Source organism: Microtus pennsylvanicus, chromosome 13 (assembly GCF_037038515.1).
Source record: "Microtus pennsylvanicus isolate mMicPen1 chromosome 13, mMicPen1.hap1, whole genome shotgun sequence".
Classification (NCBI taxonomy): domain Eukaryota; kingdom Metazoa; phylum Chordata; class Mammalia; order Rodentia; family Cricetidae; genus Microtus; species Microtus pennsylvanicus.
The window spans coordinates 24,585,031-24,728,007 of NC_134591.1; the positions used below are offsets into that span (position 1 = coordinate 24,585,031).

At 41.0% G+C, this 142,977-nt stretch overlaps 2 protein-coding genes across 5 annotated transcripts; one reads left to right on the top strand and one right to left on the bottom strand.

Moving 5' to 3' along the window:
- Positions 1-11,169: 11,169 nt before the first annotated feature.
- Dennd4c (DENN domain containing 4C) lies at positions 11,170-109,823 on the top strand. 4 transcript variants are annotated; one of them, XM_075945740.1, is made up of 33 exons: positions 11,170-11,577; positions 29,364-29,684; positions 41,005-41,257; positions 43,015-43,084; positions 44,758-44,927; positions 49,314-49,552; positions 51,831-51,897; positions 52,909-52,967; positions 54,510-54,654; positions 58,170-58,345; positions 61,074-61,174; positions 62,126-62,344; positions 67,090-67,235; positions 69,290-69,325; positions 69,416-69,546; positions 71,140-71,272; positions 75,199-75,405; positions 76,671-76,799; positions 78,105-78,249; positions 78,493-78,639; positions 83,850-83,969; positions 84,881-85,027; positions 87,860-89,019; positions 91,318-91,495; positions 92,852-92,961; positions 93,237-93,412; positions 98,529-98,711; positions 99,518-99,713; positions 102,879-103,124; positions 104,109-104,226; positions 105,681-105,822; positions 107,356-107,420; positions 108,041-109,823. In XM_075945740.1, the coding sequence occupies exons 2-33, from the start codon at positions 29,380-29,382 to the stop codon at positions 108,175-108,177; spliced, it is 5,856 nt and encodes a 1,951-aa protein (XP_075801855.1). In that variant the 5' UTR covers positions 11,170-11,577; positions 29,364-29,379; the 3' UTR covers positions 108,178-109,823. The 4 variants fall into 4 exon arrangements, with proteins under 4 accessions (XP_075801855.1, XP_075801854.1, XP_075801856.1 ...); XM_075945739.1 differs by having other exon boundaries at positions 11,170-11,524; XM_075945741.1 differs by lacking the exon at positions 78,493-78,639 and having other exon boundaries at positions 11,170-11,524.
- Positions 109,824-112,486: 2,663 nt separating this feature from the next.
- On the bottom strand, positions 112,487-115,481 carry Rps6 (ribosomal protein S6). The gene is made up of 6 exons (XM_075945745.1): positions 115,370-115,481; positions 114,722-114,853; positions 114,169-114,379; positions 113,880-114,026; positions 112,708-112,865; positions 112,487-112,618 (listed from the first exon to the last, which is right to left on the bottom strand). The coding sequence occupies exons 1-6, from the start codon at positions 115,373-115,375 to the stop codon at positions 112,523-112,525; spliced, it is 750 nt and encodes a 249-aa protein (XP_075801860.1). The 5' UTR covers positions 115,376-115,481; the 3' UTR covers positions 112,487-112,522.
- Positions 115,482-142,977: the final 27,496 nt, after the last annotated feature.

Below are 142,977 nucleotides of genomic sequence, written 5' to 3' on the forward strand. Positions count from 1 at the left end.
CAGAGAAACCCTGTCTCGAAAAACCAAAAAAAAAAAAAAAAAAAAAACAACAACAACAACAAAAAAAACCAGTCTTTGTCTTTTAGGGAGACACTGAGATGCTTATGCAGGGAACGATAGGTTATTTGCTTCAAAATACTCAGGAAAGGATGGGAAGTGGGTAGAGACGAACAGAATAATAAGATTAATGTTAGTTAACTGATAAAGCTGGACGGTGGATGCAGAAACACAGGAGGCTGAATAGAGAATGTACTGAGTACATAGAAAATGTGTTGATTTCATTGGTTAATTAATAAAGAAACTACTTGGCCTGATAGGTCAGAACATAGGTGGGTGGAGTAGACAGAACAGAATGCTGGGAAGAAGGCAATGAGGCAGTTGCCTTGCCTCTCCTCTCTGAGACGGACGCGGGTTAAGATCTTACCCAGTAAGCCACCACCTCATGGTACTACACAGATTATTAGAAATGGGTTAATCAAGATGTGAGAATTAGCCAATAAGAGGCTGAAATTAATGGGCCAAGCAGTGTTTAAATGAATACAGTTTCCGTGTAATTATTTTGGGTAAAGCTAGCCGGTGGCTGGGAGCTGGGCGGCCGGAAGCAGCCCATAGCTCCTTCTACAAGAGAGAGGATTGAGAAAATGAGAAGGAGAGGAGGATGCTGGGAGCCAGCCACTCAGCCAGACAAGGAATAAGAAAGAAAGAAAGAAAGAAAGAAAGAAAGAAAGAAAGAAAGAAAGAAAGAAAGAAAGAGAGAGAGAAAGGAAGAAAGAAAAGCTATACAGAAATAGAAAAAGGTAAAAGTCCAGAGGCAAAAGGTAGATGGGATAATTTAAGTTAAGAAAAGCTGGCTAGAAAGAAGCCAAGCTAAGGCTGGGCATTCATAAGAAAGAATAAGTTTCTGTGTGATTATCTGGGAGCTGGGTGGTGGGTCCCCTAAAGAATAAAGAGTAAAAGCAACAATAACAACAACTGTAAGGTATCATAAGAGTAAAGCAGATTGCTGGAGGTAGAGCTTAGTGGAGCATGTGCCTAGTGTATGCATGACCTAGGTTCCTCCCCCCTGTAACACACACACACACACACACACACACACACACACACACACACACACAATATCTGGTTTGGTGGGGTGTCTGTTATCCCAGTACTTGGGAGGAGGAGACAGGAAGAGTTCAAAGCCATTCTTGGCTCCATAGCAGATCAATGGCCAGCTATACTATCTGAGATGTTGTTTTAAACAGACAAATAGAAAAAAGAGAGAGAGAGACAGATAGACAGAGAGAGACTCTGGCTATAAAAAACCTAATTACTTCATTTTCCAAATAAATTTGTTAGAATATGTATTCTCTAAACATTCCCTTAAGCATTAAACTTAAGGCTCCATGAAATAAGGAAAACATGTTTTTTTTTTTTCAATTATGGAAGACTTTTTTTAAGTACTAAAAAAGAATTCTCAAGTACCAACAAAACCGCTTCAACAGCTTTTTCTTATTTGTTTGTTTTTGGAGACAAAAATCTTTCTAAATTGCCCTGGCTGTCCTCTGTTGACCGGGTGGCCTTGAACTCCAGAGATTCACCTGTCTCTGCCTTCAGTACTTTTTTTTTAATGTGTATGTGTGTGTATATATGTGCAGGTACCTGCAGAAGCCAGAATAATACTCTATGTAACAAGTGCTGCCATCAATGTGCTCTTGCTACCTTCCATGCACTACTGAATTAGATTAGTCAGCTATTGCTGTGTAACAAACTACTTCCAAATTTTGGCCTAGAAAGAAGAAACATTATCTCTGTGAGTAAAACATTCTGGAATGACACAGTTGGGGTTCTTGCTCAGGAGCTATGGTGAGGATTCAGGGGGATGAATTCACATAGTAGCTGTTTTTCTTCTCAAGAGCAAGCAACAATTCCAGAAGTTGAGTGTGTCAGTAGAGTTTTCTTCTTTTTATTTTGGGTTTTTGAGATAGGATCTTGCTATGTTGCCCTGGATGACTTGCTACTCACTATGTAGCCAGGCTGCCCTCAAACCTTCTGGCAGTCTTCTTCCTCAGTTTCTTGAGTGCTTGGGGTTATAGGCATGTGTCATCACACCAGGCTGAAATTAATTAATTAGTTTGTTAATTAATGGGACTGGCGATTGAACCCCTTATATGCTAGGCAAGTGTTCCAGCACCGAGTTACACCTTAGCCCTCAGTCAGCTTTTCAGAATATCCCCAAGTACTGTGCCTATCTGAGTACTAAGCCTTCAGCATTGATTTCTCATATTTAAGCTGTAACACTGAGAAACACAGCCTAAGAGCAAATGCTTTTCCCTAACTTCAGTCTTTACTCTTCTCTTTTTCCTCCTCCCTCTTGAAACAGGGTCTCATGAAGCATGCTCCAAACTCACTATGCAGACCAGGCTGCCCTCACACTTGCTGTGATCCTCCTGCCTCTGGAGTCCTGCATTTTCATGTATGCACCACCTCACCTGGTACATCTCTTTGATTTTTAACATAGTGTCTGTCAAAGCCAGATGGGCTACCATGTGCTTTGTGGTCCTGGGGCTCAGGAGGCTTGCTGCAAGCTTGGACTCAAACTGATCTATATAATGAGTTCCAGGCCAGGCCAGCCAGGACTATACAACAAGACTGTCCAAAAAATAAAAAAAGTTGGCTCAGCCTCAGCTCTTGGGAAACAGAGGCAGAAAAGTTAGTTCAAGACTATCCTTAGCTACAGAGAAAGTTGGAGAATAGCCTGGGCTACACAAACCCTGTTTTGAAACAAGTCTTTTTCTGTCCCATCAGCCAGCTCCCAAATAATGACACAGAGACTTATTGTTAATTATGAAAGCTTGGCCTTATCTTAGGCTTGTCCCACTAGCTCTTATAACTTAAATCAACCCATTTATATTCATCTATGTTTTGCTTCATGGCTTTTTACCTTTCTTTGCTTCTGTGTGTCAGACTCTCTCTGTGTTTCATTGACGTCTCCGCCTTTCTTTTTCCCAGAGTCCTTCTGTGCCTGGGAGTCCCATCTAACCTCTTCCTGCCTAGCTATTTGCCATTTGGCTCTTTATTAAACCGACCACAGTGCCACATCTTCACACAGTGTACAAATATCCCACAACACTGTCTCAAAAAACATAAGAAGGACGGCTTAGTGGGTAACAGTATTCACCATCAAACTTGTGTTTAATCTCTAGCACTACATGGTGAAGAGACACAAACAACTGTGGAAAGTTATTCTCTGATCTCTAACCCCCACTCCCACAAAGTAAGTAAATAAACAAATGTTAAAAAACACCCAAACCCCAAACAAAACAAACAACAAACAAACAAACACCCACAAACAAAAGTATGGCTGCAACCCTGGAAGCTCCAGTGATCACTAGTATTGATTCAGTGATCACTAGTATTGATTCAGCTGATCTGGCAGGTGAGGTGGGCAAGTTCTTTTGTTTCATCTGTGTCCCTCCAGAAGCCATGCCCTTAACCTTGCTGGATTGATGAACTCTGTCCTTCTATCAAAGGTACGCAGAGTGACTTTGCTCTCCCGCTAAAATTTGCCAACAGCCTCTCAAGTTCCACTTGGAGGAGGGAGGATGTAGGGTTGTCAAGCTAGTCGGGCTTCCAAGAGTCCAAACATAGCCGCAGAAGACACTGCTCCAGTCCATGGCCACAGTCCTGCTCTGCTTCCTCTCCTCCCCGTCCCTGTTACCTTCCTTCCCCTTGCTTTCTCTTCCCTCCGCTCTTTTCTTTTCCATTCTCTTTCCTGAGACAGGGTCTCATGAATCCAAGGCTGGCCTAGAACTAGATATGTAGCAAAGGTCGTCTTTGAGTTCCTGATCCTTCTGCCTTTACCTCTGAGCATTGGAGGTGTATGCACCACCATCCTGACAGTGTGTGCATTCTTTTAAAAGAAGCCAACCAGTAATTCTACCTTACACACAAAGGCAAGGAACTACCTGGAAGGCAGGGCCTGTTGGAGAGAAGAGAACCTGCTTGTATACATCTGCATATAGTTTACCCAGCTGGTCCTCGGCCTCTGCATCAGCTCCAGCCTCCAGGCTCCTGTCCTGTTTGAGTTCCTGTTTCGGCTTCCTTCAGGGAACAGCCATGTGGAAGAGTAAGTCAAACCAACCCTTTCCTCGCCAGCTATTTAGTTATGGTGTTTCATCACAGCAACAGAAACCTTAACTAAGACAATATTACAAATGAATACATTATTTTAGTTCATTAGGGAAATCATTCTACTCATTTAATGGGTGAGGAGAAGTTAAGCAAATAGCCCACAGAGGGAGAGAACGTGAGGAAAGCGTAGGCTTGCTTGTGTAATCAATGATTTTCTTTTTCCTTCTCGACCTCCACCTATCCTTCTTTTTACACTCCCCGACTCCTTCTTCTTTTCTGTTTTTGCTGTGTTTGTGGCCCTGGGGAGTGAACCCCAGGCTAAGGCATTCCTCTTTACCTCGGAACTACATCCTCACCCCTCATCCGCATTCGCTAGTTTTTAAGACTGCTATCCCTGGGCTACTATGATAAGCTCTGTGCACCTGGGAAAGAAAAAGGTCAGAGGAACACCATGTGACCTTGTCCCCACAGGGCAGAGGCTCAGAAGATTTTGAAGAGAATAAGTAGAATGAGGAAAATGACACCTTTGAGATGTAGCAGTAAAGAGGGCCACCGAAACCTCCTGCCCACTTGAAGAGAAGAAGTAACATTTCCTTTGCATTGCAAATCCACAGGAATGCGGAATGGCCATGATCATGTGGAGTGAGAAGGAGCTTTCTGCTGGAAAGTCATTTCCCTTTGCAAATGGTTGGCCTGATTGTTCCTATGCATTCCCGCCCCTCCTGTTTTAGGAAAGTTGGGTACGATCACACCTGGCTTCTCACACGGGCGAGGCTAGAGGCAGCTGATATGCACCCTTACCCATGATGCATGCATTTATTGAAAGACAGAGTCGAACTATGTAGTCCTGGCTGGCCTGGAACTCACGGTGATCCACCTGCCTCTGCCTCCAGAGTGCTTAAATGCATATGCCTCCACACACGCCCTGTATGTATTCTTGTATCTATAAGCTCAGATGAAACTGGGGTGCTATGAGATCACAGCAGTTAAGTGGTTGCTGGGCTCTCCAGGTCTCTTTCAGCTTTTTATATGGATTATTGATTTTGGAAAGATTTATTGAATTTTATGTGTATGTTTGCATGTATTTGAGCATTTGTATATATACCATGTTTGTGCAGGTGATGACAGATGCCAGAAGAGTGTATTGGGTCCTTCAGAACTGGAGTTGCAGGTGGTTGTGAGACACCTGATGTGGGTACTGGGAACTGGATTCAGGCTCTCTGTAAGAAAGTATTTAATAAGTACTCTTAATCTTGGACCCATTTGTTCAGCCCTCTTTATTTGTTTGCTTGTTTGTTTGTTTATTTTGGTTTTTCAAGACAGGGTTTCTGCTGTGTGTAACTTTGGAGACTGTCCAGGCACTCACTCTGTAGACCCTTGAACTCCCAGAGATCCACCTGCCTTTGCCTACCAAATGCTGGAATTAAAGGTGTACACCATCACTGCCTGGCTATTTTTTTTTAATAGAGGTTAAATTTTGTCTTTATTATTGAGAGTGTTATACATGTACACAATGAAATATGATCCTATCTACCCCTCATCCCTTCTCACTCTGGCCATATCCCCTCCCCAACTTCATGATCATTATTATTTATTTATTTATATGCATATATTTAATAACCCTCTAAATCCAGTTAGTGCTTCCCATATGGTCATGGGTGAGGGACCATCCACTACAGCATGGGACTCCTACAAGAGGCCAGATCGTCAAAACAGAGTTCTCGTTCCCTGAGCAACTATTAGCTGCAAATAGTTCCTCGGTCAAGGTAGACAGACGTTTCCATATTAATCAAAGTGAATTTATTTATTCTGGATGTGCAAGAGTGATCAAGAACACACAAAGTAAAGAATGGCTGGCTCAGATGAAAAGTTAGACTTGCGAGTTCATTCTGGGAGACACTGGGCAGGAAACGGAGATGAAAATATTATGGCACAACTTTGGTATGAAGAAAATATTAATAAAAATTACAGATCTTCTCAAGTCTTGTAATCCATTGCATGGGAAAATGTAGGGGCATTTCATTTGTATTTAATAAATAAAACTTGCCTGAAAGTCAGAGGGTGAAACATCCCTATTGTCAGCCTTACAGACCAGGCAGTGGTAACACCTTTAATCCCAGTAGTCACACTAGTTGCCATAGAAATTGAGTGATGTGTGCCTTTAATCTTAGCCCTAGAGAGAATTATAAAACGGGAGGAGACAGCTCTCAGACACAGTCTCATTCTGAGATTCCTGGAGGCAGGATCGCCATTTCTCAGACTGAGGTCGAAGTAAGAGCCAGTGGCTGACTGCCTTGCTTTTTGGATCTTCAGGTTGAACCTCAGTTTCTCTGTCTGAGTTTTTATTAATCATGTATCATTCGACACCTGACTTCTGGGGCACAAATTTACAAAAAAGTCATTTGCTTGAGGTTTTCTAGTCCCTAGCTCAGGCCACAGCCAAACCTAAACCTAGTCACCTGGGTTCAGTAGAAACCCAGTTCCCATTTGTCCCAGTATAGCATGTAAAGATGGAAAACACACAGAGAATTGGATAGTGCATGTTATTGTGTTGTCTTTGAAGTGTTTGACTGCTGAGGAAGGAGCAACAGCTGCTGAAAGACTTTTGATTATAAATGCATCTGGATTCATCCAACCTATAAATTGCCTCGACTTCAAAATTAAAGTCAAAAGATGTGTTACTTTGGAGAAGAGGTTTTGCTTTTTGTTTCCACAGGAAATGAGAGTCTGTGGATTCATTCTTGGGTAAGAAAAATATGGTTTGATTGATAAAGACCCCCTGAAAAAAAATCTCTGATAGGAGCAGATGACCCAGATGATCCAATGTTGCAATTTCCTCTGAGCTCTATATTCAGAACAGCTTCAAGACTGCTGACTGAGATGATTCAGTCTCACAGAATACTCTAGTCAGGACTTGACAATAATCATAATTTTTCTTTGGGTCCCAATAAGATTATCAACACCCAAATCAGCAGGAAGTAACCTAGAAAATTATGCTCACATTCCCAAAAAATGAATTATGAATGTTTGCCTTTGTTTAATGTGTTGGTTACAAGTTGTTATGGATAATGATAAAGAAAAAAGCTAAACAAAAGGAATTAGATTCAAGATTATTGTTTTGGAAAAAAGGGGGAATATAGATATGACAGGATAAAAACAGATTATCCAATTTACTTTTAAAAATCAACTACTAGTTTTGAATGTTTTACATAGGATCGGACTTTTGCATATTAGATACAAATTTTGTATATTGATATAAATTTAAGATTAATTTTGTTAGAATATACTGTACATATATTTCTATTCTTGTTCATGGTATTGTATCTATATAGCTCATTTAACAATGTGATGCAAGCCGGGCGATGGTGGCGCACGCCTTTAATCCCAGCACTCGGGAGGCAGAGGCAGGCGGATCTCTGTGAGTTCGAGACCAGCCTGGTCTACAGAGCTAGTTCCGCATTCATTTGTATTTGATAAATGTTGTCTGAAGCTGAAGATCAGAGAGTAGAACAGCAGCACTGGCCAGCCAGCCTTAAAGACCAGCAGTGGTGGCACACACCTTTAATCCCAGCCCTAGAGAGGAGTATAAAACGGGAGGAGACAGCTCTTAGGCTCAGTCTCATTCTGAGATGCCTGGAGGCAGGATCACCATTTTCAGACTGAGTTGGAAGTAAGAGCCAGTGGCTGGCTGCTTTGCTTTTTTGGGTCTTCAGGTTGAACCTCAAGTTTTCTCTCTGGGTTTTTATTAATATGCCTCAGAAAAATTTGGCTTTTCCAATTTTCATATTTTTTAAAAGTAGGAAATGCTTTTGGCATTTCTTACTATTTTAGTTAAGGTCACTATTGCTGTGATGAAACACTATGACCAAAAGCAAACCAGGGAGGTAAGGGTTTATTTGGCTTATACTTCTACATCACTGGTCATCATTGGAGGAAGTCAAGACAGGAACTCAAGCAGGGAAGGAACCTGAGGCAGGAACTGATGCAGAGGCAAAGGAGGAATGGCTTGCTCCTCATGGCTTGCTCAACCTGTGTGCTGGCTAGTTTCATGTCACCTTGACACAAGCTAGAGTCATCGGAGAGGAGAGAGCCTCAGTTGAGAAAGAGCCTCTATAAGACGGAGCTGTAGGCAAGTCTGTAGGGCATTTTCTTAATCAATGATTGATGTGGGAGGGCTCAGCCCATTGTGGATAGTGCCATCCCTGGGCTGGTGATCCTGGGTTCTATAAGAAGCCAAACAAGCCATGTTAGCAAGCTAGTGAGCAGCACCCCTCCATGGCTTCTGCATCAGCTCTGCCTTCAGGTTCTTGCCCTGTTTGAGTTCCTGTCCTGACTTCTTCAATGATGAGCAGTGATGTGGAAGTGTAAGTCAAATAAATCCTTTTCTTTTCAAGATGGTGTCTCATCACAGCAATAACTCTAAGGCAGCCTGCTTTCTAGAACCCAGGACCATCAGCCTTGGGGTGGCCCTACCTCCATTGGCTGGGCCCTCCTCCATCAATCCCTATTTAAGAAATTTTTCCACAGGCATTTTGCATACAGCTGGATCTTTTGGAGGCATTTTCTCAATTGAAACTCTCTCTATGCGTGTTCTTGCTTGTGTCAAGTGGACATAACACTAGCTAGCACACTGACTTTATTGCTTTTTTGATGGTTTCTTAGTTTGTAACTTTTATTTTTATGTATGCTTGTGTGTTTCTGTGTGAGTATAAACATGTATATATGGGTAACATTGGGGGCCAGAAGAGGGTGTTGGATCTGTAAGACTTTAAGACAATCCTGAAGCCATTTTTGACATTTCTGAATCCTCTCAGCCTCTGTGCCATAGTGCTTCCCCTTCTCCTCTGGGAACCAAGGACCTAACAGCTACACTCGCATGTACTCAGTTCCTGAACAATTACCCATATACGTATGTTTTGGTTCGGTCCCCTGGGAAATGGGGTCAAAATGACCTCTTACCTCATCTGATCTGGCAACAGCTCTCCAGTCAATTATTGGTAATAGCCCTTTCGAATAAGCCAATCAGAATAGTCAAAGAACAATCCCCCCTTGCTTCTGTGGCCCCTTTAAAAGTAGACTGTACCAGCTATTCGAGGTCTCTCAGCTTCCCGAATGCTGGGGGACCCTGTCATGACAGAATTAATAAAATCCTCATGCTTTTGCATCGGCTGTGGTGTATGAGGTGGTCTCTGGGGGCGACTCCTTCTTGGTGTTTGGACACTAGAGTCCAACAGATCCCCTGAAACTGGAGTTGTAGGTGGTTGTGAGCCTCTGGACAGGGTGCTGGGAATTAAATTCTGGTCCTCTAGAAGAGCAGGAAGTACTCTTAAATACAGAGACATCTCTCCAGCACCCTTTTTTTTCCCTCCCATTTTTGTGGGTAGCAAAGAACAGGATTGGGAAAAAAGGGAGGCCCTTGCTGTGCCTGAGGGCTAATGATGTGTACCCAGAAACATTTTTTTTCAGAGCTAGAGATCCAACCTAGGGCCTCATGTGGGCTAAATAAGTTCTCTCCTATTAAGTTAAACCCATAACTCCATTGAAATATTTTGAAAATATAAATTTTCACATTTGTAAGGAAGGACAAGAAGTCCACAAGCTAGGTTTTTAAATACGAACGTGTCCTTAGAATAAATTTCTGCTGTCTGGATTGTTAGTGTTAGGGTGTTTCCAGGGCCCCAGACTAACGCCTAACTATTGTTAGTGGAGCCGTATTTATATTGCTAAGTGTTTCTTCTTGAATCAATTCCGACTACTAATGTGGTTAGGAAAACAGTGTCTGCTACAGAAGTCAAAACCAAGAAAATTTCAAACCTGCAGTAAACCTCAGAGATAAATTGACATCCAGGCCAATCAGACTTAATATTCCACTTGTTAGCAAGAATAGTGAACAAGGAGTAATTCGCGGCAAAATGATCATTATGTGCCCGAGTACTCATCAAATGTGTACAAATCTTTAAAATAATTTAGTGAATTTTTAACTGCATACAGAGAAACCGGTTTCCTTTAGGCGTGTTCACACACGCCATTTATTATGCGCTGTCTTCCTTTCCCTCCAAAATCTTATCAGTTGTAATTTCAATCAACTGCGGGGGTCACTGGCCAATCCTGTTTTGCCAGGAGGAAATAAGCTGTAACTTATTTTAAGCCATTTGTTCCTTGAAAAGTTTATACCTTAAATTGTTGTCACCGAGTGGTGGCGCACGTCTTCAATTCCAGCGAAGGTGGCTCTCTGAGTGTTAAAAGGCCAGCCTGGTCTACAAATAGACTTGCAGGATAGCCCGGGGCTAGACAGTGGAATCTTGCCCCCGCGCTCCCCCCACCTCGCGCGCTTCAACAAAACAAGTTAGAAACATTTTGCCAAAATTGTGCAACAAGAAAGACTCAGAGGGCGTACCTGCAAATCTAGGCTACCTTTGGGAGGCAGTAGGGTACTGATTGTTTTTTATAAAGAGTTCTACGCGAAATTCCGCGCAGCTAAAGTCTCTCTAGATGTCTGTGGCCCGCTTGGAAAGGAACAGCCCTCCAGTGTCACTCGGACTTTGAAGTCATCCAGTTATAAATGCCACTTCCAGCCTCTACTAACTGCGCCTCTCGCTCTCTTTTCATTGACCTTGAACTATTCAGAGTCGCTATTCCAGTCTTGGAAAGCCCCAGCTGGGAGAGGGAGCGGTCACCTGCTCCAGGCCACCACAACAAACACAGAGCCTATAGGAAGGCTGCAAGCAGCGCCCGGAACGCTAGTCATCTCTCGCTTCGGGGTCTCCGAGGCCAGCGTCAGGACTCTTAGAGCGCGCCCAGAGGTCGGCCAGGATGGGTCCCTCTGCCAGGAGGAGGGACAGGGCACGGAAACCAGGCCGGCGCAGCCAGGGAGCTCTTCTCCAGGCTCTGCACAGGCTGCAGGGGCGTGGCCTGAGCGCAAGGCTTGGTTCAAGTCTGTGGGCGTGGGTCAGACACTGGGCGGAGCCTAACCATGGGGGCGTGGATCTAGCGGGGCGGGACCGCCCTCGGACCCCGCCCTCCCCGCGCCCTTTCCACCGCCCCCGCAGAAGGAAAGGGAGAGGGAAGAAGGGAGGGAAAGTGGTGTTCTGTGGAAAGGGGCGGAAGGAGGGGAAGGCAAAAAAGAAAAGGGAACAGAAACATGGCGGTCTGCGGTCGAGACGGGCTCGTCGCGGGCAGCGCCTAGACATCGGTCCTCCCGCAGCGTCCGCGGCCCGCGAGCCCCTCCGCCGGCAGTTGCCCTCGCTGCAGGCGGTGCCCCTCGAGACCCGGCCGCGCGGAGGCGCAGGCGCAGAGGGGCCGCCGGAGTCCCGGCCCTGCCTGCTGAGGGTGCCCAGGCCGCGTCGCCGGCGCCTTCTCGCCCCAGGAAGCCGCTTGTAGTGTCGGGCCGTCGCTGACGGGGCTGGCGCAGGTGAGTCCGCACCGCCGCCCTGCCTACGTCTCCCGCGCCGCCGGGCCGCGCAGGTAGCGTGCGGGACCGGAGTCGGAGGTGGGGAGCGGCGGGTTGGCCGGCCTAGGCGCTGAGCGGGCGGGAGGTCCCCGGAGCCTGCTGGCTGCGGCCGGAGGGCCTCGTGAGGATCGCGTCGGTGCTGGGCCAGAGCCTGGCCTCTGCCGCCGGGGTGGGGCGGGAGCCGGACTCCGGGGCCCTTGGCCGGGCCGGCGGGTCGCTGCTGGTGGCGGTGCCTCCAGGGAGCCGGGGTCGTGTGACGCCGCTGAGGTGGAGGCAGCCCGGGCGCAGGCAGGTGCCGCAGGTGAATTCAGGGCATTTCCTCCTCTGCCGGACGGTGGCCGATGCCTAGGGGTGCTTTGTTGGGGATAACTTATAGGAAGACTCCATTCAGTCCGGAGTGACTAAACGCAAATAAAGCCAACTAATGAGCCCCTAGTGCCGACTCTTGGAAGAACTGTAACTTTAAAGCGTTGGAGATGCTGTCACGTCTTTCCCCCCTCCCCTTTCTGTGCTTCGAAGGCCGTTTCCCTCCCGAAGAATGTGCTGGAAGAGAACAAATAAGGAATGACCCAGTTTTTAAAATGTCCCTCTCCCTTTCTTCCCCCACATTTTGTTGGTTTCACACGGGAAAATTTAGGGCAGTTACCGTAGTTACTTGAGCAAATGCGAGGGAAGGTGTCATCCCCCGTACTGAAAGCTCAACTTGGGCGATTGTGCTTAACTGAGGTTGTCATGCACCGTAGCCTGAGCAGTTGACCGACTGAGTCTGCTTAATTGTGTGCAACTGGAGTTAAGATGTTCTCACACTCCAGCTAATCCTAGGAGTAGGTCTTCCATTCCTGTCTCAGTTTTCAAGGAGAAGTAAGATAGAAGAGATCCTTAGGTGTAATGTGCTGTTACCAAGTTTTCATTTGATTTGAGGAAACCATGTATATTACCTCAAATCTGGAACGCTTTCTGTGACTTTTTGTAAGAAAAAAAATTGCGAAAGGAAAATCTTTTTTTTCTATCTCACTCATTATAACCATAAAAACCTGCTATATGTTCTTCTCTGTTCTCCATATTAATGTTAAAAAGTTGGCAAACTGCCTTCTTCACGTACGACTGGGAACTCAAAATCTCAGAAATAAACTTAGATTTGTGTTCATGAACATGACCTGCCTCTTCCTGGGTTGCGTTCAATCGTTTTTTAGTTACTGCTATTCAGTCCACTTCCTACCACATGGTGGGTGACTCCTTTGACTATTTATAAAGTAATTGATTGAGATTAAGGGTCTAATCGTCTCTATTACCTGTTTTAGTGAAGTAATCCCGTGTCATTTGATTTTTGGCTCATGATACTTTGCCTGAGGTATAATTGTTTGGCTGTTTGAATAATAGAAAAGATGTGTTAGAAATGTTGATGTTTTTGTATTTTAATACTTTACCCCTGTGTAATTTGTAAATGTGTTCTGGGAATAAATACAGATTTTCATAGTATAAACTTTGGCTTGTAGTTGAAGAAATTGGTGGAAAAGTTGTAGGCGGAGACTGTTCTTAAAAGCAAATGTTTTAAGTTACGAGGAACTGCCGTGTTGTGCAGGCTATAACAATTCACGGTGCCAGGTTCGGATGGTTATTTGGGCAGGTGAGCTTTCTAAGGGAGCACATGTTAGGCATCTGTGATGAAATGCAGTGTGTAACTTATGCATGGAGGATTTTGCACCCTTGCTTTTGTCTATCTGGCTGCCAAGACTGAAGCATCTCCTGTTTTCATTGGTGCTTCCTGCCAAGACAAATACCATAATGGCTTTGCTGCTCACTTTAAAGTGGTGTTTTTGTCTTGTTCTTGCACCTCAAGTGCAGGTTGTAAGGTGAAAAAGAAAGCAGCTGAGTCAGTGGCAGGTTGTCTCGGCTGGCTGTTGTGATTTGAAAACGGAATGTCTGTTACAATTACGACACAAGTTTTCATAGTACACGAATTTGAATGCCGCCTTTTTGGGGGATGGTGCCTCACAAATGGTACCTTCTTTCAGGCTGTCAGTCTTATAGACAGGAGCAATGGGACATCTTAGTGGAATGGGAAGTTGTGCGGTTTGGGAAGCCAGGGGTAGTGATGCACAGCTCTAATGCTCTCCACTTGGAAGGTGGAGGCAGGAGGATTGTGTGAGGCCAGCTCCACGACTCAGCAAACAAGTTTCATGCCAGCTTTGGTTGACTGGTGAGACCATGTTTAGGAAAAACAAAACAGAGCACCAAAAAAAAAAATAGTTGAAAATTGAGAAAAGAATGTTGTATTATAGCATAGTAAAAGAAGTTTTTTAGCATCATCGTGTAAGGAATTCCAAATTTAGATACTTTATTATTTGAAATTGATGATAGTATTTGTGGGAGTTTTTTATAATCGTCTTGCTTTTGCCTCAGTCTGGGGACTAAAGACATCATGCCCAGTTTGAAAACTACATTTTTTTTTTATTACAAGTCCTGTTGTATGTATAGTCTAGGCATGCCTGGAACTTGCTGTGCCTTCCTGCCTGGGCCTCTTAAATCCTGGGAAAGGTAAACGTACACAGATGAGGACACCCTTAAACGCTCCTGCCTCCTCAGGTGCAGGGATTGCAGGTCTTCATCACTGTGGTCTGCTCAGACTCATACTTGACTTCCAGTTGCTCTTGGATGTCTTTTTTCTTTATTTCCCCGTCACATTCATAGTGTTTGCTAAGAAAGCTGGTAATACTTCCTTCTTTCAAATTGGTATGGCTTTTTCCTACTGCTGGTTAGATCATTGCTATGGAGGAAATACAGTATAATTCTCATGCATGACTTCTTTGTGCTACTGTGGTTTTTAGGTGGAACCAGAAACTTAGGCATACTGAACACTTCCTCTACCACCAAATCACACCTCCAGCTCACATACGTAGTTTAGACATTTTCGTGGCCCTACAGTAAAGCATGTAACAATAAATGGGGTGATGGCACATGCTTGTAATCCCAGTGGTGGGGAGATGGAAGCAGGAGGATCAAGACTAGCCTCAGTTTCAGAATGAGGTTGCAGACAGCCTGGCTATTCAAGATCCTGTCTCACCACGCAATCAGGGCCAGTGAGATGGCCGAGAAAGTAAGGCACTTGTCACCTGACCCAGGTTTGTTCCCTAGGTCCCACTTGATAGAAGAGCAAAGTGACTCCTGCAAGTTGTTCTCCTATCTTTATGCATGTGCTCAACTACGCACATCTACCCACATACACAAAGAAGTCAATAAAAATTAGACAAATGGAAAAAAAAAGTCAAAACCTCAGTAATGGCAAAAAAGCTGGGCATGCCAGTAATCCTAGTATTTGGGAGGCTGAAGTGGGAGGATTATGAGTTCAAAGCCAGCCTGGGCTATGAGACCCTGTATCAAAAAAGCAGTAAGGAAAAGAAAAAAATAACAATTGGGGGAGGGGAAAGGCAAAGCATAGAACAATTTTAAGGCACTACAATTAAATGTGAAGCTATAGTAGTAGATGTATACACTATTCATTTGTTCAAAGCCGTAGACTGTCTACCACCCAAAGGGGGTTCTAATATAAACCAGAGACTCTGGGTGATGACTGTGTGTGAGTGCAGCAGATTGGTCAGTTATGAATTAATACAGATAGTGCTCTGAAGGGGCTGTTGACAGTGGAGGTGGCCATGCACGCCATGCACTGGTGAGATTAGGTGGGGCTATAGTGTGTATGGCTGTGCTCATTATTATCAGTCTAGTCTGGGATTTGAGGTCTTTCTGCCTCTGACTCCAGAGTTGTAGGATTACAGGTGTGTGCCACCATATTGGCTCTTGATTATTTTATTGATCTAGATTGTTCTCTGTTGCAAGTGCTTATATATTTAGTGGTGCGTGGGAGGTTGAAAGATGAGACCTCCTTAAGCTGTAATCACCAGTGGTTGTAACTGAAGGATGTGATGCTGGAAACTGAACTTGGGTCCTTTGGAAAGTGGCACGTTTTAACTGCTGGGCCACCTCTCCAGCCTCTTTATGTCACTTCCCTTCCTGCTTCCTCATGGTTAAACTTGCTTTTCTTTTTTTTTAAAGATTTATTGTGCCGGGCTGTGGTGGCGCACACCTTTAATCCCAGCACTCGGGAGGCAGAGGCAGGCGGATCAAAAAAAACAAAAAAGATTTATTATTATTTGGTTTTTTCGAGACAGGGTTTTTCTGTGTAACCGCTCTGACTGTCCTGGAACTTGCTTTGTAGACCAGGCTGACCTCAAATTTGTGGAGATCCACCTGCCTCTGCTTTCCAAGTGCTGGGATTAAAGGTGTGCGCCACCACAGCCTGGATGTTTTTATTATTTTTGATCATGTATATGTGTGCCTGTGTGTAGGTATGTGCATGTGAGTGCAGGTACCTGCAGAGGCCAGAGGGGTGTCCCCCTCCCTAATCAGTCCTCACACTCATGTACTAGCTGTCCTGCTTGGGATTCCCTGTGTGCATTCAGTGTGTTCATCGCTCTCATTCCTAACATCGTGAACAAAGTTTGCCAGTAAGCTTCTTTATCTGCTGCACCGCCTCCTCATGCCCCTGTGCTGTGCTTTAAAGTAGTTCTGAGGCTTGGGAAGTGGCTCAGCAGATAAGAACACTTGTTCTTGTAAAGGACCTGAGTTCAACTCCCGCACCCACATGGTGGTTCACAGACATCTGTAACTCTAGTCCAGCTCTTCTGACTTCTCCGACCTCCACAGGCACTGAATGCCTCTGGTACATGTACATATTAAATTGTATTACAATCCGTTGCTACCATTCTGTCTCTTTGTATGCTCAGCATGCATTTTACTCTGGAGCCATATTCCCAGTTCCTGCTACTTGTTATGACTGTGACTTAGAGATCACCCACAGTTTGACCTATGGGAGACTCTTTAAGCTAGTCCCTGTGACTGTTAATCTTAGATGTGCCTTTTGTCCTTTGAACATGGCATTCTAGGTGTAGCATATATTTTTCTTGATTCACTTCAGCCTCATCGTTTCTCCAGGGGACCCTGCTCTGGTGTGTTACTGAAGGGGTGGATTAGGTATTTTTTTTTTTTTTTTTTTTTTTGGTTTTTCAAGACAGGGTTTCTCTGTGGCTTTGGAGCCTGTCCTGGAACTAGCTCTGTAGACCAGGCTGGTCTCGAACTCACAGAGATCCGCCTGCCTCTGCCTCCCGAGTGCTGGGACTAAAGGCGTGCGCCACCATCGCCCGGCTGGATTAGGTATTGTTTGTTGTTTTGGTGACACTACTTCTGGATGTGTTTTTAAGCAATCAGAACTAGGAGGGAAACCCATATCATTTTTTTTATTTCTTTTTTCTTATGTGTACCTGCATTTGGTTATGTGGGTGAATTCAGGTACCCACAGAGGCCATGAGAGGATGTTGGATCCCTTGGAGCTGGAGTTACAAATGGTTGTGAATCTCCCCATGAGGGCTCTGGAAATTGGGTTCAGTTCTCTGGAAGAGTTGCTAGCACTTTGAACTGCTGAGCCATTTCTAGCACAGTGTTCCTAATGCTGCAATGCTTTAATACAGTTCCTCATGTTGTGCTGACCCCAACCATAAAATTATTTTTGCTACTTCATAGCTAATTTTGAATACAGTTATGAATCATAATGTAAATACCTGGGTTTTCTGATGTTCTCAAGAGACCCCCGTGAAAGAGCCAGTTGACCCCAGGGGTCCCGACCTACATGTTATAACCCCTGCTCTAGCACCTGTTATTTGGAGACAGGATCTCTTTTTGCCCAGGCTGGCCTCTACATCTCCAACCATCCTCTCTTTTTCTCTCTTCTCTGTGCTCCCAGGCCTGGCATGGAAGCATTTTGAACAGGAACCTCCTGTCCTTCTGCAGTTTTCTTGAATCCTTGCCTGCCTGAGTCTGCTATTTATCCTCTCTTGTTTCTCTAGATTTGCTGTTCTGAGCATTTTAATGAAGTGGAACCGATCTGCATATGGTGTCTGTGACTAGCTTCTTCCACTTAGTGAAGTGTTTTCAAGGTTCATCTTTGTGGTACCAATGTGTTGGTACTTCATTTCTTTTTTATTGTTGAGTGACACTCCATTGTATAAATAATTATGTGTAGGTACCACTTTTTGATCATCAATTGATGGACAAGTGTGTTGTTTCCTTGATTTGCTTGTTTATATTACTGCTGTCAGTTTTGTTGACTTGCATATGTAATAAATTAATAAAATTTACATATGCTTAAATTATTGGGACAGGGAAAACCTTAAAGTTGTTAAAGTTTACAGTTGTTAAAGTATTTGCTGTACAAATAAGAGGACGTGAGTACCCAGTACCCGCATTAATTAGCCAGGTGTGGCATTGTGCTCCCATAACCCCAAACTGAGAAAGAAGGCAAATCAGGAGGATCCCTGTGGGGTCTTGCTGCCAGTCTACTTGGTTGGTGAGCTCTAGGTTCAGTGACCGATCTTTTCTCAAGAATAAGGCAAAAAACACTTGAGGAAGAAACCCAAGATCCACCTCTGGTCCTCACAAACGTGTTTACATTCTCATGGACACTCTTTTTCCTGCATTAAAGAATAAAAGCAAGCTCTAGTGATGCTGTAGATTGAACTCAGGACTTCTCTCATGCTAGGCAAGTGATCTATCATTGAGATATATCTCCACCCTTAAAATGTTAATTTCTGAATAATTTTAGATTTATCAAAGTTGAAAAGATAGTGTTTCTCTCCTTCCTGTTACCATTTTATTTATTTATTTAAAATTTACTTGTTATGTATATAGTGTTCTGGGCACCAGATCTCATTATAGATGGGTGTGAGCCTTCCTGTGGTTGCTGGGAATTGAACTCAGGACCTCCGGAACAGCAGTCAGTTCTTTTAACCTCTGAGCCATCTCTCCAGGCCCTGTTACCATTTTATGTTTCGAGTTGGGCATAGTAGCTCCCAGCACTCATGAGGCTGAGGCAGGAGGATTGCCGTGCTTTCCATACCAGATTGGGCAACATAGTAAATTACAAAATGAGACCCTGTCTCAAAAAAGTCACATAATTCCAAAATAAAACATTTTATATTACTATGGCATATGTAATATAATGGCATTATATTACAATGTCCTACTAATGACATTGGCATTTACCAAAGCCCGGACTTTGGTTTTACATGAATACGCATTTATTTATTTGGTTTTAATGTTTTTACTGGCATATATTATTTATACATGATAATGTTTCATTATGACATCCTCATATCTGTATATAGTGTATTTTAATCCTATTCAACCCCATTACTTTCTCGTTCTCCTACTATTCCCATGATCATCTTCTTCCTCCTAGCCCTGCATCTGCTCCTGTCTGTTTAGTGACCTAATGAGTTTACTTAGGGTTGTTTACAGGAACATGGGTGCTACAGGTAATATAGGAACAACACTGAAGAAAATGTCTTTCCCCAGCAACTGTCTATAGCTCCCATGGAGTGTGTTGGCCCTTCATACAGGATGAAGGTCATCCCTTCGTACAGGTTGTTGGTAGGTCTGCTATTCTGGGAATCCAATCTTCTGAGGCTTCAGGCATAACTGGGTGACAGCCTTCACAACATCCCACCCCAATGCTGCCTCACAATGTCTTTCTCCCCCCTCTTTCCTGGTTCCTAGCCGGGGAGTGGTTGGTGTAGATAGCCTGTTTCTAAATGCCCGAGCACTCTGCAGTTGCTTCATTTTTGTCTTGCTTGGATTTCTTGAGCCAAAACCTGGCTGCTTAACTCAGGCTGGCCTGGAGTTGGAAATCCCCCTGCCTCAGCTTCCTGAGTGCTGGGATTACAGGCTAGACTAGTGCCACCACATCTAGTTTAATATGCTTTTCCTGTTCTAGGAGTCATTGAAGGGCACAGAATTGGCTTAGCAATGTGCTAAGGTTATGTATTCACACCGATGCTTCTAATTCCATTCTAGTACATTGGCTCTTTTCTTCACATTCTCCAGATTCGTATCCATTTTCTTACAGCAGGAATTCTGACTTCCAGCAGTTGTTCACTTACAGAGTAGGTACAGATAAATGCAAAATTGTTACACCAAGACCACCATGAAAAATCCTTCTAAAAACAAAACAAAAAAAGAAAGGGTCAAAATTTCTTTTTTAGTTCTTTTTTTCAAAATACTATGTTCAAATGCTAGTGGAATTCAGTCATTTTTTAAAAGAATAAGCTTTTTATGTATTAAAAAAACTTTCAAATAAAAAAAATCATACACCAAAATTAAGCAGACCCAAAGGTGTCCCTTTTAAAATTCCCAGACATGTTATATTATCAATTTGATACATAGGTCCATTGCCTTATAAATCTTGGTGGTAAAGCTAATCGCCTCCCTCTCTTTTACCCCTTTTCCCTTGCCTTGCTGGGGTCTCCTGAAGCCCTGGTTGGCCTCTGAATCCCTCTGTGAGATTGGCCATGAACTCCTCATCTTTCTGCTGCTACCTCCTAAATTCTGGATTTACAGGTAGTGCTACCAAGCCCAGGCTCCCTGCCCCCTTCTTTCGTTGAGACAAGATCTCACTAAGCAGTCCTGGCTGATTTAGAACTCACTGTGTAGACCAGGCCAACCTCAGACTCCTGGTGCTCCTTCTGCCCTTGCCACCACACCTGGCCATCTTAACTTTGCATAACATTCAAAAAGGGAAGTTCTAGTTTTTCCAAGGGGATTTGGTGGATAACAACTGGATTTATTTAATTAGTAGTGGCTGCTGCATTCTCTACTTTCCAGGGCTCTTTTATCCTGTCTGACTTTCTTTCTTTTCCTCCCTCCCTCCCTCCCTCTCTCCCTCCCTCCCTCCCTCCCTCCCTCCCTCCCTCCCTCCCTCCCTGTTTCTCTCCCCCTCCCTCTAGCTCTTTTGAGATAGGACCTCATCTTTTAGCCTTGACTGACCTGGATGAAACTCACAATCTAGCCCAAGCCCTCTCTTTATATTACTTTTGTATAAAACTCGGAGCCACAAATACAACAGTGGAGAATATCATGGTTTTGTCAGCTGATTTTATTTGAAAGGACTTCAGTTTTATAGTTCTCTGATATAGGAGGCTTAACTGGTCTTGATAGAGCTGTCTGAAGAAAACCACTAAATCCCTGTTTTACGTTGCTTAAATGTAGCCAATAACTGATAAAATGGTACTTTCCTTGTTTTCTTTGATTTAGAAAACTTATCATTCATTTTGCATGGTGTGGGAACATACAGATAAATTTTGAAACTCCGGAAGAAACCTTTTTATTTCAGTGAGAAAAATTGTGTGGATGATATTTAGTTGTGTAGGTTGAAGCTAATGGTGTTTTGTTTACATTAATGAATGTTTTGGGCACGTGTGCGGTGGTACCTGCCTTTAATTCCAGCACTAGGAAGGCTAAAGCAGGAGGGTCTCTGATTTCAAGGTCAACCTGGTCTACAAAGGGAGTTTCAGGACAGCCAGGGCAACACAGAAACCTGTCGGGGGGGGGGTGCTAGTCAGTAAGAAGTATGAAATTAAGTTATAAAAGATTATCTTTGTTGTATTGGAGAATGAATATTAAGCCTTATAAATTGATTTTTGCACTTTTTAAAAAAAGCTTTGTTAAACTGAGTGGTGGTGGCTCACGCCTTTAATCCCAGCACTCTGGGAGGCAGAGACACACGGATCTCTGTGATTTGGAGGTTATCCTGGACTACAGAGAAACCCTCCCCCAAAATAAAGCTTTGTTGAAGCTAAGTGGCATGGGAAGCTGAAGCAGGAGGATGAATTTGAGGCTTGCCTGGGCCACAGTGAGTTCTAGATAACCTGGGTTTCAGAGTGAGACCCTGTCTCTTAAAACCAAACAGAAAAGCTTTGCTACGCAGAGCCGTAGCAGGGTTAAAGCAAAGGAAATAAACACTATCTACAAACGTGGGAGATTACTAAAAAATTATATTAAAAATAGAATCACTGTATGGACTGGCAATCAAGCTTGTAGTTATTTAGCCAGAATTGCTCTCTTGAGGTCATACCTGCACCCACTCCACACCCCAGGCTCATTTTAGCATTATGATAGCAGCAGGATGTGGAGACAACTCGGTGTCCTTAAGTAGATGAAGGAATAAAAATGTGAGGTGCACATACAGAGAAATAATGTTCAACTGGAAAGTAGGAGTAGTCTGAAGTGGCCGTGGTAGAGAGAGTTAAATGTCTAGTATTTGGGCTTTTCAGAGGACCAGGCAAAGGATAAAAGGACTCCTCAACACAAAACAAAACCAAAAATATATAAAAATAAAGTATAGGCCTGGAGAGGTGGCTCAGCAGTTAAGAGCACTAATGGTACTTCAGAAGACCTGAGTTCAATTCCCAGCACCCACACCAGGCATCTCAAAACAGCCCGTAACTCCAGCTTTAGGGGAATCCAAATACCTGGGTATTTGGCTTTTCATGTGCACATACCCATACACACACACACACACACACACACACACACACACACACACACACACAATGTAATTTTTAAATTTTTACTTATTTTCATATGTATGGATAATATGCCTGCTTGTATATTTGTGCTCTACATATATGCAGTGCCTTTGGAGGCCAGAAGAAGATGTCAGATTTTTTAATTTTTGAACTCTACGTTTTTCTCTGCTCCCCTCGCTGCCTCTCCTCTCCCCTCCCCTTCAACCCTCTCCCATGGTCCCCATGCTTCCAATTTACTCAGGAGTTCTTGTCCTTTTCTATTTCCCATGTAGATTAGATCCATGTATTAAGGTCCTCATTGTTGTCAAGGTTCTCTGGGATTGTGATTTGTAGGCTGGTTTTCTTTGCTTTATGTTTAATAACCACTTATGACTGAGTTACATATGATAATTGTCTTTCTGGGTCTGGGTTACCTCACTCAATATGATGTTTTCTAGATCCATCCATTTTCTTGGAAATTTCAAGATTATTTTTTTCTACTTGGAAGTACTCCATTGTGTAAATGAACCATATATTCCTTATCCATTCTTCGGTCGAGGGGCATTTAGGTTGTTTCCAGGTTCTGGCCATGCTGCTTTGAGCATAGTTGAGCACATGTCCTTGTGGCACGATTGAACATCCTTTGGATATATACCCAAAAGTGGTATTACTGGGTCTTGAGGAAGGTTGTTTCCTATTTTCTGAGAAATCATCACACTGATATCCAAAGGGGCTGTACCAGTTTGCACTCCCACCAGCAATGCAGGAGTGTTCCCTTCACCCCACAACCTCTCCAGCATAAGTTGTCATCAGTGTTTTTGATCTTAGCCATTCTTACAGGTGTAAGATGGAATCTCAGAGTTGTTTTGATTTGCTTTTCTCTGATGACTAAGGATGTTGAACATTTCCTTAAGTGTCTTTCAGCCATTTTAGGTTCCTCTGTTGAGAGTTCTCTATTTAGGTCTGTACTTTATTTTTTTATTGGATTATGTGATCTTTTGGAGTCGAATTTCTTGAGTTCTTTGTATATTTTGGAGATGAGACCTCTGTCTGATGTGGGGTTAGTGAAGATCTTTTCCCATTCTGTAGACTGCCGTTTTGTCTTGTTGACTGTGTCCTTTGCTTTACAGAAGCTTTTCAGTTTCAGGAGGTCCCATTTATTGTTTCTCTCAGTATCTGTGATACTGGGGTTATATTTAGGAAGTGGTCTCCTGTGCCAATGCTTTCAAGTGTACTTCCCACTTTTCTTCTGTGAGGCTCATTGTGGTTGGTTTTATGTTGAGGTCTTTGATCCATTTGGATTTGAGTTTTGTGCAGGTGATAGATATGGATCTATTTTCATTCTTCCCCATGTTGATATCCAGTTATGCCAGCACCATTTGTTAAATATGCTTTCTTTTTTCCATTTGATATTTTCTTGCTTCTTTATCAAAGATCAGGTGTTCAAAGATGTGTGGATTGATATCTGGGTCTTCTATTTGGTTCCATTGGTCTTCCTGTCTGTTCTTATGCCAATACCAGGCTGTTTTCAGTACTGTAGCTCTGTAGTAGAGTTTGAAGTCAGGAATTGTGATGCCTCCAGAAGTTCTTTTATTGTACAGGATTGTTTTGGCTATCCTGGGTTTTTTGCTTTTCCATATGAAGTTGAGTACCATTCTTTTGAGGTCTTTGAAGATTTTTACTGGGATTTTGATGGGCATTGTGTTGATTCTGTAGATTGCTTTTGGTAAGATTGCCATTTTTACTATGTTAATTCTGCCTACCCAGGAGCATGGGAGATCTCCCCACTTTCTGGTGTCTTCTTCAATTTCTTCCTTCAAACATTAAAAGTTCTTGTCATACAAGTCTTCCACTTGTTTGATTAGAGTTACTCTGAGATATTTTATGCTATTTGTGGCTATTGTGAAGGGTGTTGATTCTCTGATTTCTTCCCCAGCCCTTTTATCATGTGTGTACAGGAGGGCTACTGATTTTTCTGAGTTAATCTTGTATCTTGCTACATTACTGAAGGGGTTTATGAGTTGTAGAAGTTCCTTGGTAGAATTTTTGGGCTCGCTTATGTAAACTATCATATCATCAGTGATCAGTGAGAGTTAGACTTTTTCGATTTGTATCCCCTTGATCTCCTTTTGTTGTCTTATTACTCTAGCTAGAACCTAAAGAACTATATTGAAAAGATATGGAAAGAGTGGACAGCCTTGTCTTGTTCCTGATTTCAGTGGGATCGCTGGAAGTTTCCATTTAGTTTGATGTTGGCTGTTGGCTTGCTCTTTATTGCTTTTATTATGTTTAGATATGTTCCTTGTATACCTGCTCTCTCCAAGATCTTTATCACGAAGGGATGTTGTATTTTGTCGAAAACTTTTTTGGCATCTAATGAGATGATCATGTGGTTTTTATTTTTCAGTTTGTTTATTTATGGTGGATTACGTTGACAGATTTTTGTATGTTGAACCATCCTTGCATCTCTGGGATGAAGCTGACTTGCTCATAGTGGATGATGGTTCTGATGTGTTCTTGGATTCGATTTGCCAGTATTTTATTTACTATTTTTGCATCAATGTTCATGAGTGTGATCTGTAATTCTCTTTTTTAGTAATGTCTTTATGTGGTTTGGGTATCAGGGTAATTGTAGCCTCATAAAAAGAATTTGTTCCTTCTGTTTCTATTGTATGGAACTATTTGAGGAGTATTATTATTAGTTCTAAGCTGAAACCATCTGGTCTTGGGCTGTTTTTGGTTGGGATACTTTTGGTGACTTTTTCTATTTCTTTAGCAATTATAGCTCTGTTTAATTTGTTATCTGGTCTTGATTTAATTTTGGTAAGTGATATTTATCCAGAAAGTTGTCCATTTCTTTTAAGTTTTCTAATTTTGTGGAGCACAGGTTTTTCAAATATGACCTAATGATCCTCTCGATTTTCTCTGTATCTCTTGTTATGTTCTCCTTTTCATTTCTGATTTTGTTAATGTGGATATTCTCTCTCTGCCTTTTGGTTAGTTTGGATAGAGGTTTGTCTTGTTGATTTTTCTCAGAAGAACCAACTCTTTGTCTCATTGATTTTTCTTTTTTGGTATTGTTTTCTTTGTTTCTATTTTGTTGACTTCAGCTCTCACTTTATTTCCTGCCATCTAGTTCTCTTAGGTGAGTTTGCTTCTTTTTGTTCTAAGTTTTCAAATGTTCTGTTAATTCACCAGTGTGGAATTTTTTCAGCTTCTTTATGTAGGCATTTAATGCTATGAACTTTCCTAGGAGGAAAGTTTTTTCATTGTGCCCTGTAAATTTGGGTATGTTGTGTGGTCATTTTCATTGAAGTTTAGGAATTCTTTAATTTCTCCCTTGCCCCATTGATGATTCAGGTGAGTATGTCCGATTTTTTTTTTTTTTTTGGATTTTCGAGACAGAGTTTCTCCTTAACTTTTGGTTCCTGTCCTGGAACTAGCTCTTGTAGACCAGGCTGGCCTCGAACTCACAGAGAGCCATCCACCTGCCTCTACCTCCCGAGTGCTGGGATTAAAGGCGTGCCCCACCACCGCCCGGCCATATGTCAGATTTTTTTGAAGCTGGAACTACAGACAGTTCTAAGTTGCCCTGCGTATGCTAGGAATGAACCCAGGTCCTCTGCAAGAGCAGTCAGTGCTCTTCACCTCTGAGCTATCACACCAGCCCCCCAATAAATCTTTAAAAAATAAAAGAGGCAGAGGCAAGTCAATCTCCAGCAAGTCAGCTTGGTCTGCTATAAAGTTCTGTGCAGCTAGGGTTACATAATACCACTCTGTTTCAAACAACAACAACAACAACACAACTTCTTTAACCTTTCATTTTCCTCTCCTGTCTCCCTCCCACTCCTACTGATCCTTTTTGTTTACTGCTCTAGTTGGCAGGTGAACCTGGGAGAGAGGGCCTAAAATGGGGCTGACTCAAGTCTCTTGCAATAGCCAGCTTTATTCAGAGCATCAGACAATTTATGCTCAGAGAGTTAAGAAGAATCACCCGAATAAAGCATATAATCAGAAGGACAAGCTGTACATGTTTTTCAGGAGAGGCATATGAATAGTAACAGGTGAAGTAAACTCACTCCTATCTCTCATACTTGGGAGGAACACGAAAACACATTCCAAGAACAATTCTGTGTTTTAAAGAAATTGAGATCACAAGACTCTTGTCTTGTTTTTTTTTTTTTTTGGACTTTTCTCACAAGTGCTCAGAATTCTCACATGACTCTATTCTTGGACTGTGTTCTGACACCCTTCTTCCAAATTAGCAACTCTTTTATTTTGTCTTTTTGTTTGTTTTTGTTTTTTAAGACAGAGTTTCCCTTTGTAGCTTTGGAGCCTGTTCTGGAACTAGCTCTTGTAGACCAGACTGGCCTCGAATTCACAGAGATCCACCTGAGTGCTGGGATTAAAGACAGGTGCTATCACCTCCAGTCTTATTTTGTCTTTTTTAAAGGCCTATTTATTTTGTGTATTTGAGTGCTTGTATTAATATGCACCATGTGTGTGCCTGGTCCCTGCAGAGGTCAGACGGTATCAGGTCTCCTGGAACTGGGAACCAAATTTGGGTACTTCGTAAGAACAGTAAGTGCTCTTAACCACTGAGCTATTGCTCCAACCGCCCCTACTCCTTATGCTGCTGTCATGCTAAAACGATCCCTTGGGATTTAGGGCAATAATCACAAGATAGCAGTTTTACTCTGGCTAGTTGACTAGTGTTGAAGGAGCAGCGGGGCTGCGTCCCACACCTGGCCGCCCGCATGGCTTATGTCCCGAAATAATTACATGGATACTGTATTCTTTTAAACACCGCTTGGCCCATTAGCTCTAGCCTCTTATTGGCTAGCTCTTACATACTGATCTAACCCATTTCTAATAATCTGTGTAGCTCACAAGGTGGCTTACCAGGGAAGATCTTAAACTGCGACTGTCTGGAGTGGGAGAATCATGGCGACTGCCTGACTCAGCTTCTTTCTCCCAGCATTCTGTTCTGTCTACTCCACCTACCTAATTTTCTGTCCTATCAGAGGCCAAGCAGTTTCTTTATTACTTAACCAATAAAACAACAGATAGAAAGATGACCCTCTTCCATCAGATTAGAAGTAGAACTTGTTATTTTTAATATGTTATTATATGTTTGGTATTGAATGAAAAATATATGTAATTTGAAGAAATTCAATAATTTGAAGAAATTCCATTATGCAAGAATATTTGTCTTAAAATAAATTGGACGTAAAAGTGAGATGGCATATATAAAAGACGTACATGATTAGAAATAAGGAATTTTTAAACAAAGTGGGGTTCATTGAGAGGATCAAAAAGTAATTTAGAAGACATTTGGGATAGTCCAAAAATGAAGATAAAACATGATAGACTCTAAATGCACATAAAACAGCAGAGAAATGGAGTATCTGTCATTAAATTACTCCATTAAAAAGTTCTGTACCCTTATGCCCAGCAAGGAGTTTTGAATATAATCAAAATATGCTATACACATGTATGAAAATGTCATAATGAAACCTATTTTGTGAATAATTGATACATGTTAATAAAAACTTAGAAAAGACAATAATATAGATAAAATGTACAGCTCCTACTTGAAATGTATAAATCTTGCCGGGCAGTGGTGGCGCATGCCTTTAATCCCAGCACTCGGGAGGCAGAGGCAGGTGGATCTCTGTGAGTTCGAGGCCAGCCTGGTCTACAAGAGCTAGTTCCAGGACAGGCTCCAAAGCCACAGAGAAACCCTGTTTCGATAAACCAAAAAAAAAAAAGTATAAATCTTGGAGGGGGACAGGGGCCAAGAGTCCTTACCCTTAACTGAGGAGCTATTGACAACTGATGAACACTGGCGGACAGAGAGTTAATTTTCTTCTAAGGGTTGTAGCTCCTGGCAGGTTAACACACTGCAGTGGATGGCCTCACATCCCTGAGTATGTGGGCAGTGCAAATTGGAAAAGACACCAAGTCAGGTGGTGGGAAGGAAATTCAGGGTAGATCTGGGAGGAGTCAAATCAACAGCTGGGATTAAATATGATCTCAAACTATATTGTATGATATTCTGAAATAATGAAATCAAATATCCTCAAAGACACAAATATATACACTTGGGAAATCATTGCAAAATCAAGGTAGTGAAGATATCCATCCATATCCCAAGTTTCCTCCTTCTTCACTATTTTCTCCTGATATTGTCTTTTATCATATAACCTCTAAAATTAATAAATAAATTAGTTAATTGAGAAAACCCTTTACAGGGTTTCTCTGTATAGCCCTGGCTGTCCTGGAACTCCTTCTGTATGCCAGTCTGTCCTTGAACTCAGAGATCCACTTGCTGTTCTTCCCAAATGGTTGGATTAAAGATTTATGCTACCATGCCAGGCATGCATATATATATATATGTATATATATATATATACATATATACATATATGTGAGATTTTTTAAAAATGTGTGTGTTTTTCTTACAAGTATGTCTTTGCTTTACATTCATGCAGTACCCTTAAAGGCCAGAAGAGGGCGTCAGATCCCCCTGAGATGTGAGTTATAGATGATTTTGAGCCACCATGTGGGGTGCTGGGAACTGAATCCAGGACCTCTGGAAGAGTAGCTAGTGTTTTTAACCACTGAGACATCTTTCCAACAAGTTTATAAAATTTATATGGGTATGTTGGTGCACACTTTTAATCCCACCACTGGGGAGGTAGATGCGAATGGATCTCTATGACTTCGAGGCTAGCCTGGCATACATGAATTCTATGCCAGCCAGCCCCCCCCCCCCTTCTCTTTCTTTCTCTGTGTTCTGGTTGCTGTCACATCATTTTACTCATCCATATTATTACCTGGATCAACAGCTCTTAAATCTTTAATGAATAGTCATGTGTATGCGTGCATGTTTGTGGGTAGGTGTGTGTATGAGTGCATGCCATATTGTGAGTGTGGAGATCAGAGGACAGCTTGCAGGGGAGTTGACTTTCTCCCGCTGTGGATTTCAGGTATCCAGCTGAGGTCGTTAGGATTTTGAGGCAGATGTTTTACCTCTTGAGCCATCTCAATGGCCCCCTTTTCCGGGTTTTGGAACAGGGTCTTATTGTGTAGTGCTAGCCTTAAAATCCTCCTGCTTTAGCCTTCCAAGTGCTAGTATTACAGATTGAGCCACCACACCCAGCTGTTGTAGTAAATAAGAGCTATAGGTACATGAAATGACTGTAGTTGTGTTGGAAATGTACCAGACCTACTTTTTTTTTTAAATTTAGGTAAAAGCTGATAAGATGATAAAACCTTACAGATTGAAGTTTGATTGTAAATCTGAGAAGTATGGTAGTTGGTTATTCCTAATTTAAGGATGCCTTAATTTTGATCAGTATAAAGTATTTCCAGCCATTGATTTCATTTCTTTTCTGTTTTAGGAAACAGATAGCAGTCATGATAGAAGACAAAGGACCAAGAGTGACAGACTACTTTGTTGTGGCAGGTCTCACGGATACATCAACTCTTCTAGATCAAGAAGTAAACCGTATAGATACTAAATCAACTGGCCCTAAAGCTCCAATCACAGACATTGCAGTTATTATCAAGTCAGCTGGGGAAGCTGTACCCGAAGGGTACACCTGTGTTGAAGCCACTCCGTCAGCACTCCAAGCAAACTTGAACTATGGAAGTCTGAAAAGCCCAGAGCTTTTCCTGTGTTATAAGAGAGGGAGAGATAAACCTCCCCTTACAGATATTGGGTATGATCACTTTCTTTTGCAATGGTAAAGGGAATTAAATTTGTTTAAAAATAAGAAGGTATATAGTAGTAGAAATTTGAACTTTCTGGTAGTTGTTATTTTTTATTTCAAGATTAAGTTCAAGGATATATTGCATGTCTATACATACTCTTGATTAGTTATATAAATGTGAAGTGCTATGATAAAAGACACTGTATATATATTTGGAAGCCAAGTGTGGTGACCTGTACATGTACTCCAAAGCACTTAGAAGGTAGAGACAAGATTAGAAATCGGAGTCCATCCTTGTCTGTATACTAGGTTCAAGGCCAGTCTGGGCTACAAGAGATCCTGTCTCAAATATTGCTCTTAGGGGAACTCATTTCTCCTCTCTTCCTTTCTAAATTGGGAACTGGAGATGGGCCTGGTTTGCCCAATGCATATGAGTTTGTAGGTTCAATTCTCAGGACTGCTTTAAAAGAAAGAAAGAAAAAAGTGAAAAAATGGTTCCCCCCAAAGATATTAGGGGGCTGGAGAGATAGCTCTACTCTTCCAGAGGTCCTGGCTTATACCCAGCACTCACATGGCCACTCACACCTGTCAGTAACAGGGGATTCTCATACCCTCATACTGATATAAGTAAAAATAAATACATCACAGTTGTGAAGTATTTTGTCAATGAAGTCAGTGAAGATTTCTTTGTTACTGTTACTGCTAAAAAGACTTTATTTCAGAAATTTGTGTTGATACTTTCCTATGAAAATTATGCTGCTTTATAATCCCCTAGTGATTTATCATGTGTGGATATTTTTGTTTGTTTGTTTCTAGTCAATCATTTTATTATAGCATCCATCCTCTGGTCCCATCTGAGATGTAGCTATAGCTTTGTTCTCTAGTGGAGTTTTATTTTTTGGAGGGGAAAGATCATTTCATTCTAGGTCCTCCTAAAAATCTTTTTTTAAATTTATTTATTAAAGATTTCTGCCTCCTCCCCGCCACCGCCTCCCATTTCCCTCCCCCTCCCCCAACCAAGTCCCCCTCCCTCGTCAGCCCAAAGAGCAATCAGGGTTCCCTGCCCTGTGGGGAGTCCAAGGACCACCCACCTCCATCCAGGTCTAGTAAGGTGAGCATCCAAACTGCCTAGGCTCCCACAAAGCCAGTACATGCAGTAGGATCAAAAACCCATTGCCGTTGTTCTTGAGTTGTCAGTAGTCCTCTCATGTGTGGATATTATATTGAAGTGTTGTGTTTATTATAAAACTACCCCTAGTAAAAACTGATGGTAGAGCCAGGTGGCCTTAGAGGTACTCGCATGTGATTCTGGTAGGACTCAGGGCTGTTTTGGCTACATATCTGGTTTGATGGATTACATGAAGGCCTGTCTCAGAACCACCCCCACCCCCAGCACCATACATAAAAGGATTGTAGATATTTAGCTATTTGAGAGCACCCTGACGAGTATTTTTAGGTTCAGTTTGTCTCTTATACAAAACATGCAATTTTCACGGAGATTACATTAAACAGTTTTGGGGCGCATATGTAAGTAGTGTACTCCCCTGCTTCTGTGGGTTCATTAGCCTTCTGCTTGCTTGGGCTTTGTTATGCTTTATTGGAAAATACAAGATGATGTCGCCTGGAAATGTACATAGTTTCACCTTCCTGTACAGTTTGGATAGTTTTATTTCATAGTAGCCATTTGGTCTCAATCCTGATTCTTTTTTTTTTTTTTGACTGTTCATAAAACATTTTTATTATTTTCCAGTATGTGTAAAACATTAAAGGATATTTTGTATCAGAGATTGGTGGTAAAAAATAAATAATCTGTAATTAATTTTTAAGTAAACATTTCAAGTTAACACATGTACCATGGAATTCTATGCACTCGGGCTTCTTCAATGCTAGTTGTCACAGTGGCACACAGAGAAAAAATTCTTAATGCTTTGGTGGGATTAAATTCAATCCTGATTCTAAGGGAAAAGTTTTAAGGTTTTATTATTGAAAATATTAATTCTAAGTTTTTTATAAATGCCATTTTGGTCTTTTTGTTTGCATTTATGACATTTCTATGCTTGTATATAGTGTACTTGGCTCATTTGCCTCTGTCCCCCTCCCCAGTGATCCTGCTGTTATTCACAAATAGTCTGTCTTCTTTCATGTCATTGTTCTGTTCTGTGCTAGTGTATCCAAGGTGTGTGTGTGTGCGCACGCATGCATGCATGCATGTGTTTTATGTGTGTGTTAACACACATGGTATGCATGTGGGGTCATGATGGGGTCATGGAGCAACTTCTTCCACCATTGTAGGTTTCAGGGATCCAACTCAAGTTGTTGGACTTGCTAGCAGGTATACATATCACTGGCTCTCATGATTCTCTGCCCCTCCCCCCAAGTCAGGATTTCAGTATGACTGGCCTGGAATATGGTGTATAGACCAGGCTGACCTCAAACTCATAAAGATTTGCTGCCTCTGCCTCCTGAGCTCTGTGATGTGCTACTATATGCCATTTTGTTTTGTATTATGTGTTTGTTCATTTTGTGTGCATGTACGTACACACAGAAGTCAAAAAATAACTTGAGAGAGTCAGCTTTCTCTTTTTGTCATGACTTAATGATTGAGCTCAGTTTGTTAGGATTAATGGCAGGGGTCTCTACCTGCTGAGACTTAAGTTTTGAGACAGGATCTTGTGTATACCAGGCTGACTTCAAACTTGCTGTATAGCTGAAGATGGTCTTACACTCGATCCTTCTGCCTCTACCTCCCCAGTGTTAAGAATGAACTTGTGTGTGACTTTCACACACACACACTTCTTCATATAAATTTAGATTATGCACGTGTGAGAAAATGAGTGACGTTTGTTTTTCTGATTCTGGCTCCAATTCTGGTAGATAATGGCCACTTGTATGCAATACTCTACAAATGAGATAATTTCATTCATCATGGCAGAATAAAATTCCATTGTGTTTCTGTACTGCATTTTTTCATTTTATCCATGCATCTGTTGATGGGCACCTAGCCTTTTGTCACCCGTTGACTGTTGTGAGTAGTGCTGTGATAAGCACGAGTATGCAGCGTGTCGCTGTAGTATGCCTGCTTTGATTCCTTTGGGTGTACACCCAAGAGGGGGCTAACAAGGTAGTGTACTAGTTCTGTTTTTAACTTTTTGAGCAACTTCCATATTGATTTCCATGGTGGCAGGAATAACTTAGATTACCACTAACAGCTTAAGAAGGTTCCTTTCCCCCTTATTCTTGCATTATTTAAGTTTTCTTGACTATAGTCATTTTTACTGGAGTGAAATGGAAACTTTAAAAAAGATTATTAGATTTACTTGTGTTTGTGTATGTGTGTTGGGGGGGTGCCACAGTGTACACGCAGCGGTGAGAGGACGTGTGTAAGTCAGTTCTCTTCTTCCATGTAGATCCTGGCTGTCAAGCTTAGGTCATCAGGCTTGGTGGCATGTACTGGGCCATTAATTGACTCTTGGTTCATTACCCCAAGCATTTTCTTTGTTATACCGCTTTTAATTTCATGCAGTCATGATTGTCAATTCTTACTATTATTTCTTGAGCTATTGGGTCTTATTGAGAAGATCATTAACTGTGTGTCCCCAAGTGCTTTCATTTAGTACTTTCAGTGTTTAATATCTTATATTTTAACATGTAATATATTTTAAATTGATTTTTGCACAGGGTAAGAAATTTCATTCCTCTGTGTATGGTTTTGAATTTTTATTGGTAGCATTTATTGAAGAAGTTTTCTTTTTTCCTGGTGTGTGTTTTTGACATCTTTGTCAAGCATCAGGGAGTTGAAGCTGCATGGGTTCATTTCTAGGTCTTGTATTCTTTCTTTTCTTAAATTACTTATTTTTATTTTTATGTTCATTGGTATTTTGCCTGTGCAAGGGTGTTGGGAACTGTAGTTAGAGACAGTTGTGAATTTTCATGAGGGTGCTAGAAATTGAGCTCGGGTTCGCTGGAAGAACTGTCAGTGCTTCTAACTGCTGAGCCATCTCTCCATCCCTGTATTCTACTATTCTAGTATCTGCTTTTGTGGCAAAGTATAAGCATAGATCATATGGTCTGCAAATAGGGGTAATTTGAATTCTTTCTTTTCTATTTGTATCCCTTTTATTTACATTATTTTCTTACATTATTGCTTTGGGTAATAATAAGTTTAGCACTTAATTGTATGATTGAGAAAAAGAGTTGACATTCATGTCCATTGTCTGGCTTTACAGGAAAGTCTTCTCGTATTTTTCCCCGATGTAATATTAGCTCTTGGTTTATATAAAGAGTACCTGCTATTATTTATTCTTAGATTTTTGCTATTACAATTTTTTCTTTTTATTTCTTTCATTAATTTATTAATCCATCCACTCATTTATTTGTTTGTTTATTTTTTGAGATAGGGTCTTACTAGGTTACCTTGTCTGACCTGGAATTCACAATGATCCACTTTCCTCTGCTTCAGGAGTGCTAGAATTAAAGATGCATGTCACTATGCCCAGCTTCTTCAGGGCTTTTATTATGAAGAGATGTTGAGTTTGGGCAAAGGCCTTTTTTTTTAAATCCATTGTGATGATCATTTGATTTTGTGCTTTATATATGTCCTACATCATGTTTATTGACTTGCATATGTTGAATCATCCATTCCTGTCTGTAATGAAATCAAGTTGATTGTGGTTTTTTTGTTGTTGTTACTTTTGTGTGTATATTGTATGCTTGTCCATATGCAAGCACTGCTCGTGTGCTGCAGTGAGCTTGTGGGTGGCCACACAGCATTCCAGAGTTGGTCCTCTCCTTCCACCATGTATTACAGAGATTCAGCTGGTTTTAATTGGTAGCTCAGGTTTGAAACCCACTCTGTGGCCCAGGTTGGCCTTGAACTGCTTCTGACATTTAAAATTGTGATTACAGTGTGCACCACCATTATCTGTCTTGTTCTTGCTTATCTAAGACTGGGGCGTACCATTTATTTGAGATCTCTCTCTGATTCTGGTTTTTAACTTCATCCATACGTCCATCTGTCTGTCTGTCCATCTGTCCATCTATCCAGTGCTGTGTATATATGTGTGTGTGTGAGAGTGGACACATATTAGTGGTATGTGAATGAAAAAAAGAAATAAAAAGGAAAGGGCATGACTGCTCCTAGGTATGGTGGAGGAGAAAGTTTATTACGATATGTGGGAGAGCACAGTCAGAGGCAGGGATACCTGGGAGAGTCTGGAATGGACATGACCAGACTGAGCTGGGCCATGTGAGGAGAGGGAGGGGAAAGGGAGAGGAGAGAGAGGGGAACCAGGTGCAGCAGCCAGGAGGCCAAAGGTACAAAAAGGGGCAGGAAACCAAAATGTCCAGATTATATATGGAAGAGCCTCTGGGGAGGGGCAGCCCAGCCCCTGGGCTGGAGAGTTCAGGGTAGAGGCTGGGGTATCCTCCCATCTGTACCCAGTAACAGGTAGGGACTGATGGCTGCTGGGAGAAGCTGACTGCCAGGTCTGCCTTGATATGTTAAATAAGCACCCTAGTCATTTGTTCTGGGTTTGAAACTTAACAATGTGCATCTGGAGATCACTGAACTATGTTGCTACCCTTGATTTTTTTATTATTATCTTTCTTTAGAACTACCTTTGCTATATTCCAAAGGTCTGGTAAATTATATGTACTACTTCCTACCCCCATCCCCACACAAGACTTACATTAATTATAAACTGTTGGCCTATTAGCTCAATCTTATTATTAACTAGCTCTTAGAATTTAAATTAAGCCATAATTCTTGTCTATGTTTAACCATGTGACTTGGTACCTTTTTTCAGTCAGGCATTCTCATCTTGCTTCTTCTGTGTCTGGCTTGTAACTAACTGACTCTCCACCTTTCCTCTTCCCAGAATTTGCTTAGTCTGATTGCCCCGCTTATACTTCCTGCCTACCTACTATGTTTTATTTGGTCAGTATGAGTGACAAATCTTTACAGTGTACAAGAGCATTATCCCTGTGTTTGTAGTTTATATTGCTATTGATATTTCCTTTTTGCTTCATTTTCTGGGTTGCTGAGTATTAAATCCAAAGCAGTATACATGATGACATGTGCTCTAATACTGAGTGAGCAACATATACAGCCCCTGTACTTTTGAGACAGGGCCTCACTATGTAGATCAAGCTGGCCTGGAACTTTCTGTGATGACCCAATCCCTCTTACTTTGGCCTCCTGAATTCTTGAATTACTGTCAGTCTATTGGTATTAATTTTTCCCTTTTTTTCTGATATAGTCTGATAATATACTAGAAAATTATTTCAATTTTTGTTTTGTTAAAACTTGGCTAAAAAAAATAAAATTAGGTATTGTGGTGCATGTCTGTAGGTGGACTTTTCTGTCCCACTTGCCAACTCCCAAATAACTACACGGTGTAGTTGGAGACTGCTCTTTTGTTTCCCAGCTGCCCTGACCCAAAATAACCATACAGAAACTGTATTAATTAAGACATTGCTTGGCCTATTAGCTTATGCATATTTCTAGCTAACTCTTACATCTTAAATTAACCCATTTCTATTAATCTGTATATTTCCACATGGTTGTGGCCTACCAGTAAGGTTCCATCTGGCATCTGCCTCCTGTGGAGACTAACCGGCTTCTCCTGACTCCGCCTACTCTCTCCTCTATCTGCTTGGAATTCCCGCCTTGCCCTATTCTGTGCTGCAGTAGGTCCAAAGTAGCTTCTTTGTTAACCAGTGGCATTCACTGCATGTAGAGGGGAATCCCACATCAACGTGGAGACTTCTTATTTATTAATTATGAAAGCTTGACTGACAGCTTAGGCTTGTTTTTAACTAGCTCTTATAACTTAAATTAACTTATTTCTATTAATTTGCTTTCTGCCTCGTGGCTTTATTATCTTTATGCTGTACTGTCCATGCTGCTTCCCCCATGCCTGACTGGCAGCTCCGCCCTCTTCCCGCCCTCTTCCCGGTGTTCTCTCTGCTCTGAAAACCCTGCCTAGCTATTCACAACTTATTAAACCAGTCTGGATGACACATATTCACAGTGTATAAAAAGATTATTCCACAACACATGCCTTTAATCCCACTTGCAGAGGCAGGTGAAGGGTGGATTTCTGTGAGTCTGAGGCCAGCCTGGTCTACAGAGTAAGTTTCAGGACAGCCAGAGATACATAATAGAGACAAAGTTCACAGGATGCTGAAGTGAATATTATACAGCTGTTAGATGACATTCTGCAGAATTTTTCTGTCTGATTTATGGTACAGTTTAAATCTGAAGTTTGTTGATTTGGTGTATCTGCTGATGAAAGAACAGTATTTCAGTACCCCATATTATATCTGGTCTTATCTATCCCTTGTGTTCAGTAGTGTTTGGGTATTTATGACTATTTAATTTATTTATTCATTTTTCTATTTCTCTCTGTGTGTACAATGTATCTTGTTTGTTGGATACTTGTGTGCTCCTGTTCACATAATGGAGGCCAGAATAGGGTGTAGGGTAGCTTACTCAGTTTCCTCCAATTCCTTTGAGAAGCAGGGTCTCTCCCTGAACCTGGAACTTGTGTTTTCTCAGCTGGATGGACCCAGGAAACCCTGATGATCTTTCAGTCTATCTACCTCTGAGTTGCGGTTACAGGTGTGAGGATGCTGGCTCTTGCATTGATACTGGGATCGGAACTCTAGTCCTAAGGATTGTTGTGAAGGAAGCACTCTTAGCCACTAGCTGTCTCCCCAGCCCCCAACTTTAATTGTAATTTGGTAGCTTGTTCTTTCTGATAGTATGTAAGGACTTGATATTTTCTAAATAATTTCGACTTGAAGTCTGAATTAATATAGGTAGTCCTGCTTGCTTTCAGATTCTCTTTTCTTGGAGTATTGCTTTATATCATTCCACTTTCCATCAGTGTGTTTTTGAGTGTTTTGCATACAACAAACAGTTGACTCTTATTTTTAATGCCCTCAGCCATTGTAGACCAGTATGTCCTTGAACGCAGAGATCTGCCTGCCTCCCAAGTTCTGGAAGTAAAGACATGCACCATCACCACCTGGCTGTTTTCTTAATTCTCATGTATTTTTTTGCTTAATGTTTTATGAATGCAGGAATAGTGAATTAATTGCCTTACTCTGAACAGCTGTTTGTAACTCCAGTCCCAAGGGATCTGATGCCCTCTTCTGGCTTCCGAGGGTACTGAATATGCATGGTGCACAGACATACTTGCAGGCAAAACACTCATCCACATAAAGTGAAAATAAGAAAATCAGAAAAATGGGTAGACTTACAGCCCTACACGGCTGTGATCCATAAGCTTCTGCATACTTATTTTGAGTTTTAAATTTAAGGCTTATCTTTTTAAATCTCTCTGTCTGCATCTGCCGTATGCATGTAGGTGCCTGACGGGGCTAGAAGAGAGTGTTGGAAATCCTGGAGTTGGGTTTCAGGTGGTTGTGATCTGATGTAGATCTGGGAACCTAATGGGTCCTATGAAAGAGCAGTACATGCTTTAACCTCTGAGCCTGCTCTCCAGCCCCTCATTGTTGTTTCTGTTCACTTAGTTGCTGATAGAGTCTTGATTTAAATTGCTAGGCCTTTAGAATAGATGTTAATATTTGGTTGACCTTTTAAGAGCTTTGTGTAACTAATGTTGACAGATTACTCACACATTTACTCAGTTTTTTTAAGTGTATCTAGAGAATTGTGCAGCAGTCACTATAATCCATTTTAGAATATTTTTATCTCCCCCAAAAGAAACCCTGTACCTAATTGGCAGGCACTTGCTAATGTTCTGATTTCCCTCTACTCTTAGGAAGTTACTATTCTGCTTTCTGTCTCCGAACACCTGCCTCTTCTGGGCACATCATATAAATGCAGTCCTACTAGGCATGCTTTTCTAAATTGCCTTCCTTCACTTGACAAGGGTGGGCTTTTCCATATAGTCCATTGTTTTAATTGCTGGACAGTAGTAGTTTCTTGTGAATGTTCATATTTTGTCTTCAATAGTTAGTGGGCATTTGATTTCCCCCTCCACATTTTGGCTACTATAATGATTTACGAGCATTTGTGTTTTTATTTGTCTTGGTTATATACCCATAGTAGACTGCTTGCTTCTATGGAAGTTTTTGAAGACGTATCAAACTGTTTTCTAAATCAAGTACTTTTCATCAGTAGTATATGAGGATTCATTTTTTTTGTACATCCTACCAATACTTATTTGTCTTTAAAAAATGTGTATCTCTCTCTCTGTATCTGTGTGTATGTATGTATGTGTGTATATATATATATATACATACACACACACATACATATCTGTATGTGTTCAGATGCTCTTGGGGGCCAGGAGGAGGCATCAGATCTGGAGCTTGAGTTTTAGTGGCAGTGAATTATCTGACATGATTGCTGGGATCTGAGTAGCAAGTGCTCTTATCTGCAGAGCATCTCTCTAGTTCTCTTATTTGTCTTTCTGTTTTGTTCTTGAGACAGACTCTCTCTGTTCCTGGCTGTCTAGGACTTACTGTGTAAATCAGATTGGCTCAAATTCACAAGACTGTACCTGCCCCTGCCTCCTGAGTGCTGTGACAAAAGGCGAGTGCTACCATACCCTAACCTCTTACCTTTCTGATGATTTTCTTCATATAGAACATGAAATAATAGCTCATCATTTCTACTTCTGCTATCTGACATACTCAGCAGCTTCCATGTGTTTTGGCCACTTGCATGTCTTTGCCTACTTAAAAAAAAATAGGGACATTTCATTTTAAGCATTTTAAAAAAATAGTGTTTACTTTGTTTCTGGAGACATGGCCTAGCTGCACAGTCCAGTCTGATCTAGAGCTTTTACTTCTGCCTAGTTGTTCCAAGTCCTGGCAAAAAAGTTTAGTTTAAAATAGTTTTAACCTGACTCAGAAACTATAAGGGTAACAGAGTTCTCATACACCCTTCACCTAGTTTTGTGCCATTTTGTTTATATGTTTTATTTAAAATTTTACTTACTTATTTTTTCTTCTTATTTGTGTGTTTGTTTATTTTATGTGTGGGGTGCTTTGTGTCATGTGTGTCTGGGCACTATATATGTGCTTAGTGTCCTTTGAGACCAGAAGAGGGCATCAGATCTCCCAGAGCTAGAGTTACAGGTGATTGTGATCCACCTTGTAGGTGCTGAGAATTGAACCTGAATCTATTGGAAGAGTAGCAGAGCTCTAACCACTGACCCAATCTCTCCGGCCCCACTTACTTTTTTTTTTTTTTTTTTGAGACAGGGTCTCACTATGTAGCTCTGACTGGCCTGGAATTCATGTACATTACGTAGAGATCTGTTTGCCTCTGCTCCCTTAGTGCTGGGATTAAAAGTATGCATCACCACACCTGCCCCCTTTTATTTTCCTGAGAAAGTCTAATTATGTATTTCTGTGACCTCGGCCTTATAAATGCTGGGAATAAAAAGTGTGTGCCTCTCTGTCCTGTTGTGTGACCATTTAAAAATTGTGTTATCTTATGTGACTTGCAGTTTTTTCACATTTCATATATACTTTTTACATCTTTTGAAATTACATTTTAAAAATTTTGTGTGTAGGTGCATGCATGCGCAAATATGTGTGTGTGGGTATGTGTGGAGTTCATCCTACAGGACTCAGTTTCCACCATGTGGGTCTCAGCGATGAGAGCTGAGGTTGAGCTTGACAGTAAGTGCTCTTGCCCACTGTGCCACCTCTCAAGCTAGAGTGTTTTGGTTTTTTGAAATAGGATCTTGCTTTGTTACCCAGGCTGTGTGTCCGTGGCAGGTCTTGGACTTTGTCGGTCTTGTGTATCAGTGGGAATACTTGGCACATTTTACATACTTGATGGTAGGAATCATTTATGAATGGATGGATTTGTGACTTGCTTTATTTCCCTGGCCTGGAACTAGCTCTATAGAACAGACTGACTTTGAACTCACAGAGGTCCTCCTGCCTCTGCCTCCCTAGTGAGTGGGACTCACTTGGTCTCAGGACTTTTAAAGATAAAAGTTTGACAGGAATTGGGAATGACATTTTCCAGAAACCCCCTGGATTGAGTACTCCATAGAATTTCTGAAGCCTGACCGGAGGATGTCTGTGGTGTTCCATTGTCTTGCTTAGGTTTCTTGTCATAAAAAATTGAATTGCTCAGTCCAGTTTTGTTTTTTAAATCGTGTTCTAGCTTTTGAAAAACAATCCAGGATTTATAATTCCTAAAGTAGTAATTTTAGTTTTCGTTTCTGGTTGAAGTTTGGAGAGGAACAGGAATGACCAAAGTTTTCTTTGCTCATTTCAAGAAGAAAACAGCATTAATCTTAAATCCCTTTCTCTCCCTTTTCTCCCTGCCATGCAGAGTGCTCTATGAAGGGAAAGAAAGGCTTATTCCAGGATGTGAAGTGATCCAAGCCACGCCCTATGGTCGCTGTGCCAATGTCAACAATAGTTCAACTACTTCACAGAGAATTTTTATCACCTATCGCAGGGCTCCTCCAGCTCGGTCCCAGAATTCCTTGGCTGTAACTGACATCTGTGTTATAATCACCAGTAAAGGGGAAACCCCTCCTCATACTTTCTGCAAAGTCGATAAGAATTTAAACTGTGGCATGGTAAGACAGAGTTGCTTCCTTTTCAAACTTCTGTTTGGGAGTAATCCAAAAATGTTAATATTGGTTCTATAGTTTATTTTCACATTTTTATGATTCTTGTTTATGTTTTTCTCTATTTCTTTAATTTGAAAAAGACCCGTGATTCTGGTGATCAAGCCAGGGCTTTGTGCATGCTAGACTAGCTCCTTTGTTATGGAGTCCTAGCTGTTTCTTCCTAATGTGCATAAATCATCATTTTTAATATTCTGATACACATAGACAAAGTGTAATTTATGCTTGGAATTTTATGTATGTTTGTGTATATCTTAATATTGTCTGTTATATCAACACAGAGATTTAACTTCTGGATTTCAATAGTAGCTTTAAGGACAGTTGCAGATAGATTGGGTGGAAACTCTCCTTAGAGTTATTTATTTTACCTAATGTGGTTTTATATGCTTACTTTTTGAAAGGGTTAATAAAACTCAGTCATGACTGTAATCCCAGGACTCAGGAGTTCAAAACCAACTTTGGCTGAATAGGGTTTTCCCAGGCCAGTATAGGCCACAAATCAGACCCTTCTTCAAATAAGCACACAGAGTTGTGGAGAAGGAAATTGGGCATACACATTTGGTTTATAGTTTTATAAGACTAACACTTGTTTTTGGGTCAGGTTTATCTTGAAGATAGGCAGAGATGTATGTATTTGTAACTGTTGGTGGGAGTGATGACTTCATTGTCTCCTGGAGACTCAGCCTTTCCTGCTTTGGGCTCCAATATCTGTTCTTTCAAACACTAGTAGTATCTGAATGATCACAGAACTGTAAGCTTTTGAAAACCATATTTTACTGTGTGCGTGCATGAGCCATGCATTTGTGCACACATGTAAGACAGAAGATCACTTTTGGGAATTAAGTCTCTTTTCAACATGAGGATCCCAATGATTGAACTCAGTTTGTCAGGATTAACAGTGAGCATCTTTGCCTGTTGAGCCATCATCCCACTGGCCTCATCAACTCTAAAGTTTTTGAAACTGTCTTAAAAAAAAACAAAACAACAGACTTGTTTCTTTTCTTTTTCTCTTTTCTTTTTTTGTTTTTGTTTTTCGAGACGGTTTTTCTGTAGCTTTGGAGCCTGTCCAAGAACTAGCTCTTGTAGACCAGGCTGGCTTCGAACTCACAGAGATCCATCTGCCTCTGCCTCCTGAGTGTTGGGATTAAAGTTCTGCATCACCACTGCCCGGCTTTGTTTCTTTTCCTTTTGCGTTGTCAACTGTATTTTTACTTTATTCCATAGCAACTGTTTAACAGAGTGTTTTGATTTTCTTATGGGTACTGGAATTGGACTCTACCACTGAGATACATTCCTACCCTTATAAATATAGAGACAGGGTCTCATGTATCCATTCCAGTCTGGTCTGGAAATGGCTGTGTAGGTGACCTTAAACTACAATGTCCTGACTTCTCCCAAGTGCCAAGATAACAGTGTGCACCACCATGCCTAATCATGTCCAGGTTTCACAAATACCAGACAGGTACTAACTAAGACACCTAGCTCTTTTTGTTTTTAAAGAGATGGTTTTGTAACCCAGAGTGGCTTCCGATTCACTACCCTCTGCTTCCTCGTCCTGAATGTGGGGATTACAGGCAGATATTACAACTCCTGGCTAACTCGGAGTTTTAAATGACTTGTTTGGATAAATAGTCTCTAGATTACATTCAAAATCATCAGTTTCTTCTTTTCACTTTGTTTTTGAAAACTCAATTTATCTTTTACAGTGGGGTTCCAATGTGTTTCTGTGTTATAAGAAGTCTGTGCCTGCTTCAAATGCAATAGCATATAAGGCTGGTAAGTGAAGTGAAGATCTGTCCCAGGTGACAAACTAGTGGATGCTGTCATTGGGCTGGCTAGAAAAGACAATATGTGTTCCTTATATATTTGTGGAATCGGTTTATTTGTTAATTATCTATAAGTTTTAGCATGTAAAGGCTAAAGTTTTCTTAAATGCATTATATGCTGTAAGACTTACTAAAACCACCTTCTATATGTTATTAAATTTAAATTTTTGTCCAAGCAAGCATATGAGGCATAAGCCTCCGAGCTTTGGTTTATAGTAATAAAATAGATTTAATAATTCAATGGAAATTTCTTTCTTTGATCTTTGTGTTTGGACAATCATAAAGGTGTCATACTGCATCTTTACTTCTTATATTTCCTTCTCTTATCTTTGTGTGTCTGATTTGAACCACATGTTACTTGCCATGAAAGGTGGACTTGCTTCCTTTCTCTCTTGTTGCAAAGAATCAGCTATGTGGAGGAGAGGAGGGCCTGAGAAACTTTTCTGCCATGAAGTTTTTGGGAAATCTCTCGCCATACTCTAACTGCACACTAAAGTGTCAAGGGCTGTAAAGATTTAAGTGTGACTTCTTCATCCCACTGGTATGGTGGGATAAAATCTGGCAATACAGGTATGCTCCAGCTGTAAATAAAAGATACTGGAATGCTTCTTTGTGAAGAGAAGCAGTGCCAATTACTTTTTGCTTATGCAGTTTTCGAATTCAAATTTTATTTTAGGGAAATTAGGCAAATCCATATCTGAAAACTCTTTGCCCTCATAAAACCACTCATACTAATGAATTAAACCATTTACTTTATATAAAACAAAAGCAACAACTAATAAGAGATTCCAAATTATTTTAGAATATGACATTGCTGTAATATGTCCTTAATACAGAATACAAGTCTTTTCTTTGGAAGGGAGAAGGAATCGACAAAAAGTGCTCAAACTTAAAACATTTGCAGAAAGATTGCTAAAGTATTTAAATCTAAATTTTAGATTGTTATTATGAGATATTTAGAATGCAGTGCTTTGGAGACTGAACTTGATTAAAATCTTACTTTCAAGTTCTTAGCTTGGAAGTGGGCTGTATATTGGTGACATTACAGGCTAATTAATTGATGGTGTACGGCTCCTTTGTTCTGAAGGGCTCCATCAGGGCCCTCAATGCTGCTGTCTGCCCCTCCTTCCTGGGTCTCACATATTCTGTCTTGGGCTCACGTTGAGTGCTGTTTACACTGCGCTTTCAGCACTGGTACAGGGGCTAGGATCACTTCTCTTGTCTTGCACTTTTAAATAACATTTATCCCTTCTCTGAATTTTTTTCTAAAGACTAACTGAAATAATTAGTAAATTTTCCTTCTAACTTTCTTACCATTCTTCACAAGGTGCTAAGGTGATGACATATGTAGGTTAAAAAAATGTGTTGATTGGTGATCAAGATTGGCTGACTTTAGTCTTTACTAATATTCTTAATACATTTTCATGTTGTAATTAAATATAAGTTCAGGGATAACATATAAAGGATAGATTGGGGATCTCAGTTTCTGTTATAGTAAAACTAATTTTGAAATTTTACACATATTTCTAAGCAATTTGATATTATAATGTGCTTATATTAAGTATGTATTATGAATAATTTATATAAAATTTTTTTAAATGAACCTTATCCTTTTTCTGAAAGGTTTGATTTTTCGATATCCAGAAGAAGATTATGAGTCTTTTCCGCTCTCAGAATCCGTGCCTCTGTTCTGCCTTCCTATGGGAGCCACTATTGAATGCTGGGATCCTCAAACCAAATACCCACTTCCTGTTTTCTCAACATTTGTCTTGACAGGTTCTTCAGCTGAAAAGGTATATTTTGTACCTTATTGATGAAGCCTGTTTTGTCCATATTTTAATGTTGTAAAGTGGTTACTTTATGTTTTATTTGAATGCTAGGATAATTTGAATAAAAGACATTTCCATTCATACTATAACACCCATCGTAAGAAGTCAGAAGTAACCAGACCCAAAGTCTGTACAACTCAGTGAACTTCTGTACAGTTAGAATTGGCAGACTTTGGGTCCGGTTAATTTTAGTATGTGTTTTTTATTTATTTCCAAGTTTTTTAAAACAATAAATAATGCATAAAAGTTTTCAAAGTCAACATGATACTTGCGATTATATAATATGCTGATATTCCTGAGTCTTATATATCAAAATAAAGTGTTTTGAGAGAGCTATCTGCAAACACAGGTCTCAAAATAAGATTATGGTAATGATTTAAAGATATAGGTTTGGGAAGAGTCAGGATTTCATAAAACTGGATGACAAGACATTGAAATGATTGAAGGAAAATATTAAAGCCATTATGAATTAAATATGTAATTTAGCTGGGCCTCTTATCCCAGCACTTGGGAGGCTAGAGGGGCAAGCTGAGAGAGATCTGTGAGTTTGAGGCCAGCCTGGTCTACCTAGTGACTTCCAGGATATCCAGAGCTACATAGAGAGATCTTATCTCAAAAGAAACAAAGCAAATAGATAAAAAATTCAGATGACTAGAAGTTAGAAATATGATCTTTAAAGTTAAATTATATAAATAAATACAATTAGAATTCCGTAACTTTGTTTGTTTTCTTGGAGATAGGGACTCTCTATGTGACCCAGGCTGATCTCATTTACATGAATCTTCTTGCTTCAGCCTCTTGTGTTGAATTATAGGCATGTTCCACATGCCCAGCCTGCAATGAATGGTTTCAACAACACATAAGTCAATACCCAAAGGAAGAATTAATGAAGAGAAAGGTAGATTTTCTAAGTTGTAGCACAGAAAAGGATAAAACATGAAAATTTAAAATATAGCAAATAGCTGAGCATGGTGGTGGGAACTTTTTAATTCCTGTACTTGGGAGGCAGGTGGATCTCTGGGTTTGAGGCCAGTCTGGTTCTAGTCCATCCAGTGAGACCCTATTTTAAACAGAGAAACAAACAAAAAACAGCAGATAAAAATATAACACATTTAGTAAATGAATTCCTAAAGGGCAGACTAGCAAAAACGGAAGGCCATGTTTTTAATGCCCAGTACTTACTTGGGTGCTGGGGATCTGAGCTTGGTTCCTCATGCTGTGGGACAAGTGCTTAACTCGCTGAGCCATCCCTCAGTTTCTATTCACCTTTGAAAGTAATGGCTTATCTAGACAGAGATGTTGCCAAGTCATCTGGAAATAGGAATTGAGTTCTGGGAAGAGGTCACATAAAGATTGGTGTTCTGCTATTGAGATGATTATAGTTCAAATATTAGAGAATAAAATTTTCCCAATTGAATTAGACAAGAAGCTTTAGAAATGGCAGTATTTAAATGATGGTCAGAATTGGATCTTGTATGGGAAAGAAAGCAGTTATCAGAATAAAGACAAGTGTTTACTGTCAAACATACCAAAGGAATAAAGATTTTGAAGATAAAAGAAGATAGGATTGTCAGTTGTATTTTTGTTACCCAGAGAAAAAAGGAATTAAGCCCTAAAAGTATTTCAACTAGATTATTATTGGTAGTCTTTTGTTGTTGTTGTTGTTTTGTTTTTTGTTAATGTTTTTTGAGACAAGCCTTAGCTGGTCCTGGAACTCACAGTGTAGACTAGGCTGGTCTCAAGCTCACAGAGATCCGCCTGCTTCTTCTGCCTCCCGAGTGTTGGGATTGAAGGCGTGCGCCACCAAGCCCAGCTATTAACTTGTAATCTTGATTTTAGAATTGTTGTAATGGATTGAGGTGAAAAATAGTTACCTAATGTGAGCAAGGCTTTTAGCTTGCTACAGGTGTTTCACTAGGAGAACGAGGAATAGCAGATAACTTAGGCCACATAGTGACCCATAACTGCAAATAACTGGAGAGAAAAGGACACTAGAGAGTTTAGATGTGAACCAGATGGTGATGACACACACCTTTAATCCCAGCACTCTAGAGGCAGAGGCAAGTAGATCTCTGTAAGTTTGAGGCCAGCCTGGTCTACAAAGCAAGTTCCAGGACAGCCAAGACTGTTCGTTATACAATGAAACTCTGTCTCAAACAAAACAAAATAAAACAAACACACAAAGCAAAGAAGAAAAAAGAATTTAGATGTGAAAATCAGCTATACTTCAGTGATGTAGAGTTTGCTGTGCACAGCCTTGAGTTGTATTCCCACCACCAGACAAACAATAACCACATAATAAACTCAGATTCAACCTCAGGCTTAAGGGCTGAAAATTACTCTTAGAGGACTGACCAGACAGCTCAGCCGGTAAAGGCACTTGCTTCACGATCCTGGAGCCTGGATCCCTGGGGCCCAGATAAAGGTAGATAGAGAGAGAGCTGACTCCATGGATGTGTCCTCTGATCTCCTGTGGTCATAGCATTTGGAAAACTAGCATCTCAGGTTTGAAGCTAGCCAGGGCTCCATGAGACCATCTCAAAACAAACAAACAAAAAACCCCAACAATTTAAGAGAGTGAAAGATACAAATGACAAGAAGGGAAAATATATTTGCAAAATATATATCTTAAAAGATTTTTATTTTTCCTAATGGGGGTTGAACTTAGACCTTTGTATGATAGGCAAAGTGTTCTGTTTAAATCTATTTGTACTCCTAACTCATAAGTGCTTATATATAGATCCTTCTCCAGTAGTGCTATTCCCTGATGACTAAGTATTCAGATCTTTGAGCCTATAGGGCCATTCTTATTCAAACCACCACACAGACTTAAGTAGACATTTCTCTAAAGACATATAAATGACCAGTTAGCTTGTAAAAGATGCTCAGCTTCATGTAGTTTGGAGATACAAAGTTATGGTAAGGTAGCATTTCACATTTATTAAGTTGACTACTAAGTAACAGCAAAAATCAGAAAATTAATATTATTAAGGATATAGAGAAAGTAGAACCTTTTAACCCTGCTTCTGTAGACAACAGATTGGCAGCTCCTTCAAAAGGAAAACAGAATTAATTATTTGATGAAGCAGTTTCATTCTGAGATCTGTACCCAGAGAACTGAACTTACGGACTATCTTGAAAAGAACTTGGACGGCAGTATGCTTGTAGTATTACCAGACATCCCATTTATCTACTGGAGAGTGAGAGGAAAGTGGAATTTGGTGTGTATACACTATAGAACATCACTCAGCTTTAAAAAATATAAAATTCAAATACATTCTGTAACATGGATGAACTTTGAAAACATGCTAAGTAAAATAAGCAAGACACAAAAAGAATAAATGCTGATTTTATATGTAGTAGGTATCATTAGAATAGGCAACTTCATTGAGACAGAAAGTAGAATTAAAAACTACCCTAACTAAAGAGAAAAAAAATCATGTGGGCCCAGTGCATAAAGTGCTTACCATGCAGGCATGAGGACCTAAGTTTGACTCACTAGAACCATGTAAACGTCAGATAAGGGAGCATGTGTCAGCAACTCTATTGTCCAGTGGCAAGGTGGGTAGCAGAGAAGGTAGAGTCCCTGGAGCTCACAGGCCAGCTAGCTTGGCACATGGAGTACAAAAAACAGAGACCCAGTCAAGGGGAAGGTGATATGTGTGCACATATACTTTCTCATGGATATACATACAAAAATGACAGATGGGATCAATGTTGTGTTTCTGTATATTCCATGTTCTAAAATATGTCGTTCAAGCAAGTACAAGTTGAGTGAGGTTATTAGAGTACTCAACAGAGTAGGTAAAAAATACACTGGATAAAAGTGAGAACAAGTAAAAAAAATGGTTCCCCCTTTTTAAAATGCATGTGTGAGTGTAGGAACACGTGTGTTGCACATGTTTAAAGAGGTCAGAGGACAGCTTTTAGGAGACAGTTTTCTCCTACTGTGGAATCTGTAATTTGGACTCGGATTGTCAGGCCTGCAAGGTTTAATGCTTTGTCTATTAAATCACCCCAGCTGCATGAAGTTGCCCTTTTTCTTTTCTCTCCTTCTCTCTCCCTCCCTCCCTCCCTTCCATTCTTTTATTATTTTTTTAAATAAATGCTTACATGTATAATCACAATGTGTGTGGGGATCTAGATGGATTTGCATCAACATCTGGTTGAGTTTGAGGTGAGATATTTCATTTATCTGTTTGGTATGTAGTCACAGAAAATATTTGTTTAAAGAGAAAAAGAACATTGGGCATATAGATATCCTGGTAGAATGCTTGCCTAGGATGCTTGAGGTTTGGATTTTAATCTCTAGCATGAAATGTAAATCTCACAACAAATCTTTGACTGTAGGTCTATGGAGCTGCCATCCAGTTTTATGAGCCTTATCCTCGAGAACTTCTAACAGAGAAGCAACTTATGCAGCTGGGCCTGTTGACCCCCGTGGAGAGAAAAGTGGTCTCCAAACCCATCAATTCAAACAAGTGCATTTGTTTGCTTTCACACTGGCCTTTTTTTGATGCTTTTAAGAAATTTCTTATGTTTATCTACAAAGTTTCTGTGTCTGGACCACATCCTCTTCCCATTGAAAAGTATGTATAATGATGCGGTGTCATGTCTGTGGAAATAAGATACATAATGGTCATTTCACTGTCATCTAACTTAGCCGCAGAATTGAAAGGGAAGGAGTATCATAGTCACCATATTTTTACTTGTTCCCTCTCCACTGAGTCATTGATTGTGAACTTGAAATTGGAGTCTTGGTAAACATGGCCTTATGATTGTTTTGATAATCCAGATTAGACAATAACTTGTATAGATGTATGTGTTCTTCTTCCTATTTATTCTTCAGAAACCAAGACAGTGAATGTATACACATACTTTGTGTAAGTGGCCAGTACAAGAATTAGGTATAATGAATATTCATCTGTAAACTAATATGGAAATTACAAAAGTAAATTAACTGATGTTAACTGTGTGATTTTGGTTTTAGCACGAGGCAGAATGTTCCATATTTCTTTTTGTCATGGAAATGTTTTATAATCAAGAAAAATAGATGTAGAGCCATGAATGAAGTCTTTGTGCTGTATTTTGTTTTGTTTTGTTTTTCAGACAGGGTTCCTAGACTAGTAGCCTAGACTTAGACTGACTGCAAACTCCTGAGCCTCTTAGTTTTTGAACAGGGACTTTATAGGTATTTATAGCCTCCATCCTGTCATTTTAAGCTTATTTATTGGGGCTGGAGGAATGGCTTGTCAGGTAAGAGCAGAAGACTTGGGTTCGATTTCCAGCATCCTCATGACAGCTAGCTCTAGATCCAGGATAGCCAGTACCATCTGACCTTCACATGTCGAGTACTAATATACACACAACACAACACAACACAACACTCAGAATACACAGAAAGTAAGTAAATCAAAGTTAATGAATAAATAAAAGCTTGCTGTCCGTGTGCATTTCTGTGTTTGCACAAGTCCATGCACACACACACCGCCAAGGCACACGAGTAGAGCTCAGAGGGTAACTTGTGGGAGTCAGTTCTCTCCTTCCACCATGTGTGTTCTGGGTGCTCAAACTCAGGTTGTCAGGCTTACTCAGTGAGCCATCTCTCTGGCCCCAAGCCTGTCATTTATAAACTGTTTTGATTTATAGTGGGACATGGTTTTTGTTTGTTATTGTGTATAATACTCGACTTTAGTAACAAAACAAGAAGGGTAGAAGGGTCAAGAACTTTGTAAAGTCTTCACAGTATCAGCATTCAGTGTAAAATGTAGGGTTTTCACTTTGTTCCCTGAATGCAAGTTGGTGGCTTATAGTTTTACATTTAAGTTTCAATTGTCAGATTAACTAAATTGAGGTAAAATTTAACTGATGTCAAGTTAGCAAGTTTGTGGGCAATTGAGATTCTATGATTTGTGCAGTAGACTCAAGATCAATGATGTGATCATTGTTCTTCTGTTAAGGTAAATTGTACATTTTATCTCTCCCAAGAACATAAAACTCTGGAGAAACTTGAAAAAACATTATTTCTAAGTAGAGAAACAGCATTTAGGTTGTTTGTCTAGGGTTCTAGTAATAAATCTAGGTTTAAATTCCTTATTTATACTTCCTTATAATGTCACTGATAACCAAGGTTGTAAAAATTGTTTGTTTGTTTTTTCCTTTTTTTTCCTTCTGAGCCCTGGCTGTCCTGGAACTAGCTCTCCAAACAGGACTGGCCTTGAACTCACAGAGATCCTCCCACCTCTGCCTCCTGAATACTTGGATTAAAGGTGTGCACCATCACTATCTGGCACAAATAGCTTTAAAAAAAAGATTTATTTTTGTGTGTGTGCTTGTGCATACATGTGTGTACCACATGTGTGTGGTTGCTGTGGAGGCCAGACACTGTACATTGAACCTCCTGGAGCTAGCTAGAATTCCAGGTGTTTGTGAGCCACCAGGTGGCTATGAATTGAACTTGGGCTCTCTGAGGAGTGTAGCCATTCTTAGCTGCTGAGCAATCTCTGTAGTCCCTAAATTAGCTTGTTTACTTTATGAAAGCTGTTTTTATGTTACTGATTTCCTGATGAAAATAGTGGGTTTTGTTCTATTAGACATGGACTCACTCTGTAGTGCAAGCTGGCCTAGAACTCACTCTGTAGCCCAGGGTAGTTTTCAACTTGTAGTAATCCTTGTGCTTCAACCTTTTAAATACCAGAATTACAAGAATGCACCACCATGCTTGGCAGATGTTTATTTCTTTAGCTCAGTTTTAATAAATGCTTTTTCCATTGGGTTCTATATAGTAGAATAAAAAGGCTTGTTAAAATCTATGATGCATTCATTAAAGAAAGTAACTGTGGGTATTCATCTCACCATCTTTTCTAGACACATCTCACATTTTATGCAAAACATCCCTTTTCCTTCACCACAAAGACCAAGAATCCTTGTACAGGTAACGAAAAAGAAGTGTTCTCATGTTAGTTTGTGCCAGGTTCTTTGAGTTTGAAATGAAGCAGTATGTCTGTATGAAATTCTGACTATCTCATTATTTAGTAGCTTTACTGAACATTTCTTTCCTAATTGGGTTTTAGATCCCAGGTGAATTAGAACTGGAGTATTACTTATCATTCATGGCATCATAAGTTACATGTTTTCATTGGTCCATGTATGGTCTTTGCATAGCTAAATTTAATAATGTAAACCTCAGAATTATGTTGTGGCCATGTTCTTAGTTTCAGAGTAACTGATAATATTTAGTATTTTAATACTTAAATGCTGAGTATTTGGGGGGACAATGAAAAGAGTTTAAACAATGCTTTTAGACTGTGCTGAACAACCTGCTTCTTTCCCAGGCCTAGGTAGTGACAGGCCTTGGTAGGTATACAGCTTATGACATTTACTGTGTAGAATCAGTAAATACAAGATTGCACAGATTGACTGCTTGACTACAGGAACGAGAGTAGGTTGTTACCAAAGTTGCTGAATATTTAGCTTTCTATTTATGTACTGTCTCTTCCTGAATCATAACAGTTTACAAACTGACACTGAGTAGCACTAATTAATGAAGTGATCCATTTAATATTTCTTCTAAGACGTTATTAACATTCTATAACAGGATTAAGCCAGACACTGTTGGTCTTGAATGTATTCAGTTCAGCAAGTATTAATTTGTACTAAACAATTACAGATCCTTAACTAGTGTGGTGAGTAAATAAATTTGAGGTTCTTATAAAAAATTATTCCAAATTTTTATGTACTTGCATTTAACCCACTAACTAGGTCAAAATTCAGCAATTTAAGAGCTAATACAAATATCTCTGAGTAGTTGTAGCTATCATTTATATCTCAATGTGATTAAAATTGTATACCTTTCTGCATATTAAGTAATTTTCAATCTTACCCTTATCTAAATATTGAGACTAAAAAATTGGTTTGACTAATTTATGCTTTTGTTTGTTTTAAGCTATCAGTCCACGATGCGTTAATATTATCACAACCAGTTTCCACACCTTTACCATTAAGGTAATGATGCTTTGCTTATTTGCTTGCTTTGTTTGCTTGTTGTTTATTTGTTGTGGATAGAACCCAAGACCTTATGTATGTTGGACCTTACAAGCCACACCCCCATTTGATAGTATTTTTTTTTAAGATTTTATTTATTCATTATGTATACAGTGTTCTACCTGCATGTGTGCCGGGACACCAGATCTTGTTATAGATGGTTGTGAACCACCATGTGGTTGCTAGGAATTCAACTCAAGACCTCTAGAAGAGCAACCAGTGCTCTTAATCTCTGAGCCATCTCTCCAGCCCCATTGATAGTATTTTAAATGTTATATTTATTTGCTTAAAATAGAATACTTTAAAATACTTCTCTGAGCCAGGCATGGTGGCATAAGCTTATAATCCTAGCACCTTGGTGAGACCTGTCTTAAAATAAAAAGCTATGAGTACCTGTATAGCTTGGTGGTAGAGCACTTGCTTAGCTTACACAAGCCCTGAGTTCAGTCTCCAGTAAAGAAAAAAATGCAAAAGGGATAGAGTACTTTAGAGGCAGGATGACCAACTAGGTAAGGATAGGGCATCCCTTAGTTTTGCCATCCTTGGTACCTGGGTGGGTGGTGCAGCACTTGAGAGAATTGCAAGACCAGGAAATGACTCAGTATGTGAAACACTTGGCATGCAAGCGTGAGGATATGAATTTTGGTCCACAGAACCCACATGGAAAGCATGCATGGGTGGTACATTCCTGTAATCCCAGCAGTGGCCAGACAGGAAGCAAAGATAAGTGAATTTTAGAAGCTTGCTGACCAACCAGGTAGCTCACTTGGTGAAGTTCTAGGCCAAGGATAGAACTTCCATCTTGCAAAGAAAAGATGGAAGGTACTGAGGACTAGCGCCTGAGGCTGTCTTCTGACCACTGCATGCATCCCTACGTACTGCATGTGCCCAGGTGCGTGTACACACATTCTACAAAACCCGAATTATCCTTCCTTCCCATGTGCAGTCAGTAATGTTCATGGTGAGCTGGTGCTATCTTCTATTCTATTTGCGTCTTTTCTTCTGTGTCGCTAGTCCAGGGTACTATCTGGACTATTTCATTAGTAGCCCTTTAATTAATCCTGGCTCTTCTTCCTCCAGTTTCTTTTTCAATCTGCCCTGCAGCCAGTGCATCCACTTATGAATACAAGTATAAATGAGTCAGTCATTTCTCTTTAGCCTAACATCTTGTCATTTTTTTCCCATGCTCGCTTGTTTTGCAGTTCTTGGATTATGGCCTTAGCTTTTTCCTGAGTCTTTACATATGCTGTCTCCCAGCCCCATCACACCCTTGCCTTTGTTCCTTTGAACTCAGCTCAAATGTCTGGGCTTCCGAAAATCTTTCTTAATACATGTTCATTTGAATCGCACCATATACTACCTCATTATTTAGCTACATTTTATTTCTCACTGCTAAATTACAAATTCAAATTAACATTAGATTAGTATCCTGTTTAGTAAGCAAATCTTGATGATAATATTTTAGCAAAGTAGTTTGTAAACCTTTCTTTTTCTGTTTTCTAGTGGAGCCAACTTTAGTACCTTACTGATGAATTTGGGTCCTGAGAATTGTGCAACATTGCTGCTGCTGGTTCTACTTGAGAGTAAGATTCTGCTGCATTCTCTTAGGCCAGCTGTCCTGACTGGGGTAGCTGAAGCTGTTGTTGCTGTGAGTATAAACTTTTTCTTTTAGAACAAAATTGCTACTAGAGGATTTGTATTCTTCTTTAAAGAAAGCAGCTTTTAAATTCCAGCCCAGTCAGTTTAATATGAATATAATTTGTATGTATGAAAAAAACAAAAGTGACTTTTGTTTGAGGAAAAAAAGTCAGTTTCTAATTTTTCATATTTTAGTGTTCTCCACAGAGTAAATATTTATTATGTTATATAACATTAAACCATATAAGTGGAGTCTGGTGCTACCTACCTATAGTCCCATGCTTCCCGGGGAAACACAAATAAAGGTCTTGTTGTTCTAGGAGGGAACCAAGAAGAGACTAAAGTAACGAACCTACCGAAGTCCAACTTGGAAAGCCAGTCAGGTTATTGGGACTACTCAGAGGAGGGTGGGTGAGAGGTTACTCACAGGAGCAGGGACAGTTCAAATGCAGCTGCATTGTGGAAATCCCGTATCCTAAATGACAACTCATGAATCAGGCTGGAATCCTAGCCATTTTCAGGACTGGCAGGCACTGCAGAAGGTTAGAATCTCTTCAGATTACAGGGCTGGTGCAATTGTTTACTGTTCCTGTGACCTAGGAAAGGGAGAGTACTTGTGAGGCTGAGCAGGTTTCCCAGGCCTGTTAATCTTTTGACTCTGCTTTCTCAAGGGGGATTGTTTCAATTCAAAGAAAGTTGCTATACAATATCGTGGCACTTGGGAGGCTGAGACAGAAATACTTATATATCAAAACCTTGCCTCAAATAAAGAATAAAGCAGAACGCCAAAGAAACTCTAGTTGATTTTGCTTTAAATTTTGCAAATTTATTACACGGTTAATTTCTTATTTTAATTGTTAACTGTTTTCTCTAATTATACATATGGCTTTATTTTGAATAGGATAAAGCTCTTGGGTACATCACAAATAAAGTTAAGTTCTACTTAAAACACCATCATGAAGTCAGCTTTCTTACTGCATTTAGAAATCAGATAGTGCTGATTTTTTTGTTGCTGTGTGTGCGTGCACACACGCATTCATGAAATACCAGACTTACTGTGTAGTTGCTGGGATTTGAACTACAAATCTCATGATTGTACAAGTGCTCTAACTGCTGAGCTGTCTTTCTAGCTCTTGTTTATTTTATTGTACTATTTTTAATTTTGTGGTGTGTGTGTGTGTGTGTCCGCACATATGAGTGTGGGTGCCTGGGGAGGCCAGAAGAGGGCATTGGATCCTCTGGAGCTGGAGTTACAGGTCGTTGTGAGCCATTTCATATGGGTGCTTGGAACCAAACTCAGGTTGTCTGCAAGAAGATACTCACTCTTAAATGCCAAGCCTTCCTTCCCACTGGTCTTGCTTTTTTTAAAAGACAGGCTCACACTCGGCTGAAGTTGACCTGGAACGTAGCAGGTTGATGACCTTACTTTAGCAGTTCTCCTGCCTCAGCCTCCTGTGTTGGAATTAGAGGTGGGAGCTGCCATGCCCAGCCACCCTGCTTTCTTGCTTTATTCTGGAACACTTAGGTTTGTGTTTCAAGTAGCTGTCTTTTTCATAATGAGGCTCATCTGTACTAGTATAACCTGCTCTGAGCTCTTAACCATGTTCATGATGAGGGTCCTTTTCTTTTTCCATAGTATTACTCACTTTCTACTAGAGTAAATATTGAATTATATCTTCTGTTTATTTTCTATCTCTTTCTGTCAGAGTAGGTATCAACAGACTGGGCAAGTCTGACCTGCCAGTTCATGTCTACCAGGAATTGTGCGAATAATAAAGTTTTATTGAAACATAGGCTACCTATTGACTTACGACCCATTACTGTTTTCTTGTACAATAGCAGAGTTAAGTAGTTGTTACAAAGGTTGTGAGGCCTAAATCACTCTGCATTTTATAGAAAAAAGTAGACTAATATTCTAGACTGAAGATAGGGTCTGTTTTCTTGATACTGTGGTCTCATTGTCTAAGAGTACTTGGGCATCTAATAAATACTCATGTATCTGTTAAGTGTATGATTCTTGAGTACAGAAACCCCAGTCTTGAATAATAATCTGTAATGTCTGGCAGGGGTGGCAGTATAGCATTTTTTTGGGATGGGTGAAGGTGAAAATTGAACCAGGCACAGATGATGAGTCTTGCCTTGGAGTTAAAGCTCATCACGTTACAGTGTTATTTAGCATTCAGGTGGCAGAGGCAGGAAGACTAGAAATTTATGGTCATTCTCCACAACGTAGTGAGTTTGAAGTCAGCAAACTGTGCAGTGCTCTGTCCCATAGAAAAGTATGTTTTTGAATGAGTCCCTGCAGTACAGTTTGTTGTTTTATGTGTTTGTGTCTATGTATATATGGACTAGTACTCATGAAGGCCAGAGGAGGGTGTCAGATCCCCTGGAGCTGGAGTTACAGAAGGTTGTGAGCCTCTCAGTATAGGTTCTAGGAACTGAACCCAGGTATTCTGCAAGAGCAGCAGATGCTCTTAGGCATCAAGCCATCTCTCCAGACCCTAATCCTGTTTTTTCAACCTATTAGAAGCTGTTCTTAAAAACAGAAACAAATGAATTGGAGTAGGTGTTTAAAAAAAAAAAACAGAAACAAAACAAACAAAACCCCAACACACACACACATATACCAATTAAGGTAGCAGTTTGTAAATTAAAACTCCTATTAATTTTTTGTGTGTGCATATGTTTGTGTGTGTTCATGTGTTTATGAGGATGAGGGTGTGTGTATGTATGGAGATCGGAGACTTGGTATATTCCACATTCCACTTTTTTTTTTTTTTGAGATTGATTTTTCTCACTGGCTATGCTGGATGGCTAGCTAGTCATACAGATCTGCCTGCATCTGCTCTGGAATTAAACGAGTTCATTATGCCTGGCTCTTTATTTGTTTGAGATTCTCAGAATGTTTTATATCTTCTTTGTTTTAAAGAGGTCAAGCTTCACTGAAGTTGAATTATTTTAAATGTTTATTTGAAGTGTAGAAAATGTTAGATCTTGAAGTGATTCTCAAGAGATTTCTTAATTTTTAATTATTTGTTATACTTAAAATTTTAGTGTGGTGCTTGAACTCGAACCCAAGGATGCTAAGTATGCTAAGCAAACACTCTACCGCCGAGCTTAAGCCTAGCCCCATGTTAGTTTGTCTCTCCCAGACTCTACCCACCTTCTTGTGCGCTGAGTTTGATTTTGGTCAGAGCTCATTAGTGGGTAAAATGCCTAAGTTTATTGTATGATTTGGGAGGCAGTTTCATCTCTTTGCTTCGGTTCTCCATAAAATATGCATGTGGGATATGTCTAGATATCAGAATTAACTTGCAGAGAGCTGTTAGGATTTTAAGTGTGCCGTGATCATTATTATTCTTGAATTTTAATCCAGTAGTATTTGTAGCCACTTTATTTTGGAATGAGATTTAAAATTAAAACATAGATTTATTACTTTTCAGTGGTCCCTTTTGATAATAGTTAATTGTGTAATTGTCATTGCAAATTTGAATTTGGTTAATTTTTAAAAAACTTTTCCCCTAGATGATCTTTCCATTTCAGTGGCAGTGCCCATATATTCCCCTTTGTCCTCTTTCACTGGCTGGAGTGCTTAGTGCACCTTTACCATTTATAGTTGGAGTGGACTCAAGGTACTTTGATCTTCATGACCCACCACAAGATGTTGTTTGCATTGACTTGGATACGAATATGATATATGTGTAAGTGATCCATCTTTATTATCTCACATGTGTAGTTTCCACCATATATAATTAGAGCTATTTAGAAACATCTAGAAATAAGATGTATTGGCAGGAAATGGTATAGATAAAAAAAAATTGGGGGCTGGGGATGTAGCTTGGTTGATAGAGGGCTTTCTTAGCATTCTTGAAGCCCTGTTTTCCATCTCTAGTACTGAATACATGCTACAGTGGCATATCCCTGTAATCTCTGCACTTGAGTGGCAGAGGTAGCAGGATCAGAAATTCATAGACCCTCTACTGTGTGGTCTGTTTGGAGCCAGCCTATGCTATTTGAGACCCTTTCTCTCCAGGCCATCATGGTCACTGCAGTGCATCTGTTTGAGAAGATACCTGCATGTGAACTGAAAGAATAGTTGTATGAAAGGAAGGAAGAAAACATTTGCTTAGAATATAATACTGAAGCTAAGTACGGTAGCTTATGCTTGTAAACTCACTTGGGAGATTAAAGAGAAAGATCATCGGGAGTTGGGGACGATACTGGGCTACATGATGAGATCCAGATCAGCCTTAGCTACAGAGTGAGACATTGCCTCAAATAACCCCACAAAAATTTAAGTTAAAATGTGCTGAAATGGATACAGTACTGTATTTTAAAACTGTATAGCTATGGTGGCTCATTATTGTGTATATCTAGATTTATAGACAACTTGGAAGTAGTAAATCACTTTATGAATTTATATAAATCCCTCATTTCCTACACTTCTTCCCTCCTTTCCTGGGAACTGAACCCAGGGTCTGGTGTGAGTTAGGCCTGATCTCTACCACTCGGTCTCATAGGTAGCTCTAAAATTTTGTTTGTTTGTATAAGTATCACATATCCCAGACTGGCCCTAGAATTTGATCTAGCTGTGGTAGCCAGGGGTGCTCTTGAACTAATCTTTGTACCTTCCTCAAGTGCTAGGGTTATGGATGTGTGCCATACATTCAACCCAGCAGACTTTCTTTTTTTCTCTCTCTCAGTTTTTCAAGACAGGGTTTCTTTGTGTAGCTTTGGAGCCTGCTGGAACTCACTCTCTAGACCAGGCTGGCCTCAAACTCATAGAGACCTGCCTGTTTCTGTCTCCCAAGTGCTAGAATTAAAGGCATGCGCCGCCACCACCCAGTGCTTCATATCACTTATGACTATAAAAATACAAGTTTTATAGTTGATGATCCCTTGGATTAGACAGAATATAGAATGTGAACATGTGGCAATTTCTGTACATTAGGTATATTATCATTGTCATTTTAGAAGAAATTTGAGTAACAGACTTTCAAAATGACTTTGTTTCCAAAGTCTGATAGATAGTAAATGTTAGAACCAGGTTACAAACTGGTAATAGTAATCCAAATAGGCATGACAGTGTGGATTTGGGGATTTAAAAGGTAGTGTTATAGGTACTATGTGATTACATCAAGTAAAAATACTTGATCAGGGTTAAATGTGACATGCTGTTAATTTTAAAAACATGACAATTTCATAGTTGATTTGACATTTTATCTACTTATTTATAAGAAAGATCTTGCACAGGTTGGTAATGGCACATGCCTTTAAACTCAGCACTCAGGAGGCAAAGGCGGGCAGATCTCTGTGAGTTTGAGGCCAGCCTGGTCTACAAAACAACTTCCAGGATGGCCAGGACTGTTAACACAGAGAAACCGTGTCTCAAAAAACAAAACAAAAAAAGGAAGCCCTTCCTTTGTGTCCCTGACCGGCCTGGAACTTGCTCTAGAGCAGGCTATCCTTACTAAACTGGGGCGATTCTCCTTGCTTTGTTCCCTGCTGCCATCATACTCAGCTAAAGTAGGTGTCTTCCATCAGTCCCTGGAGCATGGGATTGCTACAGTGCCTTCAGTCAATTATCTTTGCAGGGAGGACACGATATTTGCCTCTGTGCTGGTGGTATTACCACCCAGGGAGTATTAGAAGTTAATTTCTACTTGGAGATTCTTGGACCATGCTGGTAATACTTGGTTGGACCTGTAATAATTGAAGGGGAAGCACCTTCTTTCCATTGAGATCTAAGCTCAGCCAACACTAGTGAGTCTTAGATTTCATACCCTACTTGGTTGTGATCAAAACAGAGGCCTTTAGAACCCAATGCTGTCTTAGAGGTCAGGTGAAGCTTTGATGTGTCTGTAGGTTTCCAGTCACTGAAGACTAAGCTATAGCATTAAAAGAAAAACTGGCACATACATGCTGAGCTGTAGAAGAGCATCTCCCAAAGCCATTGTCCCTGCTGTATTTTATGTTTCCGAAGTATAAAATTTTGGAAATTTTAGTTTTTATTTAGCTTCTATCTGCATCTTTATTTTTTTTTAATGCTTTTATGGTCGTAGACTATGTTAAATAATGTGTTTGATTTCTTCTTACACCTCTGTGAGGAATACTACGAACTAAGTGTACTTTACTTCTTTGTTAAATTCCAGCTCTTGGTTTGGGCATATAGTATTTTAGAGTTCTGTGAGTAGGCTAATGTCTCAAGTCAGTTAATTCAACCCTTAAAATATAATATTTGAACATATCTTCGGAAGTCAGATTTCAAGTCAGTGTTGTATTGTTTACTGTGGTGGTAAAGGTTGTTGGAGGCTTAGATGGAGGCAACCATCTTCAGTGTGAAAAAATGCCCCTTTTAACTTTGACATAGAATTTTGTTTAGTACAAATGAATTATAAATAACAGATTTTTAAAATTCTGGTTTAATAGATCTGATGAAAAGAAGAACATAAACTGGAAACAGCTTCCCAAAAAGCCATGCAAGAGTCTGCTTGGGACCTTGAAGAGGCTGTATCCCCAGCTCTGCTCAGGTGGGTACGATGAGGGAGTAGGACATTGGCTGCAAACACAGATGTCTCTCTTTCTTCCTTACGTTTAGTATCTTATTTCTAATAGTGTTTGTGTGTGCACGCATGTGTGTGAGACGTGCATGCACAGGTGGGTACCTGTGGAACCTGGAATAGGGTGTCAGGTTCCTTTGATACGTAAGCTTCCCAGCATGGGTAGTTGGTTCCAGTAAGAACAGTGTGCATTCTTAACCACTGACCCATCCATCTTGCTAGTCCCTTTTCACTGTTTTGAGACAGCGTCTTTGCGACCTAGTCCAAGTTGGCCTGGAACTTGTGATCTTGTGATTCTTTTGTTTCTGCCTCTCCCCTACAGTATTTTAAATGGGAGACCAAGATAAGATAGTATTAAGATAATTGTTAAATATTGCGTGCTGCTTAATTAGTTATTACATAACAGATAATGTTTAGGGTTTTTTTTTTTTTCTAAGCATTTTCTCTGTACCCTTCCCTCCTTGCTACCACCCTCGGTTCTGAGAGCTAAAAGTGACTTCAAACTCCCAATCCTTTTGTCTCTATCTCTCAAATGTTAGGGTTGCAGATGAGGTACAGGGCCAGTTTGTGGAGTTCTGGGGAGTGGACCCAGGGCTAGGTAAGCACTCTACTGTCTGAGCTATATCCCTAGCCTAGTTGTTTGTTTGTTTAGGGTTTTTTGAGACTGAATCTCAATGTTTATATGGGCTGGTTCCAGCTTGTTGTGTAGTTGAGTTACCCCAGCACTTTAGGGATGGTGAGGCAGCAAGATGTTGAGTGTGAAGCCAGATACATAGTTACATAGCTAAAATACAGAAAGACTATCTCGAAGAAGAAAAGAAAAAGGAAGGCGTGGGCCTTATTTTGACTATTATCATTCAGTCATTATACAAATAGATATCATATATGAATGCCTTGTTTTGTTTCTACTTCTGTTGTCAGTTCACCGAAAGACTCAGGAAAGTTCAGCAATTGAGATGACTCCAATTGAAGCAGATTTCTCTTGGCAAAAAAAGATGACACAACTCGAGATGGAAATCCAAGAGACATTTTTGCGATTTATGGCATCTGTTTTAAAAGGGTATAGGTCGTATCTCAGACCAATCACAGAAGCTCCTTCAAATAAAGCCACAGCTGTGGATTCATTGTTTGATCGACAGGGTAAGTGTCAGATCACATTTGCCTTCACTGAAGTCAAAGGTATTTCAGACGATGTACTGCATCCTTAGAAATTAATATTCAACTGTAAGGAATTTCCATAATCTGTAACCTACCTCTGTTAGTAGAGAATTTTTTAAATTTGTACTCATTGGTTTCCCTTAAAAATAACTCGAGGTGTTTAATTTGAAGAGCCCAATGTGTTATGTGGATTCACAATCCCAAATAGTCCATTGTCTCAGGAAGACACATTTGGGACTTGTCTTTCTTTCTTCCCTCAGTTTTGCAGTTTGTGCCGTTAAAAGACTCCTCAACAGTTATTGTACAGACTGAAGCCACCAGTTTTTATTCATTTTGAAAACTGTGACTTTGTTCCTGGAGGAAACATATAATTTTCTTAGTGATTGTATTTTTTGTTTTGTTTTGTTTTTGTTTTTTGAGACAGGGTTTCTCTGTGTGGCTCTGGCTGTCCTAGAACTCACTCTATAAAACAGGCTGGTCTCAAACGCAAAAGATCTGCCTGCCTCTGCCTCCTGAATGCTGTAATTAAAGGTATGCTCCACCATGCCAAGATGGAAGCATTCTTTCAAGTGAGTAATTTGGAGGACTCATTATAAAATGGAAAATAACTGGTATTTATTTATTTAAAAAAAAATTTTTTTTTGAAGCTGTATCTCTACAGCTTTGGAGCCTGTCCTGGAACTCACTCTATAGATCAGGCTGGATTCGAACTCATAGAGATCCACCTACATCTGCCTCCCAAGTGCTGGAATTAAAGGGGTGCACCACTACTGCCCAGCTACAGGCTAGTTTACAGTTTGGAAGCTAGGCTGAGATCAAGGTTTCTTCTGAGGCCTCTCTTTTTGGCCTATAGATGGGCTGTTTATTACCACTTTGTGTCTAAATTTCCTTCCGTAGGACACCAAAAGTATCAGAGCAAGGTCCGTCCAGTGACTCCATTTTAAATCTGTAATTGTTTTAAATGACTCTGTTTCCAAATATTGTCATATTTGAAATAATAGGAGTTAAGACATTAACATATGAGCGGTTTTTTGTTTGTTTGTTTTTTAGGCCATCTCATAAAGTATGCTTGTATACCCCACCCCCAGAAAATTAAATGTTAAAAGATTAAATGGAAGATCAAATTTAAGATTATATTCAGGCTGCTGGTAGCCTTAAGTAATAGAATATTGACTTCTATGGACAGTAGTGAGCCATTAACTAGTACAGTCTCTCCTGTCTTTCTCTCTGAGAATGACCTTGATCTGAGGTTGTATATAAACAACACAGCATTTTTGTTCTAGGGAAAGCAGACATTAAACAACAAAGGACTACAAATACTGATTACAGTGTTGATTACGTGAGAGTGCTAACTTGGTTAGAGATCTTTCCTGCAGACATAACAAGTGAAGAATCGTTAGGAACTGGATAGTAGCTTTAGCTTAACGTTTTATGCAAACAAAATCTGTATGTGTATGGGTGTTCTGTGTCATGTGGGTGGGTTGAAGAAAGAGGTCACTACCAGATGAAAGGTTTAGACCTGTGTGGCAGCGGGAAGGTTCAGCTCTGATAGACCGAACATCGAGCAGCCGTACATAGCATATTGATTGTCACACAAAGTTGTTTTTTGGGTAAATTATTCACTCATACCAAAGCCCCTAATATAATCTATATGTTTCTCTAAAGGAAGGCATAATGCCCTGCTACTTCAGTTCTTATTGTATATAGTTTGCAGTAGGTGCACCAGGAACATGTTGTGACCAAAGTCATGCGAAGCCTCTAACACCCCCTCAGAAAAACAATTCTACAAATCACAGAAAATGATCACTGTTTTCCACAATTCTTCAGGTCAAAGTACTTTCTAGAAAACAACTATTCATTCTGATGTTTACCCCAGATACAGTGAAAACTACTTATTCTAATGTTTGCCCCAGACACAGCGACTCTGTTAGATTCATACAATACCTTCACATAGGTGTTACTTAAGTTCAATAATTTTGTCTGCCCCATCCATTCCCTTCCACTCCATTTCATTTAATGTGCAATGCAAACAGGCTATCATTTCTTCTTGGTACCTTTAGAATTTCCTAGATTTACATGTATGAACTGCTATATTATTGTGTTGTTATTCAACATTTCCATCTATTTTAATTGTATCAAGAGCTGCTCTGCCTAGTAGAAATAGCATTTGAGCTACAGTGTAGTTTTAAATTTCTAGTAGCCACAACGAAAGTGTAACAACTAAGAAAAAGTAATTATAACTACATTTCCTCCAGTCTGTCCAAAACAGTATCATTTCAACATATAATCAAATATTTTAGATTATTAGTGAAACAGCCTAACATTCTTTTTTAAAAATATTTATTTATTATGGCCGGGCGGTGGTGGCGCACGCCTTTAATCCCAGCACTTGGGAGGCAGAGGCAGGAGGATCTCTTTGAGTTCGAGGCCAGCCTGGTCTACAAAGGGAGCTCCAGGACAGGCTCCAAAGCTACAGAGAAACCCTGTCTCGAAAAACCAAAAAAAAAAAAAAACGGCCATAAGAAGGTACCAGACCCCATTGCAGATGGTTGTGAGCCACCACGTGGTTGCTGGGAATTGAACTCAGGACCTTTGGAAGAGCAGGCAGTGCTCTTAACCACTGAGCCATCTCTCCAGCCCCCTAACATTCTTTATTTCCATCTTGTCTTTGAAATGCAGTATGTCTGTTATAATTGGCAGTGCAGTTCCATTAGTTGCATTTAAGGTGATGTGTTACCGTGTTAGTTACTGGAACAAACATATGGACCTTAATTATTAAAGATATAAAAATATGGCCTGTTCTAATCTCTTTTCCCTCCTTCTCACTCTTCCCCCTTTCCCTCTATCTCTTTTTCTCTCCATTTTTTTCCTTTCCCCCTTCCCTTCTCTTCCCTCTTTCCCCACTTCCCCTGTAATTTACTTATATTTTATTTAATAATTTATTTGTTGATAAGTACCTCAAGAGGGTGGGGATGAATGAGTAATACAGCATGCCAAATGCCCTAAGGCATCAAAAAAAGAAAGGCACAGAAAAAGCGACATATTAAATATTGTTAGATTATGGAGGATTATTTAAGATAGTTAAAATTTCAGTCTTTAAGAATAAATTGGCTGGGCTTGGTAGTGCTCACCTTTAATCCCAGCATTAAAGAGGTAGAGGAAAGCAAATCTGTCAGTTCAAGGGCAGCCAGTGCTGCATAGTGAGACCTTGTCTCAAAAACAGAGATATTTAGCAGTTAAGAGAGCAAACTGCTTTTGTAGAAAACCTTTGAGTTTGGTTTCCAGCACCCATGTTAGAGAATTCCAGTTCCAGGAAATACAGCACCTTCTTATGGACTCCTGGGATGCCTGCACAAATGGTGTATACACACACACACACACACACACACACACACACACACACACACACACTTCAAATAAATATATCTTTAAAACTTTTCAGAAAAATTGGTACATTGGTGATTTCAGTTTTCAGCCAATTTTCTCACCTTCTTTATTTGCCACCCTCACCAAAACCAAACCAAAGACTCGTAGTAAGTAGTAATTTAATTTTTTAAAAAGTAAACCTAACAGATATCTGTGAGCTGAGTGTTGTGGAAATTAGAGATTTAGTAATAATATTGAAAACCAGGAAGGAAAGTTTGATGAGTATAATGACTGTGAAGAAATGGAAAATTGAAATAAAAAAATGGGATCACTGAGAACCATGGTATGTAGAGCCCTGACTATTTTGTGGTTTGTACGTGTTAGTTACCTTTTCATCACTGTGACCACAGCCTCAGGAAAAACAACATATGGGCCTCTGCTAAGGCAGAACTGCAGCAGAAGAACACAGCTGAAGAAAGCTATGCTCTTGACCATCAGAGAGCACTGGGAGGCGGAGGCAGGAAAGGGCCCTTGGGCAAGATCTTTCCAGAACTGCCCCAGTCACCTGCTTCCTCCCGTGGGCCTACCTGCTAACATATTGTTTACTGTAAACTACATGGGTTAACCCACTGGGGAATGATCCGGTCACCTCTCAGTAATGCCACCAGCTGTGGACTAGGCCTCAAAACATAAGATATTACATGTGAGACTTGGTGTCCAGACCACAATAGTGATGATGAACGAGGATGTTAGGAATAAAGAGACTTTGATAAGACCCCCTGATCTTCAGTCATTGGATGAAGGAGAGGCCCCTGACTTCATTAAAACAGTGGGCTCCTAGCCAGTGGGTTGGACTGTAGCTGCACAGAAATTTTTATCACATGCAGGAATGATGGTCTGATGGCAGAGGAAGACAACTGACCCTTTAAATGTCTATTAACCCTTGGCTTAAGGGTTGTAGAGTCTCAGAAAGGAATTTTTGTTTGTTTGTTTTGTTCTGTTTTAGAGATAAGGTTTCTCTCTGGAGATCTGACTGTCTAGGAACTTGCTCTGTAGACCTGAACTCAGAATTCAGTGATCCACCTGCCTTTGCTTCAGGAGTGCTGGGACTCAAAGGCATGCCCCACTACACCGCATCTGAGAATAAGGACATGGGACTGAGGTTCCTTAGAAGATTCATAATTCAGTGAGATTAGTATCAGTGGTCTTCATAGTTGGATCAGGCAGGAAGAGCTTTACATGATTATTAGAAATTTCCATAAACGTGGATGTGTATAAAGGGAATATAATATAGATGAGTATAAAGTAGTATTTGATATATTGATTCCTCTTTAAAATTTGTTACAATTCTGTTTTTTCAGGTTTTTTGAAAAGTCGGGATCGCGCCTATACAAAATTCTATACCCTTTTATCTAAAACTCAGATCTTCATTCGTTTCATTGAAGAATGCAGTTTTGTAAGTGATAAAGATACTGGATTGGCATTTTTTGATGATTGCATTGAGAAGGTAATTTTTTTTTGATATGCTAACTTTAAGAAAAACCACTTTGGTTTAACTTTATATTAATTGGGTTTTTTAGCTCAAAGTAATCTGATGAAGACAGATGTATGTGTGTTATGTGTAACAGAACTTTTCTCTGTGGTATCTACTTGCTACTGTACTTGATTTACTTTTCTCTTTGAGCTTGTTCAGTGTTAAGAATGTATCCTCACCTTTCTAACTCTTGCTGGGTTTTTTTTGTTTATTATAGATGGATTTTTCTTTGGGCCACCAGCTCATGAAAAATGACACAGAGACTTATTAATTATGAAAGCTTGGTCTATAGCTTAGGTTTGTTCCCAAGCTCTTATAACTTAAATTAGCCCATTTCTATTCATCTACACGTTTCCAAGTGACTCATGGCTTTACCTCTCCCGAATGTCTGTTCACTCTGTGACTGGCTGGCAATTTCTTCTTCCCAAAGCTCTCTCTGTCCAGAAGTCCTGCCTATACCTCATTCCTAGCTATTGGCCATTTAGCTTTTTATTAAGCCTATCACAGTGACACATCTTCACACAGTGTAAAGAACAGTTCCACAACAGCTAAAACATCTAGTTTTAGCTAAATGAACAGGAAGCGATGAGTTTTAAAAAGCTGTGGATTCATGCATAATGGTGCACTTTGCCTTCTTTACTGTCTTTCTGAACACTTGCTAATATCTGTAGAGCTTTCTGTTATTGTTGAAGGTTTCTTTTGAGCCAATCTCTTGTGACTGGATTAGCTTTGAATTTACTGCATAACTAAGAATGACTTGAACTCCTTATCTTCCTGACTCCACATTCCAAGTGATTTCACAGTTTTTCTAAATAGATTTAGGAGCTTATTTGTTTATACAAATCATATAAGATTTGAGATTATATCCATAAGTGGTTGAATATTATGTTTTAATTTTTATTGACCTTCAGTGACTCATATGCCTTAGAAACCATGTTTGCTAAGGTTTATTTGTGAAATAATCTATTAAAGTCAAGTATGATGACACATACCTGCAATCCCACTGCTAGAGGCTAAGGAAGGAAGATGGAAAGTTCAGAGGCAGCCTACACTACACTATACAGGAAGTTCTGTGTACTTAGTGTACAAGACCAGCTGTGGCTACAGCTGTCTCAAAGAGTGAAAGAGAGGAAGGAAACAAAGGAAAGAGAACTAATGAAGAGGAATAACCTGTTGTGTAAGCCACAAGACAAACATGCTTTAATCTATGCATATGGGACGTAAAATACATTCTGAAATGTCTTTGTGTACCCCTGATATTGGGGAAAAAAGGTTTATGTTTGTATGTGTCGGTTGTATGCACACATGTAGTGGTGCACATGTGCAGAGGCCAGAGAGGGGTGTTGGGTGTCCTGTACCACTCTACCATGTTCCTTTGACATAGGGTCCCTCACTGAACCTGGTGCTGGGCTGCTGTCTCTGCTATCCTCCTCCCCACTGCACTGGGGTAACGGGCATGTGTAGCTGCCCTGCTTCTTATATGGGTGCTGGGATCCGAACTCAGGTCTTTGTGCTTGTCTAACCAGTGTTCTTAACCGTTGAATCCCTGCTCCAGCCCTGAGTTTCTTCTTTTTTTTTTTTCAGTCGAGTATTTCTAACAAGTGAACCATTTCTTCAACCCTGAATTATTATTATTTTTATTATTGTTATTATTTCTTCTTCTTCTTCTTCTTCTTCTTCTTCTTCTTCTTCTTCTTCTTCTTCTTCTTCTTCTTCTTCTACTACTACTACTACTACTACTACTACTACTACTACTACTACTACTATCAGGATTAAACATTTTTAAAAACTATTGAATTCAGGGCTGGAGAGATGACTCAGAAGTTAAGAGCACTGGCTCCTCTTTCAGAGGATTTGGGTTCAATTCCCAGCACCTATATGGCAGCTCACAACTGTCTGTAACTCCAGTCACAGGGAATCTGACACCTTCATACCAATGCGCATGAAATAAAGTTAAATAAATTATTAAAAAAAACTATTAAATTCAGTAGAGGTTTTCACTAAGAATTTTTCTTTTCCTCTTTCAGTTGTTTCCAGATAAAGGTGTAGAGAAAACAGACAAGGTATGATTTTTTTTCTTATATTGAAATGTCAAGTTTCAGAATTAGATATTGCTTATATGCACATTAATTGGAGAACATACTTATTTTCAGGTTGATTTGGATTCAGCAGAAGACACCAGATTGATAGAGCTAGATGATTCACAGAAAAGTGAACACACTGTATTTATAATGCCCCCGGAGCCACCTCCTGATGATGGAAGTCACTTGTCACCTCAATACAGGTAGCATGAACTTTTTAAGAGCTACTTGGACATAGTTAATTTTAGTTTTTGCCATTACTAAGAGATGCACTTAGTAATGTGTGTAGGGAATTTCTATGTGGATGCTCTAACATTCTATGGAGTTGCCACCAGGCATTACAGCATAGGACGAGCGTCTTCTCAGAAGGGAAGTCAGACGTTAATATCATTCACTTAAGTGTTTCACCATATTTTAGTCTTTAGAGTTTCTGAAGAAAAAGTTTTGGTTTAGTTTGGGTTTTTTGTTTGGATTTGTTTGTTTGTTTTTAAGATTTCTCTACTAACTTTAGTTTTAAACCTGTAAAATTTTTGAGGTAGTGAGATAAAGAAAACATGAAAGTAGAGGGCTAGGGATCATTCTGTGTTTAAGGAAAACCTAACAGATAGGATTTAGATGAGAATCTCTTCAGAAATTACAATGAATTTGTTTTTATTTTATAATCATCATGGTACATAGTTTAATAAACTTAAATGAAATGAGAAATCTAACGTGGTTTTTGTAATAATCTTTGTTTTATTATTAACTTCAGATATGTGTGTATATTGTAAAGATGAGTTCCTTTTCTTTGTAACCTTTTGCCTTTAATGACAGGTCTTATTATTCTGTGCTATCAAATTTTTTCCTGCTTTATGATTTTAATGACCACATTGTATGCAGTTACTGTAATGAATTTACCTTGTTTCCTGTAGATTTGTTCATAATTCTTTGTATTTTTGCATACATGTTTTTTTTGTTTGTTTGAGGCTATATTTCTGTAATAATTCTCTAAAGAAAAGTCAGGGACCTTTGTAAATAGACTGTAATCTCAATAGGGCTAAGTGAGACTGAGTTATACCTGTAATTGAGTGTCTTAATCAAATGCTAGTTTGATTTGATGCCAAAAAAGAATTCATTTTTATTTTGACTTGTGTGGTTGAGGCTTTTAGCTCTGACACATAAGGCACAATCAAGTAGGGAAAGGTAATTTTTCCTAGAAGAAAATTTGCCAAAGTAAATCAAACAGTTTCCAAGGAGATTCAGTCATACAAGAAAAAACAAAGCCAGGCGGTGGTGGCGCACGCCTTTAATCCCAGCACTCGGGAGGCAGAGGCAGGCGGATCTCTCTGAGTTCGAGACCAGCCTGGTCTACAAGAGCTAGTTCCAGGACAGGCTCCAAAACCACAGAGAAACCCTGTTTCGAAAAAACCAAAAAAAAAAAAAAAAACTTACATAAACTAATGTCTTAAAGACAACCTTGATTATAAAATATACTAGCTGGTATTTCAAATATAATTAAACTTGAGCATATGGATTTTATTTAAAGAGTTATGAATTTCCCTTTTTAAGTAAGAAGTCAGAGATATTTCTTTTCGGAAACTGGTTGAAAATAACAAACAGGTGGGAGCAGTTAGAGTTTCATATAGAACATTCTGTAGCTTCTAGCTGTCGTTTCTCATATTTTGAAACAAATTGTAAGGAGTTTTCAAGAATATTTATTGGCTATTTGAGGTTAAGAAAATCTTACCCAAATACTGAGTGGTTGAAGAAATTGGTGGATTTTAAATCAGCAGTTCTGTTTTTGATTTTTATTTTAGTTACACATGCTTTCCAATATTGGATCGTAAGCTTTTTGACAGCCCACAAGAGCTGAAACTGTGCTTCAGTAGACATCCTCCTGGGAGCAGCATCACAAACAGTCCTGCTCTTATGGCTAAAAGAACCAAACAGGTCAGATCCTCCTTACCCATCTTTTCCTTGTTCAGTGAAAATGTAAAACGTGTGTGTGACATGCAGCTTGTGGTATAGAATCCTCAGCAGCCCTTGGAAGGCCCCCTGTGGCTGTCATGAGTTAAACTCTATTTCTTGTATTCTACTTGAAATTAAAGCTGAAGTTTAAAACACTCATTTATATTTAAAAGTAGTTTTGGGAACCAAACTTGACTTAAGAAAACAATATAACTTTTCTGGACATGGTAGCACACACTTTGAATCCCAGTACTCAGGAAGCAAAGACTGGAGGGTCACTATGAGTTTGAGGTCAGCCTGGTCTATACAGTGAGTTCCAGGCCAGCCAGCACTACATAGTGAGACCCTGTCTCAAAAATTAAAAGAAATAAAATAGAAGGTATATAACAGCCTGACAGTGGTGGCACATGCCTTCCTTTAATCCCCGTTCTGGGAGGCAGAGACAGACAGATATCTGAGTTCCAGGTCTCCCCACACACACCTTTATTGTGATGTAATCCTTATACCTCACAGTTTACCCACTTAAAGGGCATATAATTCAGTAGCTTCTCTTCCACTCTGGGACTCAAGGTTGTGCAGCCACCACATCAGTTAATTTTAGAGATGCAATAACTCATAACTCCAGAAGAAAAGTCCACATCCTTTAGCCATTAGCCACTGCAGCCTTTCTCATAAAACCCTCTGTAATCATTAGTCTGTTTTCTGCCCCTACGGGTGCAATATATTTATTCTAGGCATTTCATAAAGTAGAATAATGCAGTGTTTCGTTGTGATTGTCTTCTTTAACTTAGTATCATCTTTTCGTCCTCCAACATGCATTAGTGTTTCATTTTGACTGAATAATATTCCATTGCATGCATATAGTAGTTTATCTGTTCATATGCATGCAACAGTTCTTATTGTTGGCTACTGTGAATAATGTTGATGTAAGTATATATATATATATGTGGTTACCAAGTTGATGTTTGTTTTCCTGTCTTTCTAGTCTATCTAATAGTAGAGCTGTTATATTTATTAAATGATAATTCTCTGTTGAATCTTTTAAGGAAATGCTAAGCTGTTTTCCAGAATGACTACACTATTTTACATTTTCATTAACATTGTGCAAGGGTTCTGATGTAACATGGAGGGGGGGCCTGCTTGTTGTTTCTGTCCTCCCACCAGGTACCCCACAACTGTTTAGCCCCAAAGAAAAATCACAAATAGGTCTCTATAAGTTATAAAGCTGATTGGCCCATTAGCTCTAGCCTCTCACTGGCTAACTCTCACATCTTGATTAACCCATTTTTCTGATCTATGTTAGCCATGTGGCTCAGTACCTTTTTTCAGTGGGCAGCTCACATCCTGCTGCTTCCGTGGTCTGGGCAGCAGTGGCAGGAATCAGCTTCCTCCTTCCCAGAATTCTCCTGTTCTTGTTACATCATTTCTACTTCCTGTCTGGTTTTCCCACCTATATTTTCTGCCTGGCCAATCAGCGTTTATTTATAACATGGTTGACAGAATACAGACAATTCTCCCGAATACCATTCTGATATTACCATTTCATTTTTAGTTCTTATTTTTTGCCTTTTAACAATTACTGCTATCTGGTGAATATGAAGTGATACTTCACTGTAGCTTTGATTTGTATTTCCTTTGTGTTTTATGTACAGTACAGCAAATTCTACATAAAGGGGAGTTAAACACAGGACCTAGATAGATATCTTACTTTACTGCAGCATCTGATATAGAAATAAGGGATTAAGCTATGATGAGATGTATTAAAATAATGTCCTTTATACACTGATATTTTGAGGTCCTTCAGAATAAGTTGAAATTATGACAGTTCTTCTGCGCAGCCTCCTGAGTATTGGGACTACAGGTATAAACCACAGTGTCTAGCCTTGGACCAGTTATTTTTAAACCTACTGCATGAGAGAATCAATGTAGACAATAAACTCAGAAGGGAGAATTAAGTGGAAATCCGACAAGAAATACTCTAGGGCATCTTAATTGTTAGTAGTGAGAAGAATGAGAAGAATACTGCTTCAGACTCAAGGAGGCCTGAGAAAAGGAAGGTACCTGCTGTGCAAGCCTGAGGGCCTGAGCTTGTCCCATAGGCGATCTAAAGGCGGAAAGAAGAAATGGTTCTACAGCATTGTTCTCTGACCCCTGCATGTGAGCATAGCCCGTGTACATACGTACGCCCATTTTACACACACACACACACACACACACACACACACACACACACACACATACACACACACGCATGCACGCATGGTGTGCACTAAAAAGTTAGGAGTATAGAACCAGACACCGTGGTGCATGCCTGTAATCCCAGCATTTGGAAGCAGGAAGATAAGGAGTTAAAATGGATATCATACACTTGCCAACAGATAGTGTAGAATAGTGTAAAATGTTACTGTAAACTCAAGTTTCTTAAACTTTTTTCACTTATAATCCCTTTTTACCTGAGAATTTTTTTTAAATATTTATTTATTTATTATGTATACAATATTCTGTCTGTGTGTGTCTGCAGGCCAGAAGAGGGCACTAAATCTCATTACAGATGGTTGTGAGCCACCATGTGGTTGCTGGGAATTGAACTCATGACCTTTGGAAGAGCAGGCAATGCTCTTAACAACTGAGCCATCTCTCTAGCCCCCAACCTGAGAATTTTTTATGTGATTCCAGGCAGCATAAATTTTTTTAAAATAATAATATAATTATATATGTAATTTTACTTTATGTTAGCAACCAGAACAAATTTGCATACGAATGAGACGAATGTCCTTGTTCATTTTTACATGCAGAATCAAATCTAGACAGAATATACAGCATGTTCAGTGTTTTCCAAAGTTGATCAGTACTTTGATTTTATACTTCAGTGCTGAAAATACCACTTTACATAAATATATAGTACAAAATAACAAAAATATGTTTAGGACCAGTTATTGGAAATTCTGTCCTAATCCTAAGCGAAGTCAAGCAGTGACTTTTTGTTTTTAAAATAAAACTCAGATCAGCAGTCCATACTTTTAAAAGTAAAACATTCTGATGCAATACAGTCCAAAAGTAAAATTGGATGTACCTCAGTAGGTGAAATGTTCAGTCTGCAAGCATGAGGACCCGAGTTCTGGCCTCAAAGCCCACGTAAAGAGCCAGATGGGGTGGTGCACCCTTGTAATGTCATTACTGGGGAGGTAAAGACAAGAGAATCCGTGGAGCTTATTGGTCAGCCATCCTTGTCTAATCAGAGAGGCCCAGGCTAATGGGAAAACGTACCAAAAAATAAAAAGCAGGGTGGATAATACATGAGAAGTGATACCAGAGGTTGACCTCTGGCCTTCACAGACATGTGCACACAAATATGAACATGTGTCCAAAAAAAAAAAATCCTTGCTTGATGTTTACATTCTGAGGAATTGTCATAGGGAAATATTAATTTTTTTTCTTTCTGCAATTGGGCCATTGTGTTTTTATAAGAACAAGGAACTACATGTGTTATAAAAATACTAGATTCCTAACATTAAACTGTACTGAATAAACAGTAAAGGCATTTAGACACACCTGTTGGCATTTTTGATGTGATAGCATGTCTGGTGCAGACACATGATGGAGACATGGAGTCTTTATAATCTGATTTTGAATTACTCTTTGGTCATTGTGTACCCAGACAGTTTACCATTGCCATGGTTTTCATGTCTCTCAGATTTACTTACACAACTCCCATTTAGGGTTATGTCCTCAGTTTAAGAAGCTGGGCTATAAACCAAAGTTCATGGAATCATATGGTACAGAACTAAAACTATGAAATGTTTCATTTTTAAAATCTAAGTTTACATTAAAATTTTCCCTTTTTTTCTTCTTCATTCATATAATGAAATGGGTTTTGATGAATACAGTGATATTTACTCTCTTTATAGGAGATAAAAACAGCTCATAAGTTGGCGAAGAGATGTTATATGAATCCACTACAATGGGCCAAGTGTCTTTTCAGTCACTGTTACAGCTTGTGGTTTATCTGTCTCCCTGCCTATGTTAGAGTTTCTCACCCTAAGGTCAGAGCGCTCCAGCAGGCATACGATGTGCTTATAAAGATGAGGAAGACAGATGTGGATCCACTGGATGAGGCAAGTACAAGACAAGCTGTTACCGTTTTTCTTTTTTTGCAATGTAGTGGATGAATTGAGGGCCTTGCTTGTGCTTGACAAGTGTGATATATCCCTCGCCCATGCTGATACATGTTGTTTTGTAATTTTAAGTGTTTGAGTCTGCCAGTTATGGTGATACACGATTATAATCCTAGCGCCTGTGAGGCTGAGGCAAGAGATTGTCCTAGCTCTCAGGCTGGCATATCCTGGACTACGGAGCAACATCCAATCTTAAAAATAAAAAACAAAAAGGAAGGTAGGAAAGTTAGTTAATTTAGCTCTTAGTCAGCCAGGCATGGTGACACACGCTTTTAATCCCAGCACTAGGGAGGCAGAGCAGATGGATCTCTGTGAGTTCTAGGCCAGCGTGGTCTGCAGAGTAAGTTCCAGGCCAGCCAGGACTGTTACACAGAGAAACCCTGACTTGAAAAGTGAGAAAACAAAGAAAAAAATTAGCTCTTAGTCATTTTAAGACATGCCCAGGGGCTGGAGAGATGGCTCAGTGGTTAAGAGCATTGCCTGCTCTTCCAAAGGTCCTGAGTTCAATTCCCGGCAACCACATGGTGGCTCACAACCATCTGTAATCAGGTCTGGTGCCCTCTTGTGGCCTGCAGACATACACACAGACAGAATATTGTATGCATAATAAATAAATTTAAAAAAAAAGACATGCCCAATCATTTTCATGAAGCAGTTATGATAAAATTATCATTCTGTTTCATGGTTCTAATACATATTGTTTGTTCAGAATATTTGTTACTGAAATCCCTTTCCTATGCTTCTGTCTTTTGACATTAATTTACAAATCCCACCTGCTAAACAGCCATCCTGAAATTCCTGTTCCTTTAGCATAGAACGTAAAGCATACTGATTGGGACAAAGGATATTTTAACCATATATTTGGTTTTAGAAATGATTTTTTTTACATTATGGAGAATATTGATCATTTTTTTTATAGATTTATTTTCTCCAAAAGATGAGATGTGCCTGAAATAGTTAATACTGTTAATTATTATCTATTAGGTTGAATAGGATTTGTTATTTTATTTTATTTGTTTATTTGTTTTCTAAGACAGGAGTATTTTGAAACCCAGGCTATCCTGGAAGTCCCTATTTATGGGAGAATGGTCCTGAACTCCTCCCACATAACCACCACACCTGGTTACATAGTGTCTTTAAATTCTCTGTAAGTCTAAGTAAACAAATAATGCTAAAGACTAATGCTTTGCTGTTCCTCTTGGTAGGTGTGCTATCGAGTGGTGATGCAGCTTTGCGGACTTTGGGTTCATCCTGTGCTAGCAGTGAGAGTCTTATTCGAAATGAAAACTGCTAGAATAAAACCAAATGCTATTACTTATGGCTATTATAATAAGGTAAGTTGTAGTAATGCTAGGCAGGGCACTATATTTTATTTATTTTTTAATTTTTATTTTTCCATTCAAAATTTACACTTCCTCCCCTCCTCCCATTCCCTTCCTGCTCTCTCCCTCCCCCTCCCTGCTTAAGAGAGGGCAGGAACCCCTGCCCTGTGGGAAGTCCAAGGGCCTCCCCCCTACATCCAGGCCTAGGAAGCTGTGCTTATTATTATTTGTTAAACTTCACTTAAGAAGAGGTTATTCTCCCATCTTCATCAACAGAAATTGTATAAATTGTAAATAATATGTTTTGAAATGTGTATTTATTTTGGAATGTCTCCTTCAAGCTAATTAACATTTATATTATCATTTACTAATTTTTGTGATGAGAACACTTAAAATCTATTCTTACCAACTTTCAAAATGAATATATTATTAACTGTAGTTGCCATGTTGACAATAGGTCTCTTAAATTTATCCCTCCTGTCTAACCGTGGCCCAGTATCTTTACTGCTCCCCACTCCTGCCCCGTGTGCATCACTACTTGTGAGTTCACCTCTTTGATTCTGTGTGAAAGGCAAGATCCTGTTTTACCTAACATAATGTCCTCAGGGTTTCTCTGGTTTATTGTGAAAAGATTTAGGTTTTTTCTTTTTCTTTTTTTTAAGCTTAGTGTTTAATTGCATATATATGCTCCATTCTCTTTATCCATTCCTGGACATTAGGTTGGTTCTATATCTTGGCTACAGTGAACTTGGGAGTATGGCTGCCCATGTGAAATACTGATTTCACTTCCTGTGGATATATACTCAGTAGCTTAAGGGGTTTGTGCTTGTTGTTGTTGTTTGGTTTGGTGTTTTTCGAGACAGGGTTTCTCTGTGTAGGTTTGGAGCCTGTCCTGGAACTAGCTCTTGTAGACCAGGCTGGCCTCACACTCATGGAGATCCGCCTGCCTCTGCCTGTCAAGTGCTGGGATTAAAGGCGTGCGCCACCACCACTTGGCCAGTTTTTAGCTTTTAAGGAACTCTCATACTGTTTTCCTTTCTGGGTTTACTAATTGATGCTCCCATGGTGCAACATTCTCTTTTCTCCACATAGTCATTCTCTTAAACTTAATTTTTTTTAAAAATTTAATTTATTTTAAATTTTTAATATTTATTTGTGTGGTGGTTAGAAGACAACTTTTGGTTCTTTCCTCCGACTTAGGGTTCTGGGTTATCAGGCATGAGGCACGTACAGAGTATGCTTGTGCCCACTGTGGCAGCTCACTGGCCCTAAATAACTTTTTTTTTTTTTTAATTTTAACTTTTCTTTTACCTTTAGGTAGTTTTGGAGAGCCCATGGCCCAGCAGTACTCGCAGTGGTATTTTCTTATGGACGAAAGTACGGAATGTTGTACATGGTTTGGCCCAATTTAGGCAGCCACTTAAAAAGACTGGGCAAAAATCACAGGTCTTTTCAGTATCAGGTAACACATATGATTGGAAAGCTATTTTTACTATAGGTTTACAGACATGAAGTTTTAATTTTATGAAGTAGAAAGCTCAATTCTGTTTGATATTTTCATTTATAACTAAAGATAGATTTCCTTATGTTTTGGTCACAGAAATCTGCAAAGTGTTGTGTAATTATAAATTAACTTGGGCCATTCGTGTGTAGTTTCAGCAGTACCAGTACATGAATTATTGAACTACATTGTCCTTATCTTTAGCTCCCCAGAATGCTGCAGGTGGAAGTGATGGGGACACAGTGAGCCATGGCAGTGTGGATAGTTGTAACGATGCTAACAGTGGGGAGCACACAGTCTTTGTCAAAGACTTAATCAGCCTTGATTCCATTGACAATCACTCTAGCACAGGTACTAAAATCTGTATTTTACTAACCTTTCATTTACTACTGTGTAAATGTTTCTTTTTCAAAAAAAAAAAAACCCAAACTATTTTCATAAAGGGAATGCTTTGAAAGTAGTATATATTGCTGAGAGGCTTACCCTTCTGCACTTACTTCCTGCAGTTTCAAACTGACTTTGGGGTGCAGTGTACATTGCGCTAGCATGGTATGCTTATATTTGTTCATCCTAAGTTTATGAAATTGTCTGAGACAGTTGACAGGGATCACAACTTAGTATATGTGAACATTACTGACACAATTTATAAATCTCTTTTTCATTAAGTTGAAATTTTAACTTACAATTTTGAAATTATGGGTGCCTGAAAAGGGAAGAAAATAAGTCATTTTGAAAAAGGATGTGTGCATTTAGGACTTCTGTTTGTAGAAGTAGAAGCAGCTTACATGTGTATAGCCATAGGCACAACCTCTGTGTTGAAGTCAGAGTGGCTGTATTGAGAGCCCACTGGGCGGTGTATGTGCTGCACATCCTCCTGTGTGTGTTGTCTGGTCGCTGGTATCCCAGGCCTCCTTAAGAATCCAGTCTAGTTCCTGTGCTCCCTCTGATGACCTTGTCTCAATGACTGAAGTTTCCTTTTCTCTGCTCTTTGTTGCTCTGCTTTTTACTCTGTGCTGTTTCTTGGTGCTGCATTTGTCCTGGGCTGTCAAGGTGTGGGGCAAACAGACTTTTGTGAACTGAAGCTATGGATACACGTGTGCTTTAATTCTACCCTTGAATGTTAACCACTTCAGGTAATTTCCCATTTATTAGGTTAAAGTTTGCTGACATTCAAGGGTGGGGGAAAGAGGCTTACTTGATTGTATTTTTTAAGTTTATATTTTAAGGGACAGTTTTAAGTTTCTTGGCTTTTCTTTAGATAAGGGTAGCCATATATAGACTTTCAAAAATCTCCATGTAACAACTTTTGACCAGTTTACAAACATTTGTTATCTTATTTGGAAATAAAGTATGTTTTGCTGTAATGATAATTTTAAGAGTTGTTTAAGTATCGTTGCATGAAATGGTATCATGGGTTTGAAAGGATCCATTTTTCAGTTGTTTGAGGCACTTACTTCTTTCCACAAGTCTGCTAAGCTTTTGTGCCTGAAACTGCCTTGCTACAATTACAGAAGTGTTTGTGCACCACTGAAGACAACATGCGTCTGGACATTGCCATCCTGTTAGTAATTAACCTTTTCAACCCTGTTTGTAACTTAACAAGAAACTTTTATAGGACTTTTTTTTTTAAGATTTTGTTTTATTTTATGTACATGGGTGTTTGTCTGCGTGTTTTATGTGTGCACTGTGTGTGTGCCTGGTGTCTTGAGGAGGCAGAAGAGAGTCTGGAGTTACTGAGCTACTGTGTAGGTGCTGGATCTTCGGCAAGAGCAGGAAGTGCTCTCAACTGCTGATCCTCTTTCTTGCCTACCTCCCCCTGTGACTTTTGTTTTAAAGCTATCTTGTTTCATCTTTTATTTTTCCTGATACTTTGTTATATTAAATTTTCATTTGTTATTTTATTGTGTATATTATTTGGACAAAATAATGTTTCTCATGATATTTTCATATGAATATATAAAGTTATTTTAAAGTTAGCTTTATTTATAAAGAAGGCTAAGTATGTAATTTTGATATAAATTCAGTTTATGAGGAATACTAATGAAAGGAGATACATCTTCATCTTTCCTAATTCCTCAGGTTTTTAAAATTATAAAGGCAACTTAATCTTTTACTGAAAACAGAAACAAAAACAATATCCTAGTATTTTCTCTAGCAATTACAGTAGTTAGGATGGTGCTATAAAACCTTTTCATACATTTTTAGCTTTGTTGTTTTATTTTGTATGTGTAGATGTTTTTTTTTAAATAAAGATTTATTTACTTATATATACAATATTTTGCCTACATATATCCCTATAGGCCAGTAGAGGGCACCAGATCTTATTAAAGATGGCTGTGAGCCACCATGTGGTTGCTGGGAATTGAACTCAGGACCTCTGGAAGAACAGTCAGTGCTCTTAACCTCTGAGCCATCTCTCCAGCCCCCTGTGTAGATGTTTTCTGCATGTTTGTCTGTGCATCACATGTATGCCTGCACCCCCCGAGGCCAAAAGAGGGCATCAAATTTCCTGACACTGGCCATGTGGATGCTGGGAATTAAAACTGGGTCTTGTGAAAGAACAACAGTGCTCTTTACTGCCCGTTAGCTGAATTTCTAATGACTACACAGTAGATACTAAATGGCCAGTGGCCATGTGTCCTAGGGTTTCTAGTGGAGCCATATAACACTTGGAGTCTTCAGCAGCATGTTGCCTGCACTCATTTCTTTAAGCATTATCTTGTGGAATCTTTCCACTTTGTGCCCACACAGAGGCACTGAGCTTCTCAGGATTCCTGGTTTTACTCTTTCCTAGTCTGTCCAATTCATGACACCATATTTCAACAACAGACTTTCTAAGGAAGCCAACCAAAAAAAAAATATTGTTTGTTTGGTCTGGGGTTGGGTGGGGATTGGTGGATATAGGCAGTGTGCCATCGCACTAGTGTGGAGGACAACTTGTGTGTGTTGATTCTCTCCTTCCACCATGTGAGTCCTGTTTATCAGCGCTGAAGTTAGTGATTCTCAATTGCAGTGACTCCAGTACCCAGTCCCTTCTCCTTAGTCACCTTTTACCTCGGTGTTTCTTTCTGACAATCTCATGTAGCTCCGGCTAGTCTAGTCTGGAACTCATAGAGATCTACCTGTCTCTGCCCCCTAGCGCTGGGATTAAAGGTGATCACCATACTTGGTTGATCAGTATTTATTGGTTGTGACTTGTTAACCTTGTTGGAAGATCCATTTTGTTTTGTAGAATGTTCTATAGTTGGTGTTTTATATTTCCTTTTGGTTAGCTTAGGTTCTCAATATCCATTCGTGTGCTGCATATGTGAGGTTTTGTGCCTATCTGCCCTTCATAAGTAGTGTTAATTTTGGTCCCTTGATATCCATGTGGTCTAGTTTCTCTGTGTAAATATCTTACCTCATTTAGATCATAAGCTATTTTAAGGGGACTGGGTAAACTATGAGACTATGTAGTAATATCTTCTTTTTTTAATCATACTTTTTAAAATTAGCATCCATTGATGATGTTCTCTGAACCAGTCTTTACTATGGTAATTACAACTTGGTGATTTTACTCCTGTGTTTAGAAGATGGCATTCTAATATTTTCAGGACAGTCTGTTCTCTTTTTTTCTTATCATCAGCCTGGGTTTATTGATTGCTGTATTACCCATTCTCAGATCACCTCAGGGTTGGCTCAGTGGGTGTTCCTTTAGATTTGGTTATTATGCCTATTAGGTGTGTGTTATAGTTCCTTCTGGGGCAACAAACCCTCTGTCTCATTTTTGTACCTCCCTTGCTCAGCTCAGGAATTATTCTTCTCTCCCTTGCCCCAGCAACCCCCAAGTTGTGTTAGTTCAAGTCCGGATCTCGTTGTGCTTGCTGCTGCACCAGGTGTTGTGGCACTGCTTTCAGACTGTCCAGCCCAGGACTGCAAACATCACATGCAGATGTTTTCAAATGTCTCTGATTCCAAATCAGTGCCACAGGATTTTTTTTAACCTTCGGTTATTTCTTTTCTTTCTTTTTTAATTGGTGGGGGCTGGTAGTGGTCGAGTGTTTGCTTTGCATACACTGTGCTCTGAATTTAGCTCCAAGTATCACACACAGAAAACCTATGTTCTCCCATGCTGAAATCCTTGTTTCCTGATTCATTACATCTAGTTGTTTGCTCAGTCCTATAGCATTCATAAAGCAGCTTCGAGGATGGGGGAGAGGTTGGGTTGGGTGTGATAAAGATACATTGTTCACAAGTATGAAGTTGTCAAAGAATAGATTTTAAAATATCAAATGATTTTTCACATTCACTCTACCCCCCCCCCCCCCCACACACACACACTGGTAGGAAACAGACCTACTTGGCTTTCCATATTTAGAATGTGAATGGACTCCAAGTATAGTTTTTTTTAAATCTTTTTTTAAATATATTTATTTATTTATTATGTATACAATATTCTTTCTGTGTGTATGCCTGAAGGCCAGAAGAGGGCACCAGACCTCATTACAGATGGTTGTGAGCCACCATGTGGTTGCTGGGATTTGAACTCAGGACCTTTGGAAGAGCAGACAATGCTCTTAACTGCTGAGCCATCTCTCCAGCCCCCTTCAAGTATAGTTTTTAAAGGCTAAATTTGAAGTTAGGTACAGGTGACACCTGTAGGCCAGATGGCAGCAGAAGGATCAGGAGTTCAAGGCAAGGCTCAGCTACATATGGAATTTGAGGCTAACATGGGCTATAGGAGACACTGTCAAAAGACACAAAGTTCAATACAGGGAATGGCAAGGTGACACACTCGGTAAAGAGATACTTGCTGCTAAGTCTTATGACCTGAGTTCAATCTTTGGGACCATATGGCAAAAAGAATCAACTTCCGAATTGTTGTCCTGATCCCCACATATGCACCACCCCCAATGCATGTTAAAAGATATGTAATTTTAAAACCTTCAGTTCGAAAGTTATGTAGATTACCCTTCTTTTGACCCATATAGTACGTTTATGTTATTTCAGGTATAGTATTAGTTGGCTGTATCAGTTTTTATTTGCATCGCTTTTAGAGCCCCCCAATTTTGTTGACTCAACTTTTTAAATATGTAGAAATGTATTAAAAATAAAATCAGCTCAGGAAACCATACTTTAGGAAGTTTTCTCTTTGTTAAAAAAAATCTGTTTTTCTCTACCCTTTGTAGATAAACTTTTATTGTTTTCTTAAAGTAAAAATTTTATTGCCTTTTCTAAATTTCTTTTGCAAAAGTAGCTCAGTTTTTTTTTTTTTATCTTACCAAAAAGTAAATAAATAAAATAAAGAAGACAATATGCTATAGACCCTCTTCATAAGAGAGTTAAACTGCTTGTCCAAATTGCTTTTAATTTTTAGGTGAGGAAGAGAAGGTCTGGTACTTTCAACTGTAGAACTGTCTTCAGTATGTCCTGCTCTTCTCAGCATTGTTTATCATTATTTTTGAAATGTGTCTTGTGAGAGTTATTTTTATTTTATTTATTTATTTTTTTCTGTTGAGTTTAATTGTATAGATTTGTGCCATTTTCTGTTTATAGCTGTCTTTTAAACATCTTTTAAACAGGCGGTCAGTCTGACCAAGGCTATGGGTCCAAGGATGAGCTAGTAAAGGAAGATGCAGAGGTTCATGCACCCGAAGAGCATGTGCCACAAGAACTGGCTGCCACAGAGCTGCACATCGAAGGCACGTGCTGATGCTTGTGAGCTTTGTGTAGAAGCACGCTCAGATTGTTTTATCATACTTGATAATTTCAGCAGTAATTAAGAACTTAAGACCTACTTCCTAAAGTAGACTTTGATAATCTCTAAGGTTTAGATTTTAGCAGACTTCAGAAAGTTTGTAGATCATCCTTAATTTTGCAAAAAGTGCTATCTATTGGGTAATTTTTGGCAAAACTAGGACTAAATTTTGTCCTATTTTAATCTTGAGCTGCTGTTTCTCCTTCGTCTGTCTTCAGAGTGCTGGGACAACATGCATATGCCAGTCACTATGCCCAGCAAACAATAAGACCAAACTTCTGAGCTGTCAAAACTGACGCTTCCTGTTCTTTTCCCTCCCAACTCTGGAACTGAGGGTTATCCCCAGTCTTAGAAGGCAAACCCTTTGCATTCTCAGGCCATGGGTTCCTTTGAATTCCGCATCCCTGCTACCTCCCCACCCCAGACAGAGTTTCTCTGTGTAACAGCCCTGGCTTTCCTAGAACTCACTTTATAGACCAGGCTGGCCTTGAACTCACAGAGATCGACCTGCCTCAGCCTCTCAAGTGCTGGGATTAAAGCCATGTGCCACTGCATCCAGCTGTAGCAGTTATTTTGTGCTCCAGCGTTATAAATAAGCTACTTGACAACGGAAGAAAGAGAAGTCAAGGGCTTACTTGATTTACTTAGAAATGTTCAAGTCCCTATTATTGAGTAAACAGTCGGTCAGTACTCTTAGTATTTATGGCATAAAATAAGCCAGATAGAGTAAGTCAGTGAAGAATAGTGATGTCTTCATCCTACTTGAAGAGAGACTACATCCATTTATAAAAATCTCTGGTTTCTGATAATTATTGTCAGAGTAGGCATGGTAACATTGAAATATTTTTTTTCCAGAGGCGTGTGATGTGTCTGACATTGTCTCAAAACAATCACAGCCTAGTCCAGAAGCTCAGAGTCCTACTGAGCCTCCTGCATGGGGCAGCAGTATTGTGAAAGTTCCATCTGGGTTATTTGACACCAACATCAGGACAAGTAGTAATGGTAAGTAGAAAGTGACCTCCACCACTTGGGAGACAGAGTCTCACCTTGCAGTCAAGATGAGTTTCTCCACCATGCTCAGCTACAGTGTCTTTAATGATACTAATTTTGCTTGTTTATTATAATGGGCACACTAGGAAGCCATTAATGAGCCTGAATTCTATAAGTGGGCTAAAATTAAAGTTAAAATCTGTGACTCAAAGGAACAGTTGAGAGCCTTGCATGGTGGCACACATGAACAAAAGTAATATGGAGTGATAATTTAAAGTAGATATGAGAAAATATGTAAGTTATATGAAAATGTTATATAGGGGAATTGAGCCTTGGTGTGTTTTAGTTGTCTCCTGTTTTAACTTTGAAGGATAGGTATGAAGTATGTTTGTTAACTCAGTGTGCTTTTCTTGCTGTACTGCCTGGTCTTTTTGGTCATTCTTTTTCGTTATAGATAATGGGATTGCTATAAAGTCTCCTGTGCTTGTCAAGAACAGAGGCAGTAATGTGAACACACTCCAGCACTGGGGAGGCAGTGGCAGGCAGAGCTCTTAATTTGAGGCCAGTTTGGTCTACATAGTGAGTTCCAACATAGCTAGGACTACACAGAGACCCTGTCTCGAATAAATGAATGAATGAATGGGATTGAGGCAGAATCTTGGTATAAGTAAATAAACAGGTAAATAAATAAAGAGATTGAGGCAGAGGCAGAGTCTTGATACAGAGCCCAGGCTGGCGTTGTCCTGGCAGTGATCCTTTAGCTTTCATCCTTTGCCACAGTAATTTCAAGCATGGACTAACTACCATGCCTGACTTGATATGCTGTATCTTGTTCTTATAAGATCTATTCCGTAAAGAAAGGAAGAGGTGGTAATGGGACTTTTGATACTGTATCAGTTTCATTTTAAAATGAAAATAAGCCGGGCGGTGGTGGCGCACGCCTTTAATCCCAGCACTTGGGAGGCAGAGGCAGGCGGATCTCTGTGAGTTCGAGACCAGCCTGGTCTACAGAGCTAGTTCCAGGACAGGCTCCAAAACCACAGAGAAACCCTGTCTCGAAAAATTAAAAAAAAAAAAAATAAAATAAAAAAAAATAAAATGAAAATAAACTGTGCTAATAAGCTGTGGAACTACAATGAGAGCCTGAATACATTTTTTATTCTTACACATTACATCCCAACTGTAGTTTCCTTCCCTCCACTCCTCATTCTCCCTTCCTTTGCATCTCCCCACTTCCCCAATCCACTCCTTATCAGTTTCCCTTAAAGAAAAAAAAGTTGGCCTTCCAGGGATATCAACCAAACATGGCATAACAGGTTATTGTAAGACTAGAGAGCCTAAATAATTGTGAAGACCTGTTCCTCATGTATTGAGAAAGGCGTCAAAGCAGTATAATTTTAGTGTAGCAGGTTACTTTAATTCCCCTAAAACCTTTTGAAACTTTTCTCAGTGCTTGTGGCTAACTAATCAACATGTTATTTTTTTTTTAATTTTTTAAAGAACAATTTAGTATAAATTATTTTAAAAAGAAACAGTTCACAATTGATAGTTAATAAAGCCAGTTTGAAAGAGTAAAATTTAAGCGAAACACTCAAAGACACAAAATGAACCTAAAAACTTTTTTGCTTTATTTGGGGTGGGGGAGGTTATTTGAGACAGAGTTTCTCTGTAGCTTTGGAGCCTGTTTTGGAACTAGCTCTTGTAGACCAGGCTGGCTTCAAATTCACAGAGATCCACCTGCCTCAGGCTTCTGAGTGCTGGGATTAAAGGCATGTGCCACCACTGCCCAGCTTTTGTTGTCTTTGTTTTTTGGTTTTTTGAGACAGGATTTCTCTGTAGCTTTTTGGAGCCTGTCCAGAACTCGCTCTGTAGAGCAGGCTGGCCTCGAACTCAGAGAGATTCACCTGCCTCTGCCTCTCAAGTGCTGGGAGTAAAGTGTGCATCACCACTACCTGGCACCAAAAAAAAAAAAAAAAAAAAAAGGACCATTTGCTTTCATAAAGCAATCATTGGTTTTTCAAACTTCTGGCATGTTTTTGTTTATCTGCTCTAATGACTCAGTCTCTTTTGTTTGCCATTGTTTTCAGCACCTCATATAGTTAATAAGTAGTAGGCATTCACATTTGTTGAAGAATTAAATATAAAATTCACTCAGGATTTGACTAGCCTTCTTAGAATTTCTGATTTTTAACTTTAAAGCAGTTCTTTTTACTTTGATATGGTAATGCTTTGGCTGTAACAAATATGCGATTTCTCCATAATTACAAACTTGTTTTGTATAGAATAAACCCCCCTACCCCTGTGTGTGTGCATGTGTGTGCGTATGAACACATGCGTGTTATTAAGCCCAATCCTTTTTTTATGCTGAGTCAATGTTCTACCACTCAGCTATATCCCAAGCTTCCTGGCAAGTATTTGCTGACTTGGATATATGAAAGTTAAATTACAATAGATTATTTCTTTTGGAGTCTGCTATTTAACTCAGAATATTTTTCCTAAATTGACTCTTTAAGAAGCAGGGGCGTATGTTTGTTGATAAGGGTGAGCAGTGCAGGTATATCCAGCATAGACTGCATGTTTTCACAGATATGTCTGTACATAGAGGAGGGTTACCTGTGAGAGTCAGGCTTGGATAGGTTTGGGTGTACTTTTCCTGCACACCTTTTCATAGCTTCTCAATGAAACCAGGCATCCTAACTGCTAGACCCCACGGGAGATGCTGCTGCTTAACACCTTCCAGGTTCTCTGCAGCTTTACTCTGGGCATAATCAGAACAATAATCATTCTATTTGTTACTTTAGAAAATACTGATATTTCACTTTACTGTATTACTGCCCCCTTTAGGTAGTACATCAAATGTGCTATTTTCTGCTCAAGCTCCAGTTGAAGATGCCGTCTTTGGTGAGGTTACTAACTTTAAGAAGAACGGTGATAGAGGAGAAAAAAGACAGAAGCATTTCCCAGAGAGGAGCTGTAGCTTTAGTTCTGAAAGTCGGGCAGGGATGCTGCTTAAGAAGAGCAGTTTGGATCTGAATTCAAGTGAAATGGCTGTCATGATGGGAGCAGATGCCAAGATCCTCACAGCAGCACTGACATGTCCTAAGACTTCTCCACTTCATGTCTCAAGAACTCATAGCTTTGACAATGTTAATTGTCATCCAACTGATACGAGGACTCGCATGTCGGAGGGCACTTGGGATTTTGAGCACAAAGCATCTCCTGTGCTGGAGATGTTGGAGGAAAGCCAAGAACTCCTGGAATCTGTGGTTGATGATACTGCTGCAGAGACTACAGCAAAGGTTACATGTGACAGTCTGCAGAATGAGAGTAATAGCAGCCAGTCCAGAGACAGGAAAGCGGGATCCAAAGATACCGTGAATAAGAGAAGTAGCTCATATGCTGTTGGAAAAACCATTGAGAGGAAAGGTGTTGAAACTGGACTAGATCCTTTGTCTCTTTTAGCCACAGAATGTGTAGAAAAAACTTCTGATTCTGAAGAGAAGTTTTCTCCAGTAATTTCACGTAATTTGGCTGATGAAATTGAAAGTTACATGAACCTAAAAAGTCCTCTGGGTAGTAAATCTTCTAGTATGGAATTGCATGGAGAGGGAAACCAAGAGCCTGGCTCCCCTGCTTCATTTGCTCACCGTTTAGAAAGGAGATCGAGTCTACCTTTAGACCGTGGTCCACCAGCCCAAGACAGTTCAGACTTTGAGAAAAGCTCCTCTGCAGTGTCCAGGTCTAAGACGTTGACTGGGCGTTTCAAGCCACAAACTCCTTACCGTACTTACAAAGACCGGTCTACTTCTTTATCAGCGTTAGTGCGTTCTTCACCAAATAGCTCTCTGGGTTCTGTAGTAAATTCTTTATCAGGTCTAAAGTTGGACAATATACTCTCAGGGCCCAAAATAGATGTCCTAAAATCTAGTATGAAACAAGCAGCAACAGTAGCCAGTAAGATGTGGGTGGCTGTTGCATCTGCCTACAGCTACTCAGACGATGAGGTAAGAATATACTACTGCATAGTCTGATGTAGGAATGCTTGTAGTGCCTTTACTTAATGTACAAATTTGTGTTTGTATAATCTAGAGATTTCTGCTAACAGTATTTTTATATCTTAAAACTTTATACATGTTGTTTTATAAGTGACTTAAGACAATTAATGATGTAAAAATACAATGTCAGAATTGCCAGACATGTTGGCACTTACCTATAATCTCAGCACTTGGAAGATAGAGGCATGAAGATCAGGAGCTCAGGATCATCTTTGGATATGTAGTTTCTTGAGACCAGTCTGAACTACATGAGATCCTGTCTTAAAAAGGGGAAATGGGAGGTTGGAGAGGTGGCTCAATGATGAAGAGTACTGGCTGCTCTTCCAGAGAACCTGGATTCAATTCCTGGTACCACATGGTAGCTCACAGCTGTCTGTAACTTCAGTTCCGGAGGATCTTATACCATTTTCTGATTGCCACATTTATTATTTTTTAAATATTTATTTATTTGTTGTGTATACAATATTCTGTCTATGTGTATGCCTGCAGGCCAGAAAAGGGCACCAGACCCCATTACAGGTGGTTGTGAGCCACCATGTGGTTGCTGGGAATTGAACTCAGGACCTTTGGAAGAGCAGGCAATGCTCTTAACCTCTGAGCCATCTCTCCAGCCCCTAAATTAAAACTTTTGAAAGCACTTATAGTGTTTGAAATTATAATAGCATCATTGTTATATTTGCATAACATTTTACTTAGTTTCTCTTTGGGTTTTGGAGTTGGGAGCATCACTGTACAGGCCAGGCAGACTCCAGAATTATTCTCCTCCTGCCTCAACCTCTTCAGTGTTACTTTTGCTTGTATTTACCACCCCACTTTCAGTGGGCACTTTCATCTTTACATGGCTTTTACATGTAAATATACATGAAATCACCCTGTAGCTTATTCCATAGATTTCGTACAGCATGATTGTCCTTAAAACATTGTTGTGGATAAACTTAATCGTTAGATTTTCTTTTTGTAAAAATGGAAATAGAAAAAAAAACTACTTATAGAAAAAAAAGCTGTAGTTTCTCCTTCATGTACACAGAATTGTATGATACTTGAGTACTTAAAGATAATTCCAGGTTGCTAAAGCTCTAGGCAGTAACAAAGAAAGAAGCAAGGAAAGGAACTGGACAAAGAAGGCTTATTAAGGGAAAGCATCTAGGAAAAGTGCTAACTGAATAAAAACTACAGGATTAGGACAACAAACTCCTTTTTGTCTGTGTGGTGCCAGAGCCTTTGTACGTGCAAGCTTAGCATTAAAGCATCTAGCTTCATTTTCAGCCTTTGTTTTTGGAGAACTTCACAAGATCAGTCCACACAACACCCAATAACTTTAAAAGGGTGTTAACCTGGCTGACTTGCTAGAGTGCCAACCTAGAACATAGAGCTAGCCCTTGGTTTATCCTTCGGGGTGTGTGTGTGTGTGTGTTTTGGAGGTGGGGGGCGGGTGTTAGCTGAGCATTATGAGAAAGAACAGAATGAACCATTTTATTTCTGAAATGTTCTCCAAAATTATTTAGATAAGAATTTTTTTTTTTTTTTTTTTGGTTTTTCGAGACAGGGTTTCTCTGTGGTTTTGGAGCCTGTCCGGGAACTAGCTCTTGTAGACCAGGCTGGTCTCGAACTCACAGAGATCCGCCTGCCTCTGCCTTCCGAGTGCTGGGATTAAAGGTAGAAAAGATTTTTACATGGTCATTTAGACTCGGACTCTGTTAGTGTAGATTCTAGGTAGACTCACAGCGCTAGAGATTTACTCATTAGATTATAGGACATAAGTGAATAATTAGTTCACCTAGAGTATAACCGAGTCTTTTTTGAAGTATGACACTTGGTGAGGGGACAGTTTTTGGACACCCCATTTGGGGTAGGTCATTTTTTTAAAATATCTTAAACTATGTAAGTTTCAAAAGTCAGTGAGAGGGCTGGAGAGATGGCTCAGCGGTTAAGAACACTGACTGTTCTTCCAGAGGTCCTGAGTTCAATTCCCAGCAACCACATGGTGGCTCACAACCATCTGTAATGAGATCTGGTGCCCTCTTCTGGAGTACAGGTATGCACACAGGCAGAACACTGTATACATAATTAATAAATAAATCTTTAAAAAAAAAAAGTCAGTGAGAAAACTTTAAAGTTTTGAGAAAAAAAAAAAACCATAGAGGTTATTTGCTTTAAGATGTGAAGTTTGATTCTAAAAGGAGTAAAAGCAAGTATATTTCCATTGCAGAAGATATTTATGTATGTGGGGTTTTATTCTTTTTAAAGGAAGAAACTAATAAAGATTATAGTTTCCCAGCCGGCTTAGAAGATCATATACTGGGAGAGAATGTATCGCCTAATACAAGTATCTCAGGGCTGGTTCCCAGTGAACTTACCCAGAGCAACACAAGCCTCGGCAGTAGTAGCAGCAGTGGAGATGTTGGGAAACTGCAGTGTCCAACAGGTATGGGGAAAAGTGTCCTTCGTGTCTGGTCTTTTGCTTGCTTTTGCTTATTTGTGGTGCTGAAGATTGAATCAGGGCCTCTGCATACTGGGCAGCAGTTCTACCACTCGAATTCAGTTTTAATTTAAATGCCTATAACCCTTCATCCCCACACATATCCATTCTACTCTGATTTTATATATCTAAGTACTGTTACCATTGTATTGTCTACCGAATCAGTCAGGGAATATCTCCCCCTCTCTTTCCCTCTCCTCCGCCTTTAGCTAAAGCCTTTATGACTGAATTTATGAAATGGGGTCTTGGAAATATGTGTAGTGGGAGCTGTGGGGCTGCATTCTGCCACCCAGCTCCCGCCACCGGCTAGCTTATGCCCGAAATAACAACACACAAATTGTTTCATTTAAACACTGCTTGGCCCTTTAGCTCTAGCCCTTACTGGCTAATTCTGATATCCCGATCAACCCATCTCTAATAATCTGTGAGCACCTGTCTTACCGGGAAGATTCTAGCCTACATCCATCCTGGGTCGGAGCTTCATTGCGTGTCTCTCAGAGAGCAGAGCTCTCACATCTTCCCAGGAGAGGGGAGCATGGCGTCTCTGAGCTCACTTCCTCTTCCTCCCAGCGTTCTGTTCTGTTTACTCCACCCACCTATGTTCTAAGCTATGAGCCCAAGCAGTTTGTTTATTACTTAACCAATGAAATCAACAGATTGATATATGACACTCCCACATCAAATATGTATTTCTTTAACTAGTTCTGTGGGTAAATCAGTGATTGAAGGATTTTTTGTTTGTTTGTTTTTTTGTTTTTCGAGACAGGGTTTCTCTGTGGCTTTGGAGCCTGTCCTGGAACTAGCTCTGTAGACCAGGCTGGTCTCGAACTCACAGAGATCAGCCTGCCTCTGTCTCCCGAGTGCTGGGATTAAAGGTGTGCACCACCATCACCCGGCTGGATTTTAAGGAATACAATTGCAATTTTAAGAGAGGGAAAATTTTTACCTTTTTAATTAAAAACAACTGTTCTCCTTTTTTCTGATTCTTTGAGACAGAACCTCATCACATAGCACAGGCTTGCACCCATAATTCCCCTCTCCACGTACTGGCTTTATAGGTATATACCTTTAATCATCTAAGTTGTCATTTGGAAAAGTTGAGAGAATTATATAATAAGCAATTGTATATCTTCAACCTAGATGTAATCAACTTTTATTAATTTTATCCATGTTTATATTCACACACATTTATATAGTGAACCGTCTGTAAATACCAGATTTCATGGTACTGCCCTCCTTAATACTTCAGTATATATTTCCAAAGCATCAAGAACATTCTTCCACATTATGTGTTCTATTTAGGTGAAATCCCATTTTCAAGAAACATCAAAGGGCAGGACTTTGAAAAATCAGACCATGGTTCTTCGCAGAATACCAGTATGTCCAGCATCTATCAAAACTGTGCGATGGAGGTAAAGATTCTGCACTCACTGTACCTGTGGTAAAGTGACTAGACATATCCTTATCTCATGCGAGCACTTGACAGGATTCAGTGGGATCCATGTGGATACTCATATGACTGCTTGAGACCTTTGAGGCAATAAACTGGTAGCTTTGTCCTTAATATACAAAAGCTGTTAGCTCCAGTTGAAACCAATAGAATAAAAATTTCATTTTATTTCAGTAGAGTGGACCATTCAGGTTCATTTCCACCATAGAGACTCTCAGTGTTCTATTTTCCCTTTAGGTTTTGATGTCAAGTTGCTCACAGTGTAGAGCTTGTGGAGCTCTGGTTTATGATGAAGAAATAATGGCTGGATGGACTGCAGATGATTCAAATTTGAATACAACCTGCCCATTCTGTAAAAGCAACTTCTTGCCTCTTCTCAATGTAGAATTTAAAGACCTAAGAGGCTCTGCCAGGTTAGTATTGTGTGAGCTCCCTCAGGTGGTAAGTGCCCTGAAGCCATGGCTCTTTGGGCAAGGGTAAAGCATTCACAGCTGGATCCAAGCACATCTTGTTTCTCTGGGCTGCTTTTCTGATTTATTTAACGTGTGGTTACCAGGAGTAGATTCTTGAAATTAGACTCTGCTTATAGATGATTCAATACTAATGTTTGTGACTTGGTTTTGAAAGTGCTTCCTGAGCAAACATGATTCCTAGCACCCAGGGAAAAGCTGAGCACCCATCTGAAATCCCAGCACTGGGGAGGTAGAGACAGGTAGGTCCCAGAAACTCACTGGCCAGTGAACCTCACCAAATCAGTGAGCTCCAGGTTCAGCGAGAGATACTGTGAAAAAAAAAGAAAAGGAAGGGGGGGAGAGAGCGAGAGAGAGAGAATACAGGTATGGCGAGTGATTGAAGTGGACATGGAACGTTGACCTCTGGCTTCCACATCCTGCATCTACTACACTCTTATATACACATGTGCATATAGCTACACAAACTTATGCCTTGGTGACTTAAATTAAGTCTTTAACACATCTTGTTGCCTCTGTCTGGTATAGGGAGATGAACAAATTCTAGGTAATAGAAATACCACTAATTAAGAGGCTGGGGTATGACTCAGTGGTGGGTCGCTTGGCCTAGCATGCATGAGGCCCTGCCTAGCTTTGTAAACTTAAGAAATGGGCTAATCAGTTTGTAATCAATTGAATTGGTAAGTAATTAAGAAGTATGCGGACCTAATCAATGGCCTTAATATTTTATTTATATATTTGTTGTTTATATTGTTTTGATTGTTGTGAATTTAACCCAGGCATTCATGCACATGATATTAGCATGTGCTCTGAGCTGCATTCTTAGCTCCCTTAGAGTCTGTTTTGTTGTTGATGATGATGATGTTTGTTTAATCCCGAGTTTAAAAAAAGTGTTTCCTCTCTACTTTTCCTATTATCTTCAGGCATGATACTGGATCGTACTTCTGACATAATATCCTCATTGGCCTGGCAAAGGTCCTCTTTTCTTTACTTTTTATTTATTAATTGTGTTTTTAATATTATATGTGTATGAGTATGGGTACATGTATGCCATGGTGCACATATCGAGGTCACAGGACATCTTATAGGAAGGAGTTTGTTGTTACCGTCTACCTTGTTGAGGTTGTTTCTGCTGCTTAATTGAGTACTCCAGGCTAGCTGACTTCTGGGCGATTCCTCCTACCTTCACCTCCCATCCTGCCTTAGAGTAGGGTTACACATACCTCTTTATGTGGGTTTCTGAAATCAGACTCAGATTGTTTAGACCTGTACAGCTAGCATTTTTTCCCACTGAGGCATCTCGCTGGCTCTGGATCATGGTTTTTACTCAGTCTGTTAGTCTGTGTCTTTTAATTGATGACTTATGGCCATTTGCACTCAAGGTTATATTTGAGAAGGGCTTGATGCTCTTTATGGTTACGTTTGTTGTTCTGGTTGGCTGGTCACTTGGTAATTCTTCCACTTCTGTTAGTGTTGGATGTTCACTGGTTTGCTATGTTGGACATGATTGATTTCTTTCCTGTTCTCTTCTGTTCTGTTGCATTCATGGAGTGTGTTCTATCCTGTATTCTTGTGTGTGAAACTGTCTTCCTTCACTACCTTAAGAATTTTCTGCAGTGCTGGCTTAATTGTCATGAATTGCCTTGACTTGTGTTTGTCTTGTGATACTCTCTTTTTTAATTAATTAATTTTTATGTATATGAATGTTTTGGTTGTATATATGTCTGTGCATACATGTGTGCCTGGTGCCCTCCAATGCTGGATCCTTTGGAACTGGAGTTATGGTTGTCAAGCCACCATATGGATGCTGGGAATCAAACCTGGATCTTCTGGAAGAGCATCCAGTGCTCTTAACCACTGAGCCAGCTCCGTCTTGAAATGTTCTTACTTCTCCATGTTGTTGTTGGCTTTATTGTTTGGTTGGTTGGTTTAGGGCAGGGAAAAGAACTCTTGGTTGACAAGTATTTACTTCCAAGGTTTGGAATATATTTTTCCTTGATTTCCTAACTTTTAGGGGTGCTGGTGACAAATTTGTTATTCTGATGTTTCTGCCTGTAGCTATTAACTAATGATTTTTCTTTACAGCTTTTAGTGTTGTTACTTTGCTTTGTGGTTTTTTTTTTTTAAGTTGTGTCTGTGTGCACATGTGTACTCAAGGCTAAAGAGGGTGTTGGATCCCATGGTGCTGGCCTGAGAGTGAATATAGATAGCATCCCTTGCCAGGGACTTCAGATGTTGGCAGGATGAATGTGGAAATTGTCAACGAGTGAAGTAAACCCCCAAAACTAAAGTGATGAAGTTGCATCTTGGCTTCATCTCAGTAGGACTGTTGGAGGTAGCTTTATCAGCATCCTCTCCTTCAGCATTCTTGTTGTCCAGACCCTGACCATCTTCCCACATAAACTAAAAGGGATACTTTCTGAGACCCTGATCAGTGAAAACTTGGATTTAGTCAGGTTGAGAGTAGTTACTCCCCCGACTTTTCCTGGATATTCCTTGATGTCTGCTGTTGTACTATGCCTACTGGCCAGCTTCTACACTAAGTACGATGCTGCTTATTCCTCAATACTGCCTTGCTACTCAGAGTGCTGTTGCCCAAGCCTGCCTAGTTCAATAGGGCTTGTCTCTTTGGAATCAAATACTAAGGAATGGACTTAGAAGGGTTTTGCAAGCATTGAAAGCCACTTGTACAAAGAGCTATCATGTTTATATTTTCTCCACACTGTTTTTTTGCATCTGGAAAGCCTGGGCGACTAATGCTTTTGAAGCCCCAAGTGTAGGTGTCTCTGTGACCACTATAGCCTGCAGAGTTCTAAGTAGCCAATGTTGAGTCAGACTTTGGGACTCTACCCCAAAGTAGGTTTTTTTTTTAGGTATATATAAGCAAAACATGATTTGTTGAAATTTTTCCTGGTGATAAATAACTCAGTCCTGTGTATACAATAAAGCTTAAGACATGAGTATATTCAAACTCTGTGTAAAGTACATGTGACATATTCGATAAAGATGGGTTCTATAGATTGACAAGCTTACTCTAAGGGTCTTAATCTGGTATGGCCTGGCAAATAACACAGAGGTCACCAGACTGTTGACTACATCTACTCCCAGCCTTCTGGATGGAAACAGGTTATATTTCTCTCTGAAGGGACAAAACCTGTGTATTTGACGTTTCTAGTACCCATAGTGTTTATTTGTGAGCACAATGACCTTCATGTTTCACATCTGATGATCTAGCTTTGATCTCCAAGATCACACATCACATTCATAAACACATTAATAATAAGTAAAGTTAAAATATTTTGAATCGAATAACAAGGTGAAGATGTTAATGTACTTCTTAATTTAAATGTGAATATCATTAACTACAGTTTGGCATTACATACAGTAAAGTGGGCAAATTTAAAATATATCATTTGAAGAATAAATGTTTACATTAGTGGAAATCAAATCCTTACCTAGAGTAAAACAGTATTACCTCAGATAATAATATTCTTTGCATGGCATTACCATCACCAAGTCCCTAACCAGAGAAAGAAGGAAAGAGAAGATGAAAATAAGGACAGATATGGAGGTCTATAAAAGGGGTATTGTGAGCAATTAAAGATGAACATAAGCCAGGTGCACGCCTTTAATCCCAACACTCAGAAGAGGCAGAGGCAGGCAGATCTATGTGAATTCGAGGCCAGCCTGGTCTAGAAGAGCTAGTTCCAGGACAGGAACCAAAAGCTACAGAGAAACCCTGTCTCGAAAATAAAAAACAAAAACAAAAATGAACATAGATTAGCTCCTGGTATTAGAAGTGTGTAGCACCTTGCCCCACAGGGTCAGCATGAAACATAATGCTACTGGAGCCAGCCTTCAAGCCTGCCTGCCTGCTTGCTTCTGCCAACCATCCTAGGTTTGGTTTGGAAGTTTGTTTGTTTTATATATATAATTTATTGTGAATACAGAGATCTGTATACATGTATGCAGATCTTATTATAGATGGTTATGCCATCTATAATAAGCCACCATGTGGTTCCTGGGAGTTGAACTCAGGACCTCTGGAAGAGCAGCCAGTGCTCTTAACCTCTGAGCCGTCTCTCCAGTCCCCTGGTTTGGGAGTTTTTAAAGTCAGATCCAGGTAGCACAAGTTGAACTTGAACTCAGATCTCCCTGGCTCAGCCTCCACTTTCTCAGATTAAATGCTTATGCTAGCATGCCTCTACTAAATTTGTATTTAAACAGATTTTTTTATACTTGCTTATTTTATATGTATTTAACTTAGGAAATATTTTGTTTTCTTTTTTCATTGTTTGCTTTCATGTGTTGGAAGCCAGCACAGTATTCCTCTCCTTTGAAGATCTTAGGATGGAAAAGTGGGAGGAGTGGAGAGTGTGTGTCTGAGTAGGGAACAGATCCCTGTGGATTTCCAGCTAGTGGCTATTTTATTATAAAGCAATAATTCTAAGTAAGATCATTTGAAGACTTAAGGACTGGGAAAAAAAAAAAGAATTGATCACACACACATTTATTCTAGTATTTGGGAGGCAGAAGCTGGAAGATGACTGTGATTTGGAGTTGAAGGCCAGCCTGGTCTACATACTGTTCCAGACCAGCTAGGGCTACATAATAAGGCCCTGCTTTAAAAAATAAGTATTGTGGGTATGGGCGTATGTTTTATATGTGCGGAAAGAAGTGTGTGTGTGGAGATCGCAGGCCAGCATCCTCTGGAGTTGGTTCTCTCCTTCCACTTTAGGATTCAGGGATCCAACTCAGGGCCTCAGTCTTTGCATAGCAAGCCTGTTTACTCACTGAGCTAACCTAGGCTCAAGGATTTTCTTTTTTTACAGTTCAGTGAAGATCTTTCAATTGTCATTATTCAAAAACAGTTCAAAGTTCCATAAACCAACAGAAAAATATTGAAATATTTACCACATTCAAAAATTAGGTGTATAAATCATTTATGGAAAAAGGGATTTTTAAAGGCTTTTTCTTTCTTTCTTTCTTTCTTTCTTTCTTTCTTTCTTTCTTTCTTTCTTTCTTTCTTCCTCTTCTTTCTTTTGTGTTCCTTATTTAGCTTTTTCCTGAAACCAAGTACATCTGGTGACAGTTTGCAAAGTGGCAGCATTCCATCAGCAAATGAGCCCTCAGAGCACAAACCTGTGTCCAGTTCAGCAGAACCTGACTTGATCAGCTTTATGGATTTCTCAAAACACAGCCAGACCATAATAGAAGAAGCAAGCTATACAGTCGAATCAAGGTACCACAGGGTGCACAGAGTTCACTGTAGGAAATGAGGTATTCCTGTAAACAGTCTGTATTAAAGACAGTCTGGCTGGGCTTGGAGATGCACAGCTAGCTGCTGAGGGAGGGAGATTTCAAGTTCAAGGCCAATCTGTGCTCATCAGTGAGACCCTGTCCTATCCCTGCCCCTTGCCAATGTAAGTCAGATCCTGTCTCTGTTCTCAGATCGTGGCCTGGTATAAATTAAATGCCTCTCAGCAAGCTTGTATTTGCATACATTGATGAGTACTTATTTGAGATTTTGTTTAATAAAGATGAGATGATGTTTGAATAAAGCACCGAATAGGCACCTTATTTTTTTTAAACTTATATCATGTCCTCTTCACTCCTCTCCAGTTAATTATCTGACCAGCTTTTGAAATGCTTGGGAGATGTTTATTTGTTGTATGGGGAGAGGCATGGTAGAAATGAATGACAGTGCTCATATGGCTGGCAAGTGCTCTACCACTGAGCCACACCCCCAGCTTCCCATTTAATTCTTTTTTAATATTTATTTATGTATATGAGTGCTCTATCTGCATAAGACACCACTGTAGATGGCTGTGAGTTACCTTATGGTTGCTGAGAATTGAACTCAGGACATCTGGAAGAGCAGCCAGTGCTCTTAACTGCTGAGCCATCGCTCCAGCCCCACATTTCATTCTTAACTGATACCAATTCTCAGGTGATTCAGGACATTTAAATTCACTGTAGAAAATACTGTTCCTCTCTAAATTTCAGTTGTTTTTCATGACTTAACTGCATTGCTTCATTTTTTTTAAGTGATGAAATAAAGAAAACCAGTGTTGATGTCCAAAGTGTGAAAATTTCATCTGTGCCTAATAGTTTATCTAAGCGAAATGTGTCTTTGACTCGAAGTCATAGCGTTGGAGGTCCTTTGCAAAATATTGACTTCTCCCAGCGACCATTTCATGGTATTTCAACAGTTAGTCTTCCAAATAGTCTGCAAGAAGATGTGGTATGTATCATTGTAATCATACTGTATACTCTTGTAATTAAGGAACACTCCATAATTTCATGATATCACGTGAAAAGTGATAGGTACAATTTTTTTGGTGTCTCACACCTGTATTTCCAGCATTCAAGAGACTGAGACAGATTAAGGTAAGCTACACAGGGAGTTCAAGGCTGGCTTGCTGGGGAGATGATGGCTCAGCCATTCAAGTGCTGCTGCACAAGCGTGAGAACTTGAGTTTAGATCTCCTGTACTCACCGATGGGAAAAGCCAGGTATGATGGTACATGCCTAGTAATCCAAACACCCTGTAGATGGAGGCAGGACGATCCCTGGGCCTGTGAGAGACTTTGTCTCACAAATAAGGTAGAGAGTGATTGAGGGAAATACCTAGTGTCAAACTTTGGTCTCTATGTGCACACATACACACATAGGAACATAAACCTTTGCCAGGTATGATGCTGCATACTTGTATTCAAGAGATGGCAGGTTCAAGGTCATCTTGTCCCAAAAGGTCCATAAAGAACCAAAAACTTTTAAAACTTAAAATTACTTGCGTATATGTGTGCACGTTGACTTTTTGAGACATAGTCTTGTTTTGTAGCTCCAACTGCCCTAGTCACTATGAGGTGAGGTGGCCTTCAAACTTGTGGGTATCCTCATGCTTCTATCTCCCAAATTCTGGGATTACAGGCATGTGCTACCATACCTAGCTTCAGCTATTTTTTTAATATGCAAGTTTTTTTTAAATGTACAAGGTTTCAACAGTGTGGTGGTGTGAATACTACCATACCCAGCTCCGCTTAGTAAGTCCTGTTTCCAGCTGGCGACCATTCTTCCATGCACGTCTTTGTTTTAACGAGGAGCGGCAGGCTGCATCCCCGCCACCCAGCTAGCTTATGCCCGAAATAATCACACGGAGATCTGTATTAATTGCTGCCTGGCCCATTAGTTCTAACCTCTTATTGGCTAACTCTCACATATTAGTTTAACCCATCTCCATTAATGTGTATTGTCACTTGACTGTGGCTTACCAGCAAGAGTCTAACCAGCGTCCGTCTCAGAGAGGAGAGCCATGGCATCTGCCACACTGCCTTCTTCCTCCCAGAATTCTGTTCTGTATTCTCCGCCCATCTAAGGGCTGCCCTATCAAAGGCCAAGGCAGTTTTCTTTATTCAACCAATGAAAGCAACACATAGAAAGAAGACCCTCCTACACCACGTCTTCATTCACTTTTCTATGCCCAGATTATTTTGAAGGCAGTTTCAAACAACATTATGCTATGTGTGATTATTTCAGCAAATATCTGTAAATGATTTTAACAGACATAATCACAATGTTATTATCATACCCCAAACCAGGTAGTCAGCAGTCTTTGTTCTGACTTTCCGTCGGTATAGTAGGGTCAAATGGGGGGGAGGGGGTAGAGTGTGATTTTAGGCATCAGGGTGAAGTAAAGTTTATGCCTTTCAATTGGTTGGTAAACCTTAGTTTTTAAATTGTAGACTCCTTTTTTTCTTCTCATAATTTGTTGATAAAACTAGATCCATTGGGGACTGAAGAGATGGCTCAGGCTGTTTTTTCAGAGGACCTGGGTTCAATTAATAGCACCCACACGGCAGCTCAGAACTGCCTGTAACTCTACCTCCAGGGGATCCAAAACCCTCACACAGACAAACATACCTGCAGGCAAAACACCAATGCACGTCAAATAAAAATAAATAAATCATTTTTAAAAAACAGCTGAAAAGCCAGATGGTGGTGACGCAGGCCTTTAATCCTAGCACTCAAAAGGTGGATCTCTGAGAGTTCAAGGCCAGCCTGGTCTATAAGAGCTATTTCCAAGACAGACTCCAAAACTACAGAGAAATGCTGTCTTGGAAAAAAAAAAAAACCAAACAGACAACAAAAACAACAACAACAACAACAAAACCCAAACTGCTATACCCTTTGTCTTAACTACTAGGGGTTCTCACAGTCTGGAGCTTTACAGTCTAGAAGCTTGGTTAGCTGAAGGGTATGTTTTGTTTGGTTTTAATATTTTTCTTAAATTAACTTTATTTTAAAAACTTGGAAATAAAAAATATCAGACACCAAAATTAACCAGATCCAGTCTAACATCTCAGTGAACTTACTTCTCAGTGTTTGGAATAGCCATCTTGAAGTTGTGGGGTTCATGCTGGATTTTTTTTTTTTTTTTTTTTTTTTTAAATATTTATTTATTTATTATGTATACAATATTCTGTCTGCGTGTATTCCTACAGGCCAGAAGAGGGCACCAGACCTCATTACAGATGGTTGTGAGCCACCATGTGGTTGCTGGGAATTGAACTCAGGACCTCTGGAAGAGCAGGCAATGCTCTTAACCGCTGAGCCACCTCTCCAGCCCCCTGGATTTTTTTTTTTAAACAACTTTTCATTATATAGCCCAACCTGACCCTGAGTTCAATATATTGATTGCATTGGCCTCAAACTTAAAGCAATACTTCTGTCTTTGTCAGCCACCACTCCTAGATAACAAAGAAAAAAACCAATTATCCCATCTTTTAGAGTTGTCATAGTCACAACAATAACTGTCACAGTTTTGTTTTGTTTTTTTAAGTCTTTAAAGTCTTTTTTGGTGCTGGAGAGATGCTCAGCAGGTAAGAGCACTGGCTGCTCTTCCAGAGGTCCTGAGTTCAATTCTCAGCATCCACATGATAGCTCACAAATGTCTGTAATTCCAGTATACCTTCACACAGACAAATGTGCACATAAAATAAAAATAAATAAATAAGACATTTGCAGGGAAGTGGTGCATGCCTTGAATCCCAATCTTGGAAGACAGAGGCAGGCAGATCTCTGAGTTTGAGGCCAGCCTAGTCTACAAAGCTAGTTCTAAGACAGCCAGGGCTACACAGAGAAACCCTATCTTGAAAAACCAAAGCAAAACTATTTTGTTATATTTATTTAAAGAGTTTACTGATGTTGATTATTAATTTTTTCTGGTAATGATTTAGCTTAAGCATAATCTAGTGACATTGTTTGCTTTTGTTCATTAGCATATCTTGCTACAGATAGTAATCATCCTGAAATACAATTTAAACAGCATAGAAAAGATAATCTCATTGCAGAGTACTGGCAAACATCCAGAATTAAAATAATGTCCACTTTTTATATATTTTTAAAGGACCATCTAGGAAAAAGGCCCAATCCTCCTCCTGTGTCTGTGCCCTATTTGAGTCCTCTAGTACTTCGGAAGGAACTTGAATCTTTGCTAGAAAATGAAGGTGATCAGGTCATTCATACATCCTCTTTCATCAATCAACATCCAATCATTTTCTGGAACCTGGTTTGGTATTTCAGACGTTTGGACCTTCCTAGCAACTTGCCAGGACTTATCCTCACATCTGAACATTGTAATGAAGGTGTGCAGGTGAGGTACCACCTTCTATATACTTGGACTGCATAATGTAGTTTAAATGAGTAAGATAAGGCAAGATGGGATGGTACAGTGTTGGGATCTGAGCCTTCTGGTTTCGTTGTGTGTGTGTGTGTGTGTGTGTGTGTGTGTGTGTGTGTGTGTGTGTGTTTTAAGCTGTATAGGATCTCCATTTTTAAGACTTTATGCTTCAGGATGACTGACTTCTGTGTTCAGGCTATCAGTCACATCCCAGCCAGCAGTGAAGAGAAAATTGATATCCAAGAGATTATCTTCTCTTTTAGAGCTCCTGGAGCTGTACCTAGTGTTCCCATGTGTATATCTATACGGCCTGGACTCAGGTTTCTCTGTCTAGCTGCACAGTTGTCTAGACAGAAGCTTTAATCATCAGGTGTCACCGTCTCTCCTGGAATATGCACAGCTGTCTTGTTTGAAAAGTCTCATCCATAACTTTCAGAGAATTTGTTAACAGGGAAGTTATGTAATTTATGTAAAGTAAATGCCTCACTAGTGATCACACTCAGGCCACCTCCAGGACCTGCCTCCTAAAGCCCTTATTGGGATCACCGTTGACAGGGAGCTGCATTTTATACATACTTTCATGATACTACACATTGGGAGATACCAGGCCCCAAACACACTTGGCACATAGCAGTCTTTCTTAAACATTATAAATTTTAGTTTGACTTGTTTAGCAGGTAGTGATTGAAAGAAGTTACCTTGTAAAGTTATAGACACTCTCATACTGTGTTTTACTAGACGTCGTTGTAATGATGGCTAACTTCTATGCCTTTGTACCATTTATAATGTCAGAAAAACTAAACTTATATGCCAGAAAATAATAAGGCAGTTTATCATCAGGTATTAATAAAAATTAAAGCTTTTGCTCAGAATTTTGGGTCTACAGTTAAAAAGAAAACTCATTAGATTTTATTACTGGTAAAAATTTGAGAAACTAATTTTATTAATCTCTTTTAGCTTCCTCTATCATCTTTGTCCCAGGACAGCAAACTTGTGTATATACAACTGTTATGGGATAATATCAACCTTCATCAGGAACCAGGAGAACCTCTATATGTCTCATGGAGGAACTTGAGTAAGTAAAAGAGAATCTAAGACACAACAGGGTTGGGCTTGGTAGCAATATTCCTTAAATCCCAACACTCAATAGGTGGATTTCTGTGAGTTCAGGTCAGTCAAGGCTAGATAACAGGTTTTCTGTAGCCCCAATAATAGATTTCTCTACCTATGCAGTAAGCCAGGTCAAGCCAAATTAAAAAGACTAGGTTTATTGGGCAAAGCATTCCTGTGTGACCTTTCCAGTCCCCCGGAGGTGAGGCAGGGGAAGGAAGCAGGTCTAGAGGAGGGGGCAGCTTAAATACCCTGTAGTTGAGGTCTTTCTGCAAGGGCAGGGTTTAGAGTGGGACTGGAGATTCCAGCTAAACATCCCGACTTTCTTGGATATATGGGCTACTTCCGGTTGGTATGGGACAACATAGGGAGGGGGAATTGAGAATCTGTGGGCTCATACTCAATGGGAGTTATGGCTGAAGAAGCATTTGGCTAACTGCCGTCCTGAAGACCTCAGGAATCTGTTTCTTGAGGAAGCAGAGAAGGCAAGTTGCTAGGAGAAAAAAAAAAAAGGTATATATATATATATCACTATGAGCAGGGCTAGCCATGGAAAGAATGGAGATTGCCAGTAAGAATGGAATGGACATGTGCCCTGGTTGTACAAAAGAGACAGAGCAGATATACCTTTCATTGGAACATTCTAGAAAACTTATAAGATGGAGGGTTCCATTTGCTGGACAAACCATTTATCCCGGGTAGGTGCTTGCTTGAGCCTGGAGAGTGGTACCAGCACTAATGTTCCTGGATCTTGGAGGGATACAGAGCTTCTTTTTCCTTTTTTTTTTGTTTTGTTTTGTTTTGTTTTGTTTTTGTTTTTCGAGACAGGGTTACTCTGTGTAATAATTCTATAATTCTGGCTGTGCTGGAACAATCTTCATAGACTACAGACTGGCCTTGAACTCACAGAGATCTGCCTGCCTCTGTCTCCTAAGTGCTGGGATTAAAGGCATGCACCACCACCGCCCAGCTTGGAGTTTCCTTTTGATTTTTTGAGACAGATTTTCTCCGTGTAGTCCTGGCTGTCCTGGAACTCACTCTGTATGTAGACCAGGCTGGTCTTAAACTCAGAGATCTACCAGACTTTGCCTCCAGAGTGCTGTGATTAAAGGTGTGTACCACCACTGCCCAGCCTCTGATTTTTATTTTTTTCTCTTCCGGTTCCCTTCTGGTGTACTCACAGTCAATAAAGGTTGTTCCTTCCCTACTAGTTTCTGGAATATAGTGGAGCATACGCCAGCCCCAGGGAAGAAGCTTTAAGTTTGAGAAAAGGGAAGAGGGTTACATGTTTTAGTAAGCACATTGTTATCACATGCTTTTACTGGCAAAAAGGAGGTGATTTTGAAGACCTCAAGATGACATAGCTCTGGAAACCTTGTTACTGCTTGGGAAACCTGCTCTCCATGTCTTGTTCTTTAGATTCTGAGAAGAAACCATCAGAGGAGCAGCAGGCAGCCAGCGCTTTAGTTGAGACTATCAGGCAGAGTATTCAGCAGAATGATGTTCTGAAGCCCATCAATCTGCTTTCCCAGCAAATGAAGCCGGATGTGAAAAGACAAAGGTAATGATCTCAGTATCTTTTTCTTTTCTTTTTTTTTTTTTTTTTTTTTTTGTTTTTTCGAGACAGGGTTTCTCTGTGATTTTGGAGCCTGTCCTGGAACTAGCTCTTGTAGACTAGGCTGGTCTCGAACTCACAAAGATCCGCCTGCCTCTGCTTCCTGAGTGCTGGGATTAAAGGCGTGCGCCACCACCGCCCGGCAGTTTCTTTTTCTTGATGCCACTCAATTTAACATTTTATGGTGTGTAATTGTAAAAGAAATGAGTATATTCAAATATATGCATTCATGTCTGACAGTGAGTCAGTCAAAGAATAGGTTAAATCTTAGCAAGGTAAGTCCTCGATGAAGGTGTATGGTATATTTTGGAAATGTTTCTCCTCTTCATTGGAAATGTTTGATGCACACCTTTAATCCCAGCACTCGGGGCACAGACGCAGTGAATTTTTAAACTTTTTGTGCCATCCTGTGATGACCTCACAATTTTTTTCTTGTTGGATACTATGAGATTAGAAATAGGATCAGTTTAGGAAAGTGTGGAACTACTTTCCTCATCCTTGTTATTGGGATCTGTACACATTCACATCTTGACTAAGTGCATTTTGTTGTGGAAGCTTTGTAAAAAGGGGAGGGGTGCATAATTATATCAAACGCTATGAATACCCCAGCATCCTCTCATTTTTTTGGATGTAAGTCCCTATATAATCTTGACTTGCCTGGAACTCAGTATGTAGACCAGGTTGACCTTGAACTCACAGTGCTTGTTCCACCATGATAAAAAATTCATCTCGCAGGTCCACCTCATTTATTTAATGTTTGTCATGCTAGGTAAGGGTTAGACTTTGGCTCTCATGTATGCTGGGCAAACACAGTACCACTTGGCCACAGCCCTAGAGCAATGGTACTGGTGTTCAAACCCAGGGAGTCTTGTGCATGTTCAGCCAGTGCTGTGTGTTTGAGCCACACCTCCCAACCCCCATTAACTCTTTTTAAAAGTTTAAAATTGGAGTTAATGGCTCATAGGATATTTTTTACATACAGAGTTTAGCATACCCTTCAACCAGCTTCCTCAAAGATGCCACACATACTCGAGGTGTTACGTGAAAGCAGGAATTACAGAGCTGCTAACCAAGTATGGAATTGATATGTTTTCACTGTATACTGCCAGATGTGCTGGTTTGTATCTGTAATCTCAGCACTTTGAAATTTGAGGCCAGTCTCCACTGCAAAGTGAGTTCAGGACACCCTGGGCTATAGTGAAACTCTAGTCACAAATCACCAAGGGCTGGAGAGATGGTGAGCATTGCCTTCTCTTCCAAATGTGCTGAGTTCAATTTCCAGCAACCACACGGTGGCTCACAACCATCTGTAACGAGGTCTGGTGCTCTCTTCTGGCCTGCAGGCATACATGTAGACAGAATATTGTATACATAATAAATAAATATTTTTAAAAAACACCAAACCAAAATCTCCATCTGCACGTTTTGTTTGCTATTTGTTGTTATTGACCACTTCAGAAAATTTCTTTCTTTTTATAGGAGTTTATACAGAGAAATCCTTTTCTTATCATTAGTGTCTCTGGGAAGAGAAAATATTGATATTGGTAAGTTGATTAATGGGGAATTATTTAAAAGACTTCAGTTTTATTTTCTAAATTGAAGGGGGGTTTTGTTTTCTAATGGAGCTGGTAGAAGTGTTAGGCCATATTCCTAGCATACAGGGACAAGAAAAATGAAGCTGGTATGAGTAAATAGTTGCCTTTAGAACGGCTGAAATGTGATCAGACAGCTTCCGACCCTGCCATCATGCCATGCCTTCTGCACCATTATGGACTATCCCTCTGGAATAAGCTAAACTAAAGCCTTTCTTTAAAAGCAAAACTGGGCCTGGTGCATTTGGGGACTAAGATTGGAGGATCACAAGTTGGAGGGCAGTGTGGGCTGTAAGACTGTTTTAAAACAGCAGGTGAGATGGCTCAGTGGATAGAGGCCACCTGCCACCAGGCCTGATAACCAAGTTTATCCCCAGGACCCACATGGATAGAAAACTTGAGTCCCTCAACTTTTCCTCTGACCTCCACACATACACTGTGACATGTATTCCCTACTCCATTCCACCCCCAAAAAATCAATTAAAAATAATCTGTGTCACATGACTCATGTTTTTAAGTACATAGCTTTTGATTAAAAAAATTACAATTGCATTTTTGAAAATGTTTTTCAGAGGCTTTTGACAATGAATATGGACTTGCATACAGAAGTCTATCTTCAGAGATTCTTGAAAAGTTACAGAAAATCGATGCCCCACCAAGTATGAGTGTGGAGTGGTGCAGGAAATGTTTTGGAGCGCCTCTCATTTAAATAAGATACATTCAAATTTTGGTAGAGTACTGGGGAAATAGATCCTGCCTGGAAACTTTCTAGTTTTTCCCCAAATCATGACTTGGTGAAAGCTGCAATGAAGTAACTCTTGGGGATAAAAATACAAAGAAACTGTAATTCATACTGAATCATCTCAGAATGTAAAATATCACTCAACTCCCTGAGGTTTATTGATGTTGGAAATTTTCAGTTCCTGACCTATTTCTCTGCCTCTGCTGAAAACAACCAAAACTATTATTGGATTTCACAGTATGTGTATAATTAATATTGTCATCTTTCTAGATACTTGGTTTTATTGAAGCTGCTGAGCTGGAAAATGGCAAATTAAATTTGCCTAACCCCAAAATAAGTGAAATATTTCAATTATAAGAGTAACTGTGTATGATTGTATATGTGTGGGGCTATGCGGTAGGTATGTGTGTGTCTATTTATTAAAATACTTAGATTGCATGTTGCAATAGTTTCTGGAAGGAGGCCTCAGTGACTACTAAATTGTAGTCAGCAGTTCCAAAAGCATCTAAAAGTCCTAACTGCCTTCCCTGTGACTTAAATTTTGTATTTTACCTTTTAAATTATGTTAGTAGGTTGTATCTTGTATATCCAGGTGCTCCTTTCCATCTTCTTCCAATACCAAATTAATCTATGATGCTTCCATCGGAATCCAATAGGTAAAATGAAATTAAACTTTGTAACCTACCGAAATTATCCAGAACTTACTTAAAATGCTAAGGTATATATAGTCTTTGACCCTGAAATCTTTATTCAGGCAGGCCAAATGTTGGCATTGATTACATTTTATAATCCTGATTTCTTGGGAGGCGGAGGTAGAGGCAGGAGGATAAGTTCAAGGCCAGCCTGAACAACTCCTATCTCAAATAAGTTGTAAGAAAGCCTGGAAATGCACTTCAGTGGTTAAGAGCATTTGGCTAGTTAGTATGTAAGTCCCTAGGTTTAGTTCCTAGTACCAAAAAAACACCCTGTGGCACAGAGAATTTGCACTGCACATAAAAGTTTTATTCTTGTATAATATTTTGATTTATATGCTTGTGAATAAGTGTGTATTTGTAAATACTGTTTTTTTAGGTTGAATCAATTAAGTCTTAAAACCTTAAAGCTTATTGAGCTTATTGCCAGTAAGTTTAAGAAAATCATGACCTCACAAAGCCCTACCTTGACATTTATTGTGCTTTTTGTTTAAAACATCCATTAACATAAGAACAGCAAATTTGCCTTAGTTGTCTGCATGGTTTAGAAAGCCAGTGGTTATTTGTGCACTTACAGTAATAGTGCAGGTGACTAAACCAGTTGACACATAAACTTACCTCAATATGGTACACATTAATAAATAGCATAAATTTTTTCTCCGTGGTGGGAACTTTTTAAAATTATGTACCAGCATTTCAACTTTAAAACTTGTTCATCTGACTTTGGAGAATTCTAGACTAAATTTTAAGTGTTAAGTAAAATATCAGAAAATTTGTAAAATGTTTATTACCTTCAAATTGGATCTTTTACAGTTTCATATATATATTTTTACAGCTTATACCTTAACAAACTTATTGACCCAATAAATTTATTATCTTGCATATATAAAATTAAGGTTGAATAAAAAGAAAAATCTAAAACTTGGTGTCTGTTGCATTTTTGATTGGGTGTTCCATTTCTGTTTTGGGATTTTTTTTCTGGTCTTTATAACCTGAATTGCTACTTGCCAAAGTATTTTACTACTTATAACTAGTAACTGCTAGTTGCTTAGTACCTTTTTGGTATAACTTTTTGTTTTGGGGGGCTGGAGAGATGGCTCAGAGGTTAAGAGCATTGCCTGCTCTTCCAAAGGTCCTGAGTTCAATTCCCGGCAACCACATGGTGGCTCACAACCATCTGTAATGGGGTCTGGTGCCCTCTTCTGGCCTGCAGGCATGCACACATACAGAATATTGTATACATAATAAATATTTTTTTTAAAAAATTTGTTTTGGCTTGTGTTTTTGGGACAGGGACTCCCTGGTTGTCCCGAAATTCACTGAGACCAGACTGGACTCTGCCTACCAAGTGCTGGGATTAAAGGTGTGCATCCCCACCAACTGGCTCAACACAGCTTTCTAGACATTTACAAGTCTTTGCTACCATCCATGAGAACTGTTGGAGCCCTGCCTGTCAAGGCCCTTGCTCTCTGGCCTTGAATTTAAGAGATCTACCTGCCTCTCTGCTGGGATTAAAGGGGTGTGCCACCACCATCTAGCTAAATCTTAACCTTTTTTTCCTTTTTTGGGGGGGAGGGTTTTCGAGACAGGGTTTCTCTGTTTAACAGCCGTGTTCTAGAACTAGTTCTGATAGACCAGGCTGGCCTTGAACTCAGAGATGAGAGATCTACCTCTCCTAAAGGATGGGATTAAAGGTGTGTGCACCAGTCTGGCACATCTTAATTTTACAGGCTTTCTCTAGCACCTTTATCACATTTAAGGGACAATCCCAAATTTTGAAAAGTTGAGGATCAGCAATCTTCAAAACTTACATTTTGCTTAACATCTTAGTTCTAGTACTGCAATTTTTTTTATGCTGACCCCAGCAACCTAAAAGGTCAACGACTTACAATTTTATCAAGTTTATAGAATTTAAGTAACACTTCATGGTAACCTCACTGATGGGCAGATGTCAAAAAGTACCCAGTTTAAGGTTATATGTACACTTCTATAGTGACCAAGTCATCTAATCATGTCTGAAATTTGCCAATCATAAGACTCAAAGCTTGGTTTTGTTACTGCATCCCTAGTAAGCAGGTAGAGCGTTAAAAATGTTTTCATTTAAGACTACATAGCCCCGTCTGTCATGGACTCCACTAACGAGCAGGCTGGCTGCCGCCTCCCATAAGCATTTGAAGTATTGGCTTTATATCTGAGTTGATCACAACACAGGTTATAAGCAGTGCTTTGTGCTTTACTATTTGAACTTGTATTACAATGTATGTAACACACCTTAACATCCTATTCTTTCCAGTCATGCTGGCACATAGACTAGCCTGGTACCAGGCCAGCCAGGCCTTGCCTTAGTAAAAACTAGTTTTATACAATTTAAGTCAAAGCTGGGTGTTGGCTGAAGCACAGCTTTGCCTCCAAGGCCAGCCTTGACCATAGGAAAACAGTTATGTCTTGGCAGGAGCAAAGACTGTGGCCAGCTTCAGCCTGAGCACAGGATGAAATATCAACTGCCGGGAAGAGAGGTCTAAGATGTGATGTCATAAGCTAAGCACTACAAAGACCAAGGAGTGTAATGTTCACAGCCAGTATTAACTTCCAGGATCTCTTCAACATTAAAGTCAGCATTTAGTAGGACTCGATAGTGGTTTTAGTAGCCTTAAAATTAAGTCTGACTTGAACAGCTGAGAGCTACATGACTAACCAGTTAAAGTGACACCATTTACCTAGTGTTCTACAAATACAAAGGTTCCCAAGTTTTCATTTGAGGTGGCTTTGCTCTGTGCAGTCTGTTCACCCTCTTCTTTTGGCTAACCTGTGAATGGTGCCCTAGCAGCCAGAGAGAAGAACCTTAAATTACTGGATCAGAATTTCTAAGCCTGTCCTCTGAAGGACATTTCCCATTTTACTTGTGCTTGCAAAACACCTTTGGTCTAAACGACAAAGTTATGCCTAACAAAAAGAATCTGTTACATGGGTTCTGCCTTGTGGAACAGCTGTTTTAGACTGGATGCCCATCAGCAGTAGAGGCCTAGGTTTAACCCTAAAACAACTGATAAACAAATTGCCTTGCCCTTCACCAAAAATGCAACCAAGTAGGCTATATTCACTGTAGAAATTATGGTATACTACAGGGCTAGGGAGAGGTAGGAGTGGATAACACCTTTTTGGGGCAAAATGGCTTCTTTGTGAAACAGCCCTGGCTATCCCAGAATTCGCTTTGTAGAGCAGACTGGCCTTGAACTTGAGATCCACCTGCTTATGTCCCCCAAGAGCTGAGACTAAAGGTGTGTGACACCAGCAAGGCTGTATTTCCAGAACTAGTTAAAACTTAATCTTATGTACTGAGTCATTTATTGCCTCATCTATACTTAAGAAAAATCCCTAGTCCTAGCACTCCAAGACAGGCGTATCTTTGTTAGTTCAAGGCCAGCCTAGTCTGCAAGAGCTAGTTCCAGGATAAAAGCACATAATTTAAATAGGAACACTTTCCCCTTATTTCTAGCACAACCCAGTGAGTTCATTTCTGACTCACTCCTTTTCAACTTCACTTATCCAGTTACACAACTAATAAAAAAATCAATAAAGGAGACTCAAGGTCTGATCATTTATTTGTTACCCTTACAAACTTATTTTTGACTGGACTCAGACTTAGAAGTAGAAGCTCTCAGCGAGGACAGCCTTCGCCTCTTGGCAATCTGTTCCTGGCGCTTTTCTTTGGCTTCCTAAACAAGAAAAAACAAGTAACAGTTAAGGATTTCTCCGGGCAAAAAATGCAAACCCAGTGGCAGTTCTGCATTGTTACCCGTCTTACCTTCATTCTCTTGGCCAAAAGTTTAGCATATTCTGCAGCCTCCTCCTTGTTTTTCTTTGTTCGTTGCTTCTTCAGAGCAATACGCCTGCGTTTGTGTTGCAGAACACGCGGAGTCACAAGACGCTGAATCTTGGGTGCCTTGGTCCTGGGCTTCTTACCTAAAAATACAGATTATCAGCACTTCTGAATGTCGTTGCCGGATGGGTGTACCCACTGGTGTAGCACACAATGCCCCAATTCAGGCCTTATCCACTCAATGCCAGTGTTGTACTCAAAAAGATTTTACAAGTCTTCCTGATCCTGTGGTCCACATTTTCTAAACTCCACATTTTCAATTTCCCATATGCTTGAGTTGACGGTCTACATTGTACTACAATTCAAGAGTTACTATCAGCCGGGCGGTGGTGGCGCACGCCTTTAATTCCAGCACTCAGGAGGCACAGGCAGGCGGTTCACTGTGAGTTCAAGGCCAGCCTGGTCTACAGCTAGTTCCAGGACAGGCTCCAAAGCTACAGAGAAACCCTGTCTTGAAAAACAAAAAAAAGTGTTACTACCGAAATTATTTTTTTAGCTTTGCGGATTTGCAAACATTTACAGCCTCTCTAGGAACAGAATCCTAATGTAATCTCACATCACAAACCCTTTATTGAAAAAGATGGACATCCAAGTTCTGCTATAGTTGAGCTACTCATCCCATGAGAGGACCATTTTTCAACTCTTGACAACAAAGTTACATTTCCTCTAGTATCACACTTCTAGTACATGTGCACCTCAGCAGTCTTGTGCTTCCTATAGACATTAACATGTCATTGCTGCTGTGGCTCTTCATGAGTATGTTGCTTTACAAATATGCATTTTTTCTTGCTCCCAAATCCCAAACACTCCCTTATAAAGTATAACCCATATCCCAAAGATTGGAAAAAAAAATCAGGCCATTTATCAGATGAACGTTTCCTTTGGTGATCCAAAACACTAATTTTGAACCTGACCTCCCCAAGAAAGAATGGTCTCCTTCAAGTTATTCTACCTCCTGCATGAAAATCCTTTTAAAGAAAATTTCAAAAGTAATCTTACAATTTCCAATCCTTGCCACTCCTAACCCCAAAGCCATGAACTTCACTGTCCAGACTCCAGGCAAACAATGCAGCTACAAGACAATACACAATCCTTACCTTCTTTGTTTAAAGGCTTTCTGACAACGTACTGGCGGACATCATCTTCTTTAGAAAGATTAAAAAGCTTTCGGATTCTGCTAGCTCTTTTAGGTCCCAACCGACGAGGCACAGTAGTATCTGTCAGTCCAGGAATATCCTTCTCTCCTTAGGAGAAACAATCACAACAAAAACATTAAGTTTTTACCACAATTTAATGTTTAATTAGTAATTCCTAACTGTTCCTCAATCACCATGCAGATCAAGTTCCAGGGCAACCAATTTCAATAAACTTTAATAAAATCCTCACCTTTTTTTACAATAACCAAGTTGAGAACACTCAGATTGGCATCCACAATGCATCCTCGGACAGATTTGCGCTTCCTCTCTCCGGTTCTCCTTGGTCTATAACAAGAATGTCCCTTACTCAACAGCAGGCGCACTCTGCCATGGGTCAGGACACCTTGTTTCATGGGAAAACCTTGTTTGTCATTGCCGCCACTGATTCGGACCACGTAACCCTAAATTGGAAAAAAAAAAAGGTACATTTACCAGTTCTGTTCCAATCTATAAAATGTAGGATTTTGACCTCTAATGAGCCACACCTAAGCAGAGAAAATAACCTCATGTTGTCTACATTTCCAAATTAAGTTCAACGAGCAAATTCTCCACTACTAACCAACCAGGTTTTACCAATCATCATGAAGGGCTTCCAAAGGCCTGAATTATAACTCCTCTTGGCTCTTCTCCCCAGCTTTATCTACTACCAAACTCCAAAGCAACTCTATTAGCCCAGCTCTGTCAAACGCCGACAGTCCTCACAACCACTGCGAAGAGCTGGGAAATCCTGCCAGTATCATTACCTTCCACTCTTCACCCAGGGCATCGGCAGCCACTTCCGTGGCCATGCGCTTCTCATAGAAGGTCCGAAGTTTGCGTTCATCGTCCACTTCGATGAGTTTCTGGCAGCCGGTGGCTGGGAAGGAGATATTCAGCTAGGAATTTAAAAGGGGGTAAAAAGGAAACCTTACTTAGAAGACACGCAACGTCAACAATTCGGTCGCGTAACGTTTTGTTGCATGCAGCAGAAAACTCGAGATACGGACTCTTCCTCCCTGCAAGCCCGAGCATGGGTTAAGTACCACATTAGTGGAATATGGATTCCTCCAGCTCTGTGGAATGCGATGAGGCCGCCAGAGCGCCCCTCACGATCCCGGAACGCAGAGCACGCGGTGACGCGGGGCCACGAGCAGCCGGACCGCCCGCCGCACCGCGGGCTGAGCCTCTGACCCGGCTATGCCGGGTCGGGAGCCGGGCGCCGCCATTGAGCCACGTCCGCCGTTCCAACGCCGTAATCGGCTGCCATCCGCGCTCCCGGGGAGCCCCAAGCCCACGAGAGAGAGCATCCTCCTGCCTCAGCCCCTTCCCCACCTGCGGCGGAGGCAATGATGCGCTCTGGCGCTCGCACTAAGCCTCCCCGCTGTCACTGAGGCCCGGCCACCACCTCCTACCTTCATCTTCGCACAGCCGACCGCCCAGGAGGCGCCACGAAAAAGAGACCTAACTTCCGCTTAACCCAGGTCACATAACGCTCTCAAGTCTCGCGAGACTGGCCTGCGCCGGAGCCGGCGGAAGCGAGTCCAGAGGGGTGGTACTTCCGGGGGTGGACTACTAGCGTGCCGAGAGGCGTCCTCTTTGCGGAGTGGTGCTTGGGCTTCCTGGTTTTTCCGGAGAGGGGGACTGGTCATTTGTGTTGCGGGTTCGCCGCTTCCTCGGTGCTGTTTTCCGCCTCGGCGTGAGTCTGGTCTACGCCGCGGAGCCGAATCTCGGTTCCTGACCCTGGCGTCTAGTGGTCCTAAGTGGGAAAGCGCGCTTGGGCTAGCCCCTCCTCTCTGCGAAAGATTTCCAGTGCAGGATTTTTGTTCTGATCCCAGCGATCGGCAGCAAGAAATCCTGAACGTCGTGCTTTGTCGTGCATCTGTCAGTGTGACTTCTCTAGTCGCCGGGTCGCAGAAGCTAAGTAGTCACATTTTTCCCAGCACAGACAACCGTCAGATGCCTCGGAGTCTTGAGTCTTCCTACTTTTTCTTACGCCATCTTTTTCCCTTTTGCGAGTTGGCTGCCTCTGCCTCCAGAGTGACCCGCTTGTTTCTACATCTCTTGTGCTGGGACTACAGAAGTGAGCCATCAACCAGCTATCAGCGCTAAACTTTCCCTTAATCATGTTACCTAAAGTAGGATCCCACCTTCCTCTACTGTAGCATTGGTTTCATATTGGTTGTTCGTTACACATAAATGATTGAACGGTCTGCCCTTGTCCTAGATGGTCAACGCTCAGGTTTTTAGTTCAGGCATCCCCAGGATGCTGCTAAGTACATGCCATGAAATATGAATGTGTTCAGTAAGTATCTGTTAAATGATTATCGCTTAAGCCCTAGATGTGTTAGTTTAGACTGTAGTAGTATGGAACCAACCAGCAGAGGGATCTCCAAACAGTATTTTTTTTTAAATATTTATTTATTTATTTATTTATTTATTTATTATGTATACAATATTCTGTCTGTATGCCTGAAGGCCAGAAGAGGGCGCCAGACCTCTTTACAGGTGGTTGTGAGCCACCATGTGGTTGCTGGGAATTGAACTCAGGACCTTTGGAAGAGCAGTCAGTGCTCTTAGCCACTGAGCCGTCTCTCCAGCCCTCCAAACAGTATTTTTTTTTAAATATTTATTTATTATGTTTACAATATTCTGTCTACATGTATGCCTGCAGGCCACAAGAGGGCACCAGACCCCACTACAGATGGTTGTGAGTCACCATGTGGTTGCTGGGAACTGAACTCAGGACCTTTGGAAGAGCAGGTGAAGCTCTTAACCTCTGAGCCATCTCTCCAGCCCTCCAAACAGTATTTTTGTAGCTCTTAGTAGTACAAAAAGATGGAGGTGGTGGCAGACTAGATCATGTTTTGACTAGTTCCCCCAAAACATTCCTGGGATAACCAGGAGACTCTACTTACAATCGATATCCAGAAATAACTTTTTTTTTTTTTTTTGGTTTTTCGAGACAGGGTTTTTCTGTGGTTTTGGAGCCTGTTCTGGAACTAGCTCTTGTATACCAGGCTGGTCTCGAACTCACGGAGATCCACCTGCCTCTGCCTCCCAAGTGCTGGGATTAAAGGCGAGCGCCACCACCGCCCGGCTTGTTTATTTTTTTTTTTAAGGTCTCACTGTGTAGCCCTGATTGGCCGAGAATCCGATATATAGTCTGGCCAGGAAACCACAGAGTTCCTGCCTCTGTCTCCTGAATGCTGCGATTATAGGAGTGGGCCAGCACACCAGATTATTGTCTATTATATTTTTAATGCTTTTTCTTTTCACTTCAAGAAAACAAACTATTAGGGCTGGAGAGATGGCTCAGAGGTTAAGAGCATTGACTGCTCTTCCAGAGGTCCTGAGTTCTATTCCCAGCAACCACATGGTGGCTCACAGCCATCTGTAATGAGATCTGGTCCCCTCTTCTGGCATGCAAGCGTACATGGAAGGAATGCTGTATAAATAATAAATAAATAAATCTTTAAAAATAAAAGAAAGAAAAAAAACTATCCAGTGTTTAAAAAACTTAGTAATTCCAGCCTCCTGGGCTCCGTTGACACCTGGACATGTATGTACATATCCTGTCCATGTGCATGATACACACAACTACAAATGAATTGTAAAAATAGTAAAATTTAGGGGGCTGGAGAGCTGGCTCATGGATTAAGAGTATTGACTGCTCTTCCCTAGGACCTGGGTTCTCGGCACCCATACAGCCAGGATCTGATATATTTTTCTAGCTTCCGCACACAGCGTGAAGGTGCTGCACAGACATACGTGCAGACAAAACACTAATGCACAAAATAATAAAAGGTTTTAAAGAACAAGTATATAAAGTTTTCAGTGTGCATTTCAGGAATGTTAAATGTACTTAACTTTGTTGTCCAACATCTCTCAGTCATTTTCATCTTGTAAAAGGTGAACTTCATCTTTTTCTTAAATAAAGACTTTTTTTAAAAATATTTATTTATTATGTATACAATATTCTGTCTGCATGTATGCCTGCAGGCCAGAAGAGGGTACCAGACCTCATTACAGATGGTTGTGAGCCACCATGTGGTAGCTGGGAATTGAACTCAGGACCTTTGGAAGAGCAGGCAATGCTCTTAACCACTGAGCCATCTCTCCAGCCCTTAAATAAAGACTTTTGTTTTGTTTTTTGAGAGGTCTCTGTATAGCTCTTTCTGTCTGGAACTTGCTCTGTAGTCCAGGCAGGCCTTGAACTCAGAGATCTGCCTGCCAAGGGCTGGGATTAAAGGCGTGTGCCACCACCACCCAGTGAAAAAGAATATTTTAAATTATGTGTATGTGGGTGTGTATGTTCATGTGCGTGCAAGTGCTGGAGGAGGCCAGAGGTATTGGGTCCCCCGAGAGCTGGAGTTAATAGGCAGTTGTGAGCCACCCACACAAGTGCTTGCTGGATTATAGAGCAGCTTCTCCCTTGTTTTAATTTTTTGAGACAGGATTATACTATGTCACCCATGTTAGGAACTCACAATTCTGCCTATTCCTCCCAAGAGTAAAGTAGTTCTGTTTTTAATTTTTGAAAAATTAAAAATGTATTTTATGCAATGACATCACAATTATAGAAAGACTTGTTGCCTGATTTTTATTTTGAGTATGGGTATTTTGCATGTATGTCTGTACACCACTTGCAGGCCTGAAACCCTCAGTTATCAGAAGGTGTCTGGTCAGATTGTTAGGCCTGCCATTGGTGGTGTGTGCCTTTAACCCCAGCACTGTGTGTGGAGCCCAGACAGGACTGTTGCCACAAATTCCTGGCCAGCTTGGTCTACATAATATATTCCAGGACGGGCAGGAGTACATAGTGAGAACCTGTCTCCAGTAACAAGCAAACAGACGATTGGGGGTGGGGGGAGTGATACTGAGGCTTTTCCTGGAGGCTTTCACTAGCACATGCTGTGTCAAACTTGGTACTGTCGCCCAGGGTGGCTCCTGATCCTCAGGCTGCTTCCTCTCAAGTGCTGGTATTATTGTAGACCTGGGCTACCGCTAATCTGATCATAAAGATTGGTCTTTAATTTTAATTACTTTAGTTCTTATATTAGGTCATTGATCCACTTTGAGGTTTGTTTGTTTTTGAAACGGAGTCTCACTGTGTTTCCCAGGCTGGCCTCTTAGTCTCTGAATTCAAGCAGTCCTGTCCCCAGCCTTCTAGGAGGTTGGAATTACAAGGCACAGACCATTGCAAAACGTGGAGCTGTTATCCTAATGTGCCTCTCCAGAGGTGGAATCGGCCTCTTCTGTGTGTGGGTATCCAGTTGTTCTAGCACTACACGGGATGGGGGCTCTACCTCACAGATAGGCACTCACGGTATGGGTTCATTTCTACACACTTGACCTGTTTCTTTGGTCTGGATGCCAGTTCATGTTGTTTTGATTGCCATAATTTTGTAAGATTCCTAGAGTCAGGCCTGTAACACTAACACTCAGTAAGTAGAGGGTGGAGAGTCACTAATTTTAGGCCAGCCTCCACTACCTAGCAAGACCTCCTCATCTCAAATACAAAACACATATGCACATGAAATTACCTATGAGCAACTGTCTGGGGCACATAGGGAGACCCCGTCTTAAAACAAGTGAGATGAACACAGTAGCTCACTCCTTTAATCATAGCACTCTGCAAGCAGAGGCAGATGGATCTCTGTGAGTTGGAGGCCAACCTGGTCTATAGAGAGTTCCAGGACAGCCAAAGCTATGAAGAGAGAACCTGTCTCAAAACAAGCAAACAAAAGTGAGGGAGAGAGAGGCAGAGATGGGGGAGCTGCTGTGGGATAGAGAAGACATGGGGCCGAATCCTTTGAACTAGGTATAAAGTGTTAGTTTGTACTCATCTGTTTTGAATTGGGTACTGCTTGGTGGTTAGATAGGATCTGGAACTTGGGGGCACACCTATCCCCCAGAGCTTGGTCTCTAAAATCTATGACCTACGCAGAAAATCATACATTCTCTAGCAAATTCCACTGACTTCAGATCTAGAGCAGATACACAACAAAATAAATCTAGACTATTTGTGCTAGAAAGAAAGTAATAATTTACCGGGCAGTGGTGGCACCTCTAATCCCAGCACTTGGGAGGCAGAGGGCAGGCAGATCTCTGTGAGTTCGAGACCAGCCTGGTATACAAGAGCTAGTTCCAGGACAGGCTCCAAAGCCACAGAGAAACCCTGTCTTGAAAAACAAAAAAACAAACAAACAAACCACCAACTGTGCAGAGGACATGGGTTCGAGTCCCAGCACGCACATGACAACTGTCTGACACTCTCACACAGGCATTCGTGCAAATAAAATAAAAATAAATAAATTTTTAAAAAAAGGGGGGGGGGCAAAGGGTAAGGATTTCTGACTGAGTATGAAGAAAGCCATAGGGCAAATTCAGAATGTGTGATGTGCTGTTCCACGTACCAGCTGGTTTGAAGTTTTAGATAGCGGCATCGTATGTCTGTCTGTCTTGGTGGTACAAATTTGCCATAATTTAGCACTCTGGGTGAGGCAAGAAGATCCCGAGTGTAAGGTCAGCCTTAGGTGTATAACAAATGTTCCTGTGAGTTGTTGGTTTCAGGAGCACGTAGGGATACCAAAGGCCATGGATGCTCCAGTTCCTTGTGTAAAATAGCGACACACTGCTGCACACATCCAGCTTCCTGTGCTCTTTAAACCCAGATCACTTACGACGCCTAAGACAGAACAAACGCTGTGTGAATAGCTGTCTTACTGTATTTTTAGAGGAGCAATGCAAGAAGAGGGCTCCAAATGTTCGCTGTGTGTGCAGTTTCTTCTTTTCCCAAATAGTCAAGATTATCGTATCTAGAAACAGCTTCCATGAATGCAGAGTGAGCCATGTGAGAGGAAGAAGAAACACCAGCCAGGCAGGGTGGTGTGTGCCTGGACTCCAGGACTCTGGAGGGGTCAGCAAGAGGGTCAGTACTTGAAGGCCAGCCTCAACTATAATGCAGAGGCCATCCTAGACTAGCTGCAGATCCAACCAACCAGTCAGCTGTGGGTGCATGTTTCTAATTCCAGTGTCAGCACGTTAAGAAAGGAACACCAAGAGTTGGAAAACCAGCCTGGGGCTAAGCAGTGAGTTGCAGAGTAGCCCGGGCTAACTACTGAGACCCTTTCCCCAACCAAACAATAAATGCAGGAAGAGAAGTTGTAGGGGAGGAAATGGGTTCTAGTGTTTCAGAGAGCTCTTTCTAGCCCAGCTAGGGTCGGGGAGAGATTAGATACACAAAGTGCATTTTTAAGGCCGATTTCTAACTATAAGGAAGAAAGTATAAGGGTGGCACACTTTATCATACACGTGAAAGGAAGGTTGGGAACTCTTGTAACCCTGCTGTAACTGTCCTCGGGAGCAGGGTTGACATGGCTCTCTCACCCTTTGAATCCGGATCTAACAGATACTTTTACAGAAGTGTGGAATATAAGATCAGGCATATTGTTTGTGTATCTCTGTGTTCGTGTTTCTGTCCTTTGAGGCAAGGTTTCATATAGCCCAAGCTGCTCTCAAACTTGTATAGATGAGGGTGATCTTCCTGCCTCTGGCTTCTGAGCACTGGGATTACAGACATGTAGCACCATGTCTGGTAGATCTGGCATTTGTTTGTTTTATGCATAACATTTTATCTGCATGTGTGTTAGTAATTCCAAAGGCGAGAATAAGACCACTGTTTGGTTGGAAAGCCCCACTTGATCCAGAAAGCTCCATTCCTGTCTCTCTCTCCAAATCCTGGCCACTCAAAGAGCCTTTGAAGCCAAGAAGCCCAGTTCTGCATTCTTGGTGGTTAGGGTTAGGACAGCTTCCTCCTCTGAAGTTGTCAGCCACCCAAGTCCCCATCTAAAGTGGCCATCAGCTTTTGACCACACTTGGGCACAAACCCAGCTTGTGGCGGACACATCATCACCCCTCGCCTCCAATCTATATGATCTCCCTGCTTGACTTCAGGTGTGTGGCTTCTCCGACTTCTGTCTCTGAGACTAGAGAGCCCCACCTGGGAATGGCTTTGCTCAAATAAACCTGTTCTTATACTTTTTCAGTTCTGCTTGATCTGGCTTACTGCATTAGCAGAGAAACCTATTAACCACTACCACAGTTTGAGCCAAATTTAAAGCAAACTTGATTTTTTTTTATTGAAGTACACCCAAGAGCTGGGCAGCTACTCCTAAGCTTGGTTAAAGAGAAAAGCCCCAAATCCATCTCTTGGGCCTCTTTTAAAGAGTAAAAATGAGCAATTTTACAGAAGAGAGACAATGGGGCAATAAAGAAATACAAAAAGATCTTAAAATGTGGTCACACACCATGTGATTGGGAGGGGTGAGGGGGACAGGGAGGGCAAGAGTATTCTCAAAGACAAATCAAAGTCATGGGTTGGGGAAGGGCAGGTTCCAGGAAACAGAGAGCAACTCAGCTCTCACAGTAAATAGAAACTTGTTTCTTTAAGATTTATTTATTATGTATACAATGTGAAACTTTAAAAAAAAACACAGCATAATGGCTCCTGGCTTCACCATGGAGTCAGACAGGTTCCTCTATGTGTGTTCCGCACATTTGTGCCATTTCTCCAGTCATGTTTATTAATGATCTGGTAGTAGCTATGAAGAAGAGATGACAGGAAAAAAATGCGAGAATGAGTATTTTTAAATACAAAGATTCTCTCGCTCCCTTTCCCTCTCTCTGTCTCTGTCTCTGTCTCTGTCTCTGTCTCTCTCTCTCTCTCTCTCTCTCTCTCTGTGTGTGTGTGTGTGTGTGTGTGTGTGTGTGTGTTTGTAGGTGTCCTTGGAGGCTAGAAGGGGCATCAGGTTCTCTCTACCTAGACTTATGTGAGCCACATAACATGGATGCTAGGCAGCAAACTGCTGTCTTTTTCTGAAACAGCAAGAGTTCTAACTGCGGAGTCATCTCTCCAGCTCCAGAATGGGTCTTCTGTATGAGATCAAGTTAGTATACGAGGGCAGCCTCTGCTCCATGTTCCACGTATTTCATTCTTTGTTTCCTCGTTTCTTTTTGAGAGGTTGCTGTATTATTTAAGCAGGGTCTCTCACAGAACCAGAATTCACCAATTCAGCTGGGCTAGCGAGCTCCAGGGATCCACCTATCTCTGCCTTCCTAGTACTTGGTTTACAGATGCATACGCTCTCCACAGCTTCTTATTTAGATGCTGGGGTTCAGATTCAGGTTCTCATATTTGTGTAATAAGCACTTTACCCCCATTGCCTAATAACTGGATGGCCTCAGGCAACCTGTTGTTCTTTATGTGCCTCCAAGTGAAGACAATACGGTCTTTGTAGCACTCTTGTCAGAGATCAGTGCTCTAATCCCTGACAGAAACCTCAGTTCTTGGGACATAATAGGCCATTGGTGTGTTAGCTTTTCCTCACTGTGGTGGACTGAAAGGCAATGTCCCGCATTGCCTCTATGTTTGAATATTTGAACCCAGTTTCTAGAACTGTTTGGGAAGGACTAGGAGGTATGGCTTTGTTGGAGGGAGGTGTGTCACTAGGGGCAAGTTTTGAGTTTTCAAAAGACCTGAACCATCCAGTGTTCTGTCTCTGCCACCTACTTGTGGATCAAGATTCGAGCTCTCAGCTGTTCCTGTGCCCAGGCCTTTGCTCCATCATTATGGACTCTGACCCTCTGAAACCATAATCCCAGTTAAGCATCGTCTTGTACAGTTTGCCTGGGCCATGGTTGAAAGATCCCCAGAGAGGACCTTCCTCTCCGATGAAGACCCCAGAACCAGGACACTCCGAGACCAGGCCACAGGATGCAATTAACAGGAGGTTTATTGAGTAGCACAGGTACCTGTGGGCAGCAAGTCTTTCGTAGGGCTTGCGCGCCTGCAGACTGGGGGAAGGTCTTTTTATAGGAAAGAGGGTAGCAGAAGCGGATTACAGAAGCAAATGCATGGTTATTGGTCAGCTGGAATGGGCAAGGGGCACAGGTGGTTTTTCCTTTCCCAGAATAGATGTATGGGGTCAGATATCCTGTTTTTTTCTTGGTTCTTCCTTTCCCAGCCCAGATGTATGGCAACAGGCTTCCTGTTAATTGATTCTATATTCTGCCTTGTAGCCAGGAACCCTGACCTCACTCTGCATTTACATTGTTCGTCAAAAGCCTTGTGGAATGACGTTACAGCAGCTAAGCTGGGATCTTCTGTAGGGGGAATTGTTTCTCCTGTGAATTGCTGATATATCCTAAGTTGGGCACATGTGCTGGCTATAGGCATCCTGTTTCCCCTAGGCAAACGGGATGTTCTCATGAGAGCCGGCTAGCTGCAGGTCCTGAGAGGGTCCTGAGGGTCTCAAGCGGACAGGATGTTTCTCATGAGAGCCGGCCAGCTGTGGGTTATGGGGGGGGGGGGCTGGGCTCGTTATTGCTGCTAACTTAATGCTACTAGGTAGGGGTCTGCTAACTTAATGCTACTAGGTAGGGGTCTTTCATTCTTTCAGGTGTTTGTCACAGCGATAGGAGAGTAACTAAGATGCTCGTCACCACCATCCCGGTGCTGCTGGCTTTGCTCACGCTGTCTTTCGGATAGCCGTGACCCCTTTCCCCTTTCCAGCTACCTGACGGAAGTTTAACAGCCTCTGCCATCTTTCCTTAAACTTCCTAACCCAAGCTGACCTTGCTGCAGAGAAGGGATGGAAGCTTGAACTCGGTGTGAGCAAACGTTCTGAATTTGTTCAGAGATGCTGCACAGCCCCGTGGAGAGGTCTCAGCATCATTCCGTGGATGTCTGCTAGTACCTGTTTTGAGGCAGTGTGGCCAGAGGCAGGAAATTCTTAGATAAAAAGTATTGATCTTTGATTTCAGGGTGTTAGGAATATTCCTAACACGGGGACTGCTTTACCTAATGAAGGAAGAAACACATCAAGAGGCAGGAGGGACTTGATGGCAGAAGCCTGGAATCTCAGTACTGGGAAAGTGGAAGCAGGAGGACCGCGAGCTCAGGCCTGTCTAAGCTGTGGAGTGAGTTCAAGGTCAGTCTGAGCAACAAAGCCCTTGTTCAAAATAAAAAGTACAAAAGTTGGGGGGAGGGGCGAGCTGGGGGACCAGAGCTGATTAGAAGACTATTGTCCAGCGGCAGGAGGAAGGCCCTGGGTTTGATTCCACAACTGGGAAGGACAAAAGCAAAGACGTGAGAGAGGCGGGCAGGACAAAGGAGGGAGACATAACAGAGAAACTTAAAGGGGAACTAAACACAGTAAAGGAGGACATAATTCAAGTGTCGAGATCATTCCCCTGCCACCCACCAGCCTAAAACCATACTGAAGGAGGTATCTCCTCCCTTTAAAAGTTCCATATTAATTAAGCAACTTCCTCTAGCTACTGTTCCCTGGCGAGACCTTCCTCGCCTCCTTTATAAAGAAGCTGTAAAATAATTGCTGGATTTCCGTAGCGGGAAGGTAAATCAATATAAAAAAATCAGAGACTTTCCTAGATATCAAGAATAAGCTTGCCAAGACTTGAATTAGGAAAAACATCCCATTCACAATAACTTTTCAAGAATAGCGAGAAGCAAACTGAGGAGGTGAAAGTCCTCTGCAATGAAAACTTTCCGATGTCAAGGAAATCTAAGAAGACACCAGGAGGTGGAAAGGCTCATGGATTTCGTGTTCACAGATTGGGGAAGTAATAGTGTGAAAATGGCTATTTCCTGAAAACAGCCTACAGATTAAATGCAATCTCCGTGAACGCTCGATAATGGCCCAAACAGTTCCAGCCTCCTTTTCAAAAGGTGTCAGACATTGGGGGGACAAAGCCTTTTCAATAAATGGTGATAGGTAGCTGGATAGCCGCAAACAGAATAGCAAAGGTAGACCCATATCAATTCAAAAGATTATAGACCAATATAAACTAAACATTAAAGAGCTTAGTAGAAGAATTAAATGTTAAACTGCTAGTGGGAAAACAGGGCAAAAGCTTTTCGAAAAGGCCCCCGACAGCACAGAAAGCAACACCTAAGGGCTGACAATAGGGATGATATGAGATTTAACACTTCCTGCATAGCCAAGGACTATTAGAGAGAGCAGAGACAGCCTACAGAATGGCAGAGTTTGGCTAGCTCTATGTCAGGAAGAGGTTAGTATCTACAATGTATAAAGAACCTCAAAAGTTAAGCATCGAAAAATTAAGTCTTGCTGGGTGATGGTGGTGTAAGCCTTTAATCCCAGCACTCGGGAGGCAGAGGCAGGCGGATCTCTGTGAGTTCGAGACCAGCCTGGTCTACAAGAGCTAGTTCCAGGACAGGCTCCAAAGCCACAGAGAAACCCTATCTCGAAAAACTAAAAAAAAAAAAAAGAGAGAGAGAGAAAAGAGACACATTGGGGAAAATGTGACAATTTTCTTAAGATTGATTTTTCTTATATAATGTCACTTTTTTTTAAAAAAGTTGTACAAGCCTAATGCAATTCATGTAAAAATCCCAGGAGAGTTTTTACTCTTTTTGGAGGTATCCTCAGGCTACAGGAATGAATGAATGAATGGGTGGATGAAAGAATGTAACTGAGATGACCTTGAACTAATCCTCCTGCCTCCACCTTCTAAATTCTGGGATTACAGACATTACAGAAGTCAGACCCAGCTCCAGAAAGATATCTTTTTTAGTGAAAGAAACAGTTTCTTTGGATTTAGGATTTCAGAGGTAGAGTCTATAATGGCAGGGAGGAGTGGTGACAGGAAGTGAGGCAGCGGATGGCAGACAGGAAGCTGAGAAGTCACATCTTGAACCAAAAGTATGCAACGAAGAGGAGAATTTGTTTTTCTTTTTCTCCCCCCCCTTTTTTTTTGGTTTTTCTTTTTTTTTTTTTTTTGGTTTTTCGAGACAGGGTTTCTCTGTGGCTTTGGAGCCTGTCCTGGAACTAGCTCTGTAGACCAGGCTGGTCTCGAACTCACAGAGATCCGCCTGCCTCTGCCTCCCGAGTGCTGGGATTAAAGGATTAAAGGCGTGCGCCACCATCGCCCGCCCTTCCCCTTTTTTTTTGAGTCAGGGTTTTCTTGGCTGTTCTGGAACTAGCTCTTGTAGACCAGGCTGGCCTTGAACTCACAGAGGTCCACCTGTCTCTGCCTTCCAAGTGCTGGAACTAAAGGCATGCTCCATCACTGCTGAGCAAGGAATTTTTAAAAAATAGATGTAAATAACATTATTCCAAAATTTATATGAAAATGCAAAGTAGCTACAATAGCTGAAAAATCATTTTGGTTTTTTGAGACAGGATCTTCTTATGTAGATCTGGCTGGCCTGGAAGTCTCTATATAGACTAGGCTAGTTCAGAACCCATAGACACCTACCTGACTGTTCCTCCCGAATCTGGGATGGAAGGCATGTGCCATCATGCCTGGTGTGAAGATAATTTTTTTTTGAAGAGTAAAGCAAGAAGCAGCAGCCAATCAGACTCAAGACTTCCAGCTGCAGTGATCAAATCTGTGTGTTTCTAGCAGAGGAACAGACACTCCGGTCACCTAGAAACAGACCCACACAAATATGCTCACCCAATGTTTACCAGTTACCAAAGCAGCCCGGCGGAGGAAGACCTGAGGCTGGAGCCAGAGGAGGTGGTAGTACACACCTGAAAACCCCGTGCCTGGGAAGATCTGGAGTTCAGGCTCATATACGTAGTAATTTTGAGGCTACGTGAGATACTGTCTTAAAAAACAAGACAAGCCAAAACTAACAACAACAAAACAAGTGTGGTGGTTTGGGCAAGAGTGGCCCCGGTAGGCTCAGCGAGTGGTGCTATTAGAAGGATTAGGAGGTGTGGCTTTGCTGGAGGAAGTGTGTTACTGAGGGTAGGGTTTGAGATTTCAGAAACCCAAGGCAGGCCAAGTGTCTCTCTCTTCCTGTTGTTTGATGGTCAGGACATAGAACTCTCAGCTCCTCCAGCACCATGTCTGCCTGTGTGCCGCCATGCTTCCTGCCATGATGATGATGGACTAAACCTCTGAACTGTAAGCCAGCCCCAATAAGTGCTTTTTTTTTCTTGAAATGAGTTGCTGTCATCATTGTTGTTGGTTATTTTACTCTTTTGGCTTTTTGGGGGGTCCTGCCACCCAGAGCCCAAATAAATCACACACAGAGGCTTACTCCTTCTTATTAATGTCTGAACTTAGCTTGGCTTGTTTCTAGCCAACTTAAATTATCCCATCTACCTTTTGCCTCTGGACTTTTACCTTTCTCTATTTCTGTACAACTTTTCTTTCTTTCTTACCCTGGTGTAGCCGGGTGGATGGCCCCTTATTTTGCTCCTTGAGCTCTCTTGCTTCTTCTTCTTCCCCCTCCCAGATTTCATCTTCTATTTATTCTCTCTGCCTGCCAGCCCTGCCTGTCCTTTATTCTGCCTCTCTATTGGCTGTTTGGCTCTTTATTAGACCAGCAGGTGTTTTAGACAGTCAAAGAATCACAGCTTCACAGAGTTAAACAAATACAACACAAAAGAATGCAACACATCTTTGCATCGTTAAACAAATGTTCCACAGCATAAACAAATGTAACACATCTTAAAGTAATATTCTTTTTTTTTTTTGGTTTTTTTTTTTCGAGACAGGGTTTCTCTGTGGTTTTGGAGCCTGTCCTGGAACTAGCTCTGTAGACCAGGCTGGTCTTGAACTCACAGAGATCCGCCTGCCTCTGCCTCCCAAGTGCTGGGATTAAAGGCGTGTGCCACCACCGCCCGGCTATTCTTATTTTTTTTTAAAAAAAAGATTGATTTACTTATTATGTATACGGTTTCTGCCTGAATGTATGTTGTATGCTAGAAGAGGGCACCAGATTTCATTACAGATGATTGGAGCTACCATGTGGTTGCTGGGAATTGAACTCGGGACCTTTGGAAGAGGAGCCAGTGCTCTTTACCTCTGAGCCATATCTCCAGGCACCTTAAAATAATATTCTACAGCAGTCATGGTGTCTCTTCACAGTAGTAGAACACTGATTATGTCAACAAGTTAATTAATTAATTAGTTTTATATTAATAAGTTAATCAATTAGATTAATTAACTCAACCTAATATACAAATTATAGAAAACTGAATCACCTACATCACAAATGTAATGTGTGTAGGTGGAGTTTTTGTGTCCTGGCAGTCTCTTCCAAATAACCACACATAGATTTAATATTAATTATAACCTACAATAGCTTAGGCTTATCTCCAGCTAGTTCTTAACAATTTAAACTAACCGGTTTCTCTTAATCTGTGTGCTGCTCCAAGGCTCCTTTTCCTCATCTATGAACTTGCCATGTTGCTTCTTTTGAGTCTGGCTTGAGACTCCTCAGACCTCACCCTTCTCCCCAGCATTCTCTCTGCTCCGAAAATCCTGCCAATCAGCTTTTTAGCAACAATGAGAGCAATACATTTTCATAATGTATGGGAGGATTATTCCACAGCAAATGTGATGTAAAAAATATAAATATTGTTAGAAAAAAAGCATGGAAAAAATCTTTTAGATTGAGGGCTAATGTAGAACCAAAAGCATAAACCATACAAAGAAAAACTGATAGCCAGGTGGTGGTGGCCCATGTCTTTAATCCCAGCACTCAGGAAGCAGAGGCAGAGACAGGCAGATCTCTGAGTGTGAGGTCAACCTGGTCTACAGAATGAGTCCCAGGATAGCCAGGACTACACAGAGAAACCCTGTCTCCAAAAGTCTAATAAAGAAAAAAACTGATGATAAGTTGGACCTCACAAAAAAATAACAGCTTTGCTGGCCATGGTGGTACATGGCCTTAATCCCAATACAACAGCGGATGGATCTCTGTAAATTCAAGGGTAGCCTGGTTTACAGCTTGGTCCAGGCCTGTCAGAGCTACATAGTGAGAACCTGTCTCAAAAATAGCCAACAAAATGCCGGGCGATGGTGGCGCACGCCTTTAATCCGAGCACTCGGGAGGCAGAGGCAGGCGGATCTCTGTGAGTTCGAGGCCAGTCTGGTCTACAGAGCAAGTTCCAGGACAGGCTCCAAAGCCACAGAGAAACCCTGTCTCGAAAAAAAAAAATAGCCAACAAAAAAAACCAAAGACAAAATAAAACAGCTTTAACTCTTGTGCAGGGAGACTGAGACAGAAGGATCCTGGTGCTTCTCTGGCCGTCCAGTCCAGCCAACTGATGTGCTTCAGGTGGAGAGAGCTAGAGGAGGACATCTTAGCTGGCCTCTGGTCTGCACAGGTACACACACAAGTATGTATACCTGTCACTCACATGTCATGAACCACATACAAAACAAAATGTTACAGGAATTTTTTAAACGAACATCTGTGGAGGAATTAAGAATTACACTGGTAGCCGGACGATGGTGGCGCACGCCTTTAATCTCAGCACTCGGGAGGCAGAGGCAGGCGGATCTCTGTGAGTTCGAGACCAGCCTGGTCTACAAGAGCTAGTTCCAGGACAGGCTCTAAAGCCACAGAGAAACCCTGTCTTGAAAAACGAAACAAAACAAAACAACAACAACAACAAAAAAACCAAAAAAAAAAAACCACTGGTATCTCTCATGAAAGCAAGAAGGCAATTATTAACTTTTCTTTTTTTCCCCTCTCTCGCTGGATTGCATCTTTGACAGGATCTTGTGTAGCTCAGGTTGATCTTGAAAGTTCCTAAGGATGACCTTGAACTACTGATCCTGGGAACACAGGAGTAAGATACCACATTCAGTCTATGTTGTTCTGGGACTGAACCTATGCTTCAAACACGCTCAGCAAACACTCTACCGGGTTATACCCCTGCCCATTTTGGTGGGTGTTATTACATTAATTAACTATTTGTGGTACTGGGAATTGAATATAGACCTAATACATGCTAGACAAGTGCTCTACTACACACACGCACACACATCCACACCTCTAGACTTTTGAAACTATTGAAAGAAAATTTTATATAACTTCTATATATAGTCAAGCTATCCTTCAAAAATGGAAGAAATGATACAATTTTTTTTTTTATTTCAAACCAAGAGAAATTTTCAGTGATATACATATAAGAGATTTGTAGCCGGGCGTTGGTGGCACACACCTTTAATCCCAGGAGGCAGAGGCAGGGGGATCTTTGTGAGTTCGAGGCCAGCCTGGTTTACAAGAGCTAGTCCCAGGATAGGCTCCAAAGCTACAGAGAGAAACCCTGTTTCAAAAATCAAAAACAAACAAAACAAAACAAAAAATAAAGAGTTTGTAAAATTCATTTTTGTTTATGAAGATGTGGGTGTGTCTATATGGGTATCAAGTGTCACATACGTGTGAAACCCATGGAGGCCAGAGAGGATGTTGGATCTCATGGAGCTAGAGTTACAGTTGTGAGCTGCCTAATGTGAATGCTGGGAATTGAACTCAGGTCCTCTGGAAGAGCAACAAGTACTGTACTCTTAACTGCTGAGTCATCTTTCCAGCCCCTATAGCCATTCTCTAAATATATATATATATATATATATATTCCATTATTTTCTGTGTGTGTGAGATGCAGGTGCCATAGTGCTGTGCGGATGTCAGAGGACAACTTGCCGATTGATTCTCTTCTTCCACCATGTAGGTTCTGTGGACTGAGCTCAGGCCAAGTCTTGGCCTTACCTGCTGAGCCATCTTGCTGGCCCCCCTTTTTAAGAGATTTTTTTGGTAGGGTGGAGTGGGCTGGGGTGAGGGTTGAGATAAGGTCTATCTGGAGCTAGCCCTGGCTGTCCTGGAACTTGTTCTAAGACCAAGCAGGCCTCTCAACCAAGCACCAGGCTGAACTCCCAGAATCCAGTCAGAGAGGGAGGAGGGACCACGTGAATAAGGGAGGTCAGGATCAGGATGGAGAAATCTACAGTCAGCTGAACCAAGCTCGTGGAAAGTCATGAACTCTGGACCGACAGCTGTGGAGCCTCCGTGGGATCGAACTAGGCCCTCCATATGCTGGAGTCATTTGTGAAGGCTGGGCTACCTGCGGGGCCCCCGGCGGTAGGACCAGGATCTATTCCTGGTGCAGGAGCTAGCTTGTTACAGCCCATTTTATATGAGAGGCTGCCATGCTCAGACTTGACACAGAGGGGAGGGGATTGGTCCTGCCCCAACTGTGCCAAACTGTGCCAACTCCCCATAAGAGTCCTTACCTGTTAGGAGGATGGGGAGTGGGCTTGTGTGGAGAGACAAGGGAGGGGGGAGGGAGAAGGAATGGGAGGGAGAACTTTGGATGGAATGTAAAATGAATTTAAAAAAAAAATATTAATTAGAAAAATTCTGAGATCTGCCTGCTTCTGCCTCTGGCTGGAGTGCAGGGCTGAAAGGCATGCACCACCATGCCAGGTTTACAAGAGATATCAGAATAAAGTTTTCAAAGAGAAAGAAGACTATCTGAGCCAAAACTCATTCCCCCATAAAGAAAGGGGAAATAAACCAAGCGGTGGTGACGCACACCTTTAATTCCAGCCCTCGGGAGGTAGCAGGCAGGTGAATCTCTGTGAATTCAAGGTCATCTTGGTCTAAGAACTAGTTCCAGGACAGGCTCCAGATCTACAGAGAAACCCTGTCTCGAAAAAACAAAACAAAACAAAACAAAAAAGAAAAGGAAAGAAAGAAAGAAAAGAAAAAAGGGGGGTGTTGAAAAGGAAACCAATAAACCAATGAAGGCAAAAACCCATTGTTTCATATGTATGTATGTATTTATTATGTGAGGTAGGGTTTCTATGTTCCAGGGCAGACCTCAACTCTCAAGCTTTCTACTTTAGCCTTCTGTGTTCTGAAGTGACAAGCCTGTACCAGCATTCCAGGCTAAATCTTTTTTTTTTTCTAAAAGACTCACTTTGTAGACCAGGCTGCCATCAGACGCACAGGAACTTGTCTGTGTGGGATTAAAGGTGTGTACCACCACACCCTGCTAAATATTCTCGTTTTTTAAACAGCCCCCCCCCACACACACACAAAGGAGCACCAGCAAATACGGGGCTGCATGACTGTAGCCCAGCCGGCAGGTGGAGGCCTGAAGGTGAGTATGGGAGCAGCCTCACCTTCCACTGCTAAAATCAATTCCCTTTCTATGTAAATGGAACTTTCCAGTAAGTCCATTAGGGGATCACCAAATATCTCTAGAGTGAAATTTCCTCAAATTGACACACTTCAGAGGAGCACTGTGTCCCTTAACTAGGGTATCCTTTGTTCACAAGGTAGAATTTGCTAGTAAGAGTCAAGCTCTTGGTTCTTGGTGTCTAGTCTGGAACTTTCCCGTGAACAGTTGACCATGCACAAATATCCTGGCTGTATCTCAGCCCTGTGCCTCTAATGTCACAATGGCTAAAGAAGTCAGCGTATAAACATGAACAGTAGAGAAGTTAGGGACGCGGGCAGGAGAGATGGCTCAGCACTTAAGGGCATTTACTGCTTTGGTTTTTGGTTTGTGTGATACAGGGTTCTCTCTATGTGGCCCTGGTAGACCTGGAACTTACTCTGTAGACCCAGCTGGCCTTGAACTTACAGCTTTTGCCAGCGCCCGTGTTTGGTTGCCAGCGCCCACATGGTGGCTCACAATCACCTATTTTTATTTCAGTTCCGGATCTGACACTCTTTTCTGGTTTTTCAGGCTACTTGCAAGCATCCGTAAAACTCATGCAAAGCACACACACATACACATAAAAGTCATAAATAAATAAACTTTAAGAAAAAACAGGAACATGAGCTTCTTTTTTAAAAATTTTTTATGCGCACTGGTGTTTTGCCATAGGTGCCAGGTCCCCTGAAACTAGAGTTACAGACAGTTGTGAGCCACTATATGGGTGCTGAGAATTGAACCCAGGTCCTCTGGAAGAACAGTAAGTGCTATTAACTGCTAAGTCCAGCCCTAGCATGAACTTCTTGGTCACAATCTTTCCTGATGTTTTCAAATCCCAGTCTCACTCCCATACCTCACATTTGCAATAGGTAGCATTTACTCCCAGTTCTTTCCTTCCCTTCTTTCACCCTTTCTTTATGGGGCCAGGGAAGAGCATATGTGGTGTGTGTGTGTGTGTGTGTGTGTGTGTGTGTGTGTGTGTGTGTGTGTGTGTGTAACTTGATGTGTAGACCAGGGTGGCCTCAAACTCACAGTGAGTGCTGAGATTAAAGGCATGCATTACCATGCCTGGCCTCTTTCACATTAATTAATTAATTAATTTATTTATTTATTTATTTTGGCTTTTTGACACGGGGTCTACTACAACCTTGACTTTCGCAGAACTCACTAGCAGACCAGGCTGACCTTGAACTCATGGAGGTCTGCCTGTTTCTACCTCCTGAATGAAGGAATTAAAGACACTACACTACACTACACCCAGCTCTTTCACATCTTAAAATACTTCTGCTCAAGCTGCCTTTTCTTTGGGCTCCAATTGGTCCCAATCTTTCCTATGCAAAAAGACCACCCCACAACCCTTAAGCTCCGGACCAATCTACACGACTTCCTTCTGGGTCACACGCCACCTGCTCTCTGGTGACACTTTACCCTGGCTGGCTTAGTTCCTCTTTATATCGCCCTTCAGGGCTAATTCCATTTTCCCTCAGGTGTTTCTTGCTAGTGGTCAGAGTGAGGTAAGCCACCTCCTCCTAGCTTCCAGAGGTAAACTAGGCAGTGTTAGCTCCCTCACGACCCATCTTCAACATTCCCCTAGACGGGAGACTGGAGCACTGAGTAGTTCCCGACCTTTCTAACTTGTCTGTGGCCACTGAGCCATCTAGACCCACCCAGGATGCTGATAGTAGCTTGTTTCCCGGAGCTTCCCTGGGTCCAGACTTTTCCAGGAAGAGAGTTAGTGGATGCCCTTGGTGTCCTAAGGTAGGGTAACCCTTGGCTGCTTTGCTTGTGTTCTCTGGGGTGAAGATGAAAGATAACTATCACAGGCTGGACCAGAAACAGCCTTTGCCTCTGACTTGAACTTGTGTTGGTCTTGGGTAAGCGGTGCTTTTGGAGACAGTCTAGGGGAGTGCTTTGTTTCCTGTAGCCCGAATGTCCTGAAACTCCCTCTGTACACCAGGCTGACCTCCTGAGTGCTGGGATTAAAGGCGTGGGTCACTACCGCTGGCTAAGCCCTTTGTTTCTGAAAATAATATAAATGTTGTACCAAGTAAAGATACCGATCCAAAGTACCTGCCACCTTGTTTCGACAGCTCCGCATTTGGGCCAGCGCTGCTCCCCCTGGGCCTCCAATCCGACCGGCCCCTCCCCCGCTATTGCGATACTGCTCTGACATGCTCTATCATAAATACTTCAATTGATATCTCGAAACAAGCTTCTTTTTTTTTTTTGGTTTGAGTTCAATCAGACTTACCCTTGAATAAGGTCATAACGTTTATGAACTTCTAAGGTTCTATTATGTTCCAGAGCCCCGTGCCCATCTGCAGAGAATCCATCCTTTTTCCCGTCCCCAGTCACAGACATGCTTTCTGCTATAGCTCTATCTTTGCAGGAATGTCATAAAAATGAAGCCGTGGTAGCCTTTTACAAGCTCACCTTTTAAGACGTAACCCTGGGGTCCAGAGAGATGGCTCAGCAGTTAGGAGCACTGGCTGTTCTTCCAGAGGTTTTAATTTCAGCGTCCAGCACCCACATGGCAGCTCACAACTGTCTGTAATTCTGCAATGCCAGTTACAGGAGATCTGCTGTTCTCACACAGACATACGTGCAGGCAAAAACTCCAATGCGCATAAAATACAAATGAATACATTATTAAAAAATAAAACGTGCCACCGGACTGTGGTGGCGCACGCCTTTAATCCCAGCACTCGGGAGGCAGAGGCAGGCGGATTTCTGTAAGTTCAAGACCAGTCTGGTCTACAAGAGCTAGTTCCAGGACAGGTTCCAAAGCTACAGAGAAACCCTGTCTCAAATAAATTAATTAATTAATAAATAACATAACTGTGGAGTTGGGCACAACGGCATAAAATTATGCTATCAGCACGTGGGAGGCTGAAACAGAAATGCCATTAGCTCGAGGCCACTTTGGGCTCTATGAGACTCTGTCTCAACATGGCTCCCCCCATAAAAACATAGGAAAGAAAAAGAAACGCAGAATCGTGTACCCCAACCCTGGCTCACTAAATCACAATCTGCATTGGGAACCCTGAGCATGGGGCACAGGGACATTCTGCTGTGTAGGTTGGTAATGAGAAGTACCAAGTCTTTTTCCTCCTGGGTCTCACAATGTAACCTAGGCTGGCCTGGGACTTCAGGCAATCCACCTGCATCATCCTGCCTCACCCTGATATATAGTCACGAACTCCCATGTAGATCATTCCAGAAGTAATCCTCATGATTTGGCTGTCACCCCGACCACCACCTCCTCCTCCTGAGCTAGTTTCTGGGGGTGTTGAATCTCTTTCTCCTTAGCCCTGTCCACTGCTCTGTCTTAAGCTTCCTGGACTGCTCAGGAGCCAGATCCTGTGGCCTCCCAGAGCGCAGGCTTTGTAGATGTCAGCGCGCCCAAGGAGATGCTGTCCTGTCTCCCATTCTTCCCTTTTGCTCTGGCTTTCAAGAATCTCATCCCTATGATTCACACACATCCCTCAAATCCCTATGTGTTCTTACTCTCCTGGTGTTGTCATTTATTTAAGAACGCAGCCAAGAGAAATCACAGCATGCAACGAGGCTCCAGAGGAGGGTTATTGGAAGAGGAGAGAGAAGGGGCAGAGGAAAGGACAAAGAGGGGTAAAGAGACCAGTCCCTGGAGTTGAGTGGCAGAAGAGAAAGAGAGAGGGAGAGAGAAAAAAGAGAAAGAGACAAGAGGCGGGCAAGGCCCACCTTTTAAAAGGAAACCCTGCGAATGTGCACAGGGGGCGCTCTGAGGGGCGGCAGCTGAGGTATCCTGTCAGGACCCCACAAGCAGGCCAGTACAGATGCCTGGATACTGACACCAGCTTGCCTTCAGTGGGCCAGAGTGATGTGTCTTCTCCGATATTCACCCTGCACTTTGACTCAAGGCGAGTCTACTTTTTCCCTTTTCTCTGGCCTTTGGCCTAATAACTTTTTTTGACTATTCAGATCATTCCAAGTTGCCTCTATCTTTTTCCCACTCTTTCACTGGCCTCGTTTCTTCTTAGGGATTAGCTTTGTTGTCTCTCCCGTGCTTGCTGGCCTTGGTTAAGTCATTATGGGGTTGAACACAAAGCCTCCTTCATGTCAGTGGTTTGCAACACAGTACAGCTTGCCCAAGGCAGGTATTGGGCCAGTATCCACCTGACACGATGATTTGCTTCATGGATTTCTTCATCTAAGATCCAGGCCAAGGAACAGCCTCAGTTTGAGAAGTCACAGGGGCACAAAGGCACGGTTCAGGTACAGCACAAATCAATTCCAGGTGGCTCTAACTAGGGACTGACCAAGCCTTGTGCTTGTAGGTTTGGAGGTGTGTCAATTTAGCCTTGAACCCACAGAGACCTGCCTGCCTCTCCTCTCAAGTGTTGGGATTAAGGGCACTCACTTCCACACCCAGCCAGTCTTCAGTTTTTTCCAATTAATCCTGTTATTTTCTTCCTTTTTTGAAAGTCTCAGCCTCATTCTGAAGCTAACCTGGCTTCAAACTTGCAGCAAGCCTCTTGCCTCTGCATTCTTTGTGCTGAGGTTACAGGGTCGTTACATCCATCTATTGGATGGGGCTCTTTGGGGCCAAGAGCAGTACTTTTACTGGTCTTATCTTATCCATCACTTAATATGGAAATGCTTAAGAGCTAGATGCCTGACAAATCTTTGCAAGTCAAGTCAGTCAATAGAAGCACATGACAAAACACACCATAACCGTCTCATGCTCTTCGAGCAAGCAAAATCTTTCTACTTTTTTCCTTGTTATTTTTTGTTGTCGTGGGTATTTGTTTTGTCCTGTTTTTGAGACAGGGTCTGACGAAGCCCAAGCCAGCCTCAAACTCACCGTGTAGCTAAGCATGATCTTGAATTTTGATCCTTCTGCCTCCACCTCCCAATATGGAGATTACAAGAGTATACTACTACCACACAGTCTTATAAGCCGCTGAGGACAGAACTCTGGGCCTCATGTGTGTGGCAAGGGCTTGCTAGGCAAGCCTTCTATCAAATGAAGTACACCCCCAACCTCAAACCCACTTCATTTTATTATTCAGTACTAACATTGTTTTTAGTTTTTCAGCGCAGATTAGAATCAGAAGAGAGAAACTTCTAGTGGCCATCAAGGGCTTGTTAGCAAACAAAATGCAGGCATCTAATCCAGCAACTATGGTGCGTACTTGTGGCTGCAATGTTTCCTGGCAAGGACCTGCTGCTTGCAAACCCTACCTTTCTTTCTTTCTTCCTTTCTTTCTTTCTTTCTTTCTTTCTTTCTTTCTTTCTTTCTTTCTTTCTTCTTTCTTTCTTTCTTTCTTTCTTTTTTTCTTTCTTTCTTTCTTTCCTTCTTTCCTTCCTTCCTTTTTTCTTTTTCTCTCTCTTTCTCCCTCCTTCCCTCTTTCTTTCTTTCTTTCCTTCCTTTCTTTCTTTTCTCTCTCTCTTTCTTCCTCCCTCTCTTCTTCTCTCCCTCCCTCCCTCCCTCCCTCCCTACCTACCTTCCTCCCTTTCTTCTTTCTTTCCTTCTTCCCTTTCTTCTCCTCCTTATCCTTCTTCTTTTCTTTTTTGTTGCAGGATATAGAACTCAGGTCTTGCACATGATGTACATATAAATTACAACCAGCCCTTTCCCTCATCCCTTAGCTTAGAGTCTCAAATTAAAAGCAAAGAGTAAGGTTTGGTGGTGCTTGCCATAACCCTATCACTCATGAGGCAGAGGCAAGAGGATCATGAGCAAGTAATGGGTTTCATCATGACATTAACATATAGGCGTTAATAATTTCTTTTGTTGCTGCAAGTAACTGTCTGACAGAAGGTTACATCAGGGAGAACAGGCTAATTTTGGCTCACAGTTCATAGAAATATTGTCCGCGATAGAAGGAAAACATGGTGGTGTGCCAGTATAAGGCAGGTTGGTCACATTATGTTGCTGTCAGAGGGCTGTGAGAGGCGAAAGCTGGTGTTCAGCCACATGTTTCCTTCCTCTGGAATGGGTGCCTCTTCTTGCACCTCCTTGTGATTCCATATCCAGGTACGGTGACAAGGTGACATTACTTTTGTCACTGTACATTGTTCTCACCCAGCCCGTCGCCTACTGTTAGATTTGGCAGTCCAGAGTGAACTTGTATTCCTTTTACTTGTTCACACTTCCTGAACTTGCCTGAGAGGGCATTGGGAAACTGCATCCAGTTTCATCCAGCGTGTCTGTGGTGGGTGCTAGGCAGTAAGCATAGCTGTAAAGTCCTAGCTGTTGCGGCTGCTGCTGCTGCTGGTCTGACCTTGGGAATCGCCAGCTTAAGCCAACCCAGCTGAGCAGTACTCTAGCCCAAGAGGAAAACACTGAGAATTTCATCCTTGGTTGGGCACTTCTTGCTTCACTTACTCAGGCGCCTACAGTTTTGTTTTGTTTTTTCCCAACAAAGATACTGTGATCTGATAAATTTCACTCGTGGAACCAGAGGAGCTGGGTCCTTCTGATCAGATATTTGCCTAGGTAAATACTATTGCAAAACTGAAGCTATGGGCACGTTGACTCGCTTGCATGGTGGCTCTCCAGAGCCTGCTCTTGTGGCTCTCTATCAATGACTCATATTTAGACCAAAGATATTATAAGGAAACTTGCCATAGAACTGAGCCGGGCTTTGTTCCTGTTGCCACCCCCCCCCCCCCCCGAAAACTACAAGATAGCAGAGTTGAGTACGAAACCAGAGGATGGTTGCTAAAGCCCCACAGTATTAATGGAACTCGGTCTTAAAATGGATTGCCTGACAATAGCTACTGATGTCAAATGAGTACATTATAGTTATTGGAAAAGTGCAATCATCAGAGAAATTTTGTTAGCGGTCAGCAGACCAGCACCGGTGTCACTGGGGGATTCTCTGACTTTAGTTTTCTCTGCCGCTCATCCACAGCTAATAGCACACACGGTGTCTGTAATGAGAAGGCATTGAGGAGATGATGGAAGCATTAAGGCCGAAAACATGGGGCTGGCGTATTGATTATTTCCAGTTGAAATCACTTACTGCTCTGTGCGTTCATAAAGGGCCATTGGTCTTTCCCCCTATAGGCGGCAAGCCTTTCCCCATATGCAACCGGCCATAGGGAATCTTTGGGGATAGCTTGAGTTAGACGTGTGTGTGTGTGTGTGTGTGTGTGTGTGTGTGTGTGTGTGTGCGCCTAGCATGCTTGGGCCCCTGGATTTTATCCCCAGCACCACAGACACAAAAAACAAAGAGTTTTGGTGGGAGAAAGATGTCCTACACAGACTAAGACTAGAGAGTAGCTTAGAGCACGCAAGTCCAGTGACGTAAACTCAAAGATGCACTTTGTGTAAGACACCTTGTCTACCAGTGCCTACATCATTCCGTCCCATATCTCTCTAAGCAGCAGCCCTAGAGCAGGGGTTCTCAACCTTCCTAAGGCTGCGACCCCTTCATACAGTTCCTCATGCTGTGGTGACCCAAACCACAAATTACTTTTGTTGCTACTTCATAATTTTGCCACTGTTATGAATCATAATATAGATATCTGATATACAGGATAGCTGATATGTGACCCCCCCCAAAGGGGTCGAGACCCACAGGTTGAGAATCACTGCTCTAGGTCCATTGTCTGCTCGCTTTACAAAGTTATGGCTCTTGGGCTGAGCATGGTGGCTCATGCCTTTTATTCCATCACTGCAGGCAGATCTCTGTGAGTTTGAGGCCTCGAGGCCGGCCAGACTTTGTCTCAAAAAAAAAAAGTATTGCTCTAGTTTAAGAAATACCAATATCATTCTTTGAGATACCGATATTCTCAATTGAGAATAATATTCCTTCAGACTTCACTCTCTTGTGATGACCTCCAGGCACACGGGAAGCTAACAAATCTTTTATACTTTTCTCTTGTCAACAAACCGGTTTTTGTATTGATTGGAAATCTAAATCTAGCCAGAGACGCTACATAAGAAATAAGAGGGTAACAGAGCTTGCTTTTTCTCACAGTAGGGGACTTTGATTTTTATTTTTATTTATTTATTTTTTTTTTAGTTTTTCGAAACAGGGTTTCTCTGTGGCTTTGGAGCCTGTCCTGGAACTAGCTCTGTAGACCAGGCTGGTCTCGAACTCACAGAGATCCACCTGCCTCTGCCTCCCGAGTGCTGGGATTAAAGGCGTGCGCCACCATCGCCCGGCAAGGGGACTTTGATTTTAAACCTGAACGGTTTCTGACAATATGTGCTCCGGTAGAGGATTGGAGAGATGGCTCCGCGTTTAAGAGCACTGGATGCTCTTCCAGGGAACCTGGGGACAATTCCTAGCACCCAGATGGTGGTTCATAACCTTCTATAACTCCAGTTCCAGGGGGGCCAGTGCCCTCTTCTGGTCTTCATAGGACTGCACACATGTAGTGGACAGATGCACATGCAGGCAGGCAAAACATTCATGACCATAAAAATAAATAAAAATGTAAAAACATAGAGGACCCTGGGGACTGCAAAGAGACAGATCATTGGTTGAGAGTGCTTGCTATGCTTGATGAGGGTCAGAGTTCAGATGCCAGAACTCATGGAAGAAGCTAAGTGTCTGGTCCATGACTGTACCCCAGCTCCGAGGAGCGCAGAAGCACAATCAGTGCTGGGGTGTGCAGGCTACCAGGCTAGTCAAGAAATGCAAACCCCTAGCCGGGCGGTGGTGGCACACGCCTTTAATCCCAGCACTCGGGAGGCAGAGGCAGGCGGGTCTCTGTGAGTTCAAGGCCAGCCTGGTCTACAAGAGCTAGTTAGCTCCAGGACGGGCTCCAAAGCTACAGAGAAACCTTGTTTTTGGTTGGGGGGGACAAAAACAAAAACAAAATGTACAGTTTGGGCTGGAGAGATGGCTCAGAGGTTAAAAGCACTGGCTGCTCTTCTAGAGATCCTGAGTTCAATTCCTAGCAACCACATGATGACATACAACCATCTATAATGAGATCTGGTACCCTCTTCTGTTGTGCGGTCATACATGCAGGCAGAACACTGTATACTTAATAAAGAAAGAAAGAAAGAAAGAAAGAAAGAAAGAAAGAAAGAAAGAACAACAACAACAAAAAAATAAAAGCAAACTCCAAGCTCAAGGAGAGACCCTGCCTTAGATTAAGACAGGGCGCTGGAGGAGTGCACCTGAGGCCTTCTAGCCCCTAAATGCATGAACAGGTATGTGTACCATTTCACTGTGTGCATATGCATACAGAAACCCTGTCCACATTATCAGTCTTTTAAAAAAGTACATCTATCAACTTTTTTTTTTTTTCGAGACAGGGTTTCTCTGTGGCTTTGGAGCCTGTCCTGGAGCTAACTAGCTCTTGTAGACCAGGCTGGTCTCAAACTCACAGAGATCCGCCTGCCTCTGCCTCCCGAGTGCTGGGATTAAAGGCGTGCACCACCACCGCCTGGTTTATCTATCAACATTTTTACAATGCTAGATTTTTTTTTCTGAGACAGAGTTTCTCTGTAGCTTTGGAGCCTGATGACTGGGGAACTCACTCTGTAGACCAGGCTGGCCTTGAACTCACAAAGATCCACCGGCTTCTGCCTCCCGAGTGCTAGGATTAAAAACCAGCACCAGCACTGCCCGGCACAATGCCAGAATTTAAACTGATGTATTTAAAGCCTATGAATGCATAAACACATTCTATAAGGTGTCCATATATCATACTGCAGACTCTGAAAAATTACAATGTATTGTGGGATAATGCTTTTTTTTTCCCTTTTTTCTTTCTTTCTTTCTTTCTTTTTTTTTTTTTGTTTTCTGAAACAGGGTTTCTCTGTAGCTTTGGAGTCTGTCCTGGAACTAGCTCTTGTAGATCAGGTTGGCCTTGAACTCACAGCAATCCACGTGCCTCTGCCTCCCGAGTGCTGGGATTAAAGGTGTGCGCCACCACCGCCAGGCTCAGGATAATGTTCTTGTACACTGTAAAGATGTGTCTCTCATATTGGTTTGGTAAAATGTTGATTGGCCAGTAACCAGACAGGAAGTATAGGTGGGACAACCAGACTAGGA

What these genes read in the sequence shown, in the direction of transcription:
- Dennd4c (XM_075945740.1), top strand. Translation starts at nt 29,380, where the DNA reads ATGATAGAAGACAAAGGACCAAGAGTGACAGACTACTTTGTTGTGGCA. An exon ending in CAGGTTCTTCAGCTGAAAAG is followed by an intron (nt 44,928 to 49,313) that starts GTATATTTTGTA and finishes CTTTGACTGTAG; the next exon opens with GTCTATGGAGCTGCCATCCA. An exon ending in TGTCTCATGGAGGAACTTGA is followed by an intron (nt 104,227 to 105,680) that starts GTAAGTAAAAGA and finishes CTTGTTCTTTAG; the next exon opens with ATTCTGAGAAGAAACCATCA.
- Rps6 (XM_075945745.1), bottom strand. An exon ending in CTTGGTTATTGTAAAAAAAG is followed by an intron (nt 114,027 to 114,168) that starts GTGAGGATTTTA and finishes GTTTCTCCTAAG; the next exon opens with GAGAGAAGGATATTCCTGGA. An exon ending in TTTTGGCCAAGAGAATGAAG is followed by an intron (nt 112,619 to 112,707) that starts GTAAGACGGGTA and finishes TTTCTTGTTTAG; the next exon opens with GAAGCCAAAGAAAAGCGCCA.